Source organism: Solanum dulcamara, chromosome 5 (genome assembly GCF_947179165.1).
Source record: "Solanum dulcamara chromosome 5, daSolDulc1.2, whole genome shotgun sequence".
Taxonomy (NCBI): Eukaryota; Viridiplantae; Streptophyta; class Magnoliopsida; order Solanales; family Solanaceae; genus Solanum; species Solanum dulcamara.
In genome coordinates, this window is record NC_077241.1 from 79,265,567 (window position 1) to 79,386,845 (window position 121,279).

Genomic DNA, 121,279 nt, shown 5'->3' on the forward strand with positions numbered 1-121,279 from the left:
CAAAACATTTATCCTCTTTGCTTTTTCCTTATTTCCTTTTTTGCATTTGTTAATGCAGAATTAAAAATGGATAACTGGTAAATTCATTTCAATTATGACATGAAATATTCATTTCATTTACTGATTTAAAAACTAAATGTGATATGCAAAAACATTTTTAAAATATCATATTTCAAATTAACGTAACTCATAAATGAACCTATTTTAGGTGTGTATAATGAGTTTTTTTTTCTATATTATGGCTTAATATGTCGTAGTAAGTGTGCATATTTTATTATTCAATTTATTAATCCTACTTACTATTTAACTGTTACATAGAGTTATTTTTCAGGAAGTGTAAAAGTATTGGTGTTATTATTACGTATTCTTTTACTATTTTATTTTTTGATTTTATTATTGTATGTTACTTTTTTTTACTTAGGTGTTGGTATTGTTCATTGTTTTTATCGTTCTTTTTAAATTTACTTTAGCATGATTTTAAATTTTAATGTGTTTTATTTGAACAGAATCTATATCAGAAATAGTTTTTCTATCTTCACATGATAGGGGGTTAGATTGTATACCATATACATTAACCTTCAAAGACTCTTTTACTTGTGAAATTTCACTAGATATATATACTATTGTAAAAAAATTTAAAATGCATAAAGCATAAATATATTAATTAACTTGATCCCAGCTTATATTTATGTCATCTAACTTTAAATATACATAAGTAAGTACTATTTAAATTTGTATAAAATTGAACATGTAAGACACACGCATCTTACGTGGCATAATATGCGTTTTAATTGGCATAACACAAATTAATTCAAATACATCTCAAAAAAAATCATTATGTAAAACGTATATATCTATTTATATACACCCAAAATATAGATAACAGTTAAAATCAAATTAAATAACTCTGTTAGTTTTAAATTGGATAAGGATAATTTCTAGGTCATACAAATGTTGTAATCTACTTGCTTCCAATTCAATGAAATCCAAAATGGAAAAAGAATTGTGTTCACAAGAGGAATTCATGGGAATCTTCTTCTTTTTTTTTGGGTGCTTAGTTGCTAAGTTAAGACTCTTACTTGTGAGGTGTGACGTGGAATTAACTCGTGTTATTTATGTGGTGTCACATGAAACACCAAGGATGATGTAGTGGCACTTTTTAGGTGGCTTTGTTTTTAAAAAGTTAACATAATAATTTTTCTGATTTTTTTTTTCGCAAAATCATTTCAACCAAATGTCATTAAAAAGGATGGAAAATTAAGCAAATAGTAAGTCAAAAATTCGCAAGAAAACATTAAAAAGGTTTGGAGAAAAATATAGCCAGCATTTTAATTTTAAAACGTAACGAAATACTTCGTATTAGCTCATAATAATAGTGAAATACACTATTTTTATACGCATAATAAATGTATATGTGTGTATGTAGTATCACACAAAATAATAGCGAAATATATTACAATTGTGCGCTTAATAAGAGTATCTCATGAGCACATATATTATTTATGTGTAACTGTATTTCTGTGCTTAATAAATATTTTTACATATATACAATATGTCTATCTAATTGTATCCTTGTTATGGAACTCCAAACTATCGCTTTATATTATTTAAAAGAAGTATTGTTTTTTCAAAAATGTAAAATTACATCTGCAAATGGTAAGTCAAAAATTCTCAAAAAAGAATAAAAAGTTTTGGAAAAAAGTTCCAACAATTTGAAAAGAAAAAGGAAAAAAAGACGTCTTTTGGGCTTTAGATAAGGCCCACAAATTTGGACCTTGACCCGTTTGATATCTGGGCCTGTTCGTCTTTTCAACACCAATGACCATGTGAATGCGTTTTTATTCGTTGATTACGGGATAAGAAATTCTTAATAATAATTTTGAGATAAAATATAAAATTATTTTATTTTATATTTGATTAGTGATATAAATTAATCTCGTAATTATTTATACGAAATAACTAATCTCATATATAATTCATGAGATAATTTTGTCTTACACCAATCGTACTTGTAGCAAAAATTTAATTTGATTAATAAATGTCATGATGTTTCTTTTGTCATTACTTATTCTTTGCAAGTCTACTTTTTGTGTCCTATTTTTTTAGTTATTAAATATTAATCCACTTTATGTCAAAAAATTCGAATAGTAGCAAAGAAAGTTCATGAGGTGGCCCTAACGAAAGACGAGTCAAGCAAAATTAATAAGATTTAGAAGATAAAGGTTCATGTGATATCTTATTTAGGTGATTCTCATATTAAAATAAAAAAGAGAAGTATTGAACTTTATAAAACATAAACAAAATGTACATTCAAAACGAATAATACAAATGTACATTCAAAATGAATAATATGTATCATAAATTTAGATTGCGACAGATAACTTAAGTATTCATAAATTAAATTCAAGTAGGGTGATCATGAAAATTATGGAGAAAATGGAGACCAATTATTGTCACAGAGAGAAGTAGTAGTCTCAAATTAATCTCATTAAATAAGTCATAAATAGAACATGGCATATCTTAGGGTTGGGGGTGGGGGCTGTCTAATGTCTTTATTACTCCTAATATATTACCAAGTCAAATAGTCAATGCCTTGGAAAACTATTCTATCAAATATATTCAATCTAATTAAATCCCCTTTAATTTCTTCAATTTTACTTTTCTTTATACTTCCAAAATCTGCAAACTCTGAATTTTATCAATAGTAGTGGTCACTCACCTCTATTTAATTTTTGTCACGTGGTATTTGAATCAGTTTGCAAATATAATTTAATTGCTTCAATTAATATCAATATGTAAGGAACAAGGACATACTTTTATTTATCAATAGTATTTTTGTTTTGTGAAAAAAATAATGTAACTTTTAAATTAATATATAATTAGTCTTTTTGTGCAAAAAAAATAAAATAAAATCCAAATATAGTTTCCTTCTAGAAACCCATCCTATGTTTAAAATGGATATTTTATTATTTTATGTGCATACACTATGTGTGAGAGTGATTTGGGGAATCCAAAATACCATAAAATAGAAAGTAGTGAAAATTTCTAGCAATAATATTGATTGACTCAATATCTGATTTAATCCAATAATGTACGGTACTCAACCTTATGGGTACATATAATATATAGTTCCGATAGCAGTTGCAAATATGAAATTCAAAAACGTAATATTATTCGTGATTATTTTAATATAAATATTGAGTACATTTAAATTTTTACCTGTTCAATATATATAGTACATGATATATTTCTTTTTTATTTAATGTTTCAATATCTACACTGAATAACGAATACTAAGCTCATTAATTGATTCTGAATATATAAAAAAAGTAGTTGAGAATTTAGGATGGCCTCCAAATAGAAGATATAATAAAGAAGTTATTCTCTTACTATTGAATGCAATTCAGTCTTTTTCTTTGGAATTTTGACTAGTAGTACAAGTTTGTTCATAGTATTTTCTTTATTAAAAAGCTATATAAATTACAAGTTTGATATTTTTGTTCACATCGATATAACTTTATCGTTATTTTAAAATTCTCTTTTAAAGATAAATCTTGATAACTCCGACTTCTACGATGGCTTCTACCTCTTTCCATATCAAAATTTATATTAAAAAAAATATGTTTAGAATATATGTATAGGTGCAGAACACATCTTAATTCAATAAAAAATCACATCGAATGAATTTCAAGATCTTGTGGTCAGCCATCTGCCAACCACATTAATTAATGATGCTGCTCTATTTCGTGTATATATTTTTATACATAGCCATATATTATTACAAATTAATTTGATCTCAAAATTCATTTCTAATCTATTTTAGTAAGAATATAATATTAACGAATAATCATTATAATTATTACTCAAACAATAATTAAAATTACTATAATGTTAATTAAATATATACATTTTAGACCGAACATAGGGTAAACTATCATAACGCAAGCATCGACGGTTGATTTCAGCTTGAACACGTAATTTATATTGTTACACAAAATTATTTTATCATTTACTTCAGAGTGTAATAATTTATATCTTATTACCCATCCTATAAATGTAGTACTCCTTCTGAAATAAATATCGCTTTAATTACCCCCCCCCCCCCCCAAAAAAAAAAAATATCATCCCAAAAATAAGTATCAATTTAAGATTTCAAGATAAAAATAATAATTGTTTCTAATTATACGTACCTTTGTATTAAAGAACTATTTTTTAATAATGCTTAATTCTCAAAAACAGCTGATATATAAAGGGTAATTTAAAAAAATAAAGAGAAAACTACGTAAATTGGACCCATTAGGCAAAATATTTACCCAAATTAGACCTAGCTCAACTTATTTATCTTTATTGGACCCACTATCCAAATTATTTACCTGACTGTCCCCTTGTTATATTTACTGAACCATTCTTCTTCATTCTTGATATCATCGGAGATGGTATGTATATACTCTGATGCTATCTACTAACTTTGATGGTATCAATCGGTGCAGTCTTTTCACTGAAGCACTGCATGTTATTTATATATTCTAATGGTATTAAGAAGTAACTGAGTAGTGTTTTCACTGAAGCACTGTTTCTTCTTCTTTGATATTATCAGAGTGTATATATATATTGATGATATCAAACAATAAATGCAAATTAATAGTTAAAAATAAGGAGGGGGGAGGGGTTATAAAAGTACCGTTTGATAATAGTTTTTCTTTTTTGGGTACAAGTGTTCTTTTTCATTTAATAAACTATAATATAATTGTTTATAGTTTCTATATGTAACAAAACTAGTACACCAAACCCCCCTTTAATGGCACATTATTTCTTGTTTGGTCTTATGAATTGAAGTCTGCAACTGTCACTATATTTATGTGTTGCATTTATCGCCTTTTTTTATTATATATTATTATTATTTTCTTGCATAGCAAATACTATATTTAGGCGGATTCTCCAAATCCCATATGCAAGAAAATTATAAAAGAAATTGACTTTGTTATTTACTCCATTTTCTTGGATCTCTCTCTGAGTTGGCTTTATTTTCCTATATATCTACCAACATGATATGTTGAACTAAAGATAGAAAGTAGCCAAAGAAAAAGGCTAACTTTTTAATTTTTTTTAAAAAAACTAGATTTAATCTTTTGTGTTTTGAGAAGATGAGCAGTATTACTAGTAGTTGTTATTCTAATTTGATACTGAAGAAGAAAGAATCAAGAATCAATTGTGGATCTCATTTACAATACAATGGACTTAGAGCTATTGAAACTGTACAAATGCCAGCAAACTCTGCTTCTTCTAAGCCAAAAGGTATTATATTATGATCTTCTTGATAATTTTTTTAGTAGACAGAGAGACGGATTTAGAATTTAAAGTCAAATGACTGTGATGTTTTACCGTGTTAAATACATTTTTATTTTTAATTTTTTTTCATATGCATGTATAGTTTGAGCTGAAAGCAATAGATTCATATGAGCACACAAAATCCCACTTGTGGATCACACTGAGTATGTTGTTGTTGTTATTGATGATGTTTCTTTGAATACTCTGCTGGATCTTTTAGTCATCTTTGTGTGAACTATAAGTCACGTGTTCAATCCGTGGGATTAGACATTGATATTTTGCATCAAGATAGTTTGCGTACATCACACCCCTTGGAGTGAGGCTCTTACCTCAGCCTTGCGTGAACGTGGGATGCTTTGTTTTTGTTTATGAATAGATGGTGGAGTTTTATCATTTTCTTTTAGATCTTTGGTTTTGTGTATTTCCAGTCTATTAACTTTCTTTCTGATAAGTGGTTGAAGAAAGTTTCTCTTAGATGCAACTTGTAGGTATTAATGTTGGAATGTAGTATAAAGAATGGTAGAAAGCACAATAGTTCATGAATAATGTAACTTCATTTCTTTTCTGGATGTTTGTTTCACTAATTTCAATCTTATGTTATCGATGTTTCATCAGTTCAATAACTCTTCATATTTTGGGTGTGTTCGGTACCAAGAAAAATGTCATCCTAAAAGTATTTGTATATAATCTTGATGAATACTATGGGAAGTCGAAGTGGGGTAGGGGTGTGAGGTGGTGGGGATGGGGACTAAGAGGGCGGGGAGTGAAGATGGGGCGTGTTGGAGGGTGGGAAGGACACAATCAATGTGGAATGTCACTTGTGAAACTTATTTTCCTTACTTCTACTTGCCGAGCACACCCTTAATGTTGATGTTGGATTTTTCTTATTATCATAGTGTTGTGCTTCTTATTTCTTATTTTTCCGTTTTATCATGAGAATAAACCTTGTGGCAAACTTTGGTATGTTTCCATGTTCTGTGATTTTATCACGAACGATTCTAATCTAGTGAAATGTTTTAACATAGCTGTAAAATGTGGAAGAATCAGAGCCATGGCCTCTCCAGGTGTTTCAGCTCCCAAGAGAGAGACAGACCCGAAGAAAAGGATTGTCATAACTGGAATGGGACTTGTTTCAGTCTTTGGAAGTGATATCGACAATTTTTACAACAAACTTCTTGAAGGACAGAGTGGAATCAGTTTATTAGACTGTTTTGATGCCTCAGATTACTCAGTTAGGTTCGGGGGACAGATTCGTGATTTCTCTTCCAAAGGTTACATAGATGGAAAGAATGATCGTCGTTTAGATAACTGCTGGAGATACTGTCTTGTTGCTGGAAAGAGGGCCCTTGACGATGCTAACCTTGGCCAACAAGTTCTTGAAACTGTGAGTTTAGTAAAAAAATATGAGCTGTAAATGATCAAAAGCATAAAATGTGACTTGACTTTGTGTGTTGCAGATGGACAAAACGAGGATCGGCGTCTTGGTTGGATCGGGCATGGGAGGTTTAAAAGTTTTCAGTGATGGAGTGGAAGCCTTAGTTCAAAGAGGATACAAGAAAATTAGTCCATTTTTCATTCCTTACTCAATCACTAACATGGGATCAGCACTGTTGGCTATAGAAACCGGACTAATGGGACCTAATTACTCTATTTCAACGGCTTGTGCATCTGCCAATCACAGTTTTTGCGCGGCTGCAAATCATATTAGAAGAGGGGACGCAGATATTATGGTAGCAGGTGGAACGGAAGCTGGTGTTACAGCTACTGGTCTTGGTGGATTCATAGCTTGTAGAGCCTTGTCTCAAAGAAATGATGATTATGAGAAGGCTTCAAGGCCATGGGACAGGAATCGTGATGGATTTGTCGTTGGTGAAGGCTCTGGTATCCTGGTATACAGATTAATTCGACTACTTTTTTCTTTTGCTCTGACTCTTATCTCGTCGCGTTTGTTCAAAATCATTGGTTAGTGACTTGATCGAGTTATTGCCACACGAACAGGTCATGGAAAGTTTGGAGCACGCGTTGAAAAGAGGTGCTAATATCATTGCAGAATACTTGGGAGGAGCAGTCACTTGTGATGCTCATCACATGACCGATCCTCGCCCTGATGGACTTGGAGTTTCGTCTTGCATTACTAAGAGTTTGGTAGATGCTAGAGTTTCTCCAGAAGAGGTAACACTGTTCGTTTGTTTTCTGATCGAAAATGTCATAACCTATTTAGATTCTGATATACATATTATTGTATTAACTCTGAATAGGTAAACTACATTAATGCTCATGCAACATCAACTCTTGCTGGAGATATGGCTGAGGTCAATGCCATCAAGAAGGTCTTCAAGGATACCTCGGAAATCAAAATGAACGGGACAAAGGTGAAAAGTGAAAACTACGTTTATTTTCCTTACGATGACTAACTAAATAACTATCATATAAATGTTAGTCTTTTCTACCAATTAACTCGAAATTCATTTCAAACTAGAACGAAAAAAACAATCTGTTCATTTTAAGTGGGACAATTTACAACCTATTGAATGATCAGTATTACAAGACCTATCTACCACCATTAACTGGTTTAAACGTTGATTCAGTTGTTATTTGAAGCTCATTTGATTCGAATATATTTGTTGTGTTAGTCGATGATTGGTCATGGACTCGGGGCTGCTGGTGGAATTGAAGCCATTGCAACCATCAAGGCAATCACAACAGGATGGCTTCATCCAACCATCAATCAATATGTACTACTCACTAACTTCTCTGCTTTAACACGTTCTGATTATCGATAGCCCAACTGTTCTGTAACCATTCCACGACTTATTTCTCTGTAGGAATTGGAACCTCAGGTTACGATTGACACCGTTCCAAATGTAAAGAAACAACATGAAGTGAACATCGGTATGTCAGTTTATCCTAATGCACAATTCTCACTTAACAGTTAGCTATGTAGTAATAAAGTACCCACAAAACAGAAAAGAGATGAAAGGCAGATTACTTATAGACAGATAGTTGCTCGGATTTTTCAAAAATGCATTTTTGGAGGATCGTGCAACAACATTTTTGGAGAGTCGGAGGAGATATTCACAGTAGCCTCATGTAATCCTTTTCATTTTCTTTTGCAGGTATCTCCAACTCATTCGGATTCGGAGGGCATAATTCAGTGGTTGTTTTTGCACCCTACAAGAATTGAACAAAAGTTCAAGACAAGAAATATAGTTCAAATCTTAAAGAGATTATTCATCATGTGAAAAAATTATTTTCTTCATCAATAAACTTCTCAATTATAACTATTCATGAATTAGTTATGCAACAAGTTTTCCAAGATTCGTTAGAAACTCAGCCAAGTAAAATGTGACATGTGGCACGTGAACTCACCTCGATCCTCGAATGCTCTAACATGTCAACGAGGGATATATAAACTTTATATTATAACAATCTCTGAAGTCCGAATTAATTTGCTTGTGGTGCTTGAAACCTTGAACTTCCCCTTCATTCTCTAGTTTCATTTTCTAAGCATCCAACTCGAAACGAAAGAATATGAGCATTCAACTTAAAATCTTCAGATACTACCATATGTTGACGTGACATATATAAGTTATATTAAATGTATTATAACAATTTCCATATTTGTTTTTGGTTTCGTTAATTTCAAGCTTTATGGACAAACATAAGAATGAAATAACTTTTCCATTTTTTTAAAAAATCTGGATAATATTCCACTATAATGATCATTTATTATGGGCTGTGGGCTTATATCCTGTTTTTGCTGGACTGATCCACATAATGAGAAAGAGAAATGGGCTTGGGTAATTTCATAACAGTATGGAAAGGATATAGTATACGCAAAATTTATAGGAGAAATTATGCGAAATGGTGAACATTTAAACGTTATTATGAACTTAAGCAATAGTTTCGATTAATTATCAAACATGACTATAGTTTAAACAATTTTGCTATTTAATTTGTATAACTCGGCTCCTAATTGTATAAATCTAGAATTTGTATATGCTTACCCGTAGCTATTTGTATACAATTATTGATACAATTAATGTGTTTAAGTTATGAAAAAATTTAAAATTTGTATATAATTATCCTGTTTGTATATGATTTGTCGATACATTTGATTTGTATAAGTTCAAGAAAATCCTTAAATGTATAAATACAGAATTTGTATATACTTACATGTTTGTATATTGGCAACCGAAATATACAAGTTGAGTTCTGAAAAATTTCTACATATATAAATACAGAATTTGTATATACACTTACCTTATTTGTATGTTGGCAAGCGAAATATACAAACGAAAAATACTCATAGCAAATGAAACTATAGCTATAAAGCATAATTCGGCACACTATAGCTAAAAATTATAATTAAGATATTTATAATAGCTATTTGTGAAATTTCCTCAAATTTATATTACCTTACTGAGATAAAATTATTTCCGACAATTATTGATATGTTGCAAGAAACTCTACTAGCATTATAGGGTAATATTGACTGTTGACAGACTGCTAACGAGGAAATCGACTTTATGATTTATTATAAATGTTTCTTTTAGTTAAATTAACAACAAAGAACCATTTTGTTCTTTTTTTTCTTTCTTTTTGTGGCCAGTGAATTAAACATTACATGGTTTATACGTCATGTCTTTCATCATCATCATCCCCTATATAATTTTCACAACTTGCTAGTACCTAGCTAAGCTAGTTATTTATTTAAGCCAAAGCTTCAATTATCTTGACTTTTCACATACTATAAAATATTAAAATCATATATATTTTATATAATTATATTTGATTATTTCTTATTCGGTATTAATTGTGTCCAACTAATCTAAGACTCGCGCCGCATAAAAGAAGCACTCTTTATCAAAAAAATTATATTTTCGAGTCTCAAATTCTATACCTCTGATTAACGTAAAAAGATCTTGATAATCTTGTTCGTAATTGACATTGTTACATGAAAAAATTTATGTTTGAATATATATTAGTAAAATATATATCAATCTACTTATCAATGTGATCTCCTATATTAGCCAAAAAGAAAAACTATCAATCAACTTATCAAACAAAAAAATGTGTGCTATGATTAGGCAAATGACAAATCAATTATACTTTTGTAGAACGATCCGAATATATAAGGTACTTTCAAGCTCATCTACCACAAACTTTTCTTCAAAAAGAGCACAAAACTTTGGTTTAATGTTGGAATATACCTTGAGATTATCCTAAATCCTAATCCTTTTTGTAGTATTTAATGTTGATTAAATATAGGACAAATATTTACTTCGAATTTTCAAATTCTTACAAATATAAAATTCTAATTGTTACTATTTTTGTCACTTCCAAATGTCCGGGAAAGTATTCCTAATTTAGTGAAAGTAAATTATTGCTTCTTAATTACTTGTGCTCCATGAGTTAGTATATGTTGATAATTAATCATCTAAGCTAATATTAATTTTAACCTTTGGCATGTTTGATAGGAAGAATATTGTTGTTCTTACTTATTCTGATGTTTAATTAATAAATAAATAAAAACTATTTCAAGAGCATTTATATATATTAATCTAGACAAATGCTTATGAGGGTCGGGTGATGCATCATATTGGATTAAGATGGCTGGGTGGTGGGATGGGATGGGATGAGGGTGGATAGTAGATATTTAGCTTGGAATATCAATTATAGAGCTTATTTTTTCTACGTTCACCAGAGAAGTCAATAACTTCACGTTTAAAAAACTTATTTTTCTCCGATGACATTTTGACAATTCAAACATGGAAAAAGTTAGAAAATAGAGGGAAACTATTAATATGTATATTGGAATAATCTCATTAAGGACTATAGGGGTCAAAAGGATAAATAGGTTTCAAATGCATTAGAAATTAACTTAGTATTTTTTTTTTAATCTCCCATTAAGGAAGCTTCATTGAAGATCACAAGATCCAACTTCCAAGTGATATTGTGGAATGCTTTAATTTGTGCCCCATTGACCTAATTTGTGCACTAATCTTTATTTTCAGCTGGGGTGTTTTGGTCCACTAATCATAGGATTCTAACATGGTTTTTTGACTATGATCCTTTGTTTCTCCTACCTTGTATACCATCTTTATTGAATCGAGTCCAATCTCTAATATATAACAACATATACCTACTAAAATCAATCTAACATATGTTGTATATTTTAATAAAGTAACACAGTTGAAGGACCCAAAAAGGAGCATGTCACAAATCAAATTATTGGTCAGGTTATAGGAATAAGTCCCTTTCAATCTTATATAAAGATTGTCAAACAAATTAAATAAATATTTGAAATAAAAATAAACATAAATTTTTTGGGGTCCATTGGATCACAGATTTTGATGGGCCAAAAGTTTAAATCCATAAGCAAAATAGAAGATTTTGATACTTACAGGAATTTTTGGAAATTTTATGGTCAAAATAAAGGTCAATGTTTTTTGGACCCAGAGGCCAACATCCAACTAAATATATATTTTCTTTTTTGCCTCCTAAATTCTTATATAATCATCAATTTTGCTTATGTGGAAGCAACCTTTTTAAGAGGGTTAAATTATCCACTTGGATTTAAATATTCATTTTTTGCACCATGATTGTCTTCACATGGATTCCAACCTAAATTATGCCTCTAAACTTCTTTTTATTATAACAATTCAATATTTTTAATTGAGTGGTTAATTAATTTATATTCGCATCGTATATAACATTTTGAAGGAGAAGTACTTTCTACTAAGAGTTTTCTTTTATTTTCATGGTTCAAATTTAAGAATTTTTGAGTAAAGCTATAGGAATTGCATCCGATCCATTTATCCACACGCTTTTATTTATAACAATTTGATATTTGTATCTCATTAATTCGATCTCAATTCATGTTATATATGAGTTATGCCACATTAAAGGGGAAGTACTTTGTCGAGAACTTCCATTTTTATGGCTTAAACTCAAAAGGTTTAGGTAAGAATAGAAAGATCTCGTCTGTTTTATCATAACATTAACGATACTTCTAAACTGATGTATGTATTGAATAATTTTATGTTCTATCGAACTATCATAAATTTCCTCTCACTTTTACCAAAGTCTATAGCTTGTGTGCCTTTTCGTTTTACCGACAATTTATAGTATAAGCTATTTAAAAAGAACAAGCTACTATTAATCAATTACTTAATACAGCACATATTATCATCTCATTAAATTACTTATAAGTTATGATACATTAATCTTTAGTGTAAATAATCGATCTTTGTCTGACCTTTTTTTATACTTTTATTGAGCCGAGGGTCTTTCGGAAACAGCCGTCCTACATTGGTAGGAGTCAGGTCTGCGTACACTCTACCCTCCCCAGACCCCACGATGTGGGATTTCACTGGATTGTTATTGTTGTTGTAGTGTAAATAATCGATCTAGATAAGTTTTTAACAATGAAATGGTATAAAGAGGGTGAAGGATAGTTCCTTCTTAAATTTTTATTATGATTAAAATATTTTCGGATAAGTTATAAACTTATACACCTTAACAATCGATAGCGTAGAGATTTTTTTTGTAGAATTAATAAAATTTAACCCTGTGATGAAATATTAGTTACTACTTTTTTTTTACCAGATTATCAAGAGATTTACATATAATTACTTAAATAAGTAATTTTATCGTGTTTAAAAAAATTACACTACGAATATATATAATATTATTATTATGAAGGTTGAAAAAATAAAGAAAAAGATAGGACAACGGCCTAACTTTCAATTCAAGTATGTGGGGACAACTTTTTTTCTTTCTTAAAAAAATAATTATATTTTTAGGCTATGGTAGCTATGGAACACCAAACAAATTGGTCTCCACATGGGGGATCTATATTTAAAAATATTTTTTAGTTAAATCAATGATTAATCTTCTCTTTTCAACAGCTAATCCTCGTTACCTTTGAAAGAAACAGATATTTTTTATCCTGTCCCTTAGCTAATAAACAGTAAATGAAAGCATACCTCTATTTCTTAATCATTTCTAATAACATCATTAGTCCCATTAACTAATCCTCAACAGTTTTCTTAATTATACAGCAATGTTTTCTGGGCTTGAAAATATATTTAACAGACATTTGTTGTAGTAATAACGCGGCTTAACCACTTTTAGCCATGTCATAATTACGCAGTTTCAAATTCCACATGTGAACACCCGTAAAATTTGAAACTCTATGTCGATGGCTATTTTCAAATTACAAGAACAAAAATATGGTTGTTTGTGAATTTTTTCGGTAATCGAAGATTCAAAATATAGGCAATAAAGATTCTACATAAAAAGTGTGATGAGTCATATATCATAATCAAAGGGTTAAAAAAATGCACATTTTAATTAACTGAAGATTAAATATATTATGTCATATATCACAAGAATCAGAATTAGAATTTACTCAAAACAGAGATATTAAAAGTGATATTATCCATTCTATATTTATTAAAATTTTGGTAGTTAAATACAAAATATGTATATGAAAGATACGTGTTTTACATGCATTAATTTAGCGTAAATACCTGATAATCTTCACTACGTCTACAAAATATGTATATGAAAGACACGTGTTGTACATGCATTAATTTGGCGTAAATACCCAATAACCTTTACTATGTCTACAAAATATGTATATAAAAGACACGCATCTTACATGCAGTGGCGGATGCAGGATTTTAATTTAGGGGGTTCAACATATAAAGAAAGGAAATAAGCAAAGAAAAATTAAAGCAGACGTTTGCTAAATTTTAACTCGCCTTATTTGTCCTTTTAACATTTCTTTCCATTTTTTTCTACACCGTCGAGCCTTTTTTAAAAAATATTTTTTTTTTAACTTTCACTTTGCACTGTCCTACTTTATTTTAAACTTTCTATTTTTTCTTTTAAATTAATGCCCCACAAAAGATAAGTTTCTTAAAAAAGTGTGTATTGAATTATTAATATCATAATATATTTTTTTGAAATTGATAAAGAAATAAAAAATATTATGATATTAATAATTCAATATTTACACTTTTTTTAAAATAATATATTTTTAGTACTCAATAATAATAGTAATAATAACAAAAGATGTTGAACAACATCAATATATTAATATGTAGAATGATAAAAATATAGTTGAAAAGAACTCACTATATAACTCGATAAATAATATATAAAATTTAACAAAACGAGATATGCATAGTGTGTTATTTCTTTTTTTTTGGTGGAAAAGTGTGTTAATATTGAAAATCAGTTAGAAATTATAGAAATCTAGTTAGGGCTTATATGTGAGCATGAAAAAGAGAGAATAGGAATATTTTTCATTCCAATTACATAAAAAATATATATAAATTTTTTTTAAAATAAAATATTTAAACTTAAGAAAAATAAAAAAAACAATTAAGTAAATAACAAATATACACAAATGGGCTAACAATTTTTGTCTACCTAGCCACAATTGCTCATTTGAGAGTGAGAAAGGCTCAAGCCCAACAACATATCCAAAGCTCCAAATGCACATTAAATAGAAAAGGGAGTGAGAAACTTTTAAAAACTTTTAAAAAAAGACTTGAGCGAGAATCGAACTCACGAACTTAGTTATAAATTGAACCCCTTGACCGCTAAGCCATTCTTTTCAATTGTACTAAGGGGATTCATTAAAGGGTATATATCGATAATATTCAAATTTAACCTTCTATATACAACGTAATTTTTCGATTGACCCATGTAGATCCGCCCATGCTTACATGCATTAATTTAACATAAATACCCGATAACCTTCACCATGTCTATTGGCTTATTTTGGAAAACTTCCATTATTATGATGATTAAACAATCAAACCTCTCTATAATATTTATTCTCCATAACAATATTTATAATAATGTTAGGTTATATTATATGTTATTTATAACAAAAATTTGCTATGACAATCAAAAGTGTCTGGACAAACTACACGTTATATTGACATGTCATTCTTTATTCTCTTTTTTGTTGCTAGTAAGAGGACCTATTTTTTATCTTTTCTAATGGTGACGTATTTGTGGTGGGTCTAAATTTTATAAAACTCAATTGGGCATTTAAAATTATAAAACATTCATAATAAATTATATATTATCCGTATCCAATCTAAATTGGAGGTAAAAAAAAGATAAAATTATAATGAAGATGGGAATATTACCTCTTCAGAAAAAGAATGGTCACTCTAATTAAAAAAAGTCATTAGTCCTAACTCCTAACTAAAAAGTTCAAAAATACAGGTGTCAAGAGTTAAAGTTAGGCGTAATTAATTTATTTTAATTGTTTAATTGTGAATTAGCAGACACACGAATGCACATAAATAGAATACTATTGGTCTGTCCCAATATTCTTTGTCCTCTCTAATAATAATAATAAATAGAAAGAAAAAAAATTGAAGCAAAGTTTTAATTATTATTTCTATATTATTGACAGCATAATCTAGGACGCCTATGTTGATTAATGATGTTATTAATTAATTATGTTAACGTTCCTCATCACTCATTAGAGCCTAAAATAATTATGTTGAGTGCTCTTTAGGCATATCTACGTTTTTATAAGTAATTATTATAGTTTTGTTTTTAAATTAAGTGGCATAATCCATATCTACATTTCTAAAAGTAATTAATAGAGTTTTTTAAAAAAAATTAAGTGATAGAATCCACATTATTTCTAGCATCATTTGACAATATCTTGGTAAAGAAATTAATTACTACAATTCAAATAGCTTTAACTTCAATCAGAAACAAAATCGTGATTTGAAATTTATAAGTTTGAAATTCATTATACGGACAATTTAATGAAATTAACAGCTTGGATAGAGAGTAGCTAGTTTCACTACTTACATTAAAAATAAAAATAAAAATATTAAACGTTATTGCAGTAATAAATCATAATCTAATTTTAGTTTTGTATCTATACGCTTGAATAATATATAAGCAAATATTATATCAAAATCTAACATGATCGAAAAAGATAATTTTTCTAAAAAAATATATATTTTAAAAATAAAATAAAAATGATGACATAAAAAAGGTATGTTTGTGTAAATTAACCATGAATTTAATGCCACTGTACCCACCAACCCCACTCCTAACCATTACTTTTCCCTCACATGTTTTGGCAGAGGTGAGTACATACGAACTCATAAGTTTTAAAATATAATAAGTTTTATGTTAAAAATTTTAAAAATTAAATTCATAAAATTTAAATTCCTCATCGATAGTAAGTGTATTTTTTTTTGCCAATGGGATAGGGAAAGTTGGGACAGTGACATAAATGTACCTCTCAGGTTACTTATAGTACATTTTTTGGATTGTTCAAGTACACTAATTAATATATACTGTAGTATATATATTTCAATATTGGAACATATCATTGTAACTTACTGTACGCAAGGGTACAATGCAAATGCCATTATTCAAAGACAAAATAATTTATGTTCTCACCTTCTTGGGGTAGCTCTAGTGAACATATAATTATTTTCGGCTCGAATTTAAATTAGTCGATTTAGTGTATTTGTGCACATTGTCACAAATGAATAGTAAGTGAAAGCAAAAGAATACCAAGTGTTGTGGGGGAATAGTTAGGATTTCTCTATTCTTAATCAAAAGTCTCGAATTCGAGTCTTTGAAATGAAAAAAAATATTGTTGGAAGAGTCGTTTCTTGAAATAGACATGCATTGCACGAATTCAAATTTAATCAGATCTAAAAGAAGGAGAGGAAGGAGTATTATAAAAATATGTCATTGTTATTTTATTTATGGGTTATAATCACATGGTTATGGGTTATATTGAACTTGTGCATTTTTAGAATTATTGGTTTGGAGTAATATTTATTCAAATTTTTGTGTTTTTCTAGATATATAGTATATTTATGTTACACATTTAAAATACTAGATTTGAAAAAATCCTTAATTTGTGAAGAACTCCAATGGAACAATTCATTGTTCATCAAGAGCAATGGCGGAGCAAGATGGATAAGTATGAGTCACTGAATTCAATAGCTTTAGTATATGATCAATTACTTACAAGTAGTATAAATATTTTAAAATTTAGAATTTATTATAGTTCAAATTCTCTAATTCCGCTTTTATTGAAAACTTTATAATTTGAACCTTAGTGTTGCAAGTTCTATTATAAAATTTTGCCTTTTTGCTTTGTACGTAAAGATAGGAAATTATTAAGAAATAACGAATATCGTCACCCTCTTAGGCACTCCATCTTTGAAATTTGTATCTAATATAGAGGCCGTTTGGATTGACTTATAAGTTGCTATAAGTTATTTTCAATTTTTTTTGAGTGTTTGACTGATCAACTTAAAATCATTTTATGTTTAAAATAAGCTTCAATAAATAGTTGGGTTTATTTGAATGAACTTTCTTTAAGTAGTTTATAAGTTGAAAACAGCTTATAAGTCCAAAAAAAAAGTTGGCCTCCATTTTTAAAAAAAAACTTATAAGCAGTTTTCAACCCTGCTTAAAAATAAATCAATCCAAACAAACTAATAATATGTTTTTTGTTCAGTTTATTCAAAGTTGATGTCTTAGAAAGGTTTAAGTTCGAATCCCTTACAATATAAAATAATAAACTATTTCTTGAATTTACCATACATGAGACTTGTGAAAAAAAGTGGAAAATACAGGTGGAATATCCTCTTATGCTTCAACAAATTACTTCCCAAGTAATTGCCAAGATAAATTACAATTTTTTCTTTTCTTACCAAAGTGAGTGAATAATTCTTAATAGGGAACTTACTTCCCCTTTAAATAGTTCTTATGTAATGCAAATTAAATATTTTTGAGCACAGTAAATACTGAGTATCGATTGATTAAATCAAAAATAAAAAGAATCAACATTAATCATATCCTGCATCCCACCACCCGTAGCTACTAGTATCATTGCAATTAGGGGTTGTCTTGTTGTTGATTCGAGTTATGTAAATATTATTAATACAAAAATTAATTATATAAAAAATAGTTATGAAGATGTCAGTAATGCATATATTAGTTATGCCTAAAAAAAACATGAGCTAAAAATTGTATCAACAATGCTATATTTATGTGGAAAAGAGAAAACCACTCAAACATTTTACTCTCATCATTTTAATTTATTGTTTATTTTTATTTTCAGTTCGTTTAAGAAAAATGTCTTTTGTTAATTATTTAATTTTAATTTTTTACATATTTTTAGTTTAAGACCAGAATATTAAAGAACATTTAGAACATTCTATCTATCTTTAGTTTAACATTACAAGATATAAACATCTTCTATACTTTTTTAAAGTTTGCGTTAAATCAAAATCAGACAAACAAATAGAAAAAGAGAGAATATAAGTTCCACCGACCAAATGCAAAATAATATAATTCTGTATTTTATCCTTTAAGGGGTCATTTGGTATGAAGGATAAATATAATAATTTCGAGATAAAATTTGAAATTAACTTTATTTCATATTTAGTATAATATATTAGCTAATCCGAGAATTATTATATCTCATCATTTATACTAAAATAATGAAATTAATATTACATATGAAAAGTAAGATAAAATAATCTCATATGATATTTCTACCAAAGTTCAATCGGCCCTTAAAATTATTATCTCATCCGGTGTGCCAAATGACGTGGTATACACCCGTGCATGGTACAATTTCGATCTGGAAATTAAGGGATATGATCAGATTGGTCATATTGGACTTGCAAACTGTGACTAATCATACATACTAATATTTTATTTTATTTTTAATTTTTCATTCTGCATTTGAGACCCTACCCTTATTGAAGTATTGATTAAATTCGTATCACGCTCTGCAGGGTTTATTTGAAGATGACATTTCTAACATGATTTTCTTCCTATTTAAGAGTTAAACCCGAGATTTCTAATTAAATATAAACAGTTTCTACACTACATTACAATTAATGTTGGTATCATACGTACTAATGTTGCGACGTCGTTTTGTGCTAGAACGCAGCTCCCAAGACAAGCAGGCCGGGTCGGGCCCATTCAAAAGAAATGGTCCCGAAGGAAGCAGACACTGGACAATGACTAACCTCAAACGTGGCCCACTAAAGATATTCAGATAATACATTGTACATTATTGGGACCATTTTACCCCTCTTTTTTCTTTCGTGTACTATTTTTTTCTCTTCGATTTTCCACTAAGCATTTATTTTGGAAATGATTAATCTAAATGCATGTTTAAAAAAATTTACTTTGAGAGTAAAGTATTGTAATATGTAAGAGACGTTTTCATTTTCAGGATTTAAATTCAGAATTTTAGTTAAATTAAAGATGAATGGTAATTTTTCATCGTATGTACTATATGTTTAGTTGATTATTGTTTAAAGATATAAAAAGAATTTGATTTTAAAAGCAAAATTGAGATAAAAATCATTTCCACCCTTTTTATTTTTAAATAATAAAACTCTCACCAATAAACAAGTCACATCAAAAGTACTTATAAGAACAAACTTGAGACGGAAAAAAGAAAAAGAAAGTTTGGCCAAAAAAAAGGAAAAACAGTTCTCACGTGTTGAGGTGGCGCCCACAGAAATAGTGGCTCAGACAGTAATTAAGAGCTCACCTGCAGGTCAAAATACCACCACCCACAACAAGCCCAAAATGACCCTTTCAAATCCAATCATTTTTTTTTTCCTTTGGATCGATTTTTAATTTGAAATTCAATTAATTTAATTTTAATATTTTTTTTTATTTTTTTTATTAAAGACGCTCTATATTTAAAGTTCGAATTTAAAATAATTGTTAAAGATAGAATATTACTTACCACTTCATCATTACTTTTAACGTACACAAAAGATATTACCGCTATGTTGGTTGGTAGGAAGGAAAACTACAAAAATGATAATATATTTTGTGAAAGATGTGTATTTTTTTTGTTGCGTTTGATAACCAAATAAAAAATATTTAAAATAAATTAAATAAATATTATTTTAAAATTTTTAATTTTTTAGTCTTATTTATTTTATTTTATTAAATTTTATATTCGCAGAAAAAATGACACATAATTAGTGTGTCTGGTATAGATGAGCCAACGCTGTTGGCTGCTGCGAAGCAGACAATTAGTAAGAAACGGTGCACTCGATTACTTAACGCCGTTACTTTTCCCCTAACTCTCAGTGGACTGACTGAAAAAAGGGCAGCTCGGTGCACTAAAGCTCCCGTTATGCGCAGGGTCCGGAGAAGGGTCCGACCACAATGATCTATTATACACAGCCTTACCTTGCATTTCTGTCAAAGGTTATTTCCAAGGTTTGAACCCACTTACTCGAAAAAAAATACATGCAGAGAATTCGAAGCGATCAATTCAATATTTATTCAGTCAAAATATAATACAAAAATTCGAGGTGTCCAACTCAATTGAAAAATAGTGCAAAGAGGCGATCAACACAACATTTATTCAATTGATAAATAATGAGGAGAATTCAATATGCCCAACTAATCGAAAATAGTGCAAAAATTTTGAGACGACTGACTCAATATTTATTTAAATGAAAAAAGTGTGTAGAATTCGAAGTGTACGACTCAATGTTTATATATAGAAAAATTAAAATCCCCCACCCACTTAATATCATAACTTAACAAACTAAATTTTCTTTAAAAATAATCTACTTTTTACCACCCGATTTAGGGTAATAACTTTTCATTACAGTAAACTAGACAATTATGCACAAACACAAACAAATCTTACAAAAAAAAAAAAAACTGTAGAATTAGCATGTCGTTACATTTGACGCCGTTAGTAACAAACCCAAATAGGACAGTATCAATTGCTCTAACTTGACAAGTGAGGGTTGCTCAGTTGGTTAAGCACCTCCGCCCACGATCGGTAGGTCCTGGGTTCGAGTCACATTGGAGGGGAAGTGTGAAAACACTATAAATCCTCCAAAATGGAAAAAAAATAATAATAATAAAAAAAAATTGCTCTAACTTTCCGTCAAAAAAACTGTCGTCACCCAAACAACCTGGTCCCATAATTACAAGAAATTAAGGCGCCGTTTGGCATAAAAAAAATTCAAAATTAGTGTTTTGCGGTATAAATTGACAAATATATTTGACAAACATTCAAGTTCATAAGTTCTACAAAAAATTATATTTGAGAACTTTGATTAGTATTTGGAAAGCTTTAGATATTTAAATATACTTCAATTTTTTATATTTTTATAAAAAATATCCATCATTTATTTATTCTAACTAATATTTATCTACATCTTCTAAAAAAGTTTGAATTATAATTTGAGTGACATGATTGAGAAAAAAGAACAATTTACTTTTAAAGAATTATAATTCCAACTGAATCAGTGACAAGTTTGAGTTTGCGATTAATGTTAATCTTGCCTATATTGGTTTTTTGTTGTTGTTGATTGTTATCAATTATGTTATAAGGTTATTTTTAATGGAATGTGTTCATTATAGAATGATAATACAAATTTATGGGTATTATAAATATTTTTTAGAACTTACGAGTATATCATATTTTTTGAAATAGTCAAATATTCTTGAAATAATTTGGGGCCAAATGACATATGAAACTTCATCCAAAAATAACTTGCCATGAGTATTTGAGAATTTGAAGCCAAACGCTAGCTAACCATAGTTAGTTTCAGGAGCGGAGCTAGTAATCCGCATGCGGATTTATCAAACTCAATATATTTTTTCTTAACTAGTATATTTATGTCAATAAATTTATTAAATATCACATAAATAATCATTATAAAATTCAAATTCTACTCTTTTTTTTTAGCTTTTCGCTAGGTGATATATCCGCATTGAAGTCCTGACCAAATTTGAATTATATATTAGCACTCCAAATAATTTTTTTCTCCATATTTAAAGTTGAACTTGATACCTCTAATTAAAAATAGGGAAAAGGGTCAAAAAAACTCTTAAACTATTTGAAATGAACAAAAATGTTTTTCGTTTATAGTTTGGTCCAAAAATACCCTTTTGATAATACTTTGATCTAAACACGCCCCTATTGTTATTTTAATGTGTCAAAAATATCCTTTTCCGAATAAATAATATATATATATATATATATTTATTTTATTTTTAAAAAAATCTTGTTCCTAATAAAATATTACTTTTAAGGAATTCTATTTTTTTTTCTTTTTAAACCACTTTAACTAATAAAAATATAGAAAATTATTTTATTCTTCATAATCTCACAATTAATCAAGAATAATTTCATGTATTCTAAGTTTAACGGATAATATATGTCATTTATATAAGATTATAATAAATTCATCATTAATTTTTATTCAAAAAAAGATAAAAAATAATTATAATAAAATAAGAAATTTTTTTATTTTTTTCTAATTAAAGTTGGATAAACATTTGCTAATAAAAGAAATATTATTAAGAAGAAAATGTGTTCAAAAAAAATATATATATATATATATTTGACAAAGGACATTTTTGACCTATTAAATAATAATAAAAATATTTTTAGACCAAATATTAAGGATAAAAATATTTTTAAATCAAACTATAAATAAAGAATAATTTTATTTATTTCAAATAGTTTGAGACCGTTTTTGACCTATTCCCTAAAATAAAACAATTTTACTACTGTAGCAGGAGCGATGATATCTAACCAAGCGTTACAAACCCCACCCCCTCCCCCACTCCCCACCTCCTGCTGTGCTCCCTCACACTACATAGATGAAAAAAGGAGACAAGCACGTTCTCTGCAGGAGCGATAGAAAGCAACAAATCAAGCCATATATTAAGCTATTTTTGGGAAAACACTGTAACGGAGTTCTCTCTTTCTCTCTCTTTACTCTAATACAAATAAAACAGAAAAAGAAAAGAAATTATTAATAAGCTGTTGTTGCTTCTGTTGTTCCAGTAGTAGTACTACTACTATTGTTGGGCATTTTTTTTTCTTTCTGTATATATTTGTTGGTGGGGGTGTTTCTTTAAGGCTTTTATATGTGTTGCTCTTGTTATAAGGGGGAAGAAATGTGGTGAATTTTAGTTAGTTTTGGGATGTTTTTTGAGATTCTGAATTCTGGGTCTCCTTTTGTTTTTGGAATTTAAGTTTGATTAAACTCATGGCGAGTAAAAATGGGTGTTATCAGTCTCACCAAAAGAACTATTTTTCAGCTGAAGGTTTGATTTTGAAGTTTAATTTGAGAATTTTGGACCCTTTTTTTCGTGGTGTTTGTGTTTCGTTTTTTAAAATGTGTTTTTTTTGTGGAAAAGTTTCAGGTAAAGATGATCTGTATCAAGAGTTATGGAAATTGTGTGCAGGTCCATTAGTGGATGTTCCAAAAGATGGAGAAAGAGTTTACTATTTCCCACAAGGTCACATGGAGCAAGTAAGTTTTTTTTTCTTTTTTTTAAGAATAAATTAAATTCTGGGTTTTTTCTGTTTTAGGTGAAACTGGTTGATTCAAAGCTAAGTTCTTGGTTTTGAGTTATGGAGTTATAAATTTTTGGGTCAATTATTGGATTTCTCAATTTGAGTGTCTTTTTTTGGTTATTTTTAGTAATGTTTTTGGGGATTGTCAAATTTGTATCTTTCTCTTTTTGTCTCACTTTTTTTGGTTTTGTGGAAAGTTGGAAGCATCAATAAATCAAGAAATGGATCAGAGAGTTCCATCATTCAATCTCAAACCAAAGATCCTTTGTCGTGTTATTCACATTGATCTCCTGGTATGTTTATTTTTATTGTGTTCTTTAATCAGTATATTTTACATACATTGTATTCATGCTTTTTAGTATTTCATCCAAAAAAAGTGATGAATTAATTGTTGGGTTCAAAGTCCTGACAATTGAAGGTGAGCCTTGGCGTTACTCATGAAGTTGTTGCTATGTGACCATGAGGTCACGGGTTCAAGCTGTGTAAATGCAGGGTAAGGCTGCTTACAATAGACCTTTTGGTCTTGCCTTTCCTCGGACCCCTCCACCGTGGGAGCTTTAGTGCACCGGGCTGCCTTTAAAGTTCAAACAATTTTGTCTTTGAATTGTAAAAGTTTTGATGATTGCTTTTTCACCCCCCAAACAATGTTGTAGGCTGAGCAAGATAGTGATGAAGTCTATGCCCAGATCACTTTGATGCCAGAGGCACCAGATGTAAGAAGTTAAAACTGTTGTAGTATTCACTTGCTTTTATGCATTTTATTGATCAATTTGGTTGTAATTGCTGATCTAATTTAGCAAGCCGAGCCGAATAGTCCGGATCCATGCCCTTCTGAGCCTGCAAGGCCTAGAGTTCATTCCTTCAGCAAGGTCTTGACTGCCTCTGATACAAGCACTCACGGTGGATTTTCTGTTCTAAGGAAACATGCTAATGAATGCCTTCCTCCCCTGGTAATATAAGTGTGATCCTTTCACCTACACATTTTTTCTCTGTTTTGACAAATTGACGAGTTAGCTCTGGTGCTTTCTATGCTTTGTTAGGACTTGAACCAGCAGACTCCGACCCAGGAATTGATTGCGAAAGACCTTCATGACATGGAGTGGCACTTCAAGCATATATTTAGAGGTATTTTTTTTGTTTGTAGTATGTAACAGAAGATATCAATGAAGCTTTATTTATAAAGGTCAAAACTCATTCGTCATTGTTTTAATTTACAGGCCAACCTCGGAGACACTTACTTACCACAGGGTGGAGTACCTTTGTTTCTTCAAAGAGATTAGTGGCAGGGGATTCTTTTGTATTCTTGAGGTATCTCTCTCTTGTCCTGGTTTCTCATATGAGTGTGATATTTGATTACATAATCTATGACTATTGTATGTCATGTCATATTTCCGGAACAGTCAATGTTGGTTTGTTAATAATCTAATGGATATGTATGTTGGCTGGCTCTAGGGGTCAGAATGGAGAACTACGAGTTGGGGTCAGACGACTTGGTCGCCAGCAGAGCTCAATGCCGTCATCAGTGATATCTAGCCAGAGCATGCACCTAGGAGTCTTAGCTACAGCATCTCATGCTGTTACAACCCAGACCTTGTTTGTTGTTTACTACAAACCGAGGTTTGTCACATACTTCTCGTTTCAACTACCATCATCCTTCTGCAAAGTAGAGATTACTTTCATGCCAGAGAACATACTAAATCTTTAATATGCTCTTTCAATTTTCTGTGGTGACAAAACCTTCAGAACCAGTCAGTTCATCGTAGGCCTCAACAAATACTTAGAGGCTGTTAAACATGGATATTCAGTTGGCATGCGATTTAAAATGCAGTTTGAAGGGGAAGAGAATCCTGATAGAAGGTAAGTTATATCAAATACTCCCTCCATTTCGATTTGCTTGTCTTAATTTCCTTTTTAGTCCGTTTAGAAAAAAATATGTCTTTCTCTTTTCGACAACTCTTTAATTCAACTTTCCACCTGACATGTTTAAAATCACAAGATTAAAGAGCATTTTGGTACATTCTACATATCTTTGGTTTAAGACCATAACATTCAAAAGTCTTCCTTGCTTTCTTAATTACGTGCCAAGTTAAAACCAGACAAATAAATTGAAACGGAGGGAGTATGTAGAAGTCTTCAAATTAGATGTCGAAGCCTTTGATCTAGATGTTTATTTGCCAACTGCTTAGTACTGACATGTATTGGTATTTCTTGGGGTCTTCCCTTGCTATTTCTCAGATATATGGGCACTATAGTTAGGGTTGATGATCTTTCCTCACAGTGGAAAGATTCTACATGGCGATCCTTGAAGGTTGATATAGTTGATATCTTTTGTTGAACATTTGTTTTAAGCAATATTCTTTAAGTTCAGTTGGTAATCACCAGTATCTCCCTTCGTTCCAGGTTCGATGGGACGAGCCTGCATCCATATCTAGGCCTGACAGAGTTTCTCCTTGGGAAATCGAACCTTATGTGTCTTCAATTCCAAATGCCCTTGTCCAGCCAACAGCAGGGAAGAACAAAAGGCATCGGCTACATGGTGAAACCAAAATATCAGGTCTGAATGAAAATTCTCAACAGCATGGTGTTTTTCATGTGTTGGTTGCTGATATTTCATTTCCATTTTCACTTTCTTAATTATCTTGCCTTTCTTTTCCTACTAGAACCTGCATCCTCAATTGCCTCAGCGGTTTGGAATCCTTCCCTCGACTCGCCTCAGTTTAACACCTCTGGCATCAACAGCAGTACTAATTGCACATTAATGTCTCATACAGAGGGTGGTTGGCTGCTTCCTCATTTAAATACTTCTTCAGGTATGCTTGTGGATGAGACAGAAGACAGTAAAAGTGCTTCAGCTTGGTCTGGTTTTCCATGCGTTTTGACCCCGCAATTCTGTCAAGGGACTAATCAGCTGATTGTTAGTCATGTTGATGAGAGAAAATGTGATACCATAACAACCTGTAGGTTATTTGGTATTGACTTGAAAAGTTCCTCAATTAGCACTACTGAGGCACTACTACCGCCGCAGCCAGCCGACATTTCTTCTGTCTCCGCAGAGAGAGAACCTCCAAACACGGTGCCTGGTGGTGATTCAGATCAAAACTCTGACCTTTCAATAGACCTCAAAGATCAATTACAAGGGCATTTACAGTTACCCCTAAAGGAGGTTCAAAGCAAGCAGAGTTGTTCCACCAGGAGTCGTACGAAGGTATTAAATCAAAAGCCAGAAAATTGCATTCTTAGAAACTTATAATTGCCAAGAGAGATATTAATTATTAATACTCAACATTTTTTCGCATGTGGAATCCCTTGAGAAGGTTCAAATGCAAGGGGTAGCTGTAGGTCGTGCAGTGGATTTAACCATATTGAAAGGATACGATGAGTTTATAAAGGAGCTTGAGGAGATGTTTGAAATCCATGGAGAGCTTCACTCACGAAATAAATGGGAGATCGTGTTTACAGATGATGAAGGGGATATGATGCTTATGGGTGATTATCCGTGGCAGTAAGTTCTCTCGCATCTTAACAATTTAAGACTGAAATATATATATAACCACTGCATAAGATTTTTGCTACTACCTGTAATTTAACACGCCGCACAATCACTTAAATGCAGAGATTTTTGCAGTGTGGTGAGGAGGATTTTCATTTGTTCAAGTCAAAATATGAAAAAATTGACCCTGTAATGTGCAGACAGTTGAGCAACTGCTTTCAAATGAATAGGCGGAAGATGGGGAAAGTTAAGACTAGCATCTTTAAGTTGTATCATTTTGTCACCTCTTTGACTTCATTCTCCAGATATAGTAGGAAAGAAACAAGGGGTGTTGACATAGGTTTATGTTAGGCTGCTGGAACGAGTCACCGTTGTGCCATCAAGAAGATTCTAGCCTACTTCATGCTTGGTTTTGAGAGCAGTTAAGTAATTAACTAGTTGTATTAGGATAGACTAGTATAGATATGGTATTAGAAGTTGTGAATAGTTAATGGTATTTCTAATGGTGGTTTCTGTCGTGTTCTATTCGCGTTAAGTTGTAAATACTCATATGCCATTGCAGCATTCTGGAAATACAATGCATCGTCTTGTTAATGTGCGTTCATCTTTTAATGAAATGCGATGGTTGAAATTGCTTGATGCTTTCCCTTTCTGTAAGATTTTTGTGATGCACAATAACAAATGTCTAGTATATATATTTGACTCTTTCAGCACATCATGCAACACTTGGTAGGTTTTCGCCTTTACTAAACAAAAATTTTTCAATACGCTCCCTCATGTGTGTGTTTACTCTTTCTTTCTTCCTTTGCTAAACGGTAACGCTAAGATTTGAATTCAAGACTTTGTTTCTTTATTAAAAGGGTGATAGTAAGACTTTTTTTTTTCTAGCATGGCGTAAGTTCATTAAGAGCATGAGTCATAACTACGGGATATTATGATGGAAACTTGTGCAAAAAAAAATTATTTACCTTGAGGGACAAAAATTAAAGATCAAACACAAAAACCGCAAAAAAACTACTAAACTCTTTTTGAAACTTTGGACCATAGTGGAAGGATGGCAAGGACCTAAAAGTTAACAGGCCTTTTGCTGGATTAAACATGATAAATGTAAGGTTTGTGTAATAGTTGGGCCTCATGAATTGTTTGGTCTTCTATAAGGTTCTTGTTGTTGCATGAGTGGTAGCTTACACTCAAAACTTTTCTGCTACGAGACCTAGTTGAGTAGTTGTTGTGTTTCGTTTCCACGCTTTGTTTGCGTGCTTTTCACTTCTGATACTTCCAGACATCTCCAATTTTATTGTATGGACTATAAAGGGATTAATTAAGCAATTCAATTTTTTGAGCGGTTCCCATTAGCCATTATCTATACCAATTGTTCTTCGGGTGATAAAATATTTGACGTTTCATGTTTGGAAATCAATACTTTTCATGTTATTTGACGGCTTAAAGTACAATGAATTATATATGCCTAGTATAAATGTGCACCTCTGAGGTGATAAAATCGTTGGACGAACAGAATAATGTTTGTTTAAATTTTATATTTATATTGTCTTAATATATATTTTCTTGTACAACATCCTTTCAAAAGGTCTTTTATTTTGAAGAGAAACAATTGTTACGTGACTTTTCTTCTTACATCAATGAAGGATCATGAGATACTGTCTCTTTCTCTTTTTATAAAGAAATAACATTCCAGCATCATCAGAAGAAGAGACAAAGTTAAGGAATCAACGAGATTTTTATTCATTCTGAGATCTCTTCTCATCTCTAAATTCGCTTTCAAGGAGCTTTGTCATTTCTGTTGTTCTTTTTCTGTTGCTTGTTATCTTTCTCTTCTTCATAATTTTTTTTTACTAATTTGGTGCATTATTGAATTTTTTTTCTCACTGAGACGTGCATGTTCAATGAAATTTGTTTGATGTTCCTCAAACTTTAAAAACTAAAGAAAACAAGGAAACCAATCAAAATAAAGAAAATGTTCGAAACACAATCGTAAAAAAAATGGAATATTAAGAAAGAACTAATCAAACCATGTGTTTTTCTACTAGTCGGTGAATAACTTCTATCATATTTTTTGAAATATTTTTTGTTTAAATAATAGTACCTTTCACATTAAACTTGTATGCAAAAGAGATAATTTTTGCTCTCCTCTCATATATTTTATAGCAACTATTTATTTCTATTTTAATTCTAATATTCATGTGTTATAGTTATGGATATTAAAAATGACATAACTGCCGCTAATATATTTAACATTATTTTTTTCAATAGATTGTTTTGACAGAGCATGTAAATTGAAGAAATAGGAAGAAAAGACCAAAAAAATGAAAATATATATATTATTTTTTCGTAGAAAATTAATTAAATGTGTCAGGCGTCAAGCCAATCCTTTTAGGAGCACTACAAGATTTTTTTTATAAAATGTCACAATCGCCAGGTTGTGTTTGGTATGATACAAAATGTTTTATATTTTCCAAAAAACAAGTAGAGAATATTATTTCTAAAAGCATTTATATATAGTCCAGATAAATATTATGAAAGGTGAAGAGTGAGAATAAGCCGATAGGGGTGTGGGTGGTGGAGGATAGGGGTTACGGAGGTAGGATGAAGATGATGTGTGTTGGATGGTGAGGAGGATACAATCAATGTGAAATGTCACTTGCGTAACTTGTTTATGTTACTTTCTTTAAAAAAATAAATTTTCCCACTTAAAAAAAATTATTTTTTAACTTTTGACTAACCAAACACGACAAAATAAAATAAAAATTCTACACACATACCCTCGATCTTGGCTTGATATTACCAAAGCCTTTTACGATCAAGGCAGCGTGCATGTGTGAATTTTTTTATCAGTAATAAAATAAAATTCTTAAAGAGGAAAAATATCCAGAGAACTATCGCATCAGCAAGACGATTTTATAGTATAATTATTTTTACGTTCCAAATATGAAGAATTTGATCGATGATTTTGTAAAGATGAAAAAATAAAGGTTCTCTTTTTCTCCAGAATTTATATTCGATTCGTATTTTTAAAAGTGAAAGTATATTTTTAATACAATAAACACATAAAATAAGCGGAGGAATTTTGAAATCTTTGCTATAAATAGCAGTGCTTCTCACCACATAATAGTATATCACTCCATCATCTACTCTAACAACACACTTCAAGCAAAATTGGAAACCACCGCCGCCGCCACTGCCACCACCACCGCCATTTACGCCGGCGGGCTTCACTCCGTCGAGGTGAATCCACGACAGCTCATCCTCTACCGCGCATTTGCACTTATTTACCTTTTTGCCATCCTAGCTCTTTTCTATAACCATACACTCAAAACTCCTGAATTCCACAAATACCCTTATCTCTTTCTCTATATCAATTTCCATTTTAATTTCCGATTTAATCTTAGCCTTCATGTGGTCAACCACTCAATCTGTTCGTATGCGTCCACTAACACGTAAACAATGTCCCCAAAAAATAATAAAAACATTAGTAACGAAATTAATATTCTTCCGGCACTCAATATATTTATTTGTACGGAAAATCCTTATAAGGAGCCCCCCGTTAAATGTCGTTAACACGGCATTATCAGTTATGGCATATAATGATAATTTGATCGAGAAAATATCAATTTATGTATCGGACGAGGGAGGATCGGAGCTTACGTTGTTTGCATTTATGGAAGCTGCAAAATTTGCTGTGTATTGGTTGCTAATTACGCAGAAAATTCTGAGACACAGAAAATTAAGGTATGCCCCCTGTTTGGGGGAGGAATCACCACAACTAAAGTTTGATATGACAAATAATATGAAAATAAATTGGACACGAGAATTTTACGTGGAAACCCCTCTAACTGATAGAGGGAAAAAACCACGGGGTAGAAGGATCTCGCTATAAAATATAGAGTACACTGCTCTCAAATACAAGGAGAAAACAACACTTAACACTTCCCTCTTGTAAAAGGAACAACTACTAAAGAGGACACTCAAGACTACAATATTTATCTTGGTGTATAACTCTCTTTGTATTCTTACTCTCTCTTTCTGGGATGATTTAAATGAGGGCAAGAGGTCCTCTATTTATAGAAAACTAGAAACGCGTAAAATCCGCGTATTGAACCTCCCTTTTTGACTATGCATTCAAAACGCGTTTTGACTATGTTGCACTCCCCCCTCCCCTTTAGATGTATTTTTGTGAATTTATACCACTAAATAGAGTGTTTATCAGTCTTTTATTAATAATAGAATAAAAATCTTCCTGTGAATTATAGATATAAAAAGCTAAATTGTACCTTAAAACCAATCCTACTGAGGTATAAATTGTTTTAAGTTCGATACCCTGAAATTTAGTACTCTAAATAGGTATAGGTCTATAGGACCTGAAAAATAGAGTAAATAATTTGTTAGTATAACAAATTAAACTATGAATGTAGTTTAACTGATTATATAGTTAATTTTTACTATTATTAAGTTATAATTTTATTGTTCGAATTTTTTAAAAGTATTGTAGCATATATGTACCACTTTGGTGCAGTAATCTGCAAACATACAAGTGCAATTATTGAAGGGACATAGAGGTTCGAAAGATCGATTTTCTGGTCCATCGATGTCGGGTCCTAATATATATTTCTACTATATAGAGTTGGTGATGACCACATAAAATTGCCTTGAAAGTTATATCTACGACAATTTATGCTTGTAAATTTTAAACTCCATTTTCTTAATACCACGATAAAACATGATGTTCTTATCAAGATATGTATGATCAAGTATGCAAGAATACGGAGAATCACATTATTTTATTTAATAAATCAACCTATTTTTTTCAATTATTTAATTGGAAATTAATTAATAAAAAGTCTTCATTTAATCTTAAGAATTTTTTTTATAACTATAAAAATGTAATAGCATGTTTAAGATTAAAGAGTCTTCTTTCTTTCTCAAAATTTGTATAAAAATGAAAAATATAATACAATGAACACACAAAAATGAGTGGGAGAAATATTTTGGAATCTTTTGCTATAAATAGTAGTGCTTCTCACCACAATAATATATCACTCCATCATCCACTCTATTAACACACTTCAAGCAAAAATGGAAACTGCCGCCGCCGCCACAGCCACCACCACCACCGTTAACACCGGCAGTGAAGGTCTTCACTCCGTCGAGGTGAATCCAAGACAGCTCATCCTCAACCGCGCATTTGCACTTATTTACCTTTTTGCCATCCTAGCTCTTTTCTATAACCATACACTAAAACTCCTAAATTCCACAAATTCCTTTATAACTTTGTCCATATCAATTTCCATTTTAATTTCCGATTCAATCTTAGCCTTCATGTGGTCAACTACTCAATCTTTTCGTATGCGTCCACTAACACGTAAACAATGTCCCGAAAAATTAATAAAAATCTTTAGTAACGAAATTAATTTTCCGGCACTCGATATATTTATTTGTACGGCGGATCCTTATAAGGAACCACCGTTAAACGTCGTTAACACGGCGTTATCAGTTATGGCGTATGATTATAATCCAATCGAGAAAATATCGATTTATGTATCGGACGATGGAGGATCGGAGCTTACGTTGTTTGCTTTTATGGAAGCTGCAAAATTTGCTGTGTATTGGTTGCCTTTTTGTAGGGAAAATAAAATAATTCAAAGGTGTCCAGATGCATATTTCAGTTCTAATTACACACAAAATTCTGAGACACAGAAAATCAAGGTATGTTTTTTTTTTCTTAAAGTTTTATTTTCAGTTGTTTCAATATATTTTCCATGAGAACTGCTAAAGCTTTGACATATTATTAATTTGTTTCTGGCGAATTTATACCACTAATCGGAGCCTATAGCGATCTTTTATTAATAATAAAAATCTTCAACGTGAATAAGTACAAGTAAGAAAAGATAAAACGTACCTTATACCAATTCTAATGAGGTAATGATTTATAAAATGTTTAAGTTCTATACAGTGAAATTTAGTAAATATAGGATCTGAAAAATAAAGCAAACAATTTGTTGTTATAACAAATTAAACTTTGAGTTGATCTTTAATATTACTAAATCAGCATTATATTATTCGAATTTTTAAAAAATATATTATTATTATGAAGGGGAGTCTTGGAGTAACTGGTAAAGTTGCTGTCATGTGATCAGGAGTTCACAGGTTCAAGCCTTGGTAACAGCCTCTGGCAGAAATGCAAGGTAAGACTGCGTACAATAGATCCTTGTGGTCAAACCCTTCACCGAACACCGCGCATAGCTAGACCTTTAATTCACCGGACAAACTTTTATATTATTATTATGATATGACGATATTTTAAGAGTTTTTTTTTTAACCCCCATTTTGAAGGATTTATTGTGTTTCCACACTTCACCTCCAGTGTGATTCGAATCCAGGATCTACCGGTCGTGGGTGAAGGTGCTTAATCAACTGGGCAACCGTCACTTGTCCGATATGGTCTGACATGACGCAAGCTTTGGTGCTGTTGTTTCTGCAAGCATGCATGTGCGATCTAGCTAAGCCTGTATATGAGATATTTTGGTGAATTTGTTTTCTATATAGCAATTATTGAAGGGACATCAACTTTATGGTCCATTATAAATGTTATTTTAGTTAATATTATATGGTCTTTTCTATAGGATGTCGTTGAAATATGGTTCTTATCGTCCCAATCTATATGTATATGGCATCTTCCGCTTTTAAAAAATTAAAATGTATCGTTAAAATCAGTAATTATTTATTAAAATATATTTTTTCTAATAATTTTTTCAATAAAGAATTTAGCGATAATTATATAGAGGAAAAAATATAATAACCGCTATATTTATTTTTAGCAACAATAATGAAAATAGATATTTACAAATTACAACCAACATTTTTTACAAATGTTGTTAAAGATTTTAATGACTCTCGATATAATGACATTAACTCTATTGCCTCTAAATAATTAACTCTAAATATTTTTACTACAATAAATATTACCACTAAAAGAAAAATCTAATATGTATCATTAAATGTCTCTTTGTCGTAGTGCACGAATATCTACTAGGGCATTAAAAAATTATATTAGAATGTCATAAAACCTTTTTACTATTATACTAAAATCTTACTTTGTGTTATATAATAAAAAAAATCAGTTTTTTTCTTATATATTCTCATAATATAATGTTTACATACACATAAAAATGTTTTTACTTATTTTTCAGCGTAATTAGAATTTTATTTAATTTGTATCGTATGTGTAGTTGATGTATGAAAGCATGAAGACAAGGATAGAAAATGTGATTGAGAGGGGAAAAGTGGATGAAGATTATATTAACAATGAGGAAGAGCTTCAAGCTTTTACCAAATTTTGGACGGTTGGATTTACTCGTCATAATCATCCTTCTATTATTCAGGTAATTTATCATGATATATATACAGTAACAGTTCAATTCATTTTTTTCCTTATATTTTTATATGAAATTTGCCTAGGGAGTCACAATATAACTCCCTTAAAGACTTAGCGTCCCAGTTGAGATTTACTCTACCGTCATTGCAAAGATGTAGGATTCGTCTAAATTCAGTTAATCATTAATAAATGAATATATTAATTAAATATATGAATACCTACAAAATCATCAATACATGTTGCCAAATAGTCTAATTTGCCTTTAATTATAAAACAACGCATTTAAAAACTAATGTTTCCTGATTAATTTGGCAATATCATGTATATGACTTTTCCTTTTAACAAATTTGATGGTGTAGGTTTTGTTAGAAAGTGGCAAAGACAAAGACATGACAAGTCATGGGATGCCAAATCTTATTTATCTTTCAAGAGAAAAAAAAAGAGTTCCCCACATCATTTTAAAGCAGGTGCCCTCAATGCTTTGGTAAGAAAAATCTCATCAGATTGACAATTTATATATTTTTAAATAAAATTAAGGAAAAAGGGGTTAATATACCGCTCAACTTTGAGATGTAGAATGAATATATCCTTCATTAAAAAAAATCATAACATTGTTTTTAATCCAATATTATCACGTGGCTTTAAAAAATTACTTTGCCCATATTTTTTACCCTTCCAGACCTAACCCAAATGAAAAAAACTTATTCCCTCTTTTACTCAGTCATAAAATGGGTTTGTGTGGATTCAAAATAAAAGATGGATTTTGATTATTTTTTTTAATTCAGTATACAAAAAGGATAAATATGCATCATTTATTAGCAATGAGGATATATATACACCACTTTTTTATGAATAGTATTTTCACTCTATATTGCAAAGTTGAGGAATATATATATGTACCCTTTTCCCTAAAATTAATATGGTTTGACTAATTACAGCATGGTAAATATCATTGAACTTATTATTAATTTCTTCCTGTGATAGCTTCGAGTATCAGGAATTATGACAAATGCACCAATCATATTGACACTTGATTGTGATATGTACTCTAATGATCCATCAAAACCTAAACGGGCTTTATGTTATTTCTTGGACCAAACATTACGGCCCAATTTAGCCTACGTTCAGTTTCCTCAACGTTTTCATGGGCTTAACGAAGCAGATATTTATGCAAGTGAGATAAAAGGCCTGTTTCATACTAATCCAGTGGGCATGGATGGGCTTAATGGGCCCAATTATGTTGGAACTGGTTGTTTTTTCCATCGTCGGGCTTTTTTCGGGAGTCCATCTTCATTCGAGCAGCCCGAAATTCCAGAACTGATCCCGGATCATGTTGTGAATAAGCCCATTAAGGCCCAAGAAATCTTACGGCGAGCCCATTATGTAGCAAGTTGCAACTATGAGAGTGAAAGTAATTGGGGTTCTAAGGTGAGTTTTTGGTAACATTCTAAGTTAGTAATTGTAGAGTATATTGACTACCAACTTTTTTCGTGGCAATTGGTTCAAATTTGCCATGAAAGATCTAGTATATATGAAAAATTCGAACTAATTCCCACAAGAAAGTTGATAGCACTGAAGGCAACATGAGTAATTGAGTATAATAGCACCAGTAACTTCTTCATGGCAATCAGATCGAACTTGTCATATGTGTTAGATCATGTTGCCATGAAAAAGTTGCTAGAGCCAAAGATAACAAGTACATATAAGTCAATGAATGTGGTGTAGAATTGAATCAACAACACAAACGTTTTGAACTTGTTGATCTCGTTTCCATGTATAATCCATGTATAATCACTATATAATCTACATATACCCGATAGATAAATTAAACAGTGAATCCAACAGGCTATTTGTCTTATATATTAAATCAACTTGCCACAAACTAACAATTTCAAGATTATGCAGATGGGATTTAGGTATGGATCACTAGTGGAGGATTACTTCACAGGTTATAGACTTCAATGTGAAGGTTGGAAATCAGTATTTTGCAATCCTAAAAGGCCTGCATTTTTAGGAGATATACCTATTTCTCTCTATGATGTGGTCAGCCAAAACAAGAGATGGACTGTGGGCCTTCTTGAAGTTGCTTTCTCAAAATATAGCCCATTAACTTTTGGGGTTCAGTCCATGGGCTTTGCTATGGCCCATTGTTATGCTCACTATGCATTTTGGCCCATTTGGTCTATACCAATTACTCTATATGCATTCATCCCTCAACTTACTCTTCTCAATAGGGTTACCATCTTTCCAAAGGTATGTACCAATCCATTAGTTCTTTCACTAGTATAGATATTACAACGAGATAATAACATTTTTGGTCCATAGATATTACAATGAGATAATAACATTTTTTGTCCATATATATTACTACTAAGTTTTGTTTTTGGTCCTTATGATGATATATGACTCTGTGTATTTAACGTTCAATTAATTAAATCACGTGTTGTGTTTCTCTTTCGTGTAGAAAATAATAGAAGTATATTACCATTAAATATGAAGTATATGTACATATATAACATATCACATTTCTTTTTTTATTGTTTGCAGGTTTCAGATCCTTGGTTTTTCTTATATGTTTTCATGTTCCTTGGAGCATATGGACAAGATTTCTTGATTTTTATGTCTTATCAAGGGACATTTAAAAGGTGGTGGAGTGACCAAAGAATGTGGATGATAAGGGGATTAACATCTTTACTTTTTGGAACAATTGAGTATTTAACTAAACACTTGGGCATATCGACACAAGGGTTCAATGTAACAAGCAAAGTAGTCGATAATGACCAAGGTAAAAGGTACCATCAAGGAATTTTTGAGTTTGGGGTTGTTTCGCCCATGTTCGTGATGCTAGCAACAACATCAATCATCAATTTAGTAGCATTCCTCGAATCATTCGCACAAATTTTCAAGGGTGATCAAAATTTGGATGAACTCTTTATCCAAATGTTTATTGCTGGTTTTGTAGGAATAAATTGTTTGCCAATTTATGAAGCTATGATTTTGAGAGGTGATAAAGGAAGAATGCCTACAAGGGTCACCATTTTCTCAACATTTCTTGCTGGTACTCTCTATATGGCATTTGCTTTTCTTCTAAGAAGTGTGTAATAGCAAAGTTTTTTTTTTTTTTTAACTTCGGGACTTTTTGTTATTGTTTTGTAGTCTTATTACTTTGTTTAGTTGAAGAAGCCAATATTAGATTTAGTTGATATATTCAAGAATAAAAGGATCATGGAGATTTATAGAGTGCAAATAATGTTGTACTTCTTTGTATTTTAGTGTATGTGAATCAAGTGTTGTATTTTGGATATTAATTAGTGATTTTTTTTTCCAAATTTTGAACTTCTATGTCCACAAACTCTTTTTTCTCGTCCATGTTCAAATAAAAATTTAATTTCTGAACTTTTTTTTTACTTCAACTTCAAATATTCATTTTTTTTCGCTGAAAAAAAAAGCTTTGACTGTCATATGTCTTATCAAAATTAAAAAAAGATTGTCATATTTAATTTCATATTCTAAGCTCTCTCTATAAACTATAGTACGCAATACCTTTGTGTGCCTTACAAATTCCTAGAAATTCAACAAAACTAGGCAGTCTTTCAAATTCCCTTCTTTTTTATATAAAAGAAAGACTTGCATCATTTTTGGATTTGTGTGAGTTATTGACATTCATGTATTAGGAGCCTTATTAATATTGATAACAAGAGCTTCTACATTTGAAAAATCTCTTTCAATATTGTCAACAGTTCTAGAGGATGAACTACTAGCATTAGACAATTCTTCAATTATCACCACATGTTGCTCGTGCTCCTCTCTGCTAACCGTTGTATCGTGTTGCTCCCTTTCCTCTTCGATGATACTCGGAGGGTTGTTATTAGAAGCTGGTTGTTGTGGATTTTTATTGGTAATAATGACATGACATCGACAGAGTGGACAAGAGAAGTTTGAACGGAGCCAATGGCGTATGCATTCCGCATGAAAAATGTGATTACAAGATGGTAGCTGGTGTAACTCTTCTTTGATCTCAAAATCTCCTAAACAAACACAACACCTGTGATATTTTTCGTCATAATGTTAGTAATAGAATGACAATACAACAACAACATCACAGTCACAAACTAGTTAGGGTCGACTATATATGAATCCTCTCCATCTCATTTTAGTATAGAATGACAAGTATAACAGAATTCTTGAAGTAGACTTGTTAGCATAACTAGTTCTGTTTTTTTTTCTTCACATAGATTTTGGGGCAATAGCTACTTCGAAACCAACTCCAACAATATCGAGATTGAAATGAAATTTAGAAAAACAAAATAGTTTTTGTTTCTGAAGTGTGAATGATATTTGAAAATTGAAACCAATTTTAACAGTCAATACAAAATAAAGTATAACTTGTAAAAAGTTCAACTTGTTAGGCTATATACATACGTTTAAAGGTCTTTTTTCCTCTTTGTGGTTTTGTTAACCCAAATTGAAAACATTACATACCCAGCGACTCCTAATTTCTTTTGGGAACTTTGGGCCTTCGTGAAAAGATCTCATAGGTCAAAAATTTAACGGGTCTTAAGGATTACATACCAAAACGATCTAGTAATTGCATAGTTTTCCCATCAAAGGGATTTATCTTTAATTTTTATTCTTAGAAATCAAACTTATGCCTAGCATGACATAATTCAGAGCATGGGACATAGCTGTGGGGTATTATAATTTTAAAATATAAATTTATGCCCAGTAAAAAACATATTTATCTTGAGGAGCAAATATTAATTAAAGTGCAACACAAAAATACAAAAAATAATTAATCAAACAATATTTGAGTGCGCCTCCTAATAAATCAATAATTAATCAATCAATTCTAGTTCATAATGAATGAAACCTTGGAGATTTAGGATAAGATAAAATAAGTGGGCATGGACGATTTGATGTTCGAGTCAATATAATTTACGTTAAGTGACATTAAATAAAGACGAGTTATTGACAATTCCATAGTTGTTGGAGTATAAAACACGCTAACATTGACTTATCGGAGTATAATAATCATAAATTATTTTTTTTTAGAAGACAATTCTCGTCAATCAACTTCTTTCTTGACTTTAGTAGTTAGCCATCGTGAATTCATAATTTGATGTGTTCAATTAATGTTTATTGTACTTCAAAAATCATGAATCTTAATCTAATATTTTTCCTAAATTTTACATATGAATTTATAATCAACATCAAAAAATACTGATTCAGATAAATTTGGTGCCGCACCACTACTACTACATATAATAACCTTAAGTCACTGGTCATGAAAAAAATCATAATATTATTATTAATTATTTATTGACGTCAACCTAGTTATAATTTTCTAAAACATTCGAAGAGGTACGATGTAACTTCCTTTTCATAAAATCCAAACTAACTTGTATAATAATAAATAATAATAACTTAATATATATACTAATAGTCATGAATACTACAATGATGTGTGCACAACAAAATTAATAATATACCCAATTTTATTTTTACAAATGGGGATTAATAATATAATCAAGTACATTTGCTTATATACGGGTGATTAATCTAGGATATCGAAGGCATGTTTCGAGAACCTAATAGTTTTTATGCAAATTTTTGTTTATATTGAAAATCTATGTAAATACGAAATAAGGTGATTTTTTTTTGGACCTATATGTGTATTATTGTTTTCTATATGAACCATTTAACTTTTAGACAAAAGATTTCTAATTGAACAGAAATGGATTAAGAGGATCAAATATATGAATTTATGTAAACTCAATAGCCTTTGTTAATATATATATATTTGTAAATTTATTTTTAATCTATATCATATTATTTTTTTTTACATGCATAATATAACTTTTTTAACAATAGATGTTCAATTGCTAAAGCCAGATCTAGAAGATTAATTACGAGTGTATGCAAATCAAATAATTTCTGCCCAAACGTTGAATATACATTTGAACCTTATGTTTTGGTTTCATAGTCTAAATGAGCACCCAATCTTATAAAGTGTGTAATTTGCTAATTTTTCCATCTTTTTTAGCAAGTTGGTCCTAAGTAAATCAATAATGATTTTAATATTTTTTTTCTGAACACCTACATTTACTAAGTTATCAAATACAAAGGTACCAAAAACTATATGTTCAACTAAAACTAAAATAATCACGGAGACTAACTATATAAAATTAAAAGACTTTTGAAAATAAAATAACAAAAGACTATTCAAGCTATTAATCATATCAAATTTCAAAAAATATGTTGTAGTGTTTAAGTTATACTCTCTTCATTCTTATTTACTTGTCAAATGTTTCTTATTTTGATTTTTCTTTTTACTTGTCAATTTTGACAAATCAAAAAAAGATAATTTTTTTCTTTCTATTATGTCCTCAATTTATTAACATTGAATTAATGTCTTTGAAAAATGTAGTGAGTAAATATGTTTAAAACTTTATCAATTAATAGGAGTAAAATGGTAAACTCACTATACCAATCATTATTTTCTTAAAAAGTGTGTCAAATCAAAATTTAATAAGTAAAAAGAAACAGAGGGAATATGATCTTAGATATATTATTTAATTAGTTTTTTTTTTAATTTTTAAAATTTGTATTAAAATTCCAACTAAATTTAAATCGCGCACGCCACATTGGAAACCGATATTGTTTAATTAGTTGTGCAAAGATCATTTACGTTTCTTTTATGTCAATTAGAGCATTTGACCAGTACCCTCCAAAAGGGAATGTTGGAGATTCCAAATTCCAATGTCCATGTGCAAAAATTAATTGGCAGAATTACAATCAACGGACAACTCTTCGTTATCTATCAATTTCTTTTAATCGAGCTACCTTATACTAACTCTATTTAATTTGTCAATTTTTACTTAATTTTAGGTCATAATGAGTGACGTCTGCCCCTTTTACTCCTCAATTATCAATATGTTTTTAGTAATGAACTCTAAGATATTATCATTAAGATTTATTTATGGAATTATAAGTTTAATAATACAGACTATTTTTAAACTATTTTTTAAAGATATAATCAAAAAGTAATCAATAAATTAAACACAAATTGACTCTAGACTTCCTTTTCTTTACTTCTTTTAGAAAAGATCATTAAATAATAAAATTTATTTATGATTCAAGTCGAAAATTTTAGTAAAAGAAATTAAAGAATGAATAATATATATTTCTACTATATAGAGTTGGTGATGACCACATAAAATTGCCTTGAAAGTTATATCTACGACAATTTATGCTTGTAAATTTTAAACTCCAATTTCTTAATACCACGATAAAACATGATGTTCTTATCAAGATATGTATGGTCAAGTATGCAAGAATACGGAGAATTACATTATTTTATTTAATAAATCAACCTATTTTTTTCCTTCTAAAATCTATTTTTTTCAATTATTTAATTGGAAATTAATTAATAAAAAGTCTTCATTTAATCTTAAGAATTTTTTTTATAACTATAAAAATGTAATAGCATGTTTAAGATTAAAGAGTCTTCTTTCTTTCTCAAAATTTGTATAAAAATGAAAAATATAATACAATGAACACACAAAAATGAGTGGGAGAAATATTTTGGAATCTTTTGCTATAAATAGTAGTGCTTCTCACCACAATAATATATCACTCCATCATCCACTCTATTAACACACTTCAAGCAAAAATGGAAACTGCCGCCGCCGCCACAGCCACCACCACCACCGTTAACACCGGCAGTGAAGGTCTTCACTCCGTCGAGGTGAATCCAAGACAGCTCATCCTCAACCGCGCATTTGCACTTATTTACCTTTTTGCCATCCTAGCTCTTTTCTATAACCATACACTAAAACTCCTAAATTCCACAAATTCCTTTATAACTTTGTCCATATCAATTTCCATTTTAATTTCCGATTCAATCTTAGCCTTCATGTGGTCAACTACTCAATCTTTTCGTATGCGTCCACTAACACGTAAACAATGTCCCGAAAAATTAATAAAAATCTTTAGTAACGAAATTAATTTTCCGGCACTCGATATATTTATTTGTACGGCGGATCCTTATAAGGAACCACCGTTAAACGTCGTTAACACGGCGTTATCAGTTATGGCGTATGATTATAATCCAATCGAGAAAATATCGATTTATGTATCGGACGATGGAGGATCGGAGCTTACGTTGTTTGCTTTTATGGAAGCTGCAAAATTTGCTGTGTATTGGTTGCCTTTTTGTAGGGAAAATAAAATAATTCAAAGGTGTCCAGATGCATATTTCAGTTCTAATTACACACAAAATTCTGAGACACAGAAAATCAAGGTATGTTTTTTTTTTCTTAAAGTTTTATTTTCAGTTGTTTCAATATATTTTCCATGAGAACTGCTAAAGCTTTGACATATTATTAATTTGTTTCTGGCGAATTTATACCACTAATCGGAGCCTATAGCGATCTTTTATTAATAATAAAAATCTTCAACGTGAATAAGTACAAGTAAGAAAAGATAAAACGTACCTTATACCAATTCTAATGAGGTAATGATTTATAAAATGTTTAAGTTCTATACAGTGAAATTTAGTAAATATAGGATCTGAAAAATAAAGCAAACAATTTGTTGTTATAACAAATTAAACTTTGAGTTGATCTTTAATATTACTAAATCAGCATTATATTATTCGAACTTTTTAAAAATATATTATTATTATAATATGACGATATTTTAAGAATTCGAAAAACATAAAATAGGCTGACATGACGCAAGATTTGGTGCTGTTGTTTCTGCAAGCATGCATGTGCGATCTAGCTAAGCCTGTATATGAGATATTTTGGTGAATTTGTTTTCTATATAGCAATTATTGAAGGGACATCAATTTTATGGTCCATTATAAATGTTATTTTAGTTAATATTATATGGTCTTTTCTATAGGATGTCGTTGAAATATGGTTCTTCCGTCCCAATCTATATGTATATGGCATCTTCCGCTTTCAAAAAATTAAATTAATTTGACTGATCTTTGAATTAAAATTGAATTTACTATCAAACTAATATTTAAATATTAAAATTTATAAGATATTCAAAAAATATACGAAATATACGCTGAAGTTACAAAAAATTTTATGTTAATATGGCAAATATATATACTATAAAATATTTATGAAAGTTCACATAGTTTGAGTTCGAAAAAACAAAAAATGGAATAGTAACATATGAGGTTGATAAAAAATACATGAAATATTTATAGCCAAATTAATTCACGGATAGAATATTTATCCTTTATCTCAAGTTATGTTTTTTAGATTTACTACTCAAGATTCAAATTACGTCAACTTTTAACCAATATTTAAAAATATATTTAAACAAGAGGATAAGCAACTTGCGCAGTTTGATTTAGTATCTGGCCTGAGTTGAAATCATCAATTATCTGAACATTATTACATTATATATTTATTTCTCATTTTGTTTTTGTATTCAATCCTTCTGACGTTATAGATAAGACGAGAAAACAGATATTTTCTTTAATTTGTCATTATTCGTTTAAAAGTCACAAATAACTAACCACTATGCTCATATGTCATGTTTTGTTGACTAATAAGTTTAGCCAAATATTGTCACAACTCTTAATGGGACACCTTATTAATTTTTATTCTTAGTGATAAATAATTATTTGGTGGTGCACCCGTTGCTATAACAAATAAAAGAAGGAAAACTTACATAAACATAATATCATGTTTTGTTGACTATTAAGTTTAGCCAAATATTGTCACAACTCTTAATGGGACACCTTATTATTTTTTATTCTTAGTGACAAATAATTATTTGGTGGTGCACCCGTTGCTATAACAAATAAAGAAGGGAAATTTACCTAAAAATACTATATTAATAAAATATTTATCATTTATAACAATAATTTTTTTTACTAGACACTTATAATATATTTATAATATAATTTTAATACAATTTTGATATATATATATATATATATATATATATATATATATATTAGCGAGAATAATTTATAAAACTCATATAATACAAGTTTTATTCATAGATAATATATTTATCACACACTTTAATACACTTATAATACATTGTGTCAATTTCTTACCAAATAAGTATAATATATTTTAAAACACTTATAACACATTTATATTGCATGCATAATTCAATTTTAATACATGACAGATATATCATAATATTGTTATGTATTACTACAAACGGTAATAAATAAAAAGTATCGCTAAAATCAATAATTATTTATTAAAAAATATTCTCCCTGATAATTTTTTCAATAAAGAATTTTTCGATAATTATATAGAGGCAATAATATAATAACCGCTATATTTATTTTTAGCAACAATAATGAAAATAGATATTTACAAATTACGACCAACATTTTGTACAAATGCTGCTAAAGATTTTAATGACTCTCAATACAATGACATTAAATCTATTGCCTCTAAATAATTAACTCTAAATATTTTTACAACAATAAATATTACCACTAAAAAAAAAATCTAACATGTACCATTAAATGTCTCTTTGTCGTAGTGCACGAATATCTACTGGGGCATTAAAAAATTATATTAGAATGTCATAAAACCTTTTTACTATTATACTAAAATCTTATTTTGTGTTATATAATGAAAAAAATCAGATTTTTTTCTTATATATTCTCATAATATAATGTTTACATACACACAAAAATGTTTTTACTTATTTTTCAGCGTGATTAGAATTTTATTTAATTTGTATCGTATGTGTAGTTGATGTATGAAAGCATGAAGACAAGGATAGAAAATGTGATTGAAAGGGGAAAAGTGGATGAAGATTATATTAACAATGAGGAAGAGCTTCAAGCTTTTACCAAATTTTGGACGGTTGGATTTACTCGTCATAATCATCCTTCTATTATTCAGGTAATTTATCATGATATATATACAGTAACAGTTCAATTCATTTTTTTCCTTATATTTTTATATGAAATTTGCCTAGGGAGTCACAATATAACTCCCTTAAAGACTTAGCGTCCCAGTTGAGATTTACTCTACCGTCATTGCAAAGATGTAGGATTCGTCTAAATTCAGTTGATCATTAATATATGAATATATAAATTAAATATATGAATATCTACAAAATCATCAACACATGTTGCCAAATAGTCTAATTTGCCTTTAATTATAAACATCGCATTTAAAATCTAATGTTTCGTGATTAATTTGGCAATATCATCTATATGACTTTTCCTTTTAACAAATTTGATGGTGTAGGTTTTGTTAGAAAGTGGCAAAGACAAAGACATAACAAGTCATGGGATGCCAAATCTTATTTATCTTTCAAGAGAAAAAAACAAGAGTTCCCCACATCATTTTAAAGCAGGTGCCCTCAATGCTTTGGTAAGAAAAATCTCATCCGATTGACAATTTATATATTTTTAAATAAAATTAAGGAAAAAGGGGTAAATATACCACTCAACTTTGAAATGTAGAATGAATATATCCGTCGTTAAAAAAGTAATGTATATATACTCTATCATCGAACAAATGATGCATATTTACCATTTTATTAACGGACCTATATTTACTTAATTAAAAAAAATCATAACATTATTTTTTAATAACATTGTTTTTGAATCCAATATTATCACGTGGCTGTAAAAAATTACCTTGCCCATATTTTTTACCCTTCCAGACCTAACCCAAATGAAAAAAAACTCATTCCCTCTTCTACTCAATCATAAAATGGGTTTGTGTCGATTCAAAATAAAAGATGAATTTTGATTATTTTTTTTAATTCAGTATACAAAAAGGGTAAATATGCATCATTTATTAACAACGAGGATATATATACACCACTTTTTTACGAGTGGTATTTTCACTCTATATTGCAAAGTTGAGGAATATATACATGTACCCCTTTTCCCTAAAATTAATATGGTTTGACTAATTACAGCATGGTAAATATCATTGAACTTATTATTAATTTCTTCTTGTGATAGCTTCGAGTATCAGGAATTATGACAAATGCACTAATAATATTGACACTTGATTGTGATATGTACTCTAATGATCCATCAACACCTAAACGGGCTTTATGTTATTTCTTGGACCAAACATTACGGCCCAATTTAGCCTACGTTCAGTTTCCTCAACGTTTTCATGGGCTTAACGAAGCAGATATTTATGCAAGTGAGATAAAAGGCCTGTTTCATACTAATCCAGTGGGCATGGATGGGCTTAATGGGCCCAATTATGTTGGAACTGGTTGTTTTTTCCATCGTCGGGCTTTTTTCGGGAGTCCATCTTCATTTGAGCAGCCCGAAATTCCAGAACTGTTCCCGGATCATGTTGTGAATAAGCCCATTAAGGCCCAAGAAATCTTACGGCTAGCCCATTATGTAGCAAGTTGCAACTATGAGAGTGAAAGTAATTGGGGTTCCAAGGTGAGTTTTTGGTAACATTTTAAGTTAGTAAATGTAGAGTATATTGACTACCAACTTTTTTCGTGGCAATTGGTTCAAATTTGCCATGAAAGATCTAGTATATATGGAAAATTCGAACTAATTCCCACAAAAAAGTTGTTAGCACTGAAGGCAACAGGAGTATAATAGCACCGGTAACTTCTTCATGGCAATCAGATCGAACTTGTCATATGTGTTAGATCATGTTGCCATGAAAAAGTTGCTAGAGCCGAAGACAACAAGTACATAAGTCAATAAATGTGGTGTAGAATTGAACCACCAACACAAATGTTTTGAACTTGTTGATATCGTTTCCATGAAAAAGTAATAATACATCTGTCAGATGTATATTATATGTATAATCCATGTATAATCACTATATAATCTACATATACCAGATAGATAAATTAAACAGTGAATCCAACAGGCTATTTGTGTTATATATTAAATCAACTTGCCACAAACTAACAATTTCAAGATTATGCAGATGGGATTTAGGTATGGATCACTAGTGGAGGATTACTACACAGGTTATAGACTTCAATGTGAAGGTTGGAAATCAGTATTTTGCAATCCTAAAAGGCCTGCATTTTTAGGAGATATACCTATTTCTCTCTATGATGTGGTCAGCCAAAACAAGAGATGGTCTGTGGGCCTTCTTGAAGTTGCTTTCTCAAAATATAGCCCATTAACTTTTGGGGTTCAGTCCATGGGCTTTGTTATGGCCCATTGTTATGCTCACTATGCATTTTGGCCCATTTGGTCTATACCAATTATTCTATATGCATTCATCCCTCAACTTACTCTTCTCAATAGGGTTACCATCTTTCCAAAGGTATGTACCAATCCATTAGTTCTTTCACTAGTATAGATATTACAATGAGATAATAACATTTTTGGTCCATAGAGATTACAATGAGATAATAACATTTTTGGTCCATATATATTACTACTAAGTTTTGTTTTTGGTCCTTATGATGATATATGACTCTGCATATTTAATGTTCAATTAATTAAATCATGTGTTGTGTTCTCTTTCGTGTAGAAAATAATAGAAGTTTATTACCATTAAATATGAAGTATATGTACATATATAACATATCAAATTTCTTTTTCTATTGATTGCAGGTTTCAGATCCTTGTTTTTTCTTATATGTTTTCATGTTCCTTGGAGCATATGGACAAGATTTCTTGATTTTTATGTCTTATCAAGGGACATTTAAAAGGTGGTGGAGTGACCAAAGAATGTGGATGATAAGGGGATTAACATCTTTTCTTTTTGGAACAATTGAGTATTTAACTAAACACTTGGGCATATCGACACAAGGGTTCAATGTAACAAGCAAAGTAGTCGATAATGACCAAGGTAAAAGGTACCATCAAGGAATTTTTGAGTTTGGGGTTGTTTCGCCCATGTTCGTGATGCTAGCAACAACATCAATCATCAATTTAGTAGCATTCCTCGAATCATTCGCACAAATTTTCAAGGGTGATCAAAATTTGGATGAATTCTTTATCCAAATGTTTATTGCTGGTTTTGTAGTAATAAATTGTTTGCCAATTTATGAAGCTATGATTTTGAGAGGTGATAAAGGAAGAATGCCTACAAGGGTCACCATTTTCTCAACATTTCTTGCTGGTACTCTCTATATGGCATTTGCTTTTCTTCTAAGAAGTGTGTAATAGCAAAGTTTTTTTTTTAACTTTGGCACTTTTTGTTATTGTTTTGTAGTCTTATTACTTTGTTTAGTTGAAGAAGCCAATATTAGATTTAGTTGATATATTCAAGAATAAAAGGATCATGGAGATTTATAGAGTGCAAATAATGTTGTACTTCTTTGTATTTTAGTGTATGTGAAGCAAGTGTTGTATTTTGGATATTAATTAGTGATTTTTTTTTCCAAATTTTGAACTTCTATGTCCATAAACTCTTTTTTCCGTTCATGTTCAAATAAAAATTTAATTTCTGAACTTTTTTTTTACTTCAACTTCAAATACTCTTTTTCTTCAGCTGAAAAAAAAAGACTTTTGACTATCATATGTCTTATCAAAACTAAAAAAAGATTTGTCATATTTAATTTCATATTCTAAGCTCTCTCTATAAACTATAGTACGCAACACCTTTGTGTGCCTTACAAATTCCTAGAAATTCAACAAAACTAGGCAGTCTTTCAAATTCCCCTTTTTTATATAAAAGAAAGACTTGCATCATTTCTCGATTTGCGTGTGTTATTGACATTCATGTATTAGGAGCCTTATTAATATTGATAACAAGAGCTTCTACATTTGAAAAGTCTCTTTCAATATTGTCAACAGTGCTAGAGGATGAACTACTAGCACTAGACAATTCTTCAATTATCACCACATGTTGCTCGTGCTCTTCTCTGCTAACCGTTGTATCGTGTTGCTCCCTTTCCTCTTCGATGATATTCGAAGGGTTGTTATTAGAAGCTGGTTGTTGTGGAGGTTGTGGATTTTTATTGGTAATAATGACATGACATCGACAGAGTGGACAAGAGAAGTTTGAACGGAGCCAATGGCGTATGCATTCCGCATGAAAAATGTGCTTACAAGATGGTAGCTGGTGTAACTCCTCTTTGATCTCAAAATCTCCTAAACAAACACAACACCTGTGATATTTTTCGTCATAATGTTAGTAATAGAATGACAATACAATAACAACGTCTCAGTCACAAACTAGTTAAGATCGACTATATATGAATCCTCTCCGTTTCATTTTAGTATAGAATGACAAGTATAACAGAATTCTTGAAGTAGACTTGTTAGCATAACTAGTTCTGTTTTTTTTTTCTTCACACAGATTTCGGGGCAATAGCTACTTCGAGACCAACTCCAACAATATCGAGATTGAAATGAAATTTTAGTTACACTCCATGTTAGCTTTCTTGGAACTAATTGATAGGCACTTCGTATTTTATAGAACAGAGGGGAAATGATATGCAACATCTATTAAGGTAAAAAAAATAGTCGTGGTAGTGAACGAAAGCCCTCTCCCTGGTCAAAAAGAAAAGGGTTTTTGTGCACTACCACGACTATCTTTATGTGATACCACATAAGGCTTATTTTTCGTGATAACTATGAAATAGATGGTGAAATCAATTCATCAGGACGACATCTCTCAGAGAAAAGAGAAACAAAAGATGAGAGAATCCCGCCTTTTATTCTGACTATCTTAGGATAGAAGACTTGATAGACCATCTCAGAGGACGAACGGAAAAAAACATGGATTTAACAAGCAACACAAATAAGAATCTAAGTTTCAACTTACTGAGAATCCCTCATCATTGAATGTTCATCGAATAGTATCACAGGAAGCTTATTCTTGAGCATCCCCTTTACATCTACACCACTCTGTAAAACAAGAAAAAACTATTAGCAAACAAGAAAGACCAAATTTTTTAAGTTTGTAAACTATGGTTTCTTGAAAAAACATGAAACTCAAAACTATGTTGTTCGGACTCTCAAAAAATGCTCCCATAAATGCTCCCGCACCCATGTTAGATTCTCTAAAAATACACTACATTCAAAGGATCCGACACAATAACAGTCGACATTTTTTGAAGAGTTCGAGCAGCATAGAAATCAAGAAGAGAACTAACATGAATAATAGCTTGATTTGAACTTCTTGGAAGTATTGTAACAGGGGAATTAGAACCAATAGAAGCCCTTCTTTTAAGATAAAACAAGTAAAACAAAAGAAACAAGATTATAGAAAAAAGTATTGGAATTGAAAAGATGAAAGCTTGATAAAGTTTAAGTTGAAGTGCTTGAGGATACAAATGAGGTGGGCTAGGAGACTCAGATAACCCCATTGAAAAAAAAAATAGACACTTAAAACTAAGTTTAATGGAAAAAAATATTACAAGCTTAATATGTATACAGAAACCTTATAGCTTTTTATATACAAATCAAGATCAAGAAAATGGGAAAAAAGATGAAAAAAGGGATGTTTATTTTTTGGATTTTAATTGAGATTTGAAAAATGTGAAGTGTTTTTTGGAATCAATTAAGTGATCAACATTATATGATTACTTTATTTACACTTTTTAATTGATGTGACGTATTTATAATTTGCCACTAAGATTTTAAACATATAAATAAGGTAAAAAGAAACAGGTCCCTCATTCCACTCTTTCATGTTCATCTTTTTTGCATAGGATTCAATCATAGTTCTCCCACTGGGAACAGATAAATAATGATAATGATAAAATTTGTCACTTACCTTATGAATGTATCATTTGAAAATCATAGGATTGCATAGTGTTATGGATGAAAAAGATAAAAATAACATCTTAAAACTATAGATAAGTATAGGGAAAAGGTCCAATTTGCTCATCCACTGTACAAAATATCTTAATTTTATGTAACTTTACTTCATACTCTTGTTCTTAGTCAGTAGTAGAATTCACGTGTCAGAATATTATGGCAAAAAGGTTAAAGACTTACCCTCACTAGTCTTTTTCACTTTTGACAAGACTCCCACGCAAAACAAGTTTATTTATTTATGATTTTTTTCTAAATTAGATAATCAATCAACTTCATAAGATAGTCATTAAGGTGGTGAGCACTGATCAGATAAGCCTGACTTACCTTTAAGTTAATTACTTTTTCATGTAATGAAAACCAATAATGCAACATTTTATTGGGGCAATTTTGTTGAAACCTAACTTCAAATAGAGATGTCATTCTTGAATTTAACAAGGAAATATATTATTTTCTTATATAAAGTAGCTCGTTTGGCCAAATTTGTAAAATACTTTAATTTAAAGAAAAAATAGTTCCATAAAAATAAAACTGCTCTTTTCAACTTCAGTTGCTTCTCAAAAATACTTTTTTTTTCCTCTAAAAGTGTCACATGAAAATAAATTATTAGTGATATTTATTTTATGTAATCTAAACATTTGGAATTTATTCTGTTTTGACATCCATAAAATGAGTGGTTCTTCCACAAACTACACTCAAAACTCAAAAGTGTTTTCACATAAATGAACTGTTTTCTTTTCTAGAAAAGGTAACCCTTTGGAGTGAACTAGTATTTTGGGCTTGAGACTTTTGTGTCGAAGGTCTAAAGTTCGAAATCCTTTGTTAGTGAAAGCAAGAAATTTGTCTTCTGGATTGAGCTCGTTGCATTGAGTTTACCTAATACGAATTATCTCTCGTGTGATTTGCGAGCTACTGCATAAAACGGAAGTTTTATCCTTTGCATATTAAAAAAAATTTGTCATTGAAAAAAATACCTAGAAATAAAGTACTACTATTATTAGTGGGCCCTACACATGCATATATTCATGGGTATTTTACTTAAATCACATAGTGAAAAAAACCAATTAAAATTTATTCTAACTTTTTTGGTAATTACTCGAATTCTCTCTTTTTTCCAGATTTCTGATACATACGAATGATGCTAATACATCGCGATTTGATACATAAGTCATTTTCATGATACATCTTTAGTTGATACAAACCAAACATTGTATCAATAAAACTTATGAATCAGCTTATAACACCTAATATATCATGAACACAACAAAAATAGCAGTAAAACTTATGTTTTACTGATACATTTTGTGTTTGGTTTGTATCAACTAGCGATATATCATGAAAATGACTTATGTATCAAATCGCGATGTATCAACATTATTTTTATGTATCAAAAGAGGAATTTTTAAATTTTTTACAAATAAAAGAGAATAATTGAAAATATAGGAATATAAGATGTGTAATTGAATAATTTTTCCAATATTCATATGCACCTATCACTTGTTGATACCATAAAAAGGGGTCCATCCATAAACTCATGAGATGTCATATCATATTTGCACTCTCTATCCACCGAAGCAAGGATATTCTCAAAAACAATAAGAATAAATAAATAAATAAACTAAATAACTACACTTTAATCCCAAATTAAATAAAATTTACAACTATTTTTGCTTTATTCATGTTGATTTTAGAATACTTATCTTAGTTAAACTACATTTATGTTGGCCGTCAATTCACTAAAATACTCTTTTGTGTCACTTTGAGGTCGACTATGCTTCTCTAATCTCATAGATCGAGCAGAGTTTTTTCAAAATAAGCTATTATTTTAAAAATTAATCCAAAATAAGTTTCTAATTTTTAAAAGATTAATCAAGCCAAAAGGAAAATGAATCATTTTAAGGTACATAGGCTAATATTTCCAAGAGTCTAGCTCATGGCTTGTGTTAGCTAGCCGTCAAAGCGACAAAAATCATGATAAATTAAGATTTTTAGAGACTAAAATACTAATTGATTTTTTTTGTTAGCCTTGATAAGCAAACAATTTGATAGTGTACTATTGAAAAATAACAGATACTCGATAAATGAGCATAAATTGATCTGAATATCATCATATTTCAAAAAAGAAAAAAGAAATTATAGTAGTCTAAAAGAAAAAAGAAATATAGTAGTCTAGGATATTGACCTTTTAAGTCAAGCCAAAGGATTAAAATAAAAATAGGGTTCAATTTAATGATGTGATCATAAAGTTATTCAACTTTACATATGAAGACAAGTTTACCACTTGTTAAGAGACTTGTATGCATTAGTGCAAGATCTTGTTTCCTGATAGTGAGCACTAGCCGTTTATGACGGGGTGATCACTACATTAATTAACTAATTTAATTAAGCAAATTATTGTTAAGAAAATATCTTCTCTATACCTATGGTAAATCTGACCTATATCAAATCTACTACCTTTATTTTTTTCTATCATGATATCTGAATCAACTTGTGTAAATTTTGATTAGTTCATTGAGTACTTGCTATCTTCACCTTGAGCCAATTAGGTGGGATTTGATCTTTTGTTGTAGGTTAGCCAGCTTGGTTACCTACACAAGTGGGATGCTCCGCGCTTTCTCCAACACAAGCTGAATAATCAGATAATTTTATTCATCAAGGCTTAAGCATATAAGAATTAATATTTTATCCACTAAGATTTAGATAATTGAGAAAAAATCATTGTATATCTAAGTTTTTTTTCATTAATAGTTAATAGCTATAACCAACTTGCTCTTTCTTTATGTCTCCATTTACTAGTTTTTGCACTGTGTGTGTCCATTTTACTAGTTTTAAATTTATAACGTCCAACAACTTTACAAAGATGCAATCTCACTTAATGTGGGCATTTTCTTGGAATAAACTCATGTTTTTTGTTTGTGGGGTGGGAAAATATTCTCATCATTTCCCTAATCTATTTCTCAAAGTGGGAAATGAGGTCATCCTCAAACTACACCATTGAATCAGATTCTCAAGATTTCCCATAAAGCAAAAGAAAATAATAAAAAAAATAATTAAACTTATCTAGTAGTATATAAAGTAATCTGACTTTGGAAAAATTCTTAGCAATCAACATAAAATGACTATTTTATGACATATGTTAAGGTGGAAGCCAACACTGTTGTCTTAATGCAATCAACACAAAAATTTGAACCATATGTCTAAATCATAACCCACAAAAATGGCCAGCTCTGCCTTTGGAAGCAACAAAAAGAAAAGAAAAAGTTGTTTCTCAAGATTTTCTATAAAAGGACATTGATGAAGTATAAGCCCCGGGGAAAGACAAAGGAAGTGAAGCTTGCGAAACAAGCTAGTAGCTACAGCAGTCCTCCGGAGGGGAAGTCAAAACTCATGTTCAAGTAAATGAATTTTTACATGCATGACAATGTGTTGAATTGGCAGGTTACTTGATGAAGAAGGGAAAATTGTGAACTATGAGATCAGTTCAGCTTTCACACACCTCAACTAATCCCACGTAGTACATGCTACCTCCCACAAGCACAAGTACCAAATAACTCTCCATCAAGGCTTGGACAGACGAGAAGCAACCCCTAGTGTTTCTCAGCCCATTTCCAGCCCATTTCATTGTCCATTAGGCCACCTTCTCACGTTAAAAATTCTATAATTCAGAGATATGGTAATCTGACTTGACAACCAAAGAGATCAGAAAAGTAAAAATCAAGGATCATCTTTATATATCAAATGCTCAATAATGCTACTATTATATTTAAGAACCAAATTGGAGGATATTAAAGCAGAATGCAATACCAACTTTCAGTAATATAAAAGAATAGTACAAATTGATATTGTTTTACTTTGAAAAAGACTGTAATTACTTAAACATCTGAAAGGTGCGATGAGGAAAACTTGCCTCCTCTCCGTTATCGTCTTTTACAGCTGAACTGATACACAAACTAACTAATCAAACTAGTATTTCCTTTTCCTAATCTTGAAACTGGAAGATCGGATAACATCATCATCAGCTACCAGTGTTGCCTCGAGGGCTGCAATGGATTCAGGTTTAGTAAAATAAGTGAACAGGAGGTAGATTCCGTCCAAGTACGTATTTGTCTCTCCAGCTTTGTTTTTTCTCCTAATGCTGTATGCAAGTGGAATAACCCCTCGGTTGAAGACCTCCACATACATCCCGCCACCAGCAACCAGCAACTGAGCAAGAGAAAGAAAAACAAAAGATTAAAACTTGCATCGTCAATTAGCCAGTAACGTGTGCAACTGAAATTGATGGGAGACAATATTAGAACTGATAAATCCATAACACAGCTGCGATAAGTCTATAATGTAAGTTTTTAGATAAAATGGTCGTATACTTTAATATTGCCCCTCACGTGCGGGCCTGATTCCTTTACTATGAGTCAAGCATGTGAAAATCTATTTTTTGATAATGGGTGGCAATGAGAGCGTGCTCTAATACCATGCTGAAGCGAGTTACTTGGTTGGTTAGACGGAGCAGCTGATTAAGAGCAAAACACAAAAACATGGGGAACATTGGCACTTACCAGTGTGTCTATTTGATTGGCCTGTTAGGCAAGCTGAAATGATGTAAATGTTGGAACAATATAGGAAAAAAAAATGTGCTGATGCTCAACTTTTCTCTCTCTTCTGGTTTATCAGGCATTTAACAAAATGAAAGTTTCCCCAATTATTTGTATGTAAAAGATGACAGATAATTTCATCAACTTTAAGTCAATTCATACTCAGTGTAATCCCACATGTGAGGTCTGGGAAGGGTAGTGTGTACGCAACCTTACCCCTACTTAATAAAGGTATATACGTTGTTTCTGATAGACCCTGGGCTCAAGTAAAACAAAACAACAATCAGTAATAAAAGGAAATACACTAGTAAACGAGTCATATAGAAAATAGAGTTTCATCAACTTTAAGTAATTTTATCATTGTTCTCTGCAGCTGTGCACATGCCTATTTTTCTAGTAGACGTCGAATATAACATCAAAACTGAGATGGGCAAACCAAAACACAATTATTATCGATGTTCACAGGGAAGAGTGATAAGGTGATAATAGCCATCATATCAAGGCTTTTGGACTTGAAAAGCAGACGGGAAAAAAAGAAAAAGATTAAAATGGAGGTTCTTACACGGGAACAAGAAGAACGAAAATTGTAGTAGAAGCTGAGAGTAACTTTCTTTTTACTTAGATCATGTCCATGTCAGCTTAAATTATAACGGAATGTTGAATTATACACCCAAACTCTGTAAGTGTTATTAGGTCCAAAGCTCAGATTTCCCAAAGAATGACATTCTAGTGAGTAGACAAAAAAAAGGAAGTATATTCTATCACAATCCTGTGCTTAAATTATCAATTACAAGCTCGAAACTTCTTTTGCTCTCATGCTTCCACCCTTTTTCACAAACGGGAGAAAAAAACAGATTTTCTAGCCAAGAGAAACAAGAACGAAGAAACTAGAGAGTAATGACAGTCAAATTATAGGGAATAAATTACAGTTTCAATCTTGAACTTTTCGCCGTAGCTTATCTTTTTATCATGATCAAACTGAATATCAAATCTTTTCTTCCTGCATTCATCTTCCCTTATTTCAAATGAGCATAATTATCTTCATTTCTCAGTTCACATTGGAATCAGCTGAAGAGTTTCAAATGACAAAACATGCAACTCAACTTCTGATAAAAATACTTAACTCCCTCAGTCCTAATGTATGTCATTTTTCACTTCTCATTCATGAACTACAACAAACATATTAAAAATTTATTCTTTGCCTTCACCATTTGGATACTAAGAGAATTACAACTTATAATACTTTCTCGTGCAGTTTCCAAATATCTAAATCTTACTTATACAAAATGAATAAATCTAGTTCAATCCATCTCCAAAAGTCAGTCAAATTGACTCTAAATAAGAAAAAAAGCCCCAAACAAATTGTGAACAAATAGAGTATTAGATTCAAAAGCAACAATTTTTAGAACTCTGAACTTCAATTCTCATGCTCAAACAGTCAAATCAGAAAACTCAAAATCCACCAAATTGAGCTTAGCCTTGCAAGTTAACAAGCAAAATTCCTACATGGGTACCAAGAATTATCAAAACAAAGATTGTTACCTCTTCATATTTCTGGGTAAGAGCAAGTCTTTCATCTTCAGACATATCGGGTCTCAAAACCACCATAGTTTCATAAGGGCGTAACCCAGGTGGGCACTGCGGTTCCTCTTTATCTTCAACTGCAGAAATCCCCGACCATGGAGTAGTCGGTGGCTCATCATTGTTTCCTCCACCGAATCCACCCTCAAAGAAAGAACCCGAAAATTCTAGAGTTTGGGCTTTCAAGATTTGACCAGAATTATTGACCCTTTTGGTGAAACCCCTGAAGCTGAAGGGTATTGAAGGTGTAGAAGAAGAGAGCGTGGAGGTGAGAGATGGGAGTACTGATGGAGAAGAAGAAGACGCCATTGTTGTTGAGAGATAAAGTGGATAAGGAGGAAGAAATTCACAATTTCCAGTTCAGAGTTCAGACATTGGTAAAACTGTAGAAGAGAAATTTATTGGTTTTTTGTTTAACTACCCACAAGAATTGAAAAATGCTACTTTACTTTTATCTACATTGCCTGTCATATTGCATTTTTTCGATAATTAATTTAACTAATTTTTAAAATTAAATTAAATTATATTTATTAGATATTCAAAAATTATACGAAAAATATGATATATTACAATTTTTTTTAATCTTAAAATGTTAATCAACATTCATATTGTTTGACTCTAATAAAAAAAACAATAACAATTAAAAAGGAACAGAAAAAGTACAAAATTATTGGTATATTCTAATTTTGGTCCTTGTGAATTGTGATGTTTAAGTTAATATATATTATCTACAATTAATTGAAATGGACACTTCTAATAATTATGTTCAATATTCACAAATATATCATAATTGTTAATTGTTTTATCACTTGATTGTTCATTAAATGTTAAATTTATACTAATGCTCCATGCTTAACCGTAATATAGTTTAAAAATACTTCAAATGTAATTTACATTCTACATAAAGGGATTAAAGATATATATTTTTTAATTAATTAAAAATTAAATGTATTTGGTTCGATACCACAAGGACCAAAATTTAAATTTACCAATATTGAGGGACCAAAAAGTTGTTATCCATTTAGTCATTGTACAAGGTTATATTTATTTATTTATTGTTTTTTTCTTCTTAACTATGGGAAGGAGGTTGAAGTAAGCAAAATTTGAATGATGAATTTGGTGAAGATATCCTAAATCCTAATAAACAAGGAAACGTTTATGCGATATTTTAGCAAAACAAAAAAGAATATCACTATTATATATGTTAAATCAAATTGCAATGCTTGTATAGGCCTTTCAAACATGTCATGAACTCGAATTACATTTGGTTAATCAAGATTTTAAACTGTCATCCTATACATGATTCATGTTGTTGCCAATAGACTCGAGGATGACTTGTCATGCTTCTAGGCGTGATTCTTGTAGAATGTGTTCAGTTGTCTTCGACTTTTTATAAATGAATCGACAATCCAAGAGGATACCAAGAAACAACATATTCTAGAACCCTCAATTCATTTGACTAAGGAGACATCAAGGAATACGCATCGCATCTAGGTAAGCAATGCCTTATCAAATAGATTCATTGATAAAAGGATAGTTCGAAATTTGCAATATAAGTGGAAACATGCTATAGTGATTTTTAGTGCATTTATTTAGCATATCTACAAAACAATGAAACTCTATACAATATTGGCTTATGACATGCCCCAAGTAGTATGCCCGCTGCTTAACAAACGAGCACTCGAACAAGGCCTTAGCAAAAATTACTGGGTTTGTTAGAACCCGTACTAAGCACACTAGTTCCGGGTTTGATCAGGACTCTAATCAAGAGGGTAAGTTACAAATGAATGACAAATTCCCAAAACCAACTGCTTAGCATGAGTGGAAATACAAGATAAACTGCAGTAAATCCTGATGATGCTCTCAAGTAGCTCTATATTGAAATTTCCAACAAAGATAACTCTCGAGGCTAGAAGAATTTTCATGAGCAGCAAGGTATATAATCAACCCAACATTTTTGCAACTTGTTGGTAGAAATAAACTCCAAAACCTGGCCTCGTTTGGTTGTTACCTGATGCAAATTCTCCCCATGAAATTACAATTATGCTAGAAAGATCAAAATTCCTTCACAAGGCAGAGGTAAGATTGTGTACACATCCTCCCCAGACCCCACTTATGGATTATACTTGGTATGTTGTTTTTTGTGCTAGAAAGCTCAAAATAAATAGTCAAGATATAGTAAAATCTAATTCCAGTCCTGTTTGATCCCACATCAATCTTTTGATGAAGTTTGACCCCACATCAATCTCCTAGAAGCATTCAGTATCTACAACAAAAGAGTTCTTTCCCCTACACATGGTTAATAGGGAGGGATGGGCAACTGAGCAAGAGTAGCCAAGAGGCCATTATGATTCGAACTTGTCACACTGCAGATTGAATTTTTAGCATTTCCGGCCACTTAGCTATTCCGTGAAGGATGTACACAAGTTCTACACTGGCATAGCTTTAACAAGCTTAGAAGCTGGCATTCAATGAAGATACCAGTTGACATATGAAACTAGATGACAAGGTTCAGGTTTTTCAAAACAATGAAAGGTTAAAAAATTAAAGGCGGGGGCTTTACTCATCATCATTACAATCCTAACTACAAGACTCCCTTTCATCACAAGAATAGGCTTCGCATAAAAACAACATCCTGTTAAGTAAATGCTAAGAAGAGATGCAGGACAATATTCCACATGTATTCAAAAAACTGCAGAAACTCAAAACTACTATGCATAGGGAGTTGAACTGATGACCCACTTTACAACAGTTGTTCATAAAGACCGAAAAACAATTCTTAATCTAAAACTAATAGAAGAAGATCAGCTTGTATCAGGGTTCTAACAAAATGTGACAAGACTTGCGGCTTTTCCTCAAAGAAGCTTCTGCACCCTTCCATCTATGAACTTTCGTGTCTGTAATATAAAAATTATTGATTCAAAAAACAGACTACTCTAATTATAAATGAAGAAACCATTTTTATAAAAAAGGGCAGCCCGGTGCACTAAAGCTCCCGCTATGCGCAGGGTTCGGGGAAGAGCCCGACCACAAGGATCTATTGTACGCAGCCTTACCTTGCATTTCTGCCAGAGGCTATTTCCAAGGCTTAAGCCCGTGACCTTCTGGTCACATGGCAGCAACTTTACCAGTTATACTGCTATTAATAAATATGCAATGCATTACACATAATGACTGTTCCTATTTGATTGTAAGTTGTAACTACTTTATTACTCAGTCCCATTGTAAGTGAAACAAATGTCATTGCATGTAAGAAGACGAAGATGTGTTCTGGATGCATTATTGAACATTATAGTACTTAACGACACTGCAGTTTGAAAAACTGGTGACCCACTGGCTACTTTGATCTAAGCAACTACCTCCACCCCAAGGAAATGAGAGAAGAAGTACAAAAAATGTACAATGTAACCTCCTGATATTGCAGATTGAAACTGTCCCACCCACTATATATCATACCATGGAGATTGTCAGAGACATGAAGCATAAAAGATATTAGCTAGTTCAGGATACCTTATTTTAAGGATCCCAAGATTATTTCAAAAGTTAAATATCACACCAAATCCACATATAGCTTTTGTAATGAAAAAACAATTTCCTGGATTCTCCCCAGAATGTTCTGTTAGCCCTTCTGTTAATTCGCAACTAGAAATAATTGACCAAATACACCTCAAACTCAAAATTTAGCAACCAAGTTAAACATGCATACCTCACCCAAGAATCATCATCCAGATACAAACTTTACAACAATACAGAGTGTGTTGAGGAGTATGAGAAGAACTCTCAGATATTGAGTCGCATAAATAAGACCAAGTAGCTGGCCCTTGAATGAATTTCTCCGGACCCCTGAATATTCCTGGAAGCTCCATCCTCTTGGAGCAAGGAAACGGTCTTCGTTCAATATTGCAAGTGCATTTGCAAGAAGCAGGCAGCCCTCGAGCAATGTCCACAAACCCATGCCCTGAATTATGTTGATATTATATTAGTATCTCCATTCACAAGAATCCGTTCTCATATCTCACTTTATTTGTATAATCTTTCTAAATCAGCTAAAATGTTATAAAGATAACCCAACAACACAAAAGGTTAAGAAAATGTAAAATAAATAAATAAAGTAATTAAATAAATACATAGCTATTCAGAATACTAGAAAACTAACGGAAGCAGTTAATAATTTTTCATAAATATCAAGTCTCTCAAGAGCCATTCTGCTAGCATTTAAGGCTATTTCTAGCCTTAAAATAGACCTTACAAAGAGCAGTGTCTTTGCTGCAAATTCAGAAAATCACATTCAGGAGCTGGCTGATATCCTGGAATGCTGAATTGAGAAATTCATCCTACCCTCCCCAGACTTCACTTGTGGAATTACATTAGGTATGTTGTTGTTATTGTTGAATTAAGAAATTCCCTACAGTATATTTTGGAACTATTGGTGACTTGAAGTCGGGCATAAAGATAAATCAGTATGGCAAGGGGGTATTAGTAAGTACTCGAAGAAGCTCACCCCTTGGGAAAAAATATTTTCTTTTGGTGGAAGGCTTACGCTGGTGAATAGTGTTCTTGATGGCATCCTACTTACATGACGTCTCTCATGCCTATACCAGCAAGTGTTGAGAACAAACAATTAACAGCATTATGAACGAGTTTTTATAAGAGGGGAACTCAGCTAGAAAAAGATTTCACCTTGTAACATGGAAGCCAGTGACGAGGAACAAAGAAGCAGTGGTAACACAAGCATCACAATAAGAACTTTCTTTCTGAGTGGCTCTGGAGACTGAATGATAACAGATGAGGACGGATTCTTGTGTTACACAAGTTATTTTGCTAAGAAGAGTTATTTTCCAGACTGCACATTGGAAAGACTGCACAGAGCATGTGTCACACAAGTTATTTTTGCAAAGAAGAGATTTTTCCATGTGCAGTAAATGTTTACTATGTGAAGACTCACAAGAATCTAACAGCTATTGGAACTATGTTTGACAGATTTGGACATTACTTCTTAACATTTTGGGGGTTGTTTGGGTGATGCCACAAGATCTTACAGAATTATATCAGCTTGCAAGGGTAGGGAATTGACAGGAAAAGAATGAAGTTTGGAGGGACCATCCCATTATGCATCATGTGTATCGTTTGGCGTGAAAGGAATAGAAGGTGTTTCTTGGGAAAAGCAGCACTCATATTTTGTAAGCATATAAATTCACATTTTGGAGCAGGAGCAGCTTGATTAAGTCTCCAGCTCATTATTTGGTTTCACTAAAGATGTAATATAGCAGGGAGCTTGCTCCTCTATCTCTTGAACTTTAGCTAATACCTACTTGGCACGATTATATCAATACAATTAACTTACCTTATCAAAAAAATATCAACTTGCTCAAGCATAGAAATTATTAGTATTGGAAATGAAATAGAATTCATGTGATCCAGCCCAATTATTTTGAGATTGAGGCCTAATTAATCGATTGGCTTCTCAAACACAGTTTACCCATGATCACTCAACCAATGCTTATGCATTTCCAAATTGTAAGCAAACGAGGAGAAAACTGAAAGAAGGTAGAATCAAATTGTCCAATTGTTCATTTATTTGATTTATATAATCAGTAAAGTCATACTCACTAAGCATGAAAGAAGGCAGAATCAAAGTCGAAGCCACAATGTCTAAGTAGTCAGAAACACACCCAGATTCAAGTAAATCTATTCTAACAAGGTTCCTTTGATCTATAACTGGACAGAATCTCAAGCATATGAAATTACGAATAATAGAACTCGCGGCTTCGACAAGCACAAATAAGTAATTTGAGAAATATTTATTTAACCTAAGAACATGGAATTCAAAAACTTCAAATACAAAAAATAATAATCAAAATCGCACGTTCAACAAGCAGAAATCACGCTTCGAACTAGTGTCAGATTCAACTATGGTGTGTATAGTTGAGTTGTTTTCAACAGATTTTTCTTAAGCTTCAATTGTTTCTTTGAAATTTGTTTTGATCAAAACTTACCTGACGACGAGGAAGACGGACTATCAGCGGCAATCGGCGGGAGGCAGGCGGAAACCGGCGGCAGCAGGCAGAAATTCTCAATGAAATATGAAAGGGACTTCCAGATCTACAATCTGAACGATACGAATACTTTCACTAAAGAGGCAAAGGGCCAAGTTCCATATTTACTGTCTCCTCTACCAATTTACTATTTCGAAAGTGAAATGTTTTATTTATTTTAACTGTATATTTAAATATATAATATTAGATTTTTGAAAAATATATTTTATATATTTAGAAAATATAGAAGAAATATTAATAAGCCAAAAAAATAATAATTTGAAATATTTAATGACATGTAATAATTTGTGATTAAAAAAAACTTATTTAACTCTTAAAATTCAAATTATATCATATAAATTGAAACAATACAATATCATTTATGAGTAATTTGCATATGTTTCGTTTCCATTTACTGGTTTACAATCTATATGAATCATGCTATCTACCGCTTTTAAATTTATTTGCATAGGCTCGTGCACTAATTTACATTCAATACTTTCAGAGGCTTTTACTTCCACTCGTCTTCGCTTGTGATTGCTTAAAGCCTCCTTCCATCAATAGGTACTCCTAAGCTATCGACCACGCGCCTTAGCATAGCCTTTCCCCCAAAAACATCCACAATACATCTAATGCACTAGACAAGATCTCCTTTAATAGCAATATCACCACCAAAGATATATACACCAACCATTTTTAATTGATTTAATCAATGGGTAGTGGGTCTATTTGAGTTTACGAAAAAAGTCCATACAAGACATTAGGCCCACATCCATTAGATTGATCAGCCCAACTCAAAGCCCACGAAATCTTCTTCGGTGGGCTTTCAGGCCCCTTCTATAAATGCCAACGAAAATCATCTATTCCCCTTCCTCCGTTTTCTTGTAGAGAAAGAAGAGAATCCTTTTACAGAGACAGAGACGAAAAAGCTCTGAACAGAGATCGAACATGGATCCAAAGCTTACAGAGGTTTCACAGATTTTCGAACGATTTAAAGCTGCTTTTGTGCGTAACGATTTCGATACTTGCACTAGGCTACTCTCCCAGCTCAAGGTAATCGCATCAGATCATCATCTACCGTTGCTCAAACTCGTTTAAACCCTAGTATTTATGTTCTAAATTTTGCTCACTCTATGAAAATGTAACATGATTAGAAGTTCTACTCTTCAATTGGCTCAAGTATCGCATTTTTGTGGTGATAATTATAATGATTTGTATGCCGATTTTATGTGTAACGATTTGAATGCTTGTAATAACCTACTGTTTTAGCTCAAGGTAATCGCATCAATATGATATACCATAGGCGAACTCGTGGAAAACCCTAGCTTTTTGTTCTAAATTTTGCTCACTTTATGAAAATGTGGTATGGTTAGAAGTGTTACTCATCAATTGCCTTAAGCATTGCGTTTTTATGGTGATAATTACAATGATTTATAATTACAACGATTTATATCTTTATATTTGACCATTTTGTTAGGAACGATATTGATACTTGCAATAGGCTGTCTCTCAGCTCAAGTTAATTGATATCAATACCATAGCTCAAACTTATGCAAAGCCTAAGCTGGTGTTGTCAGAATTTAGCTCTTGTTATGAAATGTACCAATTACCATAATCAAATGATTTCTGTTCTGACGCCTTAAAATTTTCTCTCCAATATAGTCCCCAAGGCTTTGATTCAATGTAAAGGAAGTACAATGTTAGATGTATGTCAGGGACACATCACAAATTCGAACCCTGTTGAGGAGTAAAGTTTGGTATTAAGTAGTAGGGCAGAGGGATGGGCACATACTACCCCGAGTGTCAAACTTGTGCCCCAACAAGGGTGGGCCAATTAACACTCGGGGAATTTCTCGGTTATAAAAATCTTTCTCTTTATGATAACCTTCATCATCGTATTCAAGCTTATACTTTGGTAATTGTGTCGATGTTGTGTAACTGTTTAACATGAAGTCATAACTATTATCTTTACACAGCTTAGGAAACTTGCTTCAAGATTTACCTTGGTATGAGATGATATAACAATATACTATATATCAAATAGAATGCTTGAACCTAAAAAAGCTTCAAATGAGAGACATATTCAATTTACAAAGTTGATCCTATCTTGTGTTTGCCCTTATATACAAAAGGAGAAAATGGAGGGCTAGATAAATTTTACGACAGGCCTTGTAACAAGCTGTACTGATCGTCTGATTAGTGCGAGATGTAGAGAACCTCTTGTTTTAGGGAAATTCTAATTGAGTATTGGAATGAGATGACCCACACAAAGCGGAACATATATAAAGGAGTCAATAGATCTGACCTTTAATTTTGGCATTGTGACATGGTTGATTGACTGAACTGATAAGGTACCAAATGTATATTGTCTTTGTGAGATTCAAGATATTAGCAATGACTTTTCTACCTTGTATTTTCTTATTTTTCATGATAAAAGACTTCTCTACCTTGTTGAATTGTGGTAACATTTTTTATAACTTTGAGTTATTTTATTTTGACATTTTAGGTTCTTCTGACTGCATTCACAAGCTTGCCTCCCCTATTCCAAGAAACATCTAATGCCATCCATGAGTTGACAATTGCAAGTAATGTTCTGCACTCTTATTTATCTTGTTTTTGTTTCATTTATGTTCCCTAATTGCTTCTGAAGGTGCTGGTGGTTGGTCGCGGATTGTGTGTCTATGGATTTTGAGTACATTATCTTGGAGCTAGTGAGCTACAATGATCAGTTCTTCCACTAATATGTCATATGCTCTACAATTGAAAGTGTGATGCAAAGGCAGTCATGCTGAGCAAACTAGGAAAAGGAATAGTTTGTTTGAATTTTTTTTGATGCGTTTGTTACCTTATTAAAAGTAAAATAGAAAATATTCTTCAATAATGAATGACATGTATTGTATTCCATGGGGTCATCGAATGTAGTGCACGTTTCTCCTTGTTAGGTGGGATGACATGATGCCATTTTCAGTGTATTTCTGCTACTCTAGGAAAGACAAAAATTTGTTTGCTTCTTTTTGTTATTATTATTAATTTTCTTTTTTCCCTTTTTCTTTTCTGTTTTGATTTCAAGAATTAACCCACTGAGTTGGTATCGAGAAGGGACCGTTGGGTGCATATGTGAATCCTCATCTATTTTCCTAGAGTGAATGAGCTAAAAGTTGAATTAGAACAGTTATAATTCTCTTTGTATCTTTTGCAGTACCTTGTTGGTAGTAGCTTCAATAAAATTACCTTCTGCCTGGGCGGGCTTTGATCTAGTGGTCAGAGCACAACTCATAATGTGCGGGTTAGGCGCAAATCACGTGCTCAAACTCTGCGGCAGACAAAGCCTGGCAGTTGAGTGGAGAAGAGTAGAGGACCGAGCCCATTATCCACCATGATTCGAGCCATATTCTAGTGACCCTCTGAGATTTCTCGGTTATTAAAAAAAAATCTCATTACCTTATTATATAAACCAACATCTGCCACAGGGCGAGTGAATCCTGCAGTTGCTGAACCTAAGACCAATTATAGTTGGAAAAATTTAAATTCTGTGTTCCTTTCTTAGCTGAGAATACTAATTTAAGTGAATTGTCATCAAGGTCTTGTTAAGAAAGACATTGCATATTGTATTTGGAAGGATAATACTTGATTGCCTGTGATATCAGTCTGTTATACTCTTCAGGTTTGCTTATTCTCGAGATTGTTGGCTCACTAATACTATGTGATTGATTTAAGCCATGCATATTTGGAGCTTGGTGAAAGTTTATGGTTCTCACGCAATCACACTAATAGTGTTCAATGGTATAACAATTCACAGGAGATATTTACGAGCATGCAGTTGTTTTATCTGTGAAGATGGAAGACCAAGATGCTTTTGAGAGGGACTTCTTTCAGCTAAAACCCTATTACACAGATGCATGGTAACTATTTCTCAAGCTCTATTTACATATGTCATTTCATTCTTCTATACTTAGTTGAGAAAAGGGGAAATACGTATATATAGTGTGGCAGAGTTTATTAGCTAGATCGCTTTCCTATTTTTCTGCTAGCTTTGGAACCCCAATTTCAACTAATTGATACTTAGGGTGAGGGAAAAACTGTCTTAGGGTATAGTTGGGATGGGGTATATTTATGGCGTTCTAGTTATTCTTGTGACATCTTTGCCCTTGTCATAGTAAGACTTGCTGGTATGCATGACAATTAAACTGAAAAGGTGCACCTCTCCTATTTATTGTGATGCAGTGGCCGTCTTCCAGCTTCCCCACAGGAATACCCTATCTTAGGTCTCAATCTTCTGCGGCTCCTTGTTCAGAATAGGATTGCTGAATTCCACACCGAACTTGAGTTACTTTCTCCAAGTGCTTTGGACAACCCATGTATAAAGCATGCTGTCGAATTAGAGCAATCCTTCATGGAAGGGGCTTACCACCGGGTGTTGACTGCACGACAGACTGTGCCTGATGCAACGTATGCTTATTTCATGGATCTGCTTGCAAAGACTGTCAGGTAAATTTATTTTGTTTCACTCATAATTTTCCTTTCTCTCTGGTGCCTGGGAAGGAATTTCCTTAGGAACATTTTGTTGGATTGTTGTTGGCTAACCTTAATATTTTATGTCCGCTGGCAAAGTTACAATCATGTTAGTGGGGTCACTTATTGCTTGATTTTGTTTAGATATTTTAAGGATTAATTAGATCTACGGGAAATACTTTCTGAAGAAATTGTTCAATTCCAAGCAACATAAAGAAAGTTAGAAATATAGGACTCTAATTAGATATATAAATTCATCTTTCTCCTCCTCCGTAATTTTCCTTATTCCTTGCACTACTAAGTTAAAATATAAAACCAAAGCTGACAAAATATCAATACACTGGAGATTTTGGCATGGTAGCAAGGTCCAACGATGAATCTAACATGGCAGACAGTTACTGTGATTGAAATTCCAATTACATCTACATTTTTTTTTAATCAGGTACAACAAAATTTCGTTAAGACTGCATCCACTAGCTGAAAATTACAAGCAAAAGTAAAATATTTCAATACAGAAATCTTCCTACATGCTTACTAGGGAGCTAACAAAGTCAAACCAAAGTTATTTACAGCATTTTCTTTGGTAAAAAAAAGTTATTTACAGTATATTGTTTTTTCCAACAAAAATGTTTATGAGGCATTTCGGTTTTAGAAGATGGGTGGGCAAAGAGAATCCTTCAAAGCATCTGTTGTTCCTTTCGATTCATTAGCACCAAAAAATGGTAGCTGGGAATTGGGATTGTCTGCCAGTTTTTTTTTATATAATTACCTTACACCATTGGCACCAGCTTTTGTAAGTGTCCATAATACTGTAGGGCATGACCTAATATTCCCCAAAAAGACAGGAGCATACTCCAAATGTCAGCTGCAACTGCACAATGCTAAAATAAATCACAAGAGTCTTCTGGTTGTTGCAGATACACGTAGCATCTGCTGCTGACATATAAGCGCCCATTTTGATTAGATTCTCATGTGTTAGACATCCCCCTTTGAAGTGTTATCTAGCTGAAATATGCAACTTTTGTCAGAATTTTGATTTTCCATGTTAGCATCCATGGCCATTCTTCAATGATGCTATTGGTCTTCTGTTCCTGTAGGTAGCAGGACTCAACTGAAAATATTCCTATCCTACTCTTATTCCAAGTGACTGAGTCTTTTACATTTGAAAACAGTCTAACACCTTCCAGTCTTGTAAGTAGATCTGTCAGCTCCTCCAGTTCCCAATCATGAAAATTCCACCTGAAGGGAAGATTTCGGTTGCTTCTATTTCTACAAATACCCATAATGGACAGTGGGTTGTGGCCAAAGAAAAGATTACGAAAATCCTCCTGCAAGGAGTGGCTGTGTAGCCATTTAGCTTTCCAGAATCTGATAATATCACCATTACCAGCTTTTAGTTGGGTGTATTTACAAAATTCCTCCCATGATTTTGCTATAAACTTCCGGGGCCCAACTCTTTGAGGTGAAGAGGAGATCTTGGTGTGCCAGAAACTGCTATCCCCATATTTTATTACTGGTCCCCAAAGGTGTGTGTTCCATTACAGTACCTCCACGACGATTTCATCAGCAAGCACTTGTTGTATATAGCAAGGTTTTACATGCATAATCTTCCTTGCCGTTTGGGCAGTAGAACTGTCTCATTTTTACCAAATGGAACTCGTGTTGTGTACTACATCCTTCCCAAAGAAAATTCCTTCTGATTTTGTCGAGCAGGTGTTTAACACCTTCGTAGGAATAGTTTGGAAATATAGAGATGAAATATATTGGGATGCTTTCCAAAATATTGTTTATCTGTGGCCTTGGAAAATGATCTGGAAAGGGAAGATACCACATGAGGTGGTCTGTTTCACATGGCTTGTTGCAAGACAAGCTGTTTTGACTCAGGAAAACTTAATGAAAAGGGGAAGACAGTTATGCTCCAGATGTTTTTTTCGTGAATATGAGACGGAGACAATAAACCATCCATTTTGCACTGTAGAGTGACTGAGAAACTATGGAAATTTTTCATTAACATGAGGGGTATTAGCTGGACCATGCCTAGGAATACTGCAGAAGTTCTAGCATGTTGGAATAGAGATGGAAATTAGTCAGGACACATGGAGAGATGGAAGATTGTCCCTGCCTGCATCTGGTGGACAATATGGAGGGAGAGAAATCAGAGATGTTATGAAAACAAGAGCATCTCATTCCAAAGCATTAAGTTGAACTGTTTAGTGACCTTTTACTTTTGGTGTATCCATACTGTACCTAAGGATCCGGGGGGGACATCGCCCTATTTTTATATAGTTTAAGAGGGAGATAGGTGTTTAGATTTTTTTTGACATTCCCTCTATACTTTTGATGTAACTACGAGAGTTCACTGTTGGTGTATTTCTTTGTTTATAATGCCATTTAACATTCTCAAAATGAAAATATTGTTTATCAGTGTCGATCTGGGACCCATGGAGAGATGCTGTTTCTGCCAGTTTTCCAGTCTTTCCTCTAACTTCTGCATAGTTCTTTGTCAAACCTTAGTGACTTGTGTTTTGCACCCAATGGTAGTTTTACTAACATTTAGTTTATTTATATGACATTATATGTTAAGGGGATAATAAGGGTGCACACACATGTTCATGCATATTTAGTACTTCAGTTTTTTACCTATATTAAGCTACATGAACTGGATTAAGTCTGGTTTATTCTAAATTGAATATAAATCCACTAGTCTGGTTTTTTGAAGTTGGACAGAGTGAATGTACGTTCATATGCCTTCTAGAATCCCATGTTTCTTTAATTTTTAACCGCATTGTCAAGAAGCTCTCTCATTTTGCCCATATTCCTAGGTACATTTTATACATAGATTATGTACTGATAAAAAAAGTATATGCATACATATGCATAGCTGTTGTGAGTGTATTATTGGCCAATCACCTTAGAAATCTTATTGTATCCAACTGTATTATCATCTTACATTTTAGTCTGTAGATTGAAATGGTGCCAACTACTCCTGTCATTTATAGGGATGAGATAGCTGGATGCAGTGAGAAGGCATATGACCGTCTTTCAACTAGTGATGCTCGGCAAATATTGCTGTTCTCATCGGATAAAGAACTGCTTCAATATGTTGAGAAGGTAAACTGCGTTCCCTTGTCTCCCTCTCCCTGTTTTTTGATTTTCTGGTAATCGAAGTAAAATTTGTTACAAAAGTTGTCTAGTATTGTAGCTTGGCATTCACTAAGATAATAGGCCCGAAATCTCTGATATCGGTGTTCCCACCGTTTCTTCCTTTTCGAGGACCAAACCAATAAAAGAAGGGGTGCTCCTTTCTTGTTTTACAGTTTAACCAATTATTTGCTTTTAAGGCTGATTGATATCAGCACGTGCTCGTGTTTTTTTTTTCTTCTCCTCGAAATTATCTAATCAGAGGTGTTGTGCAGGAGCATCCCGAGTGGGAGATCAAAGACGGGTTTATCATCTTCCAGAAAGTAAAAGATTCCGTGCCTTGCAAGGAAATTCCATCCCTTCAGCTCATTACTCAAACCCTCAGCTACGCAAGGGAGTTGGAGCGAATCGTCTGAGAAGATATGCCACTCAGCGCCTTTTGTGATTTCAACATAATACTGAATTTTCAGTAGTTGGAACTTCTCTGTTGCTTTGATTGAATTACAACTCCTTTAAGCCTCTATTACGAATTAATGATGATGAAAAGGATGTGTTACCAGGACTAGTATTTGTATCTTAACTATTTGTTCTGAAGGTACTCCTTTTGGTTTTGGTGCTTAGTCTACAATTTAAATCTGATATTGTTCTGAGAATATTTTTTTGGTTTGATATATTAAGAAGTTTTATTAGGTAATTAAACGAAGTAGAGAAAATAAATAAATAAATTATCACTAGGTATGAGTAGGTTGGGTTGAGCTATGACTCGATGTTTAGCCTTTATCTTGACTTAGACTACCTCAGCCCAAGTAAAATTATGGCAGGTTAATTGGCTTAACCTGTTCATTTGATACCTTGAATTTGTATTATGGTGATAATCGTTGATGATAATTGATGTCATAACCTTAATTTGTTTCAGAAAAATTAACAAAGTTTATAACCAAAACGTTGTTGATAATAAGTTCAGCTTCCTCCAATTTTTTTTCCAAAGAATCTTGAAAAGTGAGCATTTACAAAACATAAAGATTAGTGATTTATCTCACGTGCTGTCGGTGTCATATTTAATTGTAATTTGATCATTAACCAAATAAGTCAACATTAATTGCAGCACGTAAAAGAAATGTGAGAATGAAGCCAAAATAAACTTGACTTTTTCAACATGGCAATATTGTAGGTAGTCTTTCGCTGTATTGGAAATATTTCCTTCCTATATTATTCTTGTCGTTCTATTTGATAATAATTTTTTTAACTGATATTATTAAAATTAATCTTTTTATTTTAAAAATAAAAATAAAATATGCATGTAATCTTTCTTAAACTCTACATATATGATTATACCAGGTATATTATCATTGTTGTAAATTTCAGGATTGAAAATTTGAAATGCACTTAATAGGCGCAACGAAAACATTAATTAATGAATAAATATTTACAGCTATAATAAGAGTATGAAAAATAATTCTCAACTGCCATATAATTGCAATTAGCTAATCATATCCTATCATTGTCCTTTTCGTTAATGTAGTGTCCGTGACCACCTTTATTTTTTTCACAAATAAAGTTATCTTTTTCTTTCAACAAGCAAATAGGATACCCTTATATCACGAAGAAAAAAAAAGAAGAGATAAGTATTAAGTGGTGAAATTGATTTATAAATAAATAATTACTTATTTAGAAAGTGTTGATATAGATAATAAGCCGTTCATGTATTTTGATAAAAAAAAGTTCTCCAAAAAATAAAGATGCTATGTATTATATCAACATATCGAGTAAAATTTCACAAGCTAAAAATTATTTTTGAAAGATCCTCGAAAAATAACAGATAAAAAATAAAATCAAAAAATAAGTAGTAGGAGAGTACTAATAAGAAAACTTGAGCGTTATTATTAATTCCAAATCTGAATGATTGACTTATTTGTACCCAATTTAATGCTATATTTACATTCTTGTAACCTTTGTAGCTTTACCTTTAATAAAAGACTCTTTCTTTTCTTCAATTATTTTAGTGTAGTAGTTATAGAATCAATTATGTACTTTAATATGCCAATACACAAAATTAAATAGCTACTAAAAAAACACCAACATCCAATAATTCTAAATTATAAATTATTAAATTTTCCACCTAACCACAAATTTTAAACATGACAATACATAGCATAGCCTACATAGTCTATTTTGGAACTTTTCTTCCAAAACAGACAAATTAGACTGCATATTTTCTGCTTTAAGAAAGTAGAGACAAAGAGTATTAAACAAAGATATCTTTTGATTTTCTTTTCCTTACTACATTACCAAGAAATTAAATTATTCCGAAAATAATTCAAAGCTTAAATAGAAGAAGTTTAGTGTATAAAAAGAGTTATTAATCTAGGACTCAATAAGCTATCTTTTCTAGATTGAAAATTATAAATTCAAAATCTTAATTCCATCTATGATAATTAATGGACAAAAATTAATAAATTTTTAGGCTATAAAGTTTCTAAAGGAGGTAAATACAACAAGTAAAGGAAAATCTCCTATCGAAAAGTAAAATGTTGTGTAAAACAAAACACACACTCAAATGATATGTCCGATTTTTAACTTAATGTAACGTAGCCCAAAAAATAAATTCATAAAAATTATTCAGATAAATATCTGAAGGTCTATTGAGCTAAGACGAACAATATATATGTTAAGGATCAATCACTATTGTTTTATATGAGAAGGGAAAAAGAAAAAAACAAGCTACCCTGACAACAAGGCAAAACATTTACAACCATGAATGTGACACTAAATGTTAAAAGCATGTAGGTGGACAATTGGTTCTTACCTTTTAGAAGCATGCCTCACTTCTTTTTAAAGGCGGATTCAAAATTTTATATTTATGAATCATGAACTATGACTAATCGTCTTCTTTTAAATTGAAGAGTAGAACTCTAGAAAAATAGCATCTCATAAATCTTCTTAAGGAGAACACAAAAATAGGTATTGATAAAGGCAAAAAACCTTATTTTGCTGCGGTTGGGAACTAGTCTTACTTTTTTGCTTGTTGAGTTATAAATAAATTATTTATACATCAAGTGATTCTTTAACACAAAGACTTTAGTCTGATTAAAATTATTGAATTGTGTTAAATCCGTAAGTTTAATCTTAGTATATATGAGCCCATCCTTTTAGATTCTTGCTACCCCACAACTCTGTCTCTCACACATCACTTCCCACCACTTGTATTATTGATGATCTTTTGTCCCTTTTTCTGCTCTCACTTTCTTTCTTCTTCAGTTTTGAATATCAGGTTTGAAAAAAAAAGTTTGAATTTTTATTTTACTTTTTATGAGTTTGTTGGATATATTGAATCTTTTATCCTTTATATTTGCAGTTTGCTCTGTTCTGTTTTTTTTGTTATTTTCAAGAAGAATCAACATACTATAATCTAAACATGGGAAATGAGAATCCATTTTGTGGAGCAAATGGTCCTCAAGAAGGTTCAAACTATGATGAAATCTTCATGCAGCATAGCTTGCAATTCTCTGATAGTTTAAAGGTAGGAGCTTTAATTTCTCCATTACAATTTATAGTCAAATCTCTCTGTAACGACGTGTGCGTTTGGATTATTTATTTTTTTACTATTATAGTAAAATGTTGTTACAAAGAACCTATAATATATCGTATTGTTTGTATGCTATTGTTTCTTTTCTTCATTATTTTCTATATAGTTTCTTCACTACTGTATTTCTTGATTTGCCTTACTTAACTTGGGGTCTATTGTAAATAGCCCTCTACCTTCATACGGCAGGGCAGGGTAAGTCTATGTACACAACATCCTTTTGAGACTCCACTTGTAAGATTATATTGTTATGTTGTTGTTATTGTAGGAAACGTACAATATAACATAACATGAAAAATTAATCGATTTCAAATAAAACTTGACATTATTATAATAAAATGTTATTATAGAAAGATTTGGTTGTATCCATGTTTATGTGATAAAATATACTATGAATCTTGGTTTTGTTTTTATGGTATAAATGGAGGTTGCTATATGCATTGACTTTGTACATAATTTTTACGCTATTAATTGAATTTAACTTGTTATGAAAGGTTCTCATTTTATTATCTAGATTATATACGAGTCTTGATACCAAGAGTTACCTATCAACATGGAGCTACATTGAGACGATTCCAATAGGTTTTGCTAAGACCCCATACTTTTAATTACGAATTCAATAACTAAAACGAGCTACATGTTTGGTGAAAAGTTAAATTCATAAACTTTAAATCTTGGTTCCGCCTCTAATTAGCAGGCTAATTTTTGGTTGATAGTGTATAATGTCAATGTATATAACTTAAAACTCTTTGTTTTTATTTGGCAATTTAGGACTTGAAGAATTTAAGGAAACAGTTGTACTCTGCTGCTGAATATTTTGAATCATCTTATGAAGAAAATGAACACAAAACATTGTGAGTAATTCCCTTTCTCATTGAATTATTTCTTGGAAATTTTTTTTATTAATCAATTTTTTGTATGTTTTTTTTTTTTTTTTGGGTTAAAAATGTGTACAGAGTGATAGAGACTCTGAAAGATTATGTGAGTAAAGCTCTAGTTAGCAGTGTGGACCATTTGGGCTCTGTGGCATGTAAATTAAATAGCTTCTTGGATGAAAAAGTTGATGAATTTTCTACAACCAAGCTTCGATTTTCGTGCATGGAACAGGTAATATTTAACTTATATATACTGATAGTGTAAAAGATTCATATATATAATCAATTCCGACTTGCTTGGGACTATGGCGTACTGATTATTGTTGTTGTTATAGTGGTAGTATAAAGATTTTTTTATGTATGTAAACATGGTGTAGCATGTAATGAGTCTTAGTTTTGAGGTTAACCATCTTACTTTTTATGAACGGTTACTTGTAATTACTCTTTTAGGTAATCTGATACGGTAAAAATTTACTCACACTCAGTATTTATGCTAAATCGGAGAATTAAAGACGTGTCTTTTATATACTCATTTACCACTTAAACAATGGTTAAGCGTTATGTTTTCTCACCTTAGGTTTTAACTAAGGTTAAATTGTTCGATTTGGTCATTAGTTTGAGTACGTATCTCGTGGCTTTAATCAAGGATAATAAGTATGTCTCAATCTCAAGTTAATGGAATCGGTTATATAAACCTTTTATTGTCCTTATTGCTTTATTTAAGTCCGTCTTAATCCAATATTATTATAAACAATTAGTTTCTCTATTACTAAAATTTATGTATAGAGGAAGAATTATGAGTCTCCTAACTTGTCATTTTCTTTTTTGTGTTAATTCTTTTTATTAGAAATTGCAAACATGCCAAGAAATTGTTGATCGAAGTGGCCTTTTACAACAATCTTTGATAATTGTGACCCCAAAGCAACATAAGCGTTACCTAAATTCAGGCAATTATCTTGTTCCTTCCTCTTAGTTAGTATTATATTTATGTTACAAATTCAGGGGCGGATCTACAATGTTGGTTACAGGTTCACGTGAATTTAATAATTTTTTTCAGACCTTGTATATATATTAAGAAATTTTACTAAATATTCATAAATATTTGACTGTGAATCCAATTATTATAATTATATAATATTAACTTGAGGTTGTTATAGAAACCCATAAGTTTCAAATTCTGAATCCGCCTCCCGATTACAATAATTTCTTACTCAATGTTCACATTTTGCAGCTGCAGAGACACAGCCTGCAGTTCCAAAACCTAGACAAAGAAATAAGGAGCACAATTTGTGTCCTCAAGAGGACTTGCAGATACCTAAGCATGGTAACATTATTTGTCATATTCTTGTTCTCTTAGCGCCTTTGAATTTTGTTGAACCGTGTGATCATATCATGTAAAAATTATATTGCTCGAGCATTCGTATCGGATCCTCCTAAAATGCTATCAGATCCGACACATGCATACTCGGCAATGCTTTTGAAGAGTTTGGTTAACATAGTATAAAAGTTCTAAGTCGTCAGAAGTAGCTCGATTTTTCACATACTTAATCATATCTTTGACAACTTAAACTTTGAAATGAGACGAAGACCAGACAATTTATGAGAAGGCAAGTTAAAACATAATGTAATTAAATAAAATCAAAGTGTACTCTCTCTAACAATTTAAACTTTCAAATATGGCAGTCATACAATTTGCCGAATTCTTTAAATCTTTACCCTTTTATAGTTCTTCTTTTAATGACTTTCTTTGGTTCTTTCTCTCTTGGCATTAGGTGATTGTTTTCCTCATCCTTTTCAAGCTCTACAATCAAAGCCTTATCCATCTAAACCAAAGTACATGTAGGTTTTTCAATAAATTAAAACTCTTTATAACCTTTTTTTGGTCTTCAAAATTAGTAACAATTTAAAATTGACACAGGAAAAAGCATTCCAAAATTTCATGGACAGATGCTTCTCCAAATCCTCTTAACTTCTCATTTACATCCACCAAAGAAGTTGGTAAGTACAACTTAAACTTCTTAGGTATACTCAGCGAAGTTCAAAAGAATTTAACTTATAGACACAGTCCTCGTAATTTTTTTAATTAATTAATTAAAATTCTGTTACAGAAGAGGTAGGGGTAGGCCGAAGAAGTATTGGGGAGAGGTGATTAGACAGGACATGGCGCAGTTACAGCTTACGGAGGACATGACCTTAGATAGGAGGGTGTGGAGGACCCACATTAGGGTAGAAGGCTAGTTCATAGTCTCGTTATTCTTCTCTATTCATAGGTGTAGTAGTGCATTACGATCTCTAGCGCTTTCACTTCTGACTTCTGTTATCTCTGTTATTATTTATTACTTTCTATGCTTTGATTACTCAATTTTAGACGCTTTCATTATTTATTTAATCGTTATTTGTTATTAGTCTTTATTTATTTGTATTTATTTGTTATCTACTCGTTATTTGCTTGTTGTTTTTCTCATAAAGCTTTTAATTTTCTATTCTTATCTAACATTTTTTATGCATTTTATGCTTTTACTGAGCCGAGGGTCTCTAGGAAACAGCCGTCCTACCTTGGTAGGAGTAAGGTCTGCGTACATTCTACCCTCCCCAGACCCCATGTTGTGGGATTTCACTGGGTTGTTGTTGTTGTTGTTGTAATTAAAATTCTGTTAAATAAATTTTGATTTATAATTAATTTTAAATAATTAAATTATAAGCAATAGATGGCCTCTACGTGTTTAAAAAAATTATTCAAATTATTTAATTAAAATTTTGTTAAATAAAATTTGATTTATAATTAATTTTAAATAATTAAATTGTAACCAATAGATAGCCGCCACATGTTTTAAAAAATTATTCAAATTATTTAATTAAAATTCTGTTAAAAGGGGCTAAAATGCCTTCAAACTATTGAAAATTGTACAAAAATGCTCCTCATTCATCTATTGGCCTAAAATGCCCTTTACCGTTAAAGAAAAGGTCATTTTTGGACCTAAAGGTATCTGTCAGGGCATTTTAATCTCAATAGATTGGATGAAAGACGTACCTTTTCCAATAGTTCAAGGGCATTTTAGGCACTTTTTCCTTCTTCTTCTTTTTTGGCACTATTACAATTGTTAGCATATTCTATGAGGTAATCGGGCCTTATTTTCCATGTTACTAATCCTACTTTTCTTAGTAGTTATGGTTTAGGTGATCTGATAGTATAATTTTTTTATTTTTTTTTACGTTATCAGTATGCAGAAGATAAACTCGATTAACATATTTGATAATGAAACAGGGAAAAGATCAGTTTCACCACTTAAATTTGGTCTCAAGCGTTCTGGATCTGTTAATAGATCAGTTTCTCCTCTCATTCGTTTTGGATCCGCTGTAAGCAGATCAATTTCACCCAGCACTTCCAATATTAAACAGAGGGTAAGAACTTTTATCATGGTATATTGCTGGGACTCTTTCACAATATTGTTGTACACGTGTTAGATCTGTCAAAAGTTTCTGAGGATCGGACATGTGCCCACTGACATTTTTGAAGAGTGTGAACAACGTAGCTGAATCAAGTGCATTATGTTTGTAGAGAAGAAAAAATGTTGGTTCATGCTAAGTGATCATATTATATGTTTTTGGATAATAACAGTGTCCATCTGAGCCACGGAGAGCGATTTCAATGTCCATAAATCCGGAAAGAAACAGAGCATTAGATATGCAAGATTACGCCAGAAAGAGTAAGAATTTACTTACAGCATTCCTTGGTCGTCATGGTCATGGATCAAGAAAGGCAGGTATACCTTCCAAATACCACGACGATAGATGATGAAACCAGTAAATAGAGATATCGTCAAGTTTTCCCAAGCTAAAAAGGCAATGATTGATGGTATCGACAACGTATAAAAGTAGAACAGGTTACAAGTGTATGGGAACCTGGCTTAATGCATGAGCCAAAGATATGAAAATGCAGGGTGGAAGAAAGTTCAAAAACTCTGTAAAATGTAAACTACTATATGTAATTGAAAGTTCATTGCCTTTCATCTTGTGACCGTATCAAATTGTTTCTGCTTACTGTTGCATACTCCCTCCGTCCCAATTTATGTAACTCACTTTAGATTTTGAGAGTCAAAAACTTTTTTGTTTTGACCATAAATTTGAACATACAACAAAAATAATTTACATATTTAAAAATTACCTAAAACGTATTTTAAGTCACAAAAATTAACAATTTAAAATATATAAAAGAACATACAAAAAATTACGATTTGACTCTTAAAATCTGAACTGTCATACAAATTGGGATAGAGGGAATATTTCTTAATCATTTTAAACTTTCATGTAAGTTTCCATATAGATATTGACAATACTGTAATTCAATGTACAATAGCATTTTGAACTCAAAATGAAAAATATATTATTTGAGTAGTCTTACTCTAACATATTATGCAGATGCCCTCACTTCATACAAAGTTTACCCAGTTCAGTAATAAGAATATCCACAAAGTTGTAAGCTTCAATTTTTCAGTATATCTTTTAACTCTGTTTTCCCTCTAATCAACAGTAATTGTGAAGAAACTATAACCATTACAAAAGCCTTGCCGATGGTACTTTGCTGATACATGGAAAAGAACAAAACGATATTACAATAATCCTAGTCAAATCCAAGATCAAAACTTGGAAAATCATCCATTTTGCTTGTACTGATGTCATGCTCAGATTTTATCTTAGTTGAGATACAAGGAAACTGTGGAGCAGAATCATTTGATGCATCACTGAGCACACCAGAAAATCCCTCTTGCCACTGGGTATCCATCTGCTTGTAATCCGCAGAAGGCTAAGGAAAACAGCAGATATTGTCAGAAAACAAGTGTTGGTGGCAGTGGCAGTCTCTTACAGTAATTTTCGTCACATGGAAACAATGTTATAATCGGCATTAGTGAATCCATTTAAGTAAATAATGAATGAGAAGTTGGTGTTCCAATCTTCTACTTTTAAAAACTGATTGGCATACATATAATTTTCTACTAGTTTCCACCAAAAACCAATATTCTAACTCCAAAGTTCCTCTTTTCTCCTTTGTTTCAAACAACCCTTTTCTTCCCTACTTTCTTTTTTTTTTTGAAATTGGTAATATTTTCTTCCCCTACTTTTCAACTCATATTCCCTCTTGGCCTCTTATTCTTGGTTTGGTTGGAATGCTTGCCTTGGGGCTTTTTCCTTTTGTTATGTAGGAGAAGGAACTCTCCACTTGACATTTGACTCGAAGCTCAAAAAGGAACAGGGAGTTCAATGGATTACCTTGTTGGACGTATCTGTTAATGCAGGCATTGAGCCACTAGGATTATCTGCATGGATAGAAACAAATGACAGCAAATGTAGTTAATACTGTGTCCAGTCCAATTTTTATGTTGTTTAGCAAAACAATTTTTTGTCCAAAATAAATGTCGATTTAGGAAACCAAAAAGTGTTTTTTCCCATACTACCATTGCTCTAATAAATGATCTATACAATTTGTAAAAAAAATCTCAGCAAAAGTATACTCATTTTGAGGAGAAATGATCTTAACAAGTGTGCCAAATCCTTTAAAGACATTAAAATGGACTGGAGGAAGTAGGTAACTGATATGCTGGTATGTGTTCTTGAGAATTCTTGCCTTGGTGGGAGACTGACTCAGATGCTTTCTCGATTTCTGAAATTTTGCTAGACCTTTCGTGGGAGAGTATTTCAACGGTTTGAACCTTAGAGTCTGACTCAGGAATAGCCAAATGCTTCTGCTTCTCAGTTGGGGACCTTCTCTCTGTGAGAGTGTATTCTATATCACACGACCAGATATCCACTGCTGCTAATCTGGAAAGAATTAATTCAAACCAAATATGACAAGTACTATTTAAAACTGTCAGATATGTCTTGTCCTGATATGCCAAGTATCCATAGACTAATGTTATTAAAAGAAGAAAGTGCAAAAAAGCGACAAGGTCCATGGAGTTTGATGCGAAAAGAGAGAACTGAATCTCACACTTCTTTGAAGTAAAGCACACAAGTTATGTAAGACTAAAAATATCAAATATCTATGAATTTAGTTGCAACTGAAATAACTAATTTCAGCATCCATTATATAATGATGTCATATTAATCCAGCTCCTCAAAGTTGAGATTCAAAGCAGCAATGATTCTCGCTGGAATCACTTTGTGCAAACTTCTCTGAAGTGCATGGCTTCACCTATTAAGTGATAACCTCTTGCTTTGCTTCACTTCATGGCTAAGATGGGTTTTCATAACACAACCATAGATACATGAGCAGAAAAAGTTGACAAATCAAAGGGGGTTTAGCTGTTATGTTATCATTTTTAACCAAGAAATGAATTTCAATACTTACCCTGTAGACAAGCCTGATGAATGAGTATGAGATACTCTTTGGTTGGCACAATCCAATGATTGGGATATGCCGTCCAATCGAAATGCATCAGTAACTTTCATCTCTGAGATGTTCCTGTCGTTGCTATGCGTCATGATAATTTCTTCTTCCCTATGCTCTGGTGAACTACCTTCAGCATTGAAGTCTTGCGGGAGATTTTCCTCTGTTTGACTCTTAATAACACTGCAAACAAGACTTGATGACTGCAGTGGTTGGCATTCGCCGGCATTTGTGTTGTCCCTTACTGTGACAGCACCTTCCGAAGTGACGGGTTTTTTAAGAAAGGACAAGATTTCATGGGCTGTCATGAGGCACATAGCATCAAAAACTAAAAACATGTATTTAGCAATTGACTAGATTGACAGAAAGAAAACACTATGGGCCGTACTTGCCAAAAAGAAGTAAGTTAACTTACTCGATGAATTACACATATGCATGTCTAATTCATCAGTTGAACTGGATAGATATACACCAGTCCTTGATATTTATCTTTATATAGTATGAAGTTGGAGATTATTAACTTGATTTAAGTATCAAGCTAAGCTGGTCTCTAACACAAACATTAAGCCAAAGGCAGCTCAGTGTTATCCCCAAGAAAAATATATGAAAGTCATACATTGTCAATAACACAAATGTACAACAGTGGAAGGAAAATCCATTTCCACTGACATTTTTGATTAAGCTAAAACAGAGTAATTACTGTCAGCATGTTCATTTGCATAAGAAGAAAGAAAACATGTCATATCTACTTATCATAAAAACAAAACATTTGTTAAAGGAGGGATTCAGATTTTGGGGGGTTTCATTTTGATGACACCATATCACAATTTTCCCAAATAAACCTTATGACTTCCTTAATCAAAAGAAAAAATTGCAGTTTGCTGTCACTATGTGTGGTATCATGAAAAGGATAGGAATGGTACAGGAGATAGAAACAATGGATGATTTACTTCCGGTTATTTGGTGTGAACAAGGAGGTTCAGAAGGATGCTATACAGGAGAATCCGAAATTCAAACCACCGCAGTTTGACTTCTGAGCATCATATAATCTCTAACCCCTCCACTTTTAGTTCTGAGTATCCAAATTTCAAATCCCTCCACTTTTACACCTTCCAAACAAGGGAAATAATTTGCAACCCTCTTTTTCTTCCCCTCTCCCATCATTCCTCTTTTACCTCAATCAAACATCACAAAATGATTTCAACAGTAAGATTTTTAACTCCAGCGCAACTCTTTATCCCCACAATCTGTTTTGCTGATTCTGTTCTTGTTTCTCTGTTTGCCTCATTTCTACACTCTTGTCCTAACCCTATTACTCCCCCCTTGTCTAAAGTTGTTGACATTTTGTTCCTTTTTTGTTTGAAATTACTCGTAATAATTTTCTTGTGACCTACATATGCCACTTTTTGAATAGAAAAAGCATTTCTAAAGTTATGACAATTAGCCAGTTCCCCACGTGTAAGATTTTCAGGAACTAATCCAAGGTAAGGAAGCTCAGCAAACTATACGTCCACAAATTCAAAAGTACAGGTGCTTGTTAAGATGGTGAAGGGACAAATACTAAGAGCCTTCAAAAGTTCCTGCATGGGTTTACCATTTTTAAAGCCTCTTTGATCCAGCCTAAGTAGTGCCACATACAACTCAATATGATTGAAATCTTTCAATTTGTTGTCTTAATTAGGAGTTCCATAGATTAACAACAATGGCTGAAAGTCATGAGCAAATGATCTTGACCAGATCTTCTGGAGAAAAGTAAAATTCTGCTCCTTACACAAGGAAAAGACCGACAGCTTACCTGCACGAACGGAGTTAGTTTTGGATACCCTACAACTTGTCGTGTTGTTAACACTTGCAGTCTTTGAATCCACATGATCCAGTGAACAAGCTCCAATTTGAGGTTCCCCTGTTAAGCAATGCCAATTGGAAGCAGGAAAAGTGAGCATAGTGAAAGTTCTAGATGTTGAGAGTAAGATCATGAGCTCTGTAGCCTGTAATATACCTTTCTGATGTTGTTGTAATCATGTGTGATACTATGTAACAACATGGTATAAAAAGTAGTGGAGGAAGGGGAAGTTTTTGCTGTTACTTATCGATATCTAAATACTTGTGAAAAGTACTGAAGTTTGATTGCAGAACCAAAATAAAAGTGCATGTCTAAGCAAAGAAAAGGCAAGATTGCTTTGTTTCTGGAGATCAACATCATTTTATACACTAAATTGCCAACAGACTTACTATTAGGAATTGGCTTGTCAGAGGATATTCTCCTACTTAATTTGATATTGTCGGGTCCAGATATTTTAATGTCAGATTGTGCATGCTCTTGGGAAGAAGCACCATTTTGAGGTTTTCCTGCACATAGCAATGAAATCAGGTCCACAAATATAGAGTTGTCAAGACAGTGAAAGCATGTGACTGCTAAATGATCAACCTTACCTTACTGATTGAGGAGAGCAAGAAAATTATCCATGTAGCATAGAAACTTACCTTCTAGACTCGTCCTTATGTCGCCAACTTCAACCAAGTAATTTGGCAGATTCAATGTAGTTCCAGTTGTGACATGTTCTGATAACTTGAGAAACCTTCGGCATAGTATGATCCTGTCTTCTGTAAGTAGAGTAACCTGGCTTGTTTGTGGTGTGTGTTTATGTCAGAACTAGCTAATAAGATTGAGATCTGTAATATCATCAGCTAAATATTTTGATTGATGTTTGATAAAAATCCAAATTAGGAAGTCAAAAAATAGTCGGTCATTTAATGCTGAAAATCTGAATCAATTCTTGATGCAAAGATTTAGATACCTGATGATTAGCTTCCAGAAATCTTTGCAACCATAGAAATACTAGGCAGATAAAAAGCTAAGATAAGAGCAGACATGCTTATCAACCAAATCCTCGGCAAACTGGACTAAGATGAACTTAATTACAGTTGTGGGGAGTGTGGATGGATAGACTAACCTGAGATTGGTAGGAACCACAGGATGAAAGTCTAAGGATTCCATTACTGTACTTTTTTGCCCTCTGAGTTATTTGAGTAGTATACATGGCATCCCATTCTGCAAAAAACGTATAGAATAGTAGTTTAAGAACAAGTCCTGGAGGTTGTCCAATAACTAGTAGCACTCCATCCTGTATCTATTGCCCTATTTTAACTTGATGCTAAGTTTAAGAGTAGAGTTCATTGTTCACTGGTGTCAGAAGATGGTGGATCCAGAAATAGAATTGAAGATCATCATCGTTGGATTGAAATGTTGTTAGGAATGCAAGTTCTAAATAATTCAAGTGGCATGCTTATAAAGTCCAGACTGTTAGACATAGATTCAGGATTATTACTGTGACTAAACATGAAGGAAGGGTGTTTACACCAATACAGAGTCTAAGAAAAAGTTGTCATATTAAGATAGAGGACAACTTGTTAAAATAGCCTAACAAGTGAAACATGATAATCAAATTCAAAATATAAAAACAATATTGTTCAGAGAACTTCTTGAAACGTAATCTATATTTTTATAGAAGCTGGACCATCCAAAACTAAAGACATGATAATTTCAAAGTTCCATTTATAAGTCCAAGATAATAGGATGTGCAGAACTAGATAGTCATAGAAAACATCTATTATAGGGTGGACTACCTACATAAGCCTTTTTTTGAATTTTTATTTTTGACAAAGTCAGACCTACCAGCTGGAAACTTATTATGGACAGCGACTTCCCCGTGTATTGGTCCTCTTTTCCCAAGTTCCGGGATATGTTTTCCTTGAGGAAAACTTATGTCCTTTCGAGACTTTTGGACCTCCTCGCATTCTCCTATCTCCACTAAGTGACCATCAAATGTGACTGATTCGCCAGACATGATGCTCTCGCTTTTTCTGAGAAACCTGCTATCTAGGAGTCTCCTGGTTGCATCATACAGCATGATCTGGAAACAATCAGCAAATGGCTTTATTCAGAAAACAAGTCAGCAATATAAGGACGTAATATTGAGCATAAACTATGCACTTCTACTTGAAAAATTAGAAAGAAAAACACCATTCTTTCACAAAGTTTTACAGCTACGGTTCAGATAAGCTAGTATAGAAACCAATCTTTTCAGTATCAAGAACTAGATGCATTGAAGCAACAGAAAGCTACTTACACAGGCCTGGCATCATCTGAAAGTTGTGTGATTAACGTGTGGGACTTCGGTCAAAAGAATATGAAATTATTTTGGTAAACGTTCTATTGCTTATTTACTATCTATTCATATTTTAGCTCAAATGTATCTTATTCCTTGCCTTCCTATTACAACCGGATCTAACATCCATTATTTTTCTCTTTTCTCTTTGTCATTCCCCCTTCCTCTTGCTCCACCCCTGATTCCCTGGCCATACCTTGTGGCTCTTGGTATGTGGACCTTAACTGGAAGTCCAGAAGTTAACAATAGGAGTAATAATTTTTAAAGGAATTTCATTGTGTATATGGGTTAATATTTTACATTGCTCTCATAAGAAAGCAAAATTTTTTTGCTTTGGCTGAGGGAGGGGGAGCTTAAGGTTGATGATGCAATTCTAATACATATTATAAAACTAAACAAAAAAAAGGAGCAAAATATACTTTTTGAGGTCCAAGCACACAGATGTTAGTGACAAGCTGATGTGGACCAGTGGAAGGTGTTCAATAAATATAAGTTAGATGAGAAATAATTGCAGAAACCAACCTGCTTGCAATGTGAGCTAGACATCACAAGTTGTAGAAACCCATCATGGAACTTCTTTTTCTTTTGAGTCATCTGTGTTGTGTACAATACCTGCCATTCTGTATTGAAAACCAAAATAGAAACTCATTCTCAGAAAATACTGAAAGATGGAAAGAAACTGCAATCTGTGAGCTGAATTTTCAAATCCAGTAGTGGAAACATGATAGCCTGCTTCACTTGTATTATCATCTCAAATTAGCTGGTTCATTTGACTAGAGCATGCCCTAAGAGAAGAAGGTACTAGTGTGTTTCTGATAGTAGTCTGGTCTAGATATTGTTCAAAGTAAAGTTCAGATTCGAAGAAAGTAGGACCTTTTGTTAAAAGTACATTACACCTCGAGTAAAGCAACTCAAGGTTGTACTAATTTAATGAAATCTTTTCTTAATTCATCCAGAGGTAGGTGAGGGTTTGACAGGCCCCTTTGGTATATTTTCAAAACCCAAAAGATGAATACACGAACAAGAGGAACATAGAAACTGACATCTTCATAACCTAATGAAACGATGAGCAAGCTCTTCATATATATATATATATATGGAAGATGAACAAGCTCATTGTTTACCAAGAGAAAGTGTCCCTATGAAGACTAGTTGTGTATGGGTACATAAAGAAACATCCAGCTATGCAGTGGTTTGAAAATGAAATGGGAGGGAAGCATCTCTTTTCATAGACTGAACATAAGATTATGAAGAGTGGTCTTTCTTTTTCATGAAGAATGAACATAAGAACCATTCTGAAGTAAATTTCATGTTTTGCCTTATAGTTTCAGATGTCTTCTTACTTCCATAGACAATGAGTGAATCAAGAAAAATAACTGGGGAAATGCTGCAAAAGAGCTTCAGCAATTTAGTTCAGAAAATTGGACTGACTAAAAGAAACTGGATCTACTAAATTTGGACTAGAGGAAGTAAAAATATCAAAGTTTCTAAGCTTGAAACAAGAAAATTATTTACCATAAAAATGCACCAAATAATAGTTGGCACAGCTGCAAAAGTATTTCCCTACCTTCTGTGCTCGACTTTGTCGTGTCAAGGGAACCTGGAGAAGAACTATATTTGCGTACTTCATTCTTCTTGAACTCTGCAAATTTAAATTTGTCATTGAAATAGTTCAATCTTGGAACATTAACAGACAAAACACATCAGATAGATTAATAAAGGACAGCTTGAACTTTCACACTCATATTAAACCCATAAGGGCCATAATCTCACAATCAGAGACTCAATGATAGGAAATCATGTGTTTGTACAGGCCCTCATGAATTCATGCTGTGAACTTCATCATGTCAGAAACAGCGACGAATGAAATAAAAAAGAACACATTATTGCACTTCACTGATATAGCAAAACAGAAATCATCTGACAAACCTCTGATAATCTTTTGTGATGGGCTTAGGGTACTTGGCAATGCTTTCCTTTTCCCCAGATTAGATATCCTATTATCTGAAGGACAAAGAAGAAAATGTTGCAAAAAGAATAATCATGTGCAGACAATAAAAATAAAGAACAGCATCAAATCATAAACAACTGTGAAAACAAAAGAAAGAATGTTGAAGGATACCACCAGCATCAAATCATAAACAACTGCGAAAACAAAAGAAAGAATGTTGAAGGATACCAGTAGCAGCTGATCTTTTTCCAGAATGCAGTAGCCCAGATTCCTCAGGAACTTCCTTTTTCATCAGTTTAGTATTTAATATGGGTATAGGTTTGTAATCACCGTGAGGATCGCCAATATCAACAAGGTAAGAATCAAATGCCAATGTTTCGCCTGCTTTGACATCATTATCATTCTTCAAAATCTTAACGCCTAATAGCTTCTCATAATCGTCATAGAGCATTACCTGTATAAGAGCCAGAACCTTTTTTTTATGTTACATATAACTGCTTGATGGTGGATTTTACGGTTTTACCATACCCACAAACCCTTTCTATTCAACCGGCAAGGATAGTCCATACATCCCCTTCCAAACATATTTTATTTAGGTACCAGAAGACTCCTTGATAGTAGCACTAATATAACTCTAGCAGCTTGAGAAGAATCCAATATTTAAAGGTAGTAAGTACATCAATAATCCATATCCACACCATTAACACATTTCTTTACATTTTCTATACATTCTTCTTCCAATACTATCGGCACGCACTGCTTAATCTGCTTTGCTTAAGATGCTACATTGCCTTACTGAAGTTTCATTTACAAGCAGCTCATATAGTTACATATTTACTCATGCCCCAAATGTCTACACAGATAGACCCAAAAACAAATCTCTTGATATCGCTGCCAAGTTATCAGGTTTTTGCATAACTGAAGATTGGAAATCAATTTGGATTAAACGTGAGTAAAACAATACATGGAACTGAAATTGCACTTAATTTACATCTTAAATAAAACATATGAACTCCAGACTCATTGTCCAAAAGGTAGCAATGAGCACAGTTCTAATTCGCACTCACTAACATAACTTCCCAGATCAGCCTCTGATTTCAAGTCAAATTTTTTTATAACTCCCAAACAACTGGTTAATTTACTTTTTTCTCAAATTAGTTGAAACTGCACATAGTTTACATCTTAAATAAAACATACAAAGTCCAGGCTCATTGTCAAAAAGGAGCAATGAACACAGTGCTAATCACACTCACTGACGTAACTACCCATGTCAGCCTCTGATTTCAAGTCAAAAAACTCCCAAATAACTGGTTAATTTACTTTTCTTTCTCAAAGTACTTGAAACTGTACATAATTTACATCTTAAATAAAACATACAAAGTCCAGGATCATTGTCAAAAAGGAGCAATGAGCACAATGCTAATTCGCACTCACTGACGTAAATTTCCAGATCAGCCTCTGATTGAAGTCAAATTTGTATCAAGTCCCAACAACTGATTAATTTACTTTTTTTTTCTCAAATTACTTGAAACTGCACATGATTAATTTACTTTTTCTCTCAAATTACTTGAAACTGCACATAATTTACATCTTAAATAAAACTACAAAGTCTAGACTCACAGTCATAAAGAAGCAATGAGCACAGTGCTAATTCGCGCTCACCGACACAAATTCTCAGATCAGCCTGATCTTAGCTCAAACGGAATCATGTAATAACTCCCAAACAATTGGTTAATTTACAATTTTTTTCTCAAATTACTTGAAACATGATATCTACCAAATTATAATACTTAGCAGCTAAAAAATGGTATTTCAACCAATTTTAAGATGTATAAACAAGCAAATTTATCTGAAGATGGAAAATCTAAGTGTGAAAATATGAAAACACACCTTGTGGCTGGAGGATTGAAGCTCTAAGAATCCATCTTGATAAACTTTTTGCTTCTGCTTGAGATGCTTCGTGTACGTAACGCTCCATTTCTTCTTCACATCTCCCATTGTCGCCGACGGCCGAGGAGATAGCAATTCGGCGAATTTTTCCTCTCGGAATACGACGGATGATTCCAGAAACTTCAAGAGAAATGTGAATTTGGTGCGAAATTTAGGCGGGAATTATATGATATACATATAGCTGGATATTCAAAATGTTAAGAAAATAAATTTTCAGTGAATTTTAGTTTTAGTTAATAGTACTAGTTAAACTTTAACTGTTAAAACTTAAAAGTGTGAATTGATTTTCATCAACTATAACATCCCCATCCCATATAATGGATTCTCGGAAGGATATAGTATAAATTACCTCTATTTTGCAGCTAAAGAGATTGTTTTCGATAGATTTTTTATTGAAGATAAAAATAATTTAGAAAAAAATAATGAAATAATAAAAAATAACAAAAACAACACATAGTAGTAGAATAGTACTATAACAATATTTTTATGATCGAGCTACACGAAACAACAGATAATAATCTAAATTGAAGATTAAGAAACTATAGGAGCAGTCGTACGTACGCATACTAGTAAGGGCAACAAGCCAATACACTCATACCAACTAACCTTCTACCCTATTTCTTGTTCTCTCAAACTTTCTATCTAAGTTCATGTTTTCGATAAGTTGTAATTGAGTCATGTCCTGTTTAATTACCTCCTCTCAATACTTTTTTCAGTTTACCTTTACTTTTACCACTTTTGAATCCATCCATTAATAAAATGCATATATTTATTTATTTATTATTGTACATTCTTTCGTATTATTTGATCACTAGATCAATTAGAATGAGAAAAATTAAATTAAATCTCAAGTTAAGAATAATAAAATGGTAAAAGCATATAAACGTTTTGAATGTGACACTAAGAAAATGTCTTTAATATTTGATATTATATTATTAGTTGAAGAGAATATTAGTAGTTCGGTTGGTTGAGTATCTGAACTTTCACCTTATTGGCGTGAGTTCGATTCTCCACCTTGTAACATACATATTTTTTTCCTTAATTGGAGAGAAGATTAAGTGGTGGCGAATCGAGCTCCCACCTACAAGGTGGAGTTCAATTAGGTAACCAATAGAACTATCATGATTACCCGTAATGGATAGGATTTAATATTTATTATATAATATTAAAAAAAGTATATATATATATATATATACATTGATTTTCCGGCGAAAAAGATTTGAATGAATTCCCAACTCTATAGCCCTCTCCTAAATAGAATAGTAAATAAAGTAGAATCTCTCTAAAAATAATATTTTTCTTCGATCCCGACTTGAGTTAGTGAAAAAATCATCAATTTTGATAAGATAATTTATTTTCAGAAGACTACTGTATAAATATATGGTCTCATTAAATTATAAATTAATAATTCTTTAAAAGTACAAAGATATTTAAGACAATTTAGTGAAATATAATTCTAGTGTGCTTTTTTTTTGTTGAAATTTAAAATATAGTCGAAACTCATCTCTAACTTTTCTTATTGCATCCAAAAGTTTACGTGTTGTCTTCTCGAATTGCACAAAAAAATTGAAAAGAGTTCTAGATGCGATAAGTGTTTTATTATGCGTAACTGATTCCAAAGGTATTGTATCGTCTTCAACTTTATCATCAATATTGTTTTTTCCAATTGTATCCACAATTTCTTCTAAGCTCTGGATTCTGTACATGTATCATTTTCACCTGGGTAATCTAACAGACTATTGACATCCATCTTATTGCCGTAGCCGAGATTATTAATCATGACCTTAAATTCATGAATGTCGTTTTCACAAGAGGGTTTATTTAATATAAAACAAAACACTCTTTAAATTAATAAATATTAATTTATCAACTAAATAATATCTCTACAAAATAATAATATTTTATGATTACTATAATATTAATTTTAAGAGGTTTTATTGTAGTGTGAATATGTGGTAATGAATAGGCAAAAACCAATTTTTCAATTTTCTTTCCTCCTTTTATCATCTATGGATTTTAATAAATAAATTGAAAAAAGGAAGAACATTGTCAAAAGGGTATTGTGGACACCAGTCGACTACTGTTCATTAACAATTCAAATTCACATCCATTTTTTTTCTAATGAAGACGACAACGTATTTAGAATTTTCGAGATCTCTAAATAAAGATATGAGAATATTTACAATTCTATAAAAGTCATGTGGTGTTTTTTCTTAACTTTCTATTGAGAGTAAATTGTTACTTTGAAATACTTTTAGTAAATTTGGGTTAAAACAATGGTAAATTTGTGCAATCAAACCATCACAAAACAACCTTTTAAGTATGAGACTTAGAGAAAAAACTCTTCAATATTGGTTTGGTATTATATTACACCTTGTTTGGATGGTTGTTACGTGTTGTTTCATAATGTATCGTATTGTATTGAATTGTGTTGTGTTGTATTGTATCGTGTTGTATTATTTTAATTAATGCAGTGTTTGGATATATTGTATCGTTCTCCATCGTTACATAATGTTACACATCTATGATTCGAATGATAAAACTTACAAAACAAATAGGGTACAAGGTAGAATTACTATGAAAATGTAGGGTAAAAGATGAAATAAATTATTAAATAATAAATAAAGACAATACGAGAAGAAAATATTAAGGTAACGATGCGAACACACCAAATCGGTCGTTACATAAAATGAGTCTTTTCATCGTTACCTAACGATAGATTTAAACGATATGATACAATAAAATTTAAGTAACAATCAAAACAAACATTGTATTTTAACTAACAATACAATACAACGGGTAACAACCATCCAAACAAGGTGTTACTTATTCTGTCTCAATTTATCTGACGTTGTTTCATTTAGCACAAAATTTTAGATTATTTTTTAAAAAAAATTGTGGTTGAAAATAAGTCATAAATGTTTGTGTGACTATAACTCATCTCATTAAGGGCAACATGGGCATTCTAAAGTTAAGTTGTTACTAATTATAGAAAACGAGTCATCTAAATTCGAACAAATGAAGTATTAGTTGGGGAGAACATTAGTAGCTCAGTTGGTTTAGTATCTAAACTTTCACCTTGATGGCGTGAGTTCGACTCTCCACCTTGTAACATACATTTTTTTTCTTAAATTGGAGAGAGGAGATTACATAGTGGCGAATCGAACTCTCACCAACAAGGTGGGAGTTCCATTAGCTAACCAACTAAGCTACCATGATTACCCGGCATGGATGGATTCAATATTTATTATATAATATAAAAAAGAGTTTTGAATGAATGTCTGACTCTCTAGCTCCGCTCCTAAATAAAATAATAAATATTTGTGTGACTATAACTCATCTTATCATGGATAACATGGACATTTTGGAATTATGTTGTTACTAAATATAAAAATATGTCATTCTTTTGGAGACTAACTAAAAGGAAAAATGAATATAAATTCGGACAAATGAAGTAGAGTTGGGGAAAACATTAGTAGCTCGATTGGTTGAGTATCCGAACTTTCATCTTGATGGCGTCAGTTCGATTCTCCACCTTGTAGCATACATAGTTTTTTTCTTAAATTGGAGAGGAGATTACTTGGTGGCGAATCGAACTCTCATCAACAAGGTGGGAGTTCAACTAGCTAACCAATTGAGCTACCATGATTACTCGATATAGATAAATTTAATATTTATTATATCATATATATATATATATATATATATAGCAATTTTCCAATTTTTTTTTTTCTCTTTTTCTCATGTATGGATTTTATAAGGAATAAATTTTAAAAAGGAGAAATTGTCAAAAGGATAATGTGAACACCAATCATAAAGGTAATATCCTAGGATTGCTATCTTATTTTTAATGTAGTATAAAATAACACTATAATTCTGAATAATTAATTTTAAAATAAATTATTATTTTATTCTAATAAACATAATATAGATTTATTCTAAAATTTATGTCGAAATTAATTATTGTTTATCGGCAGAGTCCTAACTTTGAAATATTTTCTCCACTTTGGCTTCAGAGTAATTAAACCATCACGTAACAAACGACTTCCTGTATTAAGACATTCAATAAGTTCGAGAAAAAGGAAAAAAAGAAAAAGGTATAAGTTCGCCGGAGATATTAAAATTCAACGATTCGCTCCACCGCCGGCGGCTGCACCACACCGAAACATGGCGATGCAAACCGGCGTTGCCACTTCCAAAGTACTCATACTCGTCGGCGCAGGTGATTTCTCCGAATATATATACACAGTTCATCAGTTTATATTCCATTGATAGTTGTTTTAGTTCTAGTAGTCAATCAAAAGGAGGAAGGAAGAAAGAGATATTTGTTTTGGTTCTGAAGTTCAAGGAAATTAAATTAGCTTAGCTCAGCTCATAATTTGAAAATTGGAACCTTGATCTAACAAAAAGTGATTGTTTAGGTAATTTTATTACTAGTAATGAATAATCAACTATGCTTCGATCCCAAATAGTTAAGGTGGACTATATGAATCCTATATATTCATTTTGCTCTATTAAGCTACTAAAGTGTACTGAGAATTCATTATAGACTATTTTTACACTGGCCTTTAAACTAGTATCTGAAACATCCTTTATATCTGGCCTTCAGGGATTTAGAATTGGAAAGAAAACTAAAGGGGTGGGTGTGGGCGTGGGCGTGGGTGTGGGTGTGGGTGGGGAAGCTTTAGTTGAAGTAGGGAACCCCTTCTCGGACAGGAAATAGAACGAGAATGGACAGGTAGTTGTGGTTGATTCAAGGATCTTATGCGTCGGAGAGAACTCTTCTATCATGTTGCATTTTGTCTGGTGATTCTCAACCTTCGATTGAGTTATTTTTAATACTACCATAGATAAGAAATTTTATTAGGACAAAGACACATGATATTGGATGTTGGGGAGAAAGCAGTCTTAGATTATTGACATCTTCAAGTTTTTTCGCAGTTTTGATCTGAGTTAATAGTTCCCTCAAATCTCTATATGTTCTTCCTTTTGGGGCGTGACTAATTTGGTTGTGGTGTAGGTTTGACTGGGTCAGTAACTCTAGCAGCTTGAGAATAATCCAGCATTTAAAGGTAGTGAGTGAATCAAATAATCCACAATCCACACCATTAACACATTTCTTTACATTTTGCTTCCAGTACTATCGACACTCACTGCTTATTTGTTGGATTTGCTTTGCTTAAGATGCTACATTGCCTTACTGAAGTTTCATTTACCAGCAGCTCATAATAGTTACATGAATACTCTCGCACCAAATGTCTACACAGATGGACCCAAAAACAAATTTCTTGATATCGCTGCCCAAGTTATCAAAAGTTTGCATAACTTAAGATTGGAAATCAAATTGGATTAAACGTGAGTAAAACAATATATGGAACTGAAATTGCACATAATTTACATCTTAAATATGACATATGAAGTCCAGACTCATTGTCAAAAAGGAGCAATGAGCACAGTGCTAATTCACACTCACTGAAGTAAATTCCCAGATCAGCCTCTGATTTCAAGTCAAAGTTGTATTAACTCCCAACAACTGGTTAATTTACTCTTTTTTTTTTCCTCAAATTACTTGAAACTGCACATAATTTACATCTTAAATATGACATACAAAGTCCAGACTCATTGTCAAACAGGAGCAATGAGCACAGGGATAATTCGCACTCACCCGACATAAGTTCTTAGATCAGCCTGATCTCAACTCAAACGGAATCATGTCATAACTCCCAAACAACTGGTTAATTTACAATTTTTTTCTCAAATTACTTGAAACGTGATATCTACCAAATTAGAATTCTTAGCAGCTAAAAAAAATGGTATTTCAACCAATTTCAAAATGTATAAACCAGCAAATGGAATATCTAAGTACGGAAATAACACACCTTTTGGCTAGAGGATTGAAGCTCTAAGAATCCCTCTTGATAAACTTTTTGTTTTTGCTTGAGATGCTTCGTGTATGTAACACACCATTTCTTCACATCTCCCATTGTCGCTGATGGCCGAGGAGATAGCAATTCGGCGATTTTTTTCTCTCGGAATGCGATGGATGATTTCAGAAACCTCGAGAGAAACGTGAATTTGGTGCGAAATTCGGGCAGGAATTATATGATGGTATATATGGCTGAATATTCAAAATGTTAAGAAAGTAAATTTTAAGTGAATTTTAGTTTTAGTTAATACTAGTTAAAGAGAGTTGATTTTTATCGCAAAAGCAAATTAATACAACAACATACCCAATGTAGTCCAACATAGTGGGGTTTGGGGAGGGTAGAGTATATGTAGACCTTACCTTTACCTCAGAGGTGAGGTAAAGAGATTGTTTCCAATAGACCCTCGGTTCAAGGGCAAAATAGTTTAGAAAAAGACGTAATGGAAGTACAAGAGACAATAGAATTTAACAAAACCAACAGATACTAGCAGAACAGTACTACAACGATAATCATTTAATCAAACTACACGAAACAACATATAGAAACCTAAATCGAAGAACAGGAAACTACAAGAGTAGTACTACGCCTACTAGTAAGGGCAACAAGCCAATACACTCCCATTTACTCGTATAGATGCTTCCTCCACACCTTCCCATCTAAAGTCATGTCATATCCTGTATAATCACCTCTCCTTGATATTTCTTCAATCTACCTATGCCTCTTTTGAACCCATCCATTAATAAAATGCATAAATTTGATTTTTACTGTACATTCTTTTGTATTAATATTGATCACTAGATCAATTAGAATGAGAAAAATTAAACTAGAGTTAAGAATAATAAAATGGTAAAATCCTATGACCGTTTTGAATATGAAAGTTTGGAAAAACTCTTTAATATTTGATATTATATTATTAGTTTGGGAGAACGTTAGTAGCTCAGTTAGTTATCTGAACTTTTACCTTGTTGGCGAGAGTTCGATCCTCCACCTTGTAACATACATATTTTTTTCTTAAATTAGAGAGGAGATTACAAGTTGGTGAATCAAACTCTCAGCAAAGTTCAATTAGTTAACCAATTGAGCTACCATGATTACCCAGAATGAATATATTCAATATTTATCATATAATGTAAAACGTGTATATATAGATTGATTTTTCGATGAAAGAGACTTGAATGAATGCCCGACTCTCTAGCTCTGCTCTCCTAAATAAAATAGTAAATAGTGTGAATATGTGATAATGAGTAGGCAAAAACCAATTTCCCAATTTATTTTTCCTTCTCTTTTTCTCGTGTATGGATTTTAATGAATATATTGAAAAAGGGAGAACATTGTAAAAGGGTAATGTGAACACCAGTCAAAAGGGTAATGTCCCAGGTTATCCCATCCTCAATGTGGAATAAAAATAACACTACAATTTTGGAATAAGTTATTTCGCGATTTTATTCCAACTAAACACAATATAAACTCATGCTAAAATTAAGCTCGAAATTAGTTATCCCATATCTCTCTTACCAAACACCTAACTGAAATATTTCCCCCAGTAAATTTGGGTTCAGACTATGGTAAATTTGTGTAATTAAACCATTGCAGAACAGACGACTTTCTATATTAACGTATTCAATAAGTTCGAGAAAACGGAAAAAAGAAAAGATATAAGTTCACCGGAGATATTAAAATTCAACAATTCGCTCCACTGCCGGCAGCTCCACCACACTGAAACATGACGATGCAAAACCGGCATCGCCACTTCCAAAGTACTCATACTCGTCGGCGCATGTGATTTCTCCGAATATATAAAAATTCAATCGGTTTATATTCCATTTATAGCTGTTTTACTTCTAGTAGTCAATCATAAAGAAGGAAGGAGGAAAGACAGATTCGTTTTGGTTCTGAAGCTCAAGGAAACTAAATTAGCTTAGCTCAGCTGATAATTCGAAACCTTTGATCTAATAGAAAGTGATTGTTTAGGTAATTTTATTACCAGTAATGAACAATCGACTATGCTGCAATCCCAAATAGTTAAAGTGGACAATAAGAGTCCTCTATATTCATTTTGTTCTGTTAAGCTACTACAGTATTCAGATAATCATCATAGGCTATTTTTACACTGGCCTTTAAACTAGTATCTGAAATTTCCTTAATATCTGGCCTTGAGGGCTTTAGAATTGGAAAGGAAAACTAAAGGGGTGGGTGTGGGAGCTTTAATTGAAGTAGGGAGTCCCTTCTCGGACGGGAAAGAGAACGAGAATGTACAGGTAGTTGTGGTTGATTCAAGGATCTTATGCTGCGGAGAGGACTCTTCTATCATGTTGCATTTTATCTGGTGGACCCCCATCCCCAGTGGAGATACTTTTAATACTACCCTAGAGCAGAAATTTTATTAGGACACAGACATGATATTAGATGTTGGGTAGAAAGCAGTCTTAGATTATTGACATCTTCAAGTTTTGTCGCAGTTCTGATATGAGTTAATAGTTCCTTCAAATCTCTATAGGTTCGTCCTTTTGGGACCGACTAATTTGGTTGTGGTGTAGGTTTGACTGGGTCAGTAATATTGAAGAGTGGACGATTATCCGATCTGATCTCACAGCTTCAGGAGGTGATAAATGGCGTGAATGCAGCTGAGACATCACCTGGTAAATATGACACTGCTCTCCTAGCAGCTCAGGTATTGCAGTTATCTTTTTATTAGTGTTACAATTATCTCGTGCTTATCAAAGTAGATTCATCAGATGTTTTGAAGGAAAAGCAAATAAAACAAAATAAAGGTAAAAAGCATACAAGTTTATTCAAGACATTATGCTATATGGCACTTCTGATTTAGTCGCTGAGGGTAGAGGGGGAAAATAATCAAAAGATTAGGGGAAGCCGGTTAGCTGTGTCACAGTGGTTATCATAAAATATTCTTTAAAGCTCATTGGTACCATCTTCATTCCCTTCAAATAGAAGAAGAGGACATTATTTTGTTGACCTAAAATAAATAAATAAATAAATAAGAGAGTCTCCTTTGTAATAGTTTAAGCTTTTAATAAGGTAGTCACACAATCCAACATAGTAGCATAGTACGCTATGTTATTGGTTTGAGCCTCACCTCTATCCATTAGAAAAATATTTATATGCTCATGACTCAATAAAAATAATCAGAATAGAAGGTGTATTGGCAACCTTGATAAATAAAGAGAAGTATCTTATTTCTAATGACTTAAGCTTTTAGACAAGCTGTTCAGTGGTTGTTAAAAAAATGGACTTTGAGTCTACTCAACCCCAAAAGCTAGTCAAGAGTGAGGATTGTCCAAGACCATATACAACAACAACAACAACAACCCAGTGAATCGGCCAAATTCCCATGTCATTGCCAATGTGGGACTCTTCACACACACCACACCCCTCACGCCAGGTTGGACATTTGGAGTGTGGGCAATTTAATATGGGGGTCCAAAATCGGTAAACCATGACTTGGAACGGGGACCCGACTTTGATACTATGTTAAAGAAATTGACATTCGGCCTAACTCAACTATCAACCCTAAAAGCTAGCTCAAGAAGTTGAGGATTGTCTAAGACCATATAAAACTCAGGAAGTTGAGGATTGTCTAAGACCATATAAAAGGTCCAAGTTCCCTTCCCATTGATGTGGGACTCTTCACGATGGTCAATACATTTCAACAACTTTGAAGCATTACTCTACCAAAATATGTTTCACTTATGAAGTTGATTTTTGCGCATTAATGTGCATGGCATTGTATGTAGCATTAATATTAAAATTGGGTCAGTGATATGGTTCCTCTTTGTACGTTACTTATCCAAAGAAGAATGAAGTGGCAAGACAGAGCTCTGATATATGTTAATGTGATGTTACAAACTAACAAGTACTTGGCATGTTTCTTATATGACTCCACTTGTTACCTCATCCAAACCTTTCTTGGTTCTGATGTTACCTTTAGATTCGACAATTAGCACAAGAGATTCGGGAGATGAGCATATCAAATCCAATTACTATTTTCAATAAGGATTCTTCCACCAGTGGTATGTTTTTTTTGTCTTCTCATGTTAACTCTAAAAATTGTGTCTCCCATCTTAGTGTCGGTGCTGAATTCTCTAGAACGGAGATTGCAATTTCTTAAATGGACCTTGATAATTAAGTTTTGAATTATGTAACACCTCTCCAATTACGGTGCCTTTTCTCAACATGAAAGGGGAAATTCTTTAATCTCTGTTTGTTTTTAGTCTTCCTTAGACAAGATTACTTATCAAAGAGCATCCCTGCCCCAGTTGGGGCTAGAATACTAGGAATATAAATATCCTACTTGTTCTTAATATATGGATGATCCAGTTGAAGTAGAGGTGACATGGTTATGAACCTTTGCTTTTTTAGGGAGCTATGCTTCTTACATTCTTCCAGCTGCCGCAGTTGGGGCAATGGGATATTGTTACATGAAGTGGAAGGCAAGTGTTCCCTGCTGCAGTTTATATATATTGACACCCCTAGGATATTCGTTATATGTTTGTTATAAAGCGCATATGCTCTTCCTAATCCTCCACAGGGTTGGTCATTTTCTGATGTAATGTATGTCACAAAGCATAATATGGCGAATGCTGTTGCATCTGTGTCTAAGCAGTTGGAAAACGTTTCTGATGCTTTGGCTGTAAGTAAAGAATTGTCAACAATTTCCTGGATTATCTGTGTATATATGCTAATAACTTTTCTCATACGTTTTTCACTTCTATTTCTTTTGTAGTCTACAAAAAGACATTTAACGAAGAGGCTGGAAAACTTGGACTGGAAGCTAGATGAGCAAATTGAGACATCAAAGCTTATTACTAATGATGTAAGGAGAATAACCTTTCTTCCCATTCTCCTTTTAACATTGATGTATTAGGAAGGATTCTTTTATCTCATGTGAGAAGTAGTTTGCTGTAACTCCTGTTTTCCCACCAGCACACTAAAGGACAAAAGATATTAAGTTCTGTCTCAGTTATGGTGAGAAAAAAATCATGAGGGGAATGAGGTAACCGTCAAGTGCTTTGTCAAAACTTGAGAGACGTATAACAGAAATTACTGGGAGGAACTTGCCTTAACGACCTGAATATTGTCAGTTGCATGTAAAACTAGAGGCCAGAAAAATTATTTTTGTAGGGGTAAAGGTTAAGGCCAGAAAATAATTATCACTGATTGCTTGCTTGAATATCTTAGTCATAGACTTTATGTATCAAGGCGCTGGGATACTTTCTTTGTCAGTGCTCAACATCATATGTTTCTTTATGCAGGTGAGAGACGTTAAGGCTAATCTGAATCAAATTGGTTTTGATATAAACATAATCCATGAGATGGTGTCTGGATTGGTGAGTACACTGCTTGACAAATTGTGCCACTATAGCAGTGCTAGTAAAGTCTGCTGGCTTGTCATTTTGTAATCTTTCTGTTGTTGCTCAATTTGTCAGGAAGGGAAGATTGAGCTTCTTGAGAGTAACCAGGTGAATATCTGTATATGTCTGCAACATGCTTTTTGCCCCTTCTTCCTATGTTCTGTCTATTACTATTGCAGTTGCATCACAAGTTGTGCTTGTTTAATTTTCCCCACCCCACAGGATGTGACTAATTCTGGTTTGTGGTACTTGTGCCAAGTTGCTGGGGGCATTAAGGATGGCCAGAATACTAAAGTTATTCAGGTATTTTTATGTTAATAGATGAAAACCTTTCAACTATTGTTGTCCTTCCTCTCTTCACTTTCTTCCTCCCATAAGGAATACAAGCAGTGTCTTAAAGTCTTTTCTTGTCTTTTCTCCATTGCATTTTGAATGAGTCTTTGCATTTCCAATTACGTTTGTGATCAATGGCTATCACTGTGACTTTCCATTCTGCTAAACGTTGACTTCTTTGGTGCTTGTCAAATTATCCTATAAAATTTACTTGAAAGGACTTGGTAACTGACCTAACAATAAAAACTGTAATTATGCTACTGCTAAGAAAAACTTAGGCATCTTTCCATGATATATGATGATCATTTGATTGTAATCAGAACAAACACGACCTGTTGGAAATTTTGGTGTTTGTTACTCGTATTTGTTGGCTATGCATTAAAATGGAACTGTAGTTTCACTTTCTTTGTGGGCAAATATTCCACTGTCCATTTTTCCTACTTTTTCAAAACATAAAGATGTTTTCTTATTTTGGCAATTGGAATTTCGGGAAGGGCATTGAAGCTAAGCTGATAGAGCATTCAAAGGTGACTCCCAAGGAAAATTCTGTGAAGGTACATTGACTCTCTTGAACCTTATTTACTGGATTTGGTCGTCCATTCAGTTGTTCACAAGGTCTAATCACAGAATGTATTGTAATTTAGGGGCTTGAGTTCATTGTCGAATCTAATGAATCAAGTGTACCACCAAAATCAGTTACGGATACAGAAGGAAAAGATCTTACTGATAATTTTGCCAAAGGTCCAGTTGCTAGCAAAATGAGGATTCACAGATCCTATCCAGTTGGGCTGTCTTTAACAAGGAGCGTGCTGGGTCAAGGATTCTGATCTCAACTTTTCCTCTATTCAAAGTTGGATTACATGGATGTGATTACCCGATTCATTTCGTTTATATTGATTCATGACTGGTTGACTTGTGGCCTCTATGGTCACGTACAATATTATTTATACAATACATACAAGGTTCTCTTTTTTGTCCGTCCTTTAAATGTCATTTAAAGCTGTATTTGTAACAATATAATAAATGCATTTCATTTTGGTCATAGATTTGGAGCCAAATTTGTCAATGGATAACTTCTGGCTGACTGCACAGTCAATTTTTGCTATTATATGTTGTTTCTTGTACTTCGATACACTCTACCCTTTTTGACCTCACTCAAGGGATTCCATACAGTTGGGTAACTTCTGGGTAGAACGTGACTTTTAAGGTTTAGAACTCGAATTTGATTTTTTCCGGAAATAACTTTTTCCTTGCACAATTTACTATCCGATAGCAGAATGTTACATTAAAATTTATACCATATTGGTATTGTCGTTGCCAAATGCTGTTGCTAAACTAGAGATGTATTTGCCAAAGACATCCCTTTTGGATTTTGGTTTTAATTGTTTTTGTCAAAAGTTCAAATCTGAACAAACAAAATCACATGTACAGGCCGTCGAATAATAATTTGGATTTGTATTTCAAATCTAAACTTTGTTAGGTTATGTTGGAACAAGTGTGAAACATATTATACTCCTACATCCCAAAGGCCCTTTAAGGATTTCAAATTTGCAACTCTACGGTTCAGAAAACGTGCGGTTGCAGCTGAATATGAGGAGACTCAGATTCATACAATTCACACCACAAGAGAAATGGAGCAATCACCAATTTGGCATTTTCAATGTCACCAAACAAGATGAAGCATCAGTTCATGCGAGTAGCTCATATTGAGAGTGCACTCATATCATCAGTGCTGACTACTTTGAGATCGATCCATGTTGTCGACTCCAACTAATTTGGGATAAAAGCATAGATGTAATCAAAATCAAATATTAACAATCCACCAGCTAAGTCTAGGCCAAAAAACCAACAAAAATGTCTGGATCGATGATACAATTATGGCACATTCTTGGATAGCTCATACATCCTCTCTTTTTTCGCAAGTCCTTTGTGACATCTCCCAAAATCAAGTAAAAAAGAAAGGACGACAATATTCCAGAGATAAATAGATCTAAGATCTCTTAAGCAGTTTAGAGAAATTGAAATGTTGCCTCCTGAAACTATCTCTTCTTTTTACCTCCCTTGCCAGACTTTGAAGAACCAGCAGCAGAAGAGGCTGCGGGTTCCTGCTTCTTAGTCCTATTAGGATGTCTTCGAACCAACTCTGCAACATTGATCATCAGCTGTTTCCCTGCAATATACAACCCTAGAAAGTCTTAATGCCGGTTCAATAATTAAGCTTTAGAAAGGAAAACAAGTAACAGGAACTGAACCAGAAAAGACGAGGAAATATCCCCAAATACCACCAAACCATCATTTAAAGCTGACTGTATCACACATTCTTTTTCCGACGAGACACCCCTGTGTTACTCGATTTCTTTCAAAACACAACGATGTCACTCATAATTGAAAACAACCCCCACACGTGCACAAAGCCTCATATACTAGAGGCTTATAAGCCAAAATTTCATGAACAAAACCAAGTCTGTAAAAAAATAAATAGATGTACAAGTGTGTGTGTGTGGCTCTCAACTGAATCCATCCAAAAATAATTTATACTAGTAGGAGTTGCTTGGATACTCCTCCTTCACAGCCAATTTAGAATATCAAGTCAAAAGAATTAAGAAAGCATTTCCTATTCCTCGCATGAAAAACAGTCTAGCAAGATCTCTTTTTTGAAAAGTAAAAGTGTAAGACTTAAAGGAATTTTAGCCATCCAGAATCTCCTTTTTTATGGGTAAATAATATATTGTATAAGATAGCTGCACCAAGCCAGTGTAGCCTTGAGAGAATTTCACAGATATAAATTAGAGTGTTGGAGTGAACTGCAACCAAATAGAGATTGAGAGGATATAGAGAATTCATATACTCCCACTAGTTTAGGATTGAAGCATAGTACGTCTCTTCTTTGTTGTCGACCAACATTTTTATGACGCACTATATTACGTAGAGTGGCCTACGATAACATCAATTAAGAATGGTGGCTATAGCTTCATAAAAATGGTGAAGAACAATTTTAGGTTACAGATAAATATTTAGCGTTTCATCCATGACAATTTTCCATATAACTCAAACAAGCTCATTGTTTAAAGCTTAAAAGAGAGCTTAATTAAAGTATGAAGTCACTCAACATGTTATGAAACTATAATGCTTTGCCAAAAGCTTAAATAAAATAGAGGATAGAACAACAATGCCCCCCCCCCCCCCAAAAAAAAAATGGGGTGGGGATGGGGGGGTTTTCTTACGTGAAGGAATGACAGGATTGTAAGGGGTTCCATCTTCCCGCTTCAGCAAAACTCTCACTCTTCCTCTTTGCATGAAATCCCGTGGATACGCCTTATCAAGCTGTAACAACCGGTTCAGAATATAACAATAAGCAAATCCTTTTTTCAATCTTATATGTTCACTGCTTCAGTAGTTCAGAAAACATTAATAAAAACAATATTGCTCGAAAATTGCCATATTTATTTTTAAAGGCACATCACGTCCTTGAGAGACTAAGGATGCTTCAGACATCACCACAATTAACTTATTTTGCACAAGTACACTTTGTTTTTAAACAGCTTACCACCAATTTTATTGGGAGCAATAATATAAAAGTACAACATTCTATTCCGAAATTTGCTCCTGCAAGTAAATATCAACTTAACCAATCACATGGTGATAAATGTCTTTACCAGAGTTCAGGAGATTTGGTGAACCTAGAAAGAGTGGTCGATTCAAGCTGTTATTCAAAATTCTAATCCCTGCACATTTCTTTTTTCCCCATTTTTCTTTATCTTTTGTTGTCCTAAAGAAAAGAAAAACAAAATACAATGAAACCAAAGGTTTCGAATATATGATATTAACTAGTTGGGAATTTGGGATTAGGACTAAGTTGTTGTTAATACATTTACATTAGTTCTGTCATTTGCCATAGTTTAACTATGCTTTTTTAATGAATATGGTATCTGGGACACTGCATGCACCTCGATTAATTCCTATCTTCTCCCTCCCACCAAAACAAGACTTGAATAGATAGAAAAAAATCACCTTAGTATCTTTATCTTCGCTGAAATTTGAATCTAGAACCTCACGTTTCTCCCCCACACCATTGACAACTAAGTGTCTAGGCCACACTCTTGGGTGCCCATAGTCTTATTATTCTGGATAGGTGTTTGTATGTTCATGTAGAAATGTGAAACTAAAGGAGTCAACAGAGCTCTAATTTGCTTTTAAAGATGAATTATTTTATCATTCCAATGAAATGAGCCTGCTTATGGCAGATAAATACAGAGATTCAAACCGACGAACCAACTATTTCGGGTAGTGGTGGGCATGGCATGGTATGGTTTGATATGGTAATTGAAACATCGGTACGGTAATTTCGGTATTCGATTTTTAAAACTATTATACCATTACCATACCAATTTGATTCGGTATGGTTCGGTATTTTGAAGTTCGGTTTCGGTATTTTGTGGTATGGTAAAACGGTAACCATAGTTTATTAACTTCGACTAATATTTACTCATATAATAGAGTATTATGAAGATTACACACGTAGAAATATATATTCAAAAGAAAGTACAAACAACTCATTTTGTTAATCAATTACATTTAAAATACATTTCAATCAAAATAGAGTAGTCAAAGTTTTAACTTTTAAACATTTAGTTTATACTAATACTAGGTTGCATATTTGTTAGTATTTTAATAATACTAACAAATACTTCTATACAAAAATAAGGGGATATCCAGAGCTGCAACAACTATAGAGGTATCAAGCTTCTAAGACATACTATGAAAGTGTGGGAAAGAGTGGTGGAGAGGAGGGTGAGGAGAGGCGTGTCTATTTCAGAAAACCATTTCGGATTTATGCTGCGACGCTCAACTACAGAAGCCATCCATCTTATGAGGAGATTGGTGGAGCAGTATAGGGAGAGGAAGAGGGACTTGCATATGGTATTCATCGACCTAGAAAAGGCATGCGATAAAGTTCCACGAGAGATATTATGGAGATGTTTGGAGGCTAAAGGTGTATCTGTGACGTACATTAGAGTGATCAAGTACATATATGAGACTGCCAAAACTAGGGTAAGGACAGTAGGAGGGGACTCAGAGCACTTTCCAGTTGTGATGGGGTTGCATCAAGGATCAGCTCTTAGTCCATTTTTATTTGCCTTAGAGATGGATGAATTGACGCGACATATTCAAGGTGAGGTGCCATGGTGTATGCTTTTCGCGGATGACATAGTCCTGATCGATGAGACTCGTAGTGGTGTTAACGCTAAGCTGGAGGATTGGAGACATACCTTGGAGTCTAAAGGGTTTAAGCTGAGTAGGACCAAGACAGAGTACTTAGAGTGCAAGTTCAGTGGGACACTCCAGAAGGTTGGCGTGAAAGTTAGGCTTGGTGCCCAGGCCATCCAAAAGAGAAGTAGTTTCAAGTATCTTGAGTCTATCATACAATGCAGCGGGGAGATTGACGACGATGTCATATATCGTATTAGGGCAGGGTGGACGAAATAGAGGCTCGCTTCCGGAGTGCTATGTGACAAGAGGGTGCCACCACAACTTAAGGGCAAGTTCTACAGAGTGGTGGTTAGACCGGCTATGTTGTATGGGGCGGAGTGCTGGCCAGTTAAGACCTCTCACGTTCAAAAGATGAAAGTTGTCGAGATGAGAATGTTGAGATGGATGTGTGGGCACACTAGGAGCGACAAAATTAGAAATGAGGCTATTCAGGATAAGGTAGGAGTGACCTCGGTGAAAGACAAGATGCGGGAAATGCGACTGAGATGGTTTGGGCATGTGAAGAGGAGAGACACAGGTGCCCCAGTGCGGAGGTGTGAGAGGTTGGCCATGGATGGTTACAGAAAAGGTAGGGTAGGCCGAAGAAGTATTGGGGAGAGGTGATTAGACAGGACATGACGCAGTTACAGCTTACAGAGGACATGACCTTAGATAGGAGGGTGTGGAGGACCCACATCAGAGTAGAAGGCTAGTACATAGTCTCGTTATTCTTCCCTATTCGTAGGCGTAGTAGTGCATTACGATTTCTTGTGCTCAGATTTCTGTTATTTCTGTTATTATATAATACTTTCTATACTTTAATTACTCTATTTTATCTGTGACGCTTCATTATTTGTTATTCCATAGAGCTTTGAATTTCTTGACCGTATCTGACCAATTTTTATGCTTTTATTGAGCCGAGGTCTCCCGAAAACAGTCGTCCTACCTTTGTAGGAGTAAGGTCTGCGTAGACCCCACATTATGGGATTTCACTGGGTTGTTGTTGTTGTATGTAAGTATATACTTCGGTATGGTATTCAGTATTTCAATATGTTATTTCTAAATATCAAATAACATATTGAACACCAAATTTTTTAAAAATATATACCATATACCATACCAAAACCATGGTATCAAAAATTTCGGTATGGTAAGGTAATTCGGTATATACCATACCATGCCCACCCCTAATTTCAGGATCAATGCATAATTGAGTGATTGCTATATACATATTCTCTTGCCCTTATCTACATAAGGTGAAGTACACGCTCAAACATACATATACATAATCATAAAAATATGATCTTTGAAACAAGCAAAACAAAAAAATTGAAAAAACAAACCAAAATATAATCTTTGAAACAAGCAAAGCGAAAAATTGAAAAAACAGACCTCAATTGCACAAGGAATTTTGAGGAAGTTGCAGCAATCACTAATCTCGGTACAAGTAGGGTTTTCACAAGCTTTCGTCACACAAATTCTCCTTCCTTCTGCTATCGTCTTTTTTGAATTTATATAAACTGGATACAGTATGTTCCACTTCTTTATGTTCTTAATTTCACCATCCATAATTAAGATCTCTTCAAAACCCTAAAAAAAATTAAAAAATCAATCGATCGAAAAAAAAAAAACTTAATCATAACAGAAAATTCTCACAAAAACAAGTAAATTAAAGTATGATTAAAATCAATTTTACCGTAAAATCAATTAAAATGAGCAAAAATGTACCTTGATAAAGGACAAAAATGGAGATTGGAACTGTTGATCCGATCGAATGAGAAAGGGGAATTGCAGAATTTCGGGTTTTGTTGGTATGTTGAAGCCAGTTGGATTGGGCTGGGTATTTTGGGCTTTTTACAGATGATAATGAGCTTTTGTATTTAAGTCCAATTCTTCTATTTGAGATGTACTCCAACATGGGTCATTTGCACTTTTATCGCTATTTTGTGTTGGTCTTTAATTTTTGTTCCTTGAGGTGAATAACTTTTTTCGTGGGACATAAGTGTATATTTTTGCATTAAATTTCACATGTAATGTTTTGTGCTCTTAAAAAATTTATATCTTGATAGGCATAAGTTTGATTTCGAAGGACAAAAATGATGATTTCACTAAGAGGAAGGAGAAAATGTGCAATTAAATGCTCTAACATTGCTTATGGGAGACATGTATGAGTAGGGTAAATTTCACAAATAGCCATTTCTAAGTCTGTGTGATTGAAAAATGGTTATTGACATGAAGTTTATATTTTAGAGGTGAAATTCGAAGCTTCATGGCAGTAGTTATTTTCAATACATGGTTAAAATGTGGTTAATTTGTACTGTTACTATTACGGTTTGAATTATGGTCTCTTGACCATTTAAAATTGTCCCCTTGGCGGTATTATTTTGTGTGCGTATTTAAGCGAAAACTTTCGTTTAGTAATTATTGTTTACACAATATTTGTTAATTCAAAGTGAATCAATAATGACGATTATGATAGAGTTAAATATCTTTATCCTTACTAACAATCATTTGTGTAAAATAATAAAGGGTCAAGTACCCATTCGAGTACTTCAAAATTGTTTTTGCAAATTGATGGTAATTCTAAGCACCGACACCCAGGTTGTCACATAAATGGACAAATCAAGATGGTTGAACACTTGAACCAACTCCCACTAATAAAAGGATTTCTGTTGATATTTATTTTGTGATTCAACAATTTAAATTCTCAAAACTCAATATCGAGACCTTTGGTCATAAGTTCTTTCAATAAATTACATGTTCAATCATCTAGAAAAAAATTATTTTCTTAAAACTTAAATTTTATGGGAAGTTTCTAATTTCTCCTTTCCTTTTTTTAATCAACTTTGGGTATTTTAAATCTGGGAATTGTTCAAATAACATTTATCCTACTGTAATAAAGTTGATATTATCTCATGTTTGTAAATGAGTTGTGATAGATCGTTATAATATATACTCATAAGTCAAAAGTCAAAAGTCATAATTCAGTCCATTCAATTCAAATTTTATGAGATCATGCTTTATGAATTGAACAGTCTTTTTTAAAACATGCATGCTTCATTATCAAGATCATAAGCTCAATTTTTCACGAAGAAATAAATATATTTTTGAAAATCTAATAGTTTGATAATATTTTTTAAAAAATAGAGTATCGTTCTATATATAATAAACATTTTACTTTTAATTATTGTCATTGTTTCGTAAGCTCAGCCGCCAACTCCACTTTGTCATAAGACTCATGATTAATAATTATAGAAAAATGAAGATTCATAATCAACCACCCTTTTTACAAATAAATATGTTTGACTATAAAATTATATTCTGTCAAAAAAAAAAGCCAGCTTTCACAACAATAATAATATTAATTGTGTCAAGTGATGTGGTGACGCACTAATAAAAAGTTGAAACACTTTGATTAATTATTTATAATTAACAGCCGACTTCTCTAATATTGCTTATTTGAAGAATTAAATATATCTTGGTGTAAACTATAAAATTGTACTTACGTAATAAGCAAACCATGTACCAAAATAAATATGAGAAAATTACTCAACACATTAAGAGTGTGTTTGGTGTGGACGAAAATATCTTTTAAAATAAGAAAAATGGATAAAAATATTCTTAAACTATTTAAAATGAATTAAAATGCTTTTGCAGTCAATTTTTGGTCCAAAAATGCTCTTATTATTATTTAATAGGTTGAAAATGCCCTACAAAATGGGTCAAAAATGCTCTTTTCCGAATAAATATATTTTTTTATAAAAAAAAGTATTCTTCCTTATAAAAATACTACTTTTAAGAACTCTGTTCTTTTTTTCTTTCTTTTTAAACCACTTTTAGTAATAAAGATGTGGAAAATTATTTTATTATTCGTAATCTCATTTTATTAATCAAAAAAGAATAATTTCATGTACTCTAAGTTTTAATGGATAATATATGTCATATATATAAGATCATTATAAATCCATCATTAATTTTTATTCAAATAACGATAAAAAATAATTATGATAAAATAAGAAATATTTTAATTTTTTAATTTTTTCTAATTGAAGAAGAATAAACATTTCCTAATAAAAAATATATTGTTAGGAAAAAATGTGTTAAAAAAGAAAATAAATAATATATTTATGTGAAAGAGGCATTTTTGACCCATTAAATAACAATAAGGACATTTCTGGACCAAAGTATTGACGACAACATCATTTTTGGACCAAACTATAAATGAGGGACATTTTTGTTCATTTCAAATAATTTAAGGGTATTTTGACCTTTTTTCCTTTAAAATATTGTTATATTTGGTTGGCCCAAATATTTTTGAAAATATTTTCCTTACGAAAATAAAGTTTCTTAAAAATGAGAAAAATGATTTTCCTAATGAAAATAGGGAAAACAAGTTTCTTGCGTGACATTCCAAGTTTATTTTCATCTCCCCCCCCCCCCCCCCCCCCCCAAACCATTGGCCTCCAAATCCCCACTTCCGCTCAGTCTACCCCCATATTATTTTGTTAGACTATATATAAATGTTATAAAGATAATATTTTTTGTTTACTTGTCAAACATTGAAAATTAAATATATTTCTACGAAAAGATTTTTCTTTGTGCCAAACACACCCTAAAATTAAAATACATCGCGATCATTGACAAAAAAATGATATCATATTTTAGAAATTTATTTAATAGTCAAGTTGATATATTGGTAGAGTAATTAATACGTATAGATAAGCATGGATTATATAGACTTCTTCAATGGAAGCAAAATATTAATATTAACTAAGAGTTCCAAAATAAGGGGAGGGAAAAATTAAATTAAACAACATATAATATTTAATTTGGGATTTTTTAAAATAATATGTTTTCTTCAGGAAGAAGTCATATGAAGAATTTAATTTTGATTTTGATTTTGATTTCTCAAAGTAGTTGGATGCCAATTTGACAACCATCAAATTTGATTCTTTTATAAATCTTTTAAAATATTTTTTTATTAAAAAGGATTCTTTTATGGAAGATATATTCTACCCCCTACTCCTTGGTGGTCCTCCGATTGGTTGAAGTGTATAAAATAAAAGTTTGTTTATATATACATATATTTCATATTATTTTATATACTACTCTATATTACATATTAATTTTTTAATTTGCTTCAATTGTTGCTTCTATTATTCTCTTCTCGATTATATTTTACTATGCGTACTACTTTATTATTGTGTCTTTTTTTTACTTGTTTTTATTATGCTTTACTTCAGTTGAGAGTCTATCAAAAATAATTTTTTTACTTTTATAAAGTAGGAGATAGATTGCATATATATTAATTATTTAAAACTAGACTTATAAAATTACACTAACTATATTATTTACGTTGTTTATATATATTGACTTTTAAAGAAGAGAAAACGAAATAAAAAACGTCAAATTGCTGTGCCCACTAACCCACTGTTCTTTACTTCATATGTCTTTTTGTGAAAATATATTCATATTTGCTTAATCAATTTCTTAACATTTTCTAAAGAAAAAATTATGTAACATAACCTTGTTAATTATTATTTAGCTTAATCTCGTCGTGCCTAGCTACTTGTTAATTTATATTGATATTGGATCGAAGTTGGAACATATCTTGATTAAGTATTGTAATTTATTTTATACATATTAGAAAATTATATTCTGATCATAGGAAATTGTTACGTGAGTAAGTGACTATCCATGAAATAAATCAAATTGTCGGATGCCTAATGTAAAAAATTATTATTGCAAGAACTAATGCAAGCCTTGACTGGTATTTCGATCCGCAAAATCAATAAAGGTCTATGTAAATTGATCAAACATCGTAATAATTTTAAACAAAAATATACAAGCCTTTTAACTACACAATTTATACTCCATAAAACTTTTCTTGTCTCAAATTATATATTCTATTCAATGATAAAGGATTATGCTGAGAATCAAAACCTCCAATTTTTCAGATTAATAAGCAAGAAACCAATATATAATAAGAAATGCTATTACAAGAGATATTATAGTCAAAGATTATTGTTTTATTAATTATTATAATTGTGAATTTGATAGTAAGTTATAGACAATAGTACATATAAATCTAGAAACACATATTTTGTGGTCCCATTGTGTTTTTGGCAATTATATGTCACATATGCCTAAGTTTCCAAAACAAGACAAATAATTGGTGGTAGGCCTCCTCTTTGGAAAGGTTATTGAAAATGACAAAAGAAATTGCCCTTATAAACTGGAAATTATGTCATGCCCAACTAATTTTTGTTGTACAATGTGAAAATTGCAATAAGAGCACATAATAAAGAAGAAAAAGGGGGAAATAACACTGTTATGAATGAAAATAGCCAAGAGGCCACAATGAAGAATACATATAGGACTATGAGGCATGAATTGGATAAAGGGTAAGTAAATAAATGAGTAGCATATTTAGGGGCAGAGCTATAGTATTAGGGACGGATTTGAATGAATTCAGTATTTAATTTTTGTATTTGTATTAGAAAATTTATTAAATATATATAAATATTTAATTGTGAGCAAAATAACTAATATTTGTTATGAATTCAATGTCAAATTCGGATTAATCCAAAAGCTTCAAATTGAAATTTTGAGTGTGATAATATTCCATTTGTTTTAATATTACCGACAGTTTGACTAGGAACAGTATTTAAAAAATTATGAAGACTTTTGAAATTTATGAATTTTAAATATGTTATGCATTTACATTCAGAAAAGCTGAATATGTGATGGAAAAACGGGGAATCCTTAAAGTAAAAGTAATGAGAAGAGAAGAGAGGAGAGAGAATCAGTTGTTTTTCAACACAATTATGTAATGTATGATATATCTCCACATAAAAGATTTTTTGTCCTCAAACACGAAAACCGTCATTGAATGTTATGAATATCACAAATTATCTGATAATAAAATCAAGTTATCGTTGATACCTCCTTTGTCGATCGATTTCAGCAAATCTAATTTTGTCCATTCATTGTACACCATTTTGTTATTTATCCCTTTTATGTAATTCATATCACACATAATTTGCTTAACTTTCCAAATGTGCAATCCACCTCGAGTTCTAGGCTATTTTCATTAATTTTCATAACAAACAAAGTGGAATCTACATATTAACTTCTTTTTTCATTTTTAATCTTTTTGGCCACTGAGGAAACATAGTAATTAATTTAATGTCACTATAATGCTCACAACACTTCCTTTTTTGTATGTATTAGAATTATTATTACTTTTTTAAAAGCTTGTGCTAAATTGCTAATGAACTTCAATTTCATAATTAGTCAATCTTCACCTACCGAAAGTGATGGCTTTCTTATCTAAATTTCACCAGTTGAGTTTCCATTCAACTAATTAATTAGCTTATAGAAGGGGAGGCTTCAACTATGAATCTGAGTAAATGGCCACAATATAATTTTTCATTTTTAAACTGAAAAATTCGCTATCGCTATTGTAGGTGCGCCAATTCACGTTAATTGGTTATAATAGCGAATAAAATAAAAGTTCTAATCCATATTTATTAAAATACAAATTTATGTAAGTTTATGCAAATCTTAATAAGGCGATTTGCTCATTCGTTGATCTTCACTTACATTCTTAAATAATTGTTTTTAAATACAATATTACAAATATTGGGGTGATTATAAATTTTTTCTATCAAAGATAGCTAGTCGACTAGGATTTGTAAGAAAAGAAATTGTCTTTTGCAACTTCTAACTTCTAATTGAGTTGTCATTGGAGAAGAAACTTTTTGAGGTAGGTAAACTAGCTAGTAGCTGAAAATTGTTTATAAGTTAGAAAAAAAAATAAGTGTAAGTCAACTTTTTTTTTTTGATTTATAAGTTATTTTCAACTTATAAACTGCTTAAAATAAGTTCATCCAAATAAACTCAACTATTTATTGAGGCTTATTTTAAGCACAAAATAACGTTAAGTTAGTCAGCCAAACACTCAAAAAAAAAGCTGAAAACAACTTATAAATCAATACAAACGACCTTTAGAACTCTAAAAGTATTAAGGAGAGAAGGCCACGTGGACTGTAGCACCACGTCATATCTGCCAATCTTTATACAAATGTCACAAGAAAATGACTTCGCCCGCATGCATTCGGGTCGGATCTAGGAGGACGTGAGGATATTTGATAAAATATATTTACATATCTTAAAGTTTAGGGATTTAAAATTTATCTTAAATTTCAAATTCAAATCTCACGTATAATCTAGCACTATCAAGGCATTTTCTAAGTTTTATAAGAAATTTAGAATTTCCATTCCTAATATGAATGAAATTATTATCATCAATATCCGTTTCACGCCCTTCAAATCTATATATTCTTTTATAGAATTCGATTCCAAGAGTGCATGAATTCAAGAATCAAAAATATATTCACAATATGCGAATGGTTCGAAGGCTCAACATCGGACTGACTTAGACTTTTGATATCATGTTAAATTAAATTTTTAAAGGAGAAAAAATATTCAAGCCATACAAGAAGTCGAAGATTCTTGTCCAATATGAGATGATTCTCAACAAATTAAAAAAAATGATATTATGGTGTAACTAAAGTATATTTTTAATTATAAAAATATATAATTTTATTTTAATATTATTTATACATAGGCATCGATATGTGTGACTCTTATGTACTAGTACTACTAAAGAATCTAAGGTTTAAAATGATAAGGGTGTCCATTCCTTATCGAGGATGGGCTACACATCACAAACAGTAAGTTTTTGGTGTGTTGTAATTAAAAGAGGGACCATTTATATAGTTGAAGATGATGTAACCTCTATTTCAAGTTTCAACACGATGCTGATTAATTCCCACTCGAGTATTTTATTAACAAATGTTTTTCACTTTTTTATAGATCATATATAGCATGTTTAATTTGTTTATTATATTAACTTATTTGTCTTCTATATATCTCCATAATTGATTTCCAATTACACCCCTAGGGTAATTGTGGTGATTTAGGAATGAAATCAGAAATTTCGTTAATAATACTTAAGACTGGATAGTGTATATAAATTTTAATATATATATATATAAAATATAATTTTCTATGTATGATATTTGGGTTGATCATCTTTTAACTTATGTGATGAATTGATTGTTTTTAATATCTAAGATTTTTTCAAATACAACATAAATATCTTTAAACAAGTAAAATATCTAATTTAAATATGATAACAATAGTTAAATCTCTTTTCTTTAACTCTATTTTTGCTATTCGTGATAAATTTTGATTGATTAATTTATATCGTGTAAGATTCATTAAAAAAACAAAGATAACATTAGATAATCTTAATCTCAATTTGTTATAGCTAGTTAGTTATACTTATATATATGTTGTTTTTTTATGACTCTTAAGTGTTGAAATAACTCTCCTCAATTATGATTTCAATAATATTATATATAAAAAGCTCGACATATATAAAGGATGACCAAAACATTTTAAATATTTTTATTCATTTTTTCTTTTATATGTTACTTAAATCACGTGTGATATGATAAATTTTAATTTCATCGATCATCTATTAGTAGATAGAATAAGCAGCAAGTTTAATTTACTAATGGATCACTTTCTATTACATGGGTTAATACTACTTAGGGTGCTCAAAACGAACAAGAGGCAAGTTGTAGAAGGATTAATGCTAGTTTAACAAACTTTAATCAATAATTAATTTTTCTAATTAGTAGAGATGAATTCTTTCAACATCCATGGACCCATTATACTTATAATTTAAAAAATACCTTCAAAAGATGCACTTTGTGTAAGCAACCAATAAGCTTTATAAACCGATTTCTAGTATTCTCTAAAATGGAAAAAGAAAACTTTAGATTTATATTTGCTCCACATGATTGAGGTAGGCACTTAATTAAAATAAAATTTTATTATTTGCACCCAAGAGAGCAAAAGTAGGTTTAACGCTTTTTAATAAATCAATTAAAACAAATCAATTCCTTAATCTAATGTTAATTAAGGGATCTACGACAGATTCCACTCATGATTTCATTAATTTTATCATCGCTTGCTATTTTAAAAATAAAGATTTAATTCAGAAATAAAAAGATATAAAAAAGATTAGTCAATATGTTTGGATTTTACTGATTCAATAACTGTAAAGCTCACCTACTTTCATCTAAGATAAAAACAAAAATAAAATAAGAAATTTGATTTACTTATTTGGCCACCAGCAGATCTAGTGAATAACTTATGGTTCATTGAACAAGAAGTCTTTTATTCGGACCATGTATATATATTAAAAAATTTATTGAATAAGTATAAATAATATATTCGAATCATATAATTTTAATATAATTGTGACAGAATTCTAATATCAATTCATAATATTTAAATTCTGAATTCGTCATTAATCATGATTACGTGGAAAAAATGAAAGAAAAAACATTTATCATATCCTTATTAGTTTGGTGCAAAATACATGCATGTGAGAATAAAATGTTTTCCTTTGTGATAGGCAACATGGGCTGAGCTAGAAGGGTGATAGAGGATTTGGAAAATTATACTATATAGAAAAAAATTAATAAGTTAATATTTTTTTTTTATATTTATATATATAATAGATGACAAAAAATTTTACGAAAATAAATGGATCGATTGTTAACCCTCGAAAGGTTATTTGTTTGAGATGGTTAAGTCAAGATGAGGGAAACAATCAGCCATAATGTAGCCAAGACAACTTTTATAAAATTTTATTGTGACTATATTTAACATTTATTTTTTAAAAAAAATATTTTGACATTTTTTTGGGATCAATTTGGATTATATATTAATCCGAAATCACATCAAACGTTTAGATAAAATAAATTTACGGGGTAAATATAACAAGTTAGTAAATTAACGAATCATTACATGTCAAAATTTAAACGAAATGATCAGATCATGTTTTCATAAACTAATTTTGCTACATTTGATAAGAATTAATTGACAAATTATTCAAAGCTTATAGAAAGGGTGAGAAAAATATGGTACATATATAAATAAAGACCAGAATGAATATGTAATCCACGAATGACAAACTATGATACGAAAAAAGGAGGAGGTGAAAGAGAATTTCAACATATATATTTCATTCCATAAAGTGAATGGGAAAAGGGCAAAAGAATAGGGAAAAGAGAGAATATATTCGATGGCCTCCAAAAGAAGAAAATTGGAAAAAAAAAAAAGTTACCAATAAAAAATGTAAGATAATACTTCAAAAACTTCTAGATTTTGTAAAATGTAGAATTATGTTATCATATGGAACTTCTCTTTGCGTCTCAATTTTTTAAATTTTCAATCGATAGTCTATATACACGTTTTTAGCTTGGACTAATTCAATTTCTTATCGCATGAGATATTAAAGAAAAACTAATTCAATTTTGCATCGAATAAGATATTAAAGGGAATTGCTCTCTATTGAGAATTTTTATTTTTAGATTTAGAGTACGAGATGTATAGTAAATATAGAACAATTCTATACATTCTATAACTTTGTATCTATTTTAGTTCGCATATTTATGATTTTACCGTTTATTTTGATCTAAAATTTTATGAAAATATGATTTTTTTTGTTTGTTTCTATTGTTGAGAATTAAATTTTAAAAATGAGAATTCTTGAAAAATAATTGTACGACATTAAAGTTTTAAGTGCTATAATTTTTCATTTTTACTCTAAAATTAGAAAGAAACAAAATAACACCGTCAAACTATTAATGAATCATTTACTAAATCACTCTTATATTTGTTATAAATATGTACTAAAATTTTAATTTTATTTAAGGCTATATATTTTATAGAAAAATAAGTGATTGAGACTTCACAAACTAGAATTTTGAAAGAATCTTTACTTATTTCCGTAGACTTTCCAACAATTAAGAAAGAATGAAGGAAATGGTGGATTCCATTGTAAATGCAATGTGATAAAAGGAGATTAATGCAATGTGATAAAAGGTAATCTCCTTTTATCCTTAATTAAAAGTGTGTGATTGTGTCGACACATAAATCCATAATAAGGGAAGCTTATCACTTTTATTGGGAAAACCCTAAATATTAAAGGGCAGAGGCACATCGAAACTTTAATTTTACGCGTTTTTGATTTAGAATAAGAAAGTAATAATAATTGAGCTTATAAATTCAGTTTTCATAATACATATTGAATGAACTTCTCTGTTTAAATACACCGTTTGAATAATTATTATTTGGGTTCGATTGAATTCGTATTTCAATTTTTAGCTCCGTCCTTATTAAGGGGAGTCAAAAATATATTTTAAAAAAAGTACATATATACAGTGTCAAAAAGATTTAACATTTATATATATATAAACGCTTAATATGTATTTGCACATTCTATAATTGGATCAAATCAATAAATATTTGAACATAACTTTTACTATTAATTAATCAAGGTTTATTACCAGACATTCTCATCTCATTAATTTACTTGACTATAATAAATTTACACTATTCAATATAAACATGCCATACAACTTCATATTTATGATATGTATACATGATTTTTAAAACTTCCCCATAATAAATATTTTCACGAGTATCTGTTGACTCATCTTATTCAATATTAATGTAAAGTAGTTGAATAGACTTTAATAGATATAAACTAATATTTAAGATATATATTTATATTTTTAAGACTATTCTATCTAGTAATTTCTCAATGAACGAATATCAATTTAGTTATCTGCAACTCCATCTCCAAATTCTGCTAATGCGAGCAAGATTTAGCTTAACTTTAGTGTAAAGCAATGGAATAGACTTAAATCGATAGAAATATGAATTATTAATTAAATAGATAAATTTTCACTAGTGAAAATAAAATTAAGCGAACGATGTCAATTAATTCCCCTCATACAAAAATAATTCAGTACAACAACAACAACAACAAGAATAACTCAGTGAAATCCCACGACGTGGGGTCTAGAGAGGGTAAAGTGTATGCAGACCTTACTCCTACCAAGATAGGATGACTGTTTTCGAGAGACCCTCGGCTCAAAAGAAGCATAAAAAGAGGTCAGATAAGGCTAAGAAGTTCAAGGCATTATGGGAAAGCAAATAACGAATAACGCAAAAAACGAAAGCGACACAGATAAAATAGAGTAATCAAAGTATAGAAAGTAATAGAAAGATAATAACAGAAATCAGAGCACAAGAAATTATAGTGCGCTAATGCACCTACTAATACGGAAGAATAATGAGACTATGTACTAACCTTCTACCCTAATATGGGTCCTCGGTAAGCTGTAACTGTGCCATGTCCTGTCTAATCACATCTTCCCAATATTTCTTCGGCCTACCCCTACCTCTTTTGAAACCATCCATGACCAACCTCTCACACCTCCGCACTAGGGCATCCGTGTCTCTCCTCTTCACATGCCCAAACCATCTCAGTCGCATTTCCCGCATTTTGTCTTCCACCGAGGCCACTCCTACCTTGTCCCGAATAGCCTCATTTCTAATCCTGTCTCTCCTGGTATGCCCACACATCCATCTCAACATTCTTATCTCGGCTACTTTCATCTTTTAAACGTGAGAGACCTTAACTGGCCAATACTCCGCTCCGTATAACATAGCCGGTCTAACCACTACTTTGTAGAACTTGCCCTTAAGTTGTGGTGGCACCGCACCTTCTTGTCACATAGCACATCGGAAGCGAGCCTCCATTTCATCCACCATGCCCCAATACGATGTGTGACATCATCGTCAATCTCTCCGCTGCCTTGCATGATAGACCCAAGGTACTTGAAACTACTTTTCTTTTGGATGGCCTGGTCACCAAGCCTAACTTCCGCGCCAACCTCCCAAGGTGTCTCACTGAACTTGCACTCTAAGTACTCTGTTTTGGTTCTACTTAGCTTAAACCCTTTAGACTCCAAGGTATATCTCCAATCTTCCAGCTTAGCGTTAACTCCGCTACGAGTCTCATCGATCAGGACTATGTGGTCCCAAAATTTGTCGAGTCAATCCATCCATCACCAATACAAATAAAAATGGACTAAAAGCTAATCCTTAATGTAACCCCATCACAATTAGGAAGTGCTCTGAGTCCCCTCCTACTATCCTTACCCTGGTTTTGGCACCCTCATACATGTCCTTGATTACCCTAATGTACGCCACAGGTACACCTTTGGTCTCCAAACATCTCCATAGTATCTCTCGTGGAACTTTATCGTAAGCTTTTTCTAGATCGATGAATATCATATGCAAGTCTCTCTTCCTCTCCCTATACTGCTCCACCAGTCTCCTCATAAGATGGATGACTTTTGTAGT

At 32.0% G+C, this 121,279-nt stretch overlaps 11 protein-coding genes and 1 pseudogene across 16 annotated transcripts; 7 read left to right on the forward strand and 5 right to left on the reverse strand.

Moving 5' to 3' along the window:
* Positions 1–4,982: 4,982 nt before the first annotated feature.
* Positions 4,983–8,767, forward strand: LOC129888613 (3-oxoacyl-[acyl-carrier-protein] synthase I, chloroplastic-like). The gene is made up of 8 exons (XM_055963563.1): positions 4,983–5,295; positions 6,354–6,712; positions 6,786–7,217; positions 7,327–7,500; positions 7,587–7,700; positions 7,962–8,063; positions 8,154–8,220; positions 8,445–8,767. Exons 1-8 carry the CDS (start codon positions 5,145–5,147, stop codon positions 8,510–8,512), a joined length of 1,467 nt encoding a protein of 488 aa, XP_055819538.1. The 5' UTR covers positions 4,983–5,144; the 3' UTR covers positions 8,513–8,767.
* A 14,240-nt stretch (positions 8,768–23,007) lies between these two features.
* LOC129890186 (auxin response factor 9-like) lies at positions 23,008–27,851 on the forward strand. Its single transcript, XM_055965744.1, has 14 exons — positions 23,008–23,110; positions 23,566–23,681; positions 23,923–24,018; positions 24,379–24,438; positions 24,523–24,675; positions 24,766–24,850; positions 24,943–25,033; positions 25,178–25,342; positions 25,469–25,582; positions 25,961–26,033; positions 26,126–26,279; positions 26,386–26,930; positions 27,040–27,227; positions 27,339–27,851. The coding sequence occupies exons 1-14, from the start codon at positions 23,023–23,025 to the stop codon at positions 27,406–27,408; spliced, it is 1,998 nt and encodes a 665-aa protein (XP_055821719.1). The 5' UTR covers positions 23,008–23,022; the 3' UTR covers positions 27,409–27,851.
* Positions 27,852–32,149: 4,298 nt separating this feature from the next.
* Positions 32,150–37,717, forward strand: LOC129890187 (cellulose synthase-like protein G3; annotated as a pseudogene). Its single transcript, XR_008766989.1, has 6 exons — positions 32,150–32,936; positions 34,460–34,612; positions 34,965–35,089; positions 35,590–36,033; positions 36,511–36,858; positions 37,153–37,717. The product of XR_008766989.1 is annotated as a cellulose synthase-like protein G3 (transcript).
* Positions 37,718–42,123: 4,406 nt separating this feature from the next.
* LOC129890188 (cellulose synthase-like protein G3) lies at positions 42,124–48,949 on the forward strand. Its single transcript, XM_055965745.1, has 6 exons — positions 42,124–42,907; positions 45,351–45,503; positions 45,855–45,980; positions 46,583–47,026; positions 47,532–47,879; positions 48,173–48,949. Exons 1-6 carry the CDS (start codon positions 42,278–42,280, stop codon positions 48,725–48,727), a joined length of 2,256 nt encoding a protein of 751 aa, XP_055821720.1. The 5' UTR covers positions 42,124–42,277; the 3' UTR covers positions 48,728–48,949.
* A 262-nt stretch (positions 48,950–49,211) lies between these two features.
* Positions 49,212–51,024, reverse strand: LOC129890189 (probable E3 ubiquitin-protein ligase RHA4A). The gene is made up of 3 exons (XM_055965746.1): positions 50,665–51,024; positions 50,334–50,416; positions 49,212–49,674 (listed from the first exon to the last, which is right to left on the reverse strand). Exons 1-3 carry the CDS (start codon positions 50,875–50,877, stop codon positions 49,284–49,286), a joined length of 687 nt encoding a protein of 228 aa, XP_055821721.1. The 5' UTR covers positions 50,878–51,024; the 3' UTR covers positions 49,212–49,283.
* A 4,089-nt stretch (positions 51,025–55,113) lies between these two features.
* On the reverse strand, positions 55,114–57,934 carry LOC129890191 (30S ribosomal protein S6 alpha, chloroplastic). The gene is made up of 2 exons (XM_055965747.1): positions 57,460–57,934; positions 55,114–55,531 (listed from the first exon to the last, which is right to left on the reverse strand). The coding sequence occupies exons 1-2, from the start codon at positions 57,805–57,807 to the stop codon at positions 55,292–55,294; spliced, it is 588 nt and encodes a 195-aa protein (XP_055821722.1). The 5' UTR covers positions 57,808–57,934; the 3' UTR covers positions 55,114–55,291.
* Positions 57,935–60,066: 2,132 nt separating this feature from the next.
* On the reverse strand, positions 60,067–63,674 carry LOC129890192 (uncharacterized). Of its 2 annotated transcripts, XM_055965749.1 has the most exons (4): positions 63,495–63,674; positions 62,179–62,357; positions 61,205–61,456; positions 60,067–60,395 (listed from the first exon to the last, which is right to left on the reverse strand). In XM_055965749.1, the coding sequence occupies exon 3, from the start codon at positions 61,451–61,453 to the stop codon at positions 61,220–61,222; it is 234 nt and encodes a 77-aa protein (XP_055821724.1). In that variant the 5' UTR covers positions 61,454–61,456; positions 62,179–62,357; positions 63,495–63,674; the 3' UTR covers positions 60,067–60,395; positions 61,205–61,219. The 2 variants fall into 2 exon arrangements, with proteins under 2 accessions (XP_055821724.1, XP_055821723.1); XM_055965748.1 differs by lacking the exon at positions 62,179–62,357 and having other exon boundaries at positions 63,495–63,671.
* Positions 63,675–64,394: 720 nt separating this feature from the next.
* Positions 64,395–71,806, forward strand: LOC129890193 (26S proteasome non-ATPase regulatory subunit 8 homolog A). Its single transcript, XM_055965751.1, has 6 exons — positions 64,395–64,586; positions 66,040–66,118; positions 67,333–67,435; positions 67,758–68,021; positions 71,045–71,156; positions 71,462–71,806. The coding sequence occupies exons 1-6, from the start codon at positions 64,482–64,484 to the stop codon at positions 71,600–71,602; spliced, it is 804 nt and encodes a 267-aa protein (XP_055821726.1). The 5' UTR covers positions 64,395–64,481; the 3' UTR covers positions 71,603–71,806.
* A 2,234-nt stretch (positions 71,807–74,040) lies between these two features.
* Positions 74,041–79,652, forward strand: LOC129890194 (protein ABIL3-like). Of its 4 annotated transcripts, none has more exons than XM_055965753.1 (10): positions 74,041–74,147; positions 74,542–74,706; positions 75,541–75,623; positions 75,726–75,876; positions 76,492–76,591; positions 76,876–76,968; positions 77,417–77,483; positions 77,563–77,642; positions 78,910–79,046; positions 79,264–79,652. In XM_055965753.1, exons 2-10 carry the CDS (start codon positions 74,602–74,604, stop codon positions 79,438–79,440), a joined length of 993 nt encoding a protein of 330 aa, XP_055821728.1. In that variant the 5' UTR covers positions 74,041–74,147; positions 74,542–74,601; the 3' UTR covers positions 79,441–79,652. The 4 variants fall into 4 exon arrangements, with proteins under 4 accessions (XP_055821728.1, XP_055821729.1, XP_055821730.1 ...); XM_055965754.1 differs by lacking the exon at positions 74,041–74,147 and adding an exon at positions 74,270–74,457 and having other exon boundaries at positions 77,417–77,477; XM_055965752.1 differs by lacking the exon at positions 74,041–74,147 and adding an exon at positions 74,274–74,457.
* A 397-nt stretch (positions 79,653–80,049) lies between these two features.
* LOC129890195 (uncharacterized) lies at positions 80,050–90,246 on the reverse strand. Its single transcript, XM_055965756.1, has 14 exons — positions 90,040–90,246; positions 88,378–88,603; positions 88,128–88,202; positions 87,766–87,840; positions 86,721–86,818; positions 85,706–85,943; positions 84,984–85,081; positions 84,514–84,649; positions 84,262–84,378; positions 83,825–83,932; positions 81,991–82,330; positions 81,268–81,461; positions 80,913–80,959; positions 80,050–80,448 (listed from the first exon to the last, which is right to left on the reverse strand). The coding sequence occupies exons 1-14, from the start codon at positions 90,145–90,147 to the stop codon at positions 80,266–80,268; spliced, it is 2,043 nt and encodes a 680-aa protein (XP_055821731.1). The 5' UTR covers positions 90,148–90,246; the 3' UTR covers positions 80,050–80,265.
* A 3,869-nt stretch (positions 90,247–94,115) lies between these two features.
* On the forward strand, positions 94,116–102,772 carry LOC129890196 (uncharacterized). Its single transcript, XM_055965757.1, has 11 exons — positions 94,116–94,321; positions 98,564–98,697; positions 99,973–100,054; positions 100,404–100,474; positions 100,573–100,674; positions 100,768–100,857; positions 101,297–101,371; positions 101,471–101,503; positions 101,618–101,698; positions 102,223–102,282; positions 102,373–102,772. The coding sequence occupies exons 1-11, from the start codon at positions 94,267–94,269 to the stop codon at positions 102,553–102,555; spliced, it is 966 nt and encodes a 321-aa protein (XP_055821732.1). The 5' UTR covers positions 94,116–94,266; the 3' UTR covers positions 102,556–102,772.
* Positions 102,773–103,502: 730 nt separating this feature from the next.
* Positions 103,503–108,813, reverse strand: LOC129890197 (signal recognition particle 19 kDa protein). Its single transcript, XM_055965758.1, has 4 exons — positions 108,707–108,813; positions 108,371–108,568; positions 104,953–105,052; positions 103,503–103,898 (listed from the first exon to the last, which is right to left on the reverse strand). Exons 2-4 carry the CDS (start codon positions 108,545–108,547, stop codon positions 103,768–103,770), a joined length of 408 nt encoding a protein of 135 aa, XP_055821733.1. The 5' UTR covers positions 108,548–108,568; positions 108,707–108,813; the 3' UTR covers positions 103,503–103,767.
* Between the last annotated feature and the right edge of the window lie 12,466 nt (positions 108,814–121,279).

Bases quoted from the DNA above. Each gene is read 5' to 3' on its own strand.
- LOC129888613 (XM_055963563.1), top strand. From the start codon at position 5,145: ATGAGCAGTATTACTAGTAGTTGTTATTCTAATTTGATACTGAAGAAG. The intron at 6,713-6,785 runs GTGAGTTTAGTA...TGTGTGTTGCAG, and splicing joins GCCAACAAGTTCTTGAAACT to ATGGACAAAACGAGGATCGG. The intron at 7,218-7,326 runs GTATACAGATTA...CCACACGAACAG, and splicing joins GTGAAGGCTCTGGTATCCTG to GTCATGGAAAGTTTGGAGCA.
- LOC129890186 (XM_055965744.1), top strand. From the start codon at position 23,023: ATGAAAAAAGGAGACAAGCACGTTCTCTGCAGGAGCGATAGAAAGCAA. The intron at 25,583-25,960 runs GTAAGTTATATC...GCTATTTCTCAG, and splicing joins GAAGAGAATCCTGATAGAAG to ATATATGGGCACTATAGTTA. The intron at 26,034-26,125 runs GTTGATATAGTT...CCTTCGTTCCAG, and splicing joins CTACATGGCGATCCTTGAAG to GTTCGATGGGACGAGCCTGC.
- LOC129890188 (XM_055965745.1), top strand. From the start codon at position 42,278: ATGGAAACTGCCGCCGCCGCCACAGCCACCACCACCACCGTTAACACC. The intron at 45,981-46,582 runs GTAAGAAAAATC...TTCTTGTGATAG, and splicing joins CAGGTGCCCTCAATGCTTTG to CTTCGAGTATCAGGAATTAT. The intron at 47,027-47,531 runs GTGAGTTTTTGG...AAGATTATGCAG, and splicing joins AAAGTAATTGGGGTTCCAAG to ATGGGATTTAGGTATGGATC.
- LOC129890189 (XM_055965746.1), bottom strand. From the start codon at position 50,877: ATGGGGTTATCTGAGTCTCCTAGCCCACCTCATTTGTATCCTCAAGCA. The intron at 50,417-50,664 runs GTTAGTTCTCTT...CTTGTTTTACAG, and splicing joins CAAATCAAGCTATTATTCAT to AGTGGTGTAGATGTAAAGGG. The intron at 49,675-50,333 runs GTAAGTTGAAAC...AAAATATCACAG, and splicing joins TCAATGATGAGGGATTCTCA to GTGTTGTGTTTGTTTAGGAG.
- LOC129890191 (XM_055965747.1), bottom strand. From the start codon at position 57,807: ATGGCGTCTTCTTCTTCTCCATCAGTACTCCCATCTCTCACCTCCACG. The intron at 55,532-57,459 runs GTAACAATCTTT...TCTCTTGCTCAG, and splicing joins TTACCCAGAAATATGAAGAG to TTGCTGGTTGCTGGTGGCGG.
- LOC129890192 (XM_055965749.1), bottom strand. From the start codon at position 61,453: ATGGGTTTGTGGACATTGCTCGAGGGCTGCCTGCTTCTTGCAAATGCA.
- LOC129890193 (XM_055965751.1), top strand. From the start codon at position 64,482: ATGGATCCAAAGCTTACAGAGGTTTCACAGATTTTCGAACGATTTAAA. The intron at 66,119-67,332 runs GTAATGTTCTGC...AACAATTCACAG, and splicing joins CCATGAGTTGACAATTGCAA to GAGATATTTACGAGCATGCA. The intron at 71,157-71,461 runs GTAAACTGCGTT...GGTGTTGTGCAG, and splicing joins TGCTTCAATATGTTGAGAAG to GAGCATCCCGAGTGGGAGAT.
- LOC129890194 (XM_055965753.1), top strand. From the start codon at position 74,602: ATGGGAAATGAGAATCCATTTTGTGGAGCAAATGGTCCTCAAGAAGGT. The intron at 75,624-75,725 runs GTGAGTAATTCC...AAATGTGTACAG, and splicing joins GAAAATGAACACAAAACATT to AGTGATAGAGACTCTGAAAG. The intron at 76,969-77,416 runs GTAACATTATTT...TCTTGGCATTAG, and splicing joins CTTGCAGATACCTAAGCATG to GTGATTGTTTTCCTCATCCT.
- LOC129890195 (XM_055965756.1), bottom strand. From the start codon at position 90,147: ATGGGAGATGTGAAGAAGAAATGGAGCGTTACGTACACGAAGCATCTC. The intron at 88,604-90,039 runs GTGTGTTTTCAT...GCTCTTATACAG, and splicing joins TTCAATCCTCCAGCCACAAG to GTAATGCTCTATGACGATTA. The intron at 88,203-88,377 runs GTATCCTTCAAC...TTTGTCCTTCAG, and splicing joins AAAAAGATCAGCTGCTACTG to ATAATAGGATATCTAATCTG.
- LOC129890196 (XM_055965757.1), top strand. From the start codon at position 94,267: ATGGCGATGCAAACCGGCGTTGCCACTTCCAAAGTACTCATACTCGTC. The intron at 98,698-99,972 runs GTATTGCAGTTA...TGTTACCTTTAG, and splicing joins CTGCTCTCCTAGCAGCTCAG to ATTCGACAATTAGCACAAGA. The intron at 101,372-101,470 runs GTGAGTACACTG...TCAATTTGTCAG, and splicing joins ATGAGATGGTGTCTGGATTG to GAAGGGAAGATTGAGCTTCT.
- LOC129890197 (XM_055965758.1), bottom strand. From the start codon at position 108,547: ATGGATGGTGAAATTAAGAACATAAAGAAGTGGAACATACTGTATCCA. The intron at 105,053-108,370 runs GTCTGTTTTTTC...CGGTTGTTACAG, and splicing joins AAATTCCTTGTGCAATTGAG to CTTGATAAGGCGTATCCACG. The intron at 103,899-104,952 runs GTAAGAAAACCC...TGTATATTGCAG, and splicing joins CAATCCTGTCATTCCTTCAC to GGAAACAGCTGATGATCAAT.